We start from the raw sequence: 127043 nt of genomic DNA, 5'->3' as shown, positions 1-127043 counted from the left end.
GTTCAGTAGAATGACCAAACTCTAACCCTTTTCATGTGATACGTATCATCAGGATCTTAATGGTTGTCCAGTTTCATAGATTCTTTAGTATACGAGGTTGGCCCCAGACGTACCAGTACCAATATGACGGTAGTTGGTTGGGAAATATCACTGTATTAGAAAGTACACAATTTGTAAAGCATATGTGTCAAGTTCAAAGACGATGCGTTGTTCAGTATTTGTTTTGCAGCCATTCGTCAGATTTAGCCCCCTCGGATTATTTGCTGTTTCCAAACTTGAAAAAACACTTTATTGTGAGATTTTCACTAGACGATTTTACAAAAACGCAACACGTGTTTCGCCATACAATGGCTTCTTCGGGAGTTTTGGTAAAATCGTTTAGTGAAAATCTCACAATGAAGTGTTTTTTGAATACGTTTTGTATACGATACCATTAAGCATCGAACTTATCTGTATCTGTAGAGTAGAAAGGGTGAGAGTAGGCCCACAGAACTCAGGCCACATGTGACCCATTGTACATCCTCCCGAAGAGTTGTCCTCCTAGGTAATTGTCCATCCTGTCATTTCCAGGAAGGTGGACAGGTCACTATAGGAGACATCTCCTTTATATCGGCAGGTGTAGGCCAAGACTCGGCGAACACACAGTTTCTTATTGACGATAACTTTGGACACTCACATGAGACATGACTGACAGTTTCATTATCCTGTTCACACATCCTGCATAGAGGTGTGTCCACTAGCCCCGTATTATGGAGGTGTTTCCTTAGTTGACAGTGGCAAGTCAAAAATCCTACTGTTGAGCGTAGGTTTTTCCTGGTCATCGCCAGATATTTTTTCGGCACCAGCGTCCCAGGGTGATGCTGGCAAGACTGCATCCTTTGATTCCATCCGATCTCTTTAGGGATTGAGCATGGGTGTGACGTTTGGCTGGTTCCGCAATCGTCGAAATTATCGGGCCGTAGGTGTCACTGGGTCCTGAAATTCTTAGTCCAGTCGCTTCCTAAAGAGTCGACAATGCGATTACCTATACTCCTGTCATGCCCTTTAACCCACCTCAGGATAATGTTATTATCTACCGAGGCTTTGGCTGAATCTTGGTGGCATTCTAGTACTGACCCTGAGGTAACACGGTGTCTGTCTAAGGCTAATAGGGCTTGTCTACTATCACTGCAGATTGTTATGTTTTTGCCAGAAATTCCTTTCCTGGTTATTTCTTTTGTGGCGATTGAGATACCAGCCAGTTCTGTTTGAACCACATTGGTATTTTTTCCATTCATCACTCAATCCTCAGGCTTAGTGATCTGGAGTAAATTCCACATTCTGAGCGTTCTTTGTTTTTTGAGCGGTCTGCAGGTTTGAGGTTGCGCAGTAAGCGCTTCTCGCCATGGGCTCAGCCTCAATTGACCCGTTTCTACTTGGAGGTTTACATCAGCCGTGCGCAATCGCACGTACATGTTCAGAGGAGTCGAACATGTACGTTATGTTGAAAAATAAATAAATTTTACTCTAAAATTTTTATGTTTTCCTTGTTGGGCCGGGTAATTCTGGGACAATTCTTGTAGTCGTTGTTGGACTATCAAAGTTCAGTGGAAGTCCAAACGGGTATGCGTTTCTGATCCGTAATTGTCTCAAAGTAGGCTTGAAGAGGACAACTCTGAACAATAATGTGACATATTGGAAAGCTTTCATGCCCACCTTATTTTTAGAGTGACTGTAGATATTTCGTACAGGTGGCTATGCCATGACGCAAACTTACCCAAATACCTAGAGAGCTGTCAGAAAATTATGATATGAGTGAATATTTTTAGCAGAACGATTGGAATAATTGGTCCAAATGAGCTACCCGGATTATCAGAAGGGTAATGGGTTTTACGATTCTTTCACTTAGAAGGGACACCACCACATTTTCCCCGTTAGATACGACAATTTTCAACAAATACCTATCAAAGAAGATGGAGAGAAAGAGGTGGAAGAATATCTTTGAATTCCCCAAAAAAATTTGACGCTGCAAGCTACGGATAGAGGTGAAGGAGGAGATTTTGAGTATTAATAGCGAGTATATTTGTGAATTGTAGATTTAGATTTATTCTCAATTCATACACAAAAGTGCTTACAGTCGTCAGTTACATAAATGAATGTCATCAGATTATAAACCAATGGTTAGTTACATGAGTCAGAATAAATATCTTCAGTTGAAATGTTAGTTTAACTAATTCAACATATATGCACATAGACAAAAACTTACTAAATATAGTTAAAATAAATAAGAGGTTATCAATTATGAGAACACATGCTTTATCCCGTCATAATAATCATTTGTACTGAATGAACACATATCCTTCAAGATTTCTTTAATTTTATTTCTGAAACTAGTCAATGGCAAGTTTTGTATATGGCCTGGAAGCTGATTGAAATAGCTTATTCCTACTATTTTGGTTTTGTTAATTCTATGGCGAGGTTGTGAAATATGATTTTTCCCCATGGTGTTATATGTGTTATTATATATATCAAGATACAGTCCTTTAAATTATTGAAAATTTAAAATGATAGAAATTGGGATAAAGAAATTGGGCTATCAGATTTTTTTGAAACCTTGCAATTTTCACAAACATAATTCAAGTATGCTACTCTTTCCTGGAAAATATCCTCCTCTATCCCCTTCTATTTTGGACTAAGACTTATTAGACATCCTGTATGGATAAAAAATGCTCGTTGAACGTACACGATTCGCTGTCCTCAATTGAATTTGATACTCATGATAATGTTCATTGACACAGCACTCTCTTCTAGGCTTATCTAACTAACATCTTCACTTTCTTTTGTATCACTGTATGTTGCCTTGTGCAAGTCATTTCATTGTTATCTAACTAGGACTATCATTTAAGACGATCTCAACAAACTTATAAAACACGATGACCATTAATCAACGGGCAAAAATCTTTCTCTCACGCCATCATCATCTAACTACTGCTATTATTTTTTATAGAGATCAATTATATGAGAAACCTTCAACTTCCTGGTACCTTGGGTTATAGTATAATAATCCAGCGGTAATGAGGCAATAATACTTTCTTGGGACCTTTTGAATATACAACAGGATGCGATTATTCACTTTCCGGAAAAATATACAAGAGAAATGTTAGTGAAATTATGTAAGTAAATATCTAATATACATATAAAATCCTCGTATCACAGTGTCAGTTGCCATACTCCTGGGAAACGGCTCAATTGATTTTCATGAAATTTTATATGTATATTCGGTAGGTCTGAGAATAGGTTTCAATCTACTTTTCGTACCCTACGTTATAAGGGTGTTCCACCCAGACATTTTTAAATTTTTTTTTGTTTTTTAATTTATTCATGATGTAGCATTAAAAAATACATATAACCCTCAATTTTCATCCTTCTATCACAACCAATTCAGTAATTTAATCATTTTCAACTCTGATCAGTTATTTCCGCCAGGCGTCTACCGGTGTCACTTCTCACTCAGTAATAATCCGGTAAATCTAGACATTGGAAGGTACATAAATTTACAACAAGCTGCAAACGCATGTAATTGTTCAAAACATAGCAAAAAATAAGATTTTATAATTCCGAATGATTGCGATGCCTGGAAAAAAATTTATTGGAAGTCAAAGGTCAAAAATCTCGAAAAAAATTGGTTTTTCGCGATTTTCAGGAAAACGGTGAATTTTATCATGAAATAACTTCGAATAAAAACTATAGATCATAAAACTCTCTACAAAAAATATACCCATACTTTTTTTAGAACCACCGTTTCTGAGATACGACGAGTCAAAAAGTTATAAAAGTTGTAATCGTCATTATATGTACACGTTTCCACGCCACCTATGAGGTAGTGTACTAAGCGCGTTTTTTTTAACGTGGTTTCCCCAATAGGCCTATTTCACATGTCTTTTGTGATTCTGTCAAATTGAAAACTTGCGTAATAAAATATATTAGGAAGGGTTTGAAATTATAAAAGCAAAAATTAATTTTTGAAATTAAAAAAATGTAAAAATTTATTTGTCTGAATCATAACCTTCAAATACTTCTTCTTCTTCTTCTTGATCTCCTTCTTCTTCTTGTTGTTCATCCTAGGTGTAGGTAAACTGCGTCAAGAGTGATGTATCGCATGTTTCCTCGTTGGTATCAAATGAATCCTCTCCACTATTGGTGATTCAGCATTAGAACATGACTGGCCTTGACAATGTGTGCATGTTAGAGAACACAACAGTCCAACTTTTTTACAACTACATTTAGCGCTGCATCCCTTTTAACAGTTGCAAAAATTGTGTTCAGCAGTTTTTCCGGCGCAGGTGGGAGTAAAGTCTAAATAGGTTCTCATGCATTGTCGACCAACTTCCAACCCCAGTCTTTTGGGTCTAGCTGATAACCAAGCCACACTTGAACTTGGTAATATACCCGGAAAAGATGTTGATGAGCAGCAACTGAGGTTGGAGGAAGACAAGCTAATTGCACCTGTTTTTTATTTTTAGTGTTTTTTACGAAACATGCATATCGATACTTATCTAAGCAGGTGTTTTTTTGGAGCTTTGTATATAGAAAGAAGAAACTGAATCCCGTTGGTGATAATTTCTTGTCGAGTCGAATTACTTTTTTTGAAAACTTCTTGTTTTTCAAAAATTTTAAAGACTGTTGCTTTACCCCTCCTGTAAAATGCAGACGTCGTATCACAGCCAGTTATTGCGTGTAAAAATAGTATATGATTTTGACGCTTTGCAAAAGTAGATGAACTTTTTGACGAATACATTTCGGTTTGACTTCGAGCTTTTCCTGGCTTTAGAAAGAGAATACTTTTTTCAGGTGGAGTTCGAGCAGTAAGAAGTACGAGTAAGTCTACATGTTCACCAACAACAATAGTTGTATTTGTCAAATTAAATTGCTCTAGAGCTGTTTCAATAATCAGTACGTCGGTATCGTTGATAAAACTTACCGTTTTCCTGAAAATCGCGAAAAACCAATTTTTTTCGAGATATTTGACCTTTGCATGGCATCGCAATCATTCGGAATTTCAAAATCTTATTTTTAACTATGTTTTGAACAATTACACGCATTTGCAGCTTCTTGTAAATTTATGTACCTTCACTCTTATTTTTTAGTATAATTTGACCGGAATATAAACAGTATGAAGTAGGGATGAGAACGAAGGCGGTCTCCTGTCTCTGTCACACATTAAGGCTTCTCTCACTAAACACACAGTTTTTGGCCACTATTATTGTATATCCATTGAGTGTAGATGAAGTTTTTGAACTCATTGTATTTGCCAGGCATGCCACCGCATAATTTACATTTGAAGGATGGAATCCACCACGTCTGTGCAACCCCACGAGATTAGTCATTAAAACATTATTTGAAAACGTTGTTGAAGCCAGCAAGTTCCGTGGTGAAAATATATCAATTCCACATTTCCCTATAATACCTATAGATATGCCAATTCATTTTAAACCTGTGCAATTTCCAATTAGATTGGCATTTGCAATGACTAATATTGAGTTTGTGGCTTGGATTTGAGCACACCATGTTTTTCACAAGTGCAATTAATTATATGTGGTATGCTATCGAGTATACAAACCATCCAGTTTGTTTGTGTTTGGTAATAATGAACTAACAAAAATATTGTACACGCTATACTATAGTAGTATCAAAGGATTAATACTATTTGTGATATTGTTCTGATAGAAATAATTAATGTGACAAAACATGGAAATTACAGTAAATTGAGTTAAATGATTGATTCCGTTATGTGATATTTTTGTACCTCTCATTATCAAGGAAAAACAAAAAATAATTTGCATAATAATAATAATGTCCATTATATTCTTAGAGCAGCCTTTTCATATACAATTATTATTAAGGAGGCGGCATTTAAAATTTCTGCTCTTACATGAAATCCCCCATATTACGAATAGATTCACATACGAGGTATGTTGAAAAAATCAAATGAATTTTCATTTTACTCAAAAAGTGTTCATTCATTCAACAATTTCTATTTTGTTCCAATGCAGTTCTAATATACACTTTTTGGTACGTGTTCGAACTCTCTAATCGATTCGGTTTTTATCTTGTCAATCGTCGCAAAACGCAGTCCTTTCATGGATCTCTTCAATCTTGGGAACAGGAAAGAGTTACAGGTGGCCAAATCTGGTGCATACGATGGATTATGGTGATGTTTTTGACCCGAAAATTACGAATAAGCGAAACTAATGTACTGGATCTGATAAATTGACTAGTGATTACCATATACAATCTCCCACATGAAAATAATGATTGGACCTCGTATTATACAACGCCGCTCGCGCCATACAGTGACACAGCCGACGTTCGGTAATTATTTAGCTTTTCAGCCATTCGGATTGACTTCGCATATATACCCTGTTTGGAACTGATTTAATACCTGAACTGAATCGTATTGTTCCTCCATTTACAGCATTCCAAATTAGGATGGATCATTACCAACTCTTCTTCGTTCTTCGATAAATTGAATTGTGCTCTACGACACAACAAGGCCATTGAAGATATCAGAAAGGAGCTTCACCTTCATTATGAGACAAGTTAGTATAAACCGAACATTTTCGAAACTAGGACAGATTTTATGATTTGTTGGAGAGCTTTTAATAATCTACAGAATGAATAAATGTGATGATATACTTAAATTTGATAGATGTTCAAGGACAAATTGACAAATTTCTTCGCGTACACTTCCAAAACAAGCACTAGAATAAATTTCTCATCTGGGTTTTATATTAGTGATTCAGTCAAGTTTTCAAGATAGTATGTCATCAATTTTATGAGCTATCATCTTTTTTCAAGAAAATTATAGAGTATGTATGCAATACGCATTCGTTGGCTAATTTGGTGTAAAGTTGGATTCGGTAGCCGGTCGGTTCGAAGTGGGTGCTCTGTTCACTCAATCGAATTGACTGCCGTGTCGGTCGGTGGTTCCAGCCCCAGGCTGAACGATTAATTTCCACTTGCTATCGTCCAACCCGTGTGAGGAGTCAAACGTTAAAAGGTAAGATCTCGTTAATCCTTAGCTCGCACAAGTTTCGACTTCTGAGGGTTATAGTTCGTAGGGGTGCGAAAGCTGGTTAACGAAAAAATACATTTTGAACAGATTTTTTATAATTCCTGCAGTTATCATTTCGTAGGTACTCAATTATCACAAGGAAAATACCTATTGAAGAAACGCAAACGTGTTTCGTCAAATAATAGCTTTTTCAAGCGTGTCTATATTATCATACTTAATCGACTCGTCAGGCAGCTTCAACAACCGGATTACCCGCGAATTTGTAAGGACATTGTTTATATTACATAAATTTCATCCATATGAAATGCAAATCCTTCAAGAACTTGGTGAAGATGACCCCGATAGAAGAGTTGAATTTTGTGAAATAATCGCAGGTAGGTTATTTATTAATAGAATATTTTTTTGATTATTTTGTGTATGTACATATATATACAGTGCATTTCTTCAATGTTAAGTGAAATTGACATTTGGAACTCTCAAGATGGCGACTGGACGCCATCTGGGAAAAATATAAATGGAAAGGGGGGGTCTTGTGCCACATCGTTTTGAAGCTCCTGACAAATGCTTCACAACCCTAAACTATTAATGTCTTCAACTACTACAAAATGGCAGAACTTTTAATAATTGCTTGAATACAGTAACGTCAATATCCCTACAAATATTTATCATTCTCTGCCGTATATCCAATATTGAATCAGCCTCAGTTTCGTACACCTTTTGTTTCAAATAGCCCCATAAAAAGTCCAAAGGTGTTAAATCTGGCGAGCGGGCTGTCCATTCTGTAGAACCTCGACGGCCAATCCAACGATTGGGAAAAGTAGTATCCAAATATTTTCCTGCTTGACTGGAGTAATGTGGTGGAATACAAAACCCATATCGAATTCATTAGGATTCGTTTCGACGATTTCATTGATGAGAGGGTCAACAGTAGTTTTCAGCATATTCAAATACAATTTCAAGCCACATTTCACTTAACAAATGAATATTTCGTGCTTGCTCGTTATATTTTTATAATACAGTCCATGGTATGCTAAACACTGAACGTCTGTCCGACGAGAGAGGAGAAGCCTGCCTTCCGCAGACGTATGCGTCAGAGATAGGGAAGCCTGGCGACGTAACGCGTTAGGTAACAATGCGGTTTATCCTCCCATAAGAAGTTATTACTTCAAAAAACGTGAATGTAGTTGACATATTTGATTTTACTCAATTACCTAGTTGTACCAGTACACGCCTGAAGAAGTTATTGTATAGCGAAACACGTGTTGCGTTTTTGTAAAACTGTTTTGGTGGAAATTTCACAATGAAGTATGGGCCGATTCCATCACATATGAATATTCAATGACTGGATTTTGTAATTCCAATTAATTTTTCGATTTCACAAAACAATTAACAGTTCCAGTTCTGATTCATTCAACCGGTGAAATCACTTATTCAGTCCAAGATAGTGATCTGGTAGGCACAAACAAATCATGTTTATCAACACTCGTGTTACCGATCTGTTACATAACAGCCAGAATGAAGATTTAAAGGTCACCGCGTGACATGATTTGATTTTCTCTGAATTGTAATGACTTTCACCTTGTTATTAAACTTGTTTACATACTGATTCTGTCATGAATGTATGTTAGAATGTTGTGCTGGTCATGGGTTTGCGAGGGCAACTATTGTCATTCGGTTTGTTCAGGTGATCCATCAATGAAAGAGACATCAATTGTGTAAATGTTTCACTCTTCGTGGAAAACCAACAATAGTAAATAATTTCTCAGGGAAAGAAATTTTGATTTGCGTTCAAAAATTGGTGGAGTAAGGATTTAATGTAGATATCAACGTAAAACATAAAATAACATAACATAAAATCATTGATAAAATGTATCCTGTGCTGGGTCAGGTTAGTTCCAAAGTGAGTGGGTCTATTCGACTCTCCACCGTAACCCGCAAGGGTGTTTTACTACAGAAATACTCCACACACTACCACCGGGGAGACACCGTCTAAATTACTATTGGGACGAAAAATGCGTACCAGATTCGATTTAATGCTACCTTCAGTTGAAAGAGAGGTTCATAAAAAACAGGAATATCAAATAAAATATTATGGTTATAAAAAGGATATTATTTTTAGTGAACTCGAAAAGGTTTGGGTGCGAGATTTCAGACCGAGAAAGTCACCGTGGTGTGAAGGAATAATTTTAAAGAAAATTGGAAGTAGAACTTATATTGTAGAGGTAGAGGGAGGTTTAAAATGGAAAAGACACAAAAATCAACTGAAAGCAAATAAGACTTTTGAAACCGAAGGAAAGGATAAGGCAATTAATATAATACCTCGCTCTACCATCTCAGAAAAAATTGAAGAAATTCCCTCATCTTCGAGGGCAGCTGACATATTAGATGTTACCCGGGAAAATATAAAATCTGATAATAATAGAATTTTAAGATGGCGTAGTCAGCTTCGGCCTCCAGATAAATTGACATATTGATATTCTTTGTAATATATTCATTGTATATTTGTATAATTTGTATATATATATGTATATATTTGTATATAGGTAATCCTGAAATTATTAGATGGTCTCATATCTAATGGTATTGGTTTCCGACTGCAATTGTTAAAAGGGAAAGGTGTTAGATATCGGATCATGTATAAAAACAAACAAAGGTTTTTATTGTACATTTTTTTACATGAGCTACCGACTCGTGGGAAACGGAGTTCAGTTGTGGTTTGGTTTTGGAATTAGGAATATATGTATAGTTGTGAGCCGGAAGCGTTTTATTTCATTCTAATATTTAACAGTATGGTGAGTGGTCTTCCAGGTCAAATGGTAAGAGTACCGCTATGTCGAAGTCTAAAAACCTGATTTGGTCCCCAGCGGGGCAGGCACAAAGTATGTGCTCTGCTGTTTGTTCATTTTCCAAACAGAGGCGACATACACTGTCTTCCAACAGTTCAAGTCTCTGCATGTGATGATTCAAATGACAGTGACCTGTAAGAAGGCTTGTTAGACATCCCTACTGTAGTTCAACAAGTGTTTGGTATCAAGCTTCGAAAGGTGAATAAACGCCTTGGAATGAGCCAATCCTGGAAGATTTTGTCAGAAGTCCATGAATCTTCTTGCCATCCAGGTGTTCAATCTTCGTTTGGCCCAATGAAGCTGCTTGAAGCACCCTCCTTTACAAGAGAGTCAGCAGCCTCATTGCCTTCCAGGCCAGTATGGCCAGGAATTCAGATCAGAGACAATCTGTGAAGTCTTTCTATCGAGGAGAGTCGTTTTTGTCAATTTGCTACCCAATTGATTCATCTAATCGTCAGTTTGGGTTTCGCGAAAAAGTATCCACTCAGGACGCAATCATAGCTCTCATCACAGATATATCATCAGCTCTTAATGAAAATAAACCATGCCTATGCGTATTCATCGACTTGTCGAAGGCATTCGACACAGTTGACTGTGACCTTCTATTGAAATCCTTGGAGGATATTGGTATAAGAGGCAAAACTTTGAATTTGTTCAGAAGTTACCTCACTGATAGATTCCAGTGTGTGAGAATTGATGACGTGTTGAGTGACACGCGAAAAACTGTTATTGGGGTTCTCCAAGGAACGGTTTTAGGACCAATCCTTTTCAACATATATGTGAATGGACTGTACTCTATCGAAAGCAAAGGTAAAATATTAGGTTTTGCAGACGATACGGCTATTTTCTACAAGGCGAATGGCTGGGGGGAACTGAAAAGTATTGTTGAAACTGATCTCGGATCAATAAAAAATTGGCTTGAACATCGATTGTTGACAGTAAATTTCGATAAAACTCATTATCTACCCTTCAGTTGCAATAATTTCAGTAATCCTTCTTTTTCACAATTGAAGATTGGGCAACATGTAATACTTCCCGAATCAAAAGTGAAATATCTAGGTGTGATAATTGATTCACATCTCAAGTGGAAGGCACATATTCAATATATCTGTAATAAGTTACGTTGTATACTATACAAATTCAAATATTTGTTGAAAATACTGACATACTCTGATCTCAAAATTCTATATCACGCACTCGTGGCGAGTCATCTGAGCTATGGAATCGCTTGCTGGGGTGGAACATTCCATATACACCTTCGCCCACTTGAGGTGCTCCAAAACAGGTTCCTGAAATTGATACTATCAAAACCACCACATTATTCAACAGAATTGTATTCCGAAGCTAAAGTTTTCGATATCCGCCAACTGTTTTACTATAATATTGTCATAGCTTATTACAAGAACAGATGTTTCACTCTTCCGACTCACTTATACAACACCCGTAAAAAAATAACCACATTATTTCACAAACGCAAAAATCAATTTTCCAGCATTCATACAATTACCTTGCTCCTAAGCTGTTCAATACTATTCCCGACGAAATGCGCAGTATCACAATTATTCATTTGTTCAAGAAAAAATTAAGATGATTCATATTATCTCAACCAAGAAATTTTTTTGCTGAACTTGTTGACAAAAAAAATATTTGAAATTTGTGTGTTATGTTTGTTATATACCTGAACCCATATGATGCATATGTTTGCATGTACATCATAACATCAATTCATTTAAGTATAAAGCAGTTTTATAATATAATGTATAATGTGAGTTATTATTTTTTTTAATTTTTTTACAACAGTACCTATTATGAATTGAAAAATATCACCCTTCTGATCGTTCACCTTCTAGGTTTACAATTTGGTCATTTTATAGCCCTAACATTATTTTAAAAAAAAGTGTTTGTATGTATTTGTGTGTGTATGTGTTAAGTTTTCTTTTTTAGGCGAAACAAGTGCTTCTGCACTTATTGCCATTTTACTTTATTCAACATAGCTATTATTTGTTTGTATGATTATAATTATTCTTTTTTATGAATAAAGTCATTATTATTATTATTATCTGTGAATCAACAAGTTTCTGCTCTTAATATTTTCTTCTTCTTCTCTAATTGGGAACAGTACTTTATAAGGCAGTTCGTAGTTGACAGTTGGAGGCATAAAGTCAGAGGTCATTTCCAGAATGCTATGACTTCCAGTGTCTACCAACAGTCTGTTGCACTCTGCATTAAGTTGATTTGTGCAATTGGCAATGTAGACAAGTCTATATGCAGTCCATCTAGCCTCTCTCTCCAGAAAAATGTGGAGAGAAGGTAGATCTAGAAGAATCTCCTTGGACGCTGATGGTGTGGTACTGGTGGCACCACTGATGGCCAGACAAGCCTGTCTCTGTAAGCCAGAAAGAACCTAAACTCCAAATCTTTCGACATCTCCATAGGGACAGTCTGGCTTTGTGCAAAACATTTATCCAAGGACAATGCCAATATATTCCCTTTGCTAACTCAGAAAAAAGAACTTGATTGGTTCATATAGAGCTACTAGGTAGGAAAGAGAAAATGAAATATTGAATTTTCGAATATCAACTGTCTGTTGAACTGTCTACTAGAAACATTTACATCTCAGAAAATTAACCTTCCTAATATCTCTTTAGATAGCTGTGTACGAGGACCGTTTAAAAATAAGGTAGATGTTCAAATTTCACACTTGTCTGGAATATATGCTCACCATACAGTGTGTTCAGTTTGTTGGTGAGAGGCGGCGAAGAGAGGAATAATTCAAGGTTGACAATTTTCCAATGTACTTATTATTAAAAAATCAACATTTTTTAAAATTTATTTGTGGCTTTGAGGCGCGAGGTGAATGAAAATAATAGATGATTGACTAGGATACATTTGAAATTTTACAGAAACTGTTCATGTATATTTTTTCAATGCCTTATATGTATTTGTGGAGGAGTCTACGTTTCTTGATATTTTTTGACTTTTCTAACCTTCCACAATATGGAAAATATAGATCAAGAGAGCATCTGTTTATTTTTCAGGTTATGAAAAAAATCTGAAAGAACTGTGAAGTTTGATCAATTATGTCTTTTCCTACTATAATTTCTATGTAATCATAAGTCCTAGAAGTGTCCATTTAAAGCTAGCCTCGCATGTCAGCTTCTTGTCACGCCTTTTAATCACATCCCTGGACCTGAAATTTCCGACGACAAACATAATTGCGAAATAATTAATTCTATCAGTTCAACCTTATGTTACTACCATGGGTCAGTGGTCACAGGTGCACGGTATATGCACATGGTTACACAATTCCTTTTCATCTTTGATATAGCAATTTAAATAAAGAAAGGAAACGATGAATTATTAAAATTAATTTTATTACATATATATACATGTTTGGAATCATACAAACTATGACACTAAGTATAAAAATATTAACAGTTAAATTTACAGGATTCGTGTAGAATATTTCACATAAATCGATGCATACAGTGTGATCAACAGCATAAGTAACAAATTGAATTTTTTTATTCGTTGCACAAAGAAAATAATAAAATACTTTTATTTCGGAAAGTATCATAGTTATGCAAAAAAGTTTGGAATTGATTATTCCGCACAAATCCAAAGTCATGACTTCGAATCAATTTTTTCAATATTTTGAATGGGAAATGTTCCTTCTGACGAAAATCAAGTAGTTTTCATAAAAGAGCTTTAAAACAACGCATTTTAAACTTATCATTTCAACCTTTTTCTTTGAAAAAATATTTAAATACTTAAAAAAGAGGAATGAAATAATGTATTCAACATTCAAAGGGATTCGTTTCTATTTCACCATTTGGCAACATCGGTTATAGCTAATAAAGGACAATGAATCTGTTACCTGTATAAGACAAACAAAGATGACATATTTCAGAGGCGTGCTGTTCTGTTCACTTATGTTCCGAGTTCCGAGACATTCTGTCACATTATGATATTTTGTGCACCTAACCTATCTTCCTCTATATAAATGAATATCAAAACAACTGTTGTTTATGTGGCTTGTGGAGGTGGTATTGAACTATAATTTATATTTTGCCTTAATGTTGATTTATAAAGATAATTTTCCTTTTTTAAAGTAGAATATCTAGGTATGTATACATTATTTCAACTTGATTTAGGCACTGTTGCCAATATGTGGATTAGAAACAAATCCCTCTAAAAATTAAAACCCAACATTTGAAACATCAATTTGAATACTTTTCGAAGTGAATTTGAAAAACTCATGAATCAAACTCAACTTTATTTTGTTCAAACTTGCATTTGTTGTAATAACCCAAATTGAGGAACATTCCCCAATACTCCCACATGATTTTTTTTCAATCACTTCACTCATGTGAAATCTTGTGCAAACAAAAAACTCCAAGTTGGAGAATATAACTTGTATTTCAGATATGTTGAATAGATGTCAACAAAACCAAATAGCCAAGGAATAAAATGAGGACATGAAGAATATGCACCTGAAATTTTGGCTCTTTAAACTAATTTATCAAGATTTCTTTTTTATCGAATATCTATAATCATAAATATCTTTTCCAGTATTGTTGATGTTATTTGAAATGGCAGAATTCATAGCTGCGTGAGGCTGCAGCTATTTGAACGAAAAATATCCAGAATTGGTCTGATAAACATTTTGTAAGTGTCTAGAAAGGTTTTACTGTCGCATCTATTGAGAGGCAAGCTCGGGAGACGCGACAGTAAAACCCTTCTATACAGTTACAAAATATGTATCAGACCAATTCTAGATTACAAAACTACGATCTACTGTACCCTCCCCCCGAAACTATCCCACCGCATCTTAACAACCGAGAGAAGGATCCTACGTAACATCCACAACCTCCTTTACCGCTATCCATCTCAAACCTTATACAACTTAGAAAATACTACACCAATCAACCTAAAATTTAAGAAACTTCAAGGACGATACGCGACAAGAACGATGAGCAGCATTAACACCGATGCTGACAACACCATGGACTCCCCGTGGAGGACCCAGAAGGATACCTACGAAGAAGCTTCCGCTTCCCCCAGCAAGACTCCTGGGAGCAATGGAAAATCCGTCGGAGCAGAACCAAGACATTTTGGAGGAGTAGCCACTGGAAATCAGATAGCGGACAGCTACATCCTGGAAGGAACTGAAATCGTACAACATTCATTCCCGGCCTAACAACCACCGCAACTGACCCGGACCATCCCAACAGAACTGTGGGAGAGGAAACTGAACACATGACAACCGAAGACAACACACACACACAATATCCTAACCCTGAAGAGGAATAAGCCTATAGCAGGCCCCCCCTCAAAACACTATCTCACCCAAACTTGAGTAAACGTTTTTGAATTGAAATGCTCTAAACAGTGCATTACATGGTAATAGTTACTTCAATGTTTTGGAAAGTCAATTGCGGGAGTAAGTATTTTGATAACATAACATCACGAGAATGACATAATTTATGAGATGATTCCAATACGGTGGATATTCTCCCATTTCACTAGTGATGTTTCTTAAAGGCTATGGACATGGTGAATGTTTAGTACGATATTTAGCTCCACGATGACTTCCTCGTTCTCCAGACTTCAGACAGCCGGCTTTTTTATTAGGGTATTGGAGAAAAAAGTGCACAGAGATGCACCTTTTGGCTAGAACTTTAAATCTTCAAACTTCCATAGGATTTCAACGCAGAAATAGTCCTGCCAAGGTGTTTCGATCTACTTTAGTGATTTTCAGCAACAAACAGTTAGATACATTGAAAGAAAAGATGGATATACAGAAATGTGTCGATACTTGTTTCATGAACTGATTTGATTTTGACTTTGTCTTGTTGAACAGGCTTTCTGGTATTTTGTTAAATATTCTCACAATAAATCTGAAATGAAATTCGAAAAACTTTTGAAATTGGGAGAAATCAAATTAGAATACTGATGGAGTATGTCATTCAGAAGTGATTCAGAAATTTGTGCAAGGAATAAACAATTTCATCTGTTACTTACTTGGTAAATCACACATAATATATTAAAGAAAATCTTGGGAAAAATAAAGATTCTACATATATTCTTAATGTTCTCCAGATGTTTCACTAATAAAACTACGACTATCTTATTCTGGCAAGATACAATTGATGGAGACTGTAATTTTTAAAACATCACAATATCGTGAATTTATGAAGAGATATCCTGAGTCATGAATTTCATATAATATGTATAACTAGTTGGTCCAGATCAGAGAAAATTCTACAGGATATATAAAAAATTAGATTGAATATAAACATATTTGATCAACTTGTTTACTACTCACAAGATAATTGAGTAATTCCTTAGGATTTGCATGTCTTTTCCATAAAAAATCCGTTATTGAACATATGAACCTTATTTAGATTCAGTTCAATGTGAAATGTCAACGCTTTGATGCGATTTTTGCTTCTGCAAGAAATCAGAAGAATTAAATTTTGATCTCATAGTTGAAGGGTGCAGATAATTTGATATATCTACACATTTCTATTTTGTGAGTACATGTTTATAATTATGCCCAATATCAATATTTTTTCAGGGCAGCCTGTACCATCCAGATTCGACTGAGTTCATACAAATAATTGTAACAGAACAATTATTCATTCTTGTTGGAATTATTCAATCTACAATCTGATTGTGTTCGATCTGTCAATGAGAAACTATTTCAAGGAACTGAAAGAGATAGAATTTAATGATGTTTGTAATTAAAATGAATCTATCATAAAATGAAAAAATATGGGAAATGATGAAGTTGACCCGGATAAGTTTCATACAGCAATATATCACCTGCTGAATCGAATAGATGGATAATTAGATGGTTACATGAATTTGAAAGGACTCCTAATTATGTTCCACTGTTGGATGGTATTTAAGAGGTCGATTTCACATTTCTAAATATTCATAGAGTAAGTAATACGGATTGAAATGAATTCTTTCATGGAAAACATGCGAAATTGGGATTCGTTTTCAAGTCTAACTAGTGGAATCAATTTTATCTTCTACTATTCGAACGCGATATTGAAGAATAAATTCGAGGAAATATTATGAACTACGGCCCTGTTCATGATGGAGATAGTGTTGGAATTAGAAGCGGACCTGGATAGTAAAAAAATATTTAAACAAAAAAAATCAAACAATTATGAATGAGTTTGTCACACCAATCTCCACATTTTTTAAACAAACTATAATTTGAAGAAGTGTTATGCATAGTTAGTCACTCTTCATGATAATATTTACAGATTTTCACAATATAGACGAAAACATCACCATAGTTCACCAAATGGTACTAGACGACCGCCGAATTAAAGTGAGAGAAATAGCAGAGGTTGAGAAAATGTCGAAAGAACGTATCATTTGCTTAGCAGGTAGTCATAAGAACAGCTAGCTAACAGTTACAAACCAAATTCATTGCTTCTAATGATTCGGCAGACTCTAAAGGGTGGTGAATGGTGAATGATTAACTTTTTGTTGATCGTTCAGTACAAAATTTCATGCTTACGTTTATTGATTCGAGTACGAGTCACATTTTAGCTTATAGACACTTGACTGAAAAACCGACTGTACTAAAACTCGCATTGGATCCAAAAAATAGTTCGTTTTTATGTGTCTGGAGCAAAGTGTACTTCCAAAATTCTTACAATTACTAACATACTATCAATGTAGCAGAATATTTCTTTTGTTCCATTTCTTCTTGAAATGAAGAATCAATCAGACAACAATCCCACGATAAAACAGATTTGGAAAAGAGGTTATTTTTCATTGCGTAATTCGCATTATTGCCTTTAACGAAAACTGATAAATGAATTTTGAAAACCATCCAAATTTCAATATCATACCATTCAAAATAAAAGAAATATAATGCTTTACAAGTGTTCTGGTGTTCTTTGTCATCGATCAAAAAACCCACACACCCACATGTATATATAAATTATAAAAGACCCCGTGATCTTTCAGAGGTGTTAGTTGACGTATAAAAATAATTCGAGATAAACAAGAATTTTCAGAATTAGCTAACAAAATCATCGACATGAATAAATACCCTGTACAACTTTCAATAATATTCAACAATCAAATACATATTAGGAAAACTGTTGAATAAAGTTAGTGGGACACAATAAATTAGTGAATATGTCACTAATTATTTTTCAGTACGTTTGAACAGTTGCGACTTTCCTCTTATAATTGAATGATTTTTATATTTGAGATAGATTCGATCAAAAATAAAATTTAATGAAAACTTCACCGAGGACATATATACAAACACTATGGCAAATAACGCCATGTAGTAGGTTCAATTTAATGAATTGTGGCACTGACTGTTGAAACCGTTTCTAAAGTTTAGTCTACTGGTAATATTTTTCATCTTCGACCCCATACACTGAATTTTCTTCCTCAGGATTTCCGGTTTTTTCCTCCTGATTAACATACACGATCTGAGGAATGTAGTACCGTACTCCAGCTGAGTAGAGCACTCCAATCTGCGGCACATATTTGGAAACATTGTTGGCCTCGTTAGTTTTGCTTTCTTGCAAATGCTTGAAGTATTTCTCCGAGGGTTGGAGAGTAGTTTTCGTACCGAAGAACTCGTAGTCCTGTTTTTCGAATACGTGCGGACCCGTGTAGTCCACTCCTGAATTGAAACTTCTCGCGAATTGTTTTCTGTAGAGATTGTATTTCTGTAGGGCTGGGGTGTATTTTATATCTATTGGCGTTCCTAAAATCAAGTTGGCAGAGGGTTTGAAGGAGTAAAGCTTCGATCTGTACTGATGTGGTACAGGAGGCCTGTATGTGTTGGGGTTCGGGACATCCTCCCTATCTTCCGATACCGGTGCCGGGACTCTAACCACTGCGGATCTTTCTTGAGCTGCCGTCGACTTGGGTTGTCTGGGTATAATTGGGCCTTGATTTGTGCCGAACGACACCATAATGGGTTTAGTGGATGCCAAGGTTGCCAGACAGAGAAGTAGTACCTGTAAAAAATAAAATGAGTGTTAAGTGGATTGGATTGTATTGTGACAAGTTGTTTATTCAAGTGTTATCCTCGATATGTTGATTTCGCTGGTCATTAGTGATTCGAAAAACTGGTTCGGAAATAATGGCAAATCGATTTTAATTAAGAGTTGTTTGTTTCAGAAATGATTTATGCAGGTTTTTTCCACAAGAGTTCGAATCACGATGAAAAATAAAAAGAAGAACTTTGGATTTCCTTGATACAAATTATGCAGAAAAGTTTATCGTTCCGGTTATAGGTTAGAAGTATCAAAATTCTTATTTTTTATATATGATGTTGCTTTGCAAGAGACCTACAACTGTGGTCGTTTTTAAAACCCTCATGGAACATTGATCAAATTAGTTCCAAACATGATCAATTACTGTTTACTTTCATGAATTTTGAAAATCCCGGCTAGTAGGCCATGACCGAATGGTACGTGCAGTAACAAAAGTTTCGTCTACTTCTGCAGCTGACATCTTCAGTGGTAGGTATAGACATTGTGTGCGAAGACGAATTTAATGTCTTTAGTCTCAGCTGAGATTTCATGATACTAGAACTGCAAATAGCCGTACAATAAATGGAATACGGGAAGTATTCAGTGGGATTATTTCAGTTTGCCTACTTTGCGAAAACACTTGAAGCATCCAAGTCTGCTTTCAACTGCAAGCTCTTACTCCAGGAGAACGAAATACCAGAATTGTAAGGGCTTGATTTTTGTTAAAAGAGTAATATCAGATGTTGGAATCAGTTGAAGTGATGATATATGGCATTAATGATGATGGATTCGATTTATTCATGTCTTACATTCTACATAAATTGATACCAGTTGACATAAGGACATCTGATAAGCTCAGATATACATGAAATTCAAGTATAGTCGAAGCAACCTTTATTGTGAATACTTAAAGCTATCGGCATCTCAAAGGCCAAAAAAACCATTACAGAGGAATAATGCCGCTGCGAACTAGTCCAGTTGGACTGAAGAATTGGCGGTTCGTATTGGCTAATCATCAAACCGAGTTTGATGATTAGCTGTAGAGTCATGAAATTAAATTTGAAGTCATGTTACGGTGACGATTATAATGTGGGGATAAGTATCGCCGTTGTGTCGTCAACGTTCAGTTCAGGAACTGATCGTCGCGACTTGAGTGTTGAAATTCGATATTGGTGTAGTGATAATTACTTGAAATTTTTGTTATCTGTTTAAAATGTGACGTCCTTGGACAAGTACTAATAGTAATAACGAGTGTGATAACAACGCATACTTTTTCCTGTGTACTGATTCAAAGAGCTATGGTGAACAATGCGAAAAAGACATACCAGTGAATAAGATTCGGATGCATTTGAATATTGAAACACAGAGAGTATATGTTTCAATGTATATAAGAATCTACATCTCGAGATTGGTTTAGAGGAAAACAAACTATTACAAGCAACATCAGATTTGACCGAAATTCCTTTCTCAACTGTACGTAAAATAGTCAAAAACAAACCTTATGAACGCAATACGCGATGTGATACAGGATTACCAAAACTTTCAGATGTTCATCTAATAAAATCATTGAAAAAATGATATACGACTGTTACAAAAGCAATGGGATTCCTACAAGTGAAATCATAAGGAAGACATTGAATACTTCCGGTCATAACGTGAGCTGCTGTGACAAAACTCTTCAGAATTGGATAAGGAAACTAGGATTTAGATTTAAAATAATGAACAAACGTCAAGCAGTTATGGAAAGCAGAAGAATAGTGGAATTGCGTAAAAAATACTTAGAACAAATAACTAAATATAGACAAGAACAACGCCCAATTTTCTATTTGGACGAAACTTGGTTCAAGAATGTGTACGCCTAACATGCCTGCAAACAAAGGATCGCAACTAGTCATTGTGCAATACATTGATCCCAAATTTGGATGCGAATAGTGTGATAGTTCTTGACAGCGCTTCCTATCATTTGCGACAGCTCATCAAAGTACCGAATAAACTCGAGGAAAGATGAAATACAAAGTTTTTTAATGGATAACAATTTGTATTTTGAAGATAACTATACCAAAAACCAACTACTTGAAGTTTTACAGACAAAAACATTTGAAAAAGTGTATTCCCTTGAGAGTATTGCTGAAAAGTATGGACACACCATACTGAGACTTCCCCCCTATTTTTGTGTTTTCAATCCCATCGAGTTGATTTGATAAGAAGGTAATAGTATCCAATATTACCGAAGGAGACTGGCAGAAAAGGAATAAAAAAGTAATTTTAGTTGAAAAAGACTTATGGAGATTGAACATTTCCATATTTATGGTGGAAATGAATTCATTATTGATTTAAATGACGACAGTGATAGTGAAACAGAGAATATGGGATAGGAATTATCAGAAGCAAGCTTTCGAAGAAAGTTAGTGAAGTGTTATATATATATATATATATATATATATATATATATATATATATATATATATATATATATATATATATATATATATATATATATATATATATATATATATATATATGAAATCTGAAGTTTTCACGGATAGGAATATGCTGAACTGGTTTTTCCGGGTATTTGATCCGTGTATGTGATATTATCACATACACGGATCAAATACCCGGAAAAACCAGTTCAGCATATATATATATATATATATATATATATATATATATATATATATATATATATATATATATATATATTATTGTTATTGTTAGTTATTGTGTTGTGTTGTTATGGTTATTGTGATTCTAATAACTATATTTTTAAAGGGAAACTGTTGGAAGGTAGGTTGCACTATATCGTTTACTTGAACTATAACAACACAAGCTTTCCTTAAGTTAAACAATGCCAGTATTAAATAGTTCAACATCTTCACCGATGAGGCCCATTTTTGGATACGTGATGGATACGTGAACAAACAAAATTGTCGAATTTGGGACGATAACAATCCACTGGAGATCCAAGAGCGTCTAATGTATCCCAAAAAAGTCACTGCTTGGTGTAGATTTCGAACTGGTGGCGTCATTGAGAACGACGTTTGCCAGTTCATCACTGTCATTGGCGTGCCGTAAGCAATGAATAATATCGTTAATAAATAAATTGAATAATAAGGGACCGTGGTGTGACCTCTGAGGAACACCAGAGGTTACTTCGAATAACTTGGAGTAGTGATAATTTGCTCTAACCATTTGAGTCCTGTTCGTAAGATAACTACTAATCCATTCTAGTAGTACTCCAGCTACACCATATCTTGCAGTTGGATTTCTGACTGGCCACTGTCAACTGAGGAAACACCTCCATAATATGTGGCTAGTAGACACACTTCTATGAAGGATGTGTGAACAGGAAGATGAGACTGTCAGGCATGTCCTGTGCGAGTGCCCGGAGTTATCGTCAATAAGAGAGTGTGTGTTCGGCGAGTTTTGGCCTACACCTGCCGATATAAAGGAGATGTCTCCCAGCGACCTGTCCACCTTCCTGGAAAGGACAGGATGGACGATGACCTAGGAGGACAATTTCTCGGGAGGATGTACAATGGTCACATGTGGCCTAAGTGCGTGGGCTTACACTCACCCTCCCTGCTCTACAGATACACCATATCTGTTGAGCTTTTGGAGTAAGAGGTTATGGTTAACCCTGTCAAACGCCTTAGAAAAGTCAGTGTACACAAAATCAATCTGGCAGCCCTTCTCCAAAGATTTCGATAAGAAGTGGGAATAGGTAACTAGGTTCAATTCGGTCGATTACCCAGCACAAAAACCATATTGTTGTTCAGTTATGATGCCAGAGCAATCATAGGTAAGGTGATCTGCCAGAATGTTTTCGAATATCCTGGAAATTATACTGAGGATGAATATCGGTTGGTAATTAATAACGTCTGACTTAGTACCCGATTTATTGAAATTGAAACGTGGTAAGAAGAGACGTTAAGTTTCGATTCAATTCCAAAATCATTTAAATTAGGATTGAGATTCTGAGCTGTGTAAACTGATAAGAAGTGCTTGGCGAACAGATCAGACACTACACTACCACAGGAGGCGAAAGAGTTGCCAAGATCCATATTGTTAGGTATGATGTTATTGTATCTTTTAATTCTAACAAAATTCCAGTAGAAAGACCCTACAGTGTGACTATCTTCATTCGGGTTTGAAGGCCGTCGTAGTTGGGAACTGCATCCTAACCTTTCGCCAGCACGAGTGGCTGGCTTCTTCAGAGGTTTATTCGCCAGGTACTCGTGCTGGCTAAACCTCAGGATGCATCAGTTCCAAACAACAACTACAAACCCGAATGAAGATAGTAACACTGAAAATCTTTATTTTTATTCATTTATTTATTTCATACACTATTCTACAGGATGAACCCAATTACAGAAAAGGGAGTAACAGTGGCGTTTACAAATATGTACATAATATAAAAGACAGAACTGTCAGTTAGCTAAGAAATGTCTTTCGATATGTAAAATCTGGTAGTTGAATATATCTAGGACATGACTAACAGAATTAGAGGTATCGCACATTATATAAATGTGCGATACCATTGTATAAATGTGTGACACGATTCCTAGATGACCGTCTAGGAACCCATTTCATTGTTCATGACCATGAATAAAAAAACAAATAAATAATATTTACGCCTTACCTCGAGACTACAAAAATTGTGAGTTTCAAGCAATTCATAATAGGGTATTCCTAGGAAGCGCCTGTGTAGGGCTTCTAGTTGATTTATATCAACCTGATAGTAGGGACTCCACACGACAGATGCATATTCCAGCCTAGATCGAACAAAAGTGAGATAAAGTAATTTCAATATTGAAGCTTTTTCGAAGTCTTTTCTATTTCTAACTAAGAATCGATACATGCGATAAGCAGCTGTTGGAGTAGTGTCAATATGTTTGTTGAAAGAGAGGGATGAATCAAAAGTAACACCTAGATCAGTGAGTGTGTCAGGACGCTCCAGAACTTGATTGTTTATGACGTAGTTGTGTAAAGTCAAATTCGTTTTCAGTGAATGAGACATTGCATTAGATTTGGATACGTTGAAAGATAGACATCAATCTCAGCTCCGAACAGTAGGGGTCTTAGGTTTGATCCTTGTGGTATACCAGCTGTGGCTATATATTCGATTGACTTGAGGCCATTGAGTTGAACGTACTGCTTACGGTGGTACAAATACGATGTGAAGAGAGTAATTGAATCATTGGATAACCCAAAAGTCGAAAGCTTGTTGAGCAGGATACTATGATCAAGTATGTTGAAAGCTTTAGAAAAATCAGTGTATATGATATCAGTCTGAGACTGACAATCAATACTCTCTGCAATACATTGAGTGGTTGTTACAAGATTGCTGGTGGTTGAACGTCCTTTCATGAAGCCGTGTTGATTGGGGCTAATAATGTTGCTAACATGACAATAGATAGTCTTTTCAAGAAGCATTTCAAACACTTTACAAAAGTTGCATTAGATAGAAATTGGTCTGTAATTTTGAATCTCGCTTTTATCTTCTTTTTTGAAAATTGGTCAGACTTTCGACATTTTCCATATTGATGGTACAGTTGATATTTTCAGGCATATATTGGTTAGAGTTGTTAGTGGTTCAACCAGAGTTGAGGCACAATCTTTAATGATGAATGCTGGAATATGATCAGGTCCCGCAGTAAATTTAGGCTTTATTTTTTTTAGGGTATGATAAACATCTTCGATACAAAAGTTTTTGATTACTAAGCTGGGAATATCACTACTGTTGTTCGCATAGTCACTTGATGTTGACACTATATAAGAACCACTGAAGAAATCTGCAAAACCATCAAGAATATCTGAGGGATTATCGAGTAGCTTGTCATTGTGTAACATTTTATCTCCGATTCTATATTTTGACTTGTTAATGAATGACCAAAACTTATTGGGGTTATGAATAATCTCGCTATCAGTTTTGTGAATGAATTTTTTATGAGCTATTCTAATGGTTCTTTTGATTTCTTTAGATGCTAACTACACGAGTACGTTTTGGCGAAACGTAGAGTATTCCCGGACATTCTTAATGTTACGGACAAGAGATGAAAATATATATGCGAGAGTAGTATTTTAATATAACTTTTTAGTCGTCATAACATATATCACGAATACGGACATACTGTGAAACACAACTGTAATCGCCCAACTACATTCGTGTGTTAGTTTTCATTCCAACTTCGCCATTTCCATTCTCAAAAAACTGATATTGCTGTTAATGCATAATGACGGGCTGTTGTGAAATTCCAGTCGTGTCCTATCGACTTCTGAATTATATTCATTGTGCCTTATTTCGTTAGAAACGTGAAAGTGTGAATGTGGAATTCTCGGAATGATGCCTATTATGCTAGGGTGTGTTATCAAATTTCATATTATTCCGTTCCGTTGAACTCGGAATTCCTCATCTCCTGTACTAATGGTCTGCGTTACATTTCGTGAATATTCATCAACATTAATTGTCCGTTGCTCAAGTTTACAACAATCGTACTCATGTGTGAAAAAGTAGCTACAGGTAAGATTTCGAGGAGGTTTCGAAATTGGACACTTCTCTAAACTGCCCAAATACTACATGGGATGACAAGTCTCCGGCCTAACTTATAGATGGGGATAGATGGGGCGCTTTTTCAGTTAGTATTAACCTTCAAAAGAAAGTTGTTGAAATTTCATGGTATTCTACTCATAAGTTTGTGAGTTATTGTAGTACATTTACTATTTATTTACTACATTCACATTTATTGTATAGTCTGTTCATTCCCAATTGGAACGGCAATGAAAATAAGAGTACAGTCATAAACATTTCTTGCTTGTGGCCCCTAGTTGCCCAGATAGTTAGTAAACGTGCTATCAAATTTAGTTAAGGAATAAAGACTCGGCTAGGTGGACGTCTTGATTCTGAGCAGGGCTTTGGTCATGTTCAAAAACAACAAATAGGAAGTTTTGAATCGATATCTGAGTGGAACCTCATTCAAAGTGTCCGAAGTTCATCGACTATATTGAGAAGGGAAATACCATCAACAGTAGATATAATATAGCGTTATTGGAGGGTTTGAAGGCCCAAAATGCAAAGAAACGACCGCATATAGCACAGAAAAAAAATATTTCATCAAGATAATGCACCGTGTCACAAGTCAGTCAAAACAATGGCAAAACTACAAGAATTGAACTTCGACTTGCTCCCATGTCCACCGTATTCGCCAGATTCGGCCAATTAAAAAAAACGCGTTTTATATTTTAGGCTCAGTGAATTTTCATAGAATTTAATCGAAATAAGCGTCATTTAAATCAGTACACTTTTGCCAACATAACATAATTTGAATAATTTCATCAGCCTAGAAATTGGGTGCTAGGGGTTCGATGAAGTCGAAGAAGGCCGTGAGCTAAGTGAGTTTTGAACCTGCATCATATTTGAATACTTTTTGAGTCTTACTCTTTGCATGACACAGATCAAGAACAATTTCAAAAGCGTTGAAAGCTACAGATATTTTCAGAGATTTTCAGATATTTGTGATCTCCGAAGAATCCATGATTTTGGTAAAGAAATTCCTGATAAATAGAATATTTTCAAGAATATGTGAGCAACTAGAAACAAAGGAGGTGCCAATTTGTTATTATATTCTGGCCAATATTTACCACTAAATTTACTGTTGAAGGGTGTCAATGATCTATTCATATTGAACGAAAGTAATTTTTTGTGGAGAAAAATCAGTTTTTCATCGACCATTTCTGGGTATTTTCACCTTCCACAATCTGATAAATATGAAAATTAAAATGGGAAACTTCATACAGGTGTAGGAAGGGCAAACATTTTAGTTTACCGTGATAAGTTACTGCGTAATATCAAAGTATTTTTCGCAACTTTTTCGCAACTTGTCGTATTTAACCATTCTGCCTATCAAAAGAATAGCTTAGAAATAATATAGCTCAACGTTTCGGAGGCCAAAATAAGTTTCCGTCTTCAGAAATGTCAAAAAATTCAAATATATACATATGCAGTTATTCTTTTGCTGATTATTCATTTCACAACTTCTTTGAAAGTTGTAAAACTCTTTCGACATCTATCATTCATCAACTTCTTCGGCAGAAGTCAAAGAAGTTGAAAATAAATAATCAGCAAAGAAATAACGGCATATATATTTGAATTTTTTGTTCATTTCTGAAGACGGAGGTAGATTTCGGCCTCCGAAACGTTAAGATGATAATTTTATTACTTCATAGCTATTTCTTTGATAGGTAATATTGTTAAATACGACTAGTTACTGATAAATAAAACATTTTTCTTTGTAAAAAATTTCACGCAGTGACTTATTGGGGTAAACTAATAAGTTTGCCCCTTCTACAGTTATATAAAGTTCTCTATTATAATTTTAATATTTTTCAGATTGTGGAAGGTGAAAGTGGTCGATAAAAAACTGATCTCTTCATTTTCTGCTAATTTATGTTCAACAATCCCAATATTAATCATGTCCATTGTTATGTCAGGTTCTAACTTTACATTTTCGCAATTTTAGTATTTGAAATATTTGCTACGTGTCGTTCGAACACTCGCTGTGTACAAAGTGACGAAATGATATGTTGTTCTTGTAGTTAAATGGCAGATATCTGGGATATTTACATCATTATTGAAATTGAAATCGTGTTTAAAAGGACATTTCTCATGTTAACAGTGATATATGTTTCTACTTCATGCATGAATTGTTTGGAATTCACTTAGCACTGAAAATTTAAAATTTCAATTTTTTCGATGAAGGTATCGATTTTATTTCTCACTGCTTTCGATATTTAATGTATTATTTATGCTTAATATATTTCTTGAAAATCATGTGAAATTATTAGGTTTTTGTTTTCAAGAACATAATTAACTTTTTTCAATACTGTATTTGTTGTTCTTTTCATAACGCAGGGTATATACTGAATCTGGTTTTAGTGGAAGGGGGGAATTATGGCTTGGTGGGGGACTGAAACCATTTTACCTGTAGATAATACTATGAAATGAACTGCATTTTTATTTCAACTTCAATGCATCATTTCATTGATGAAGACCCAGAAAAATGTGTTTTGAATCATTATTTTTTTTCTGTAAGGCAGCCAGGATATATTATTGTTTTTTTGACATTCTGAGGGAGCCCGGGCACTCCTTCCAAGCAGAAGGAAACGATTTGTAATACTTCACGAGCCCCTCAAATACTAACAAGGTTGATTGAATGGTTTGTTTTTGTGATGTAAAAACGGGAGTCGATAATATTTACCTTTCAACCGTTGTTGACAGCAATTTGTTTGATCAAACTCAGGTTGTGAGCCACAATAAACCCTTGCGGGTTGCGGTGAAGGGTTGAATAGACCCACTCACATTGGACCTAACCTAACCTAACCTAACCAGTAATACAGACTGAGATATCATCTGTATCTGTAACATTATAATAGTCATAGAGATAGACAACTAATGAGTTCGAGTAGATCTAAAATATTCTATTTTACTACAAGATCAACGTGATTTCTGTCTAAGAAAAGCTCAAACAATTTTAGTTTTTCAATTGGTGGAATACTGAGGAATACATTTGGGACATCAAATTATATTAACTTTGTAGGAAAGTTTTCGGCTTTCTACTACTCCATCTTGATACAAAAAAAGTTTGAGGGAATCTTCCAAAGAAAGGAAGGAAGTGATCAATTTGAAAATAAGTAACTCTATACATGGATGTGTAGATCATGCAAAGAGGTAACTTTCAGACACAAACTGAAAGAAAGTCCTCCTGAAACAGCTACTTCCATATGAATATTGAATTACACGAAAGATAAAAATTCATTCGAAACAAATACTTCTATATGAACACTGAATTACTCAGTTTGTATTTCAAACATTCGTTGTGGAATGAAAATCAGATATCATTCACAAGAGTTCTACTTTAAATGAATGGTAACAAATTGCACTTACATGGAACACTGTCATCCTCACTGGTATACATCGATGTTTCGCCCTAAGACTCTCGCCCCAAGGCTCTTCAGTATTTTGTGTTATCAAAAAGAGTTATGTTTTTAATATTATTCACTAATTGATAGGTTTTCTTTATGCTCAATCGCTATTTGGAGTTAGTGTGAGCTGTAAGCCTTATGGACTTCGGGGCTTCCTTCAATGAGTTAGGTAGAATCTAGTCAGTATGAACATGCCTGAGGAGGCTATTGTATAGCGAAACACGCCTAGTGGCGTATTAATGTATTATGTATTATGAGAGTAGAGGAGAGTTGCCAAAATCGTACCGTCTCCTAAATCGTACCACATTAATTTTAGTACGAAATAGAGTATCTACAGCGTTCGTGCGGTGCTACCAGCAAGTACTGCTCAATGGTAGTGTCGAGACAAAGTTTGAGGCGTGTGCGGTTACTCTTTAAGTTGTTGTGAAAGATTTCCTGTTTTGGAGCTAGTTGATAGTGTTTTGAAAACTTTTTCGTAAAAACGTAGTGACTGCCAAGGTACGTACTGATATTATTCATTAATAATTTGTAAAACTAACACTAATATTAAGTGTTTCAATCAGCCGTTTTATGCTTCCACGAGTGTGTGACATTAGAAATAAGGTAATGTTTTCGGAGAGTCCCAGTTGCCTTAATCGTACCTCTAATGGTTTCTCAAACTGTACCGGTATGATTTTGGAGTCCAATAAATATCATGAGAGATATTCGTCATTTTTTGTGTGTATGAATACTGATATATTGCTGGTATTAGTTTGTTTTTTAAATAAATAAAGTAGCGTACTTGATTGTAACACAATTTTTGTGTTTCAGAATGTCAAAACGAAAGTATGGAACGTGGAATGAAGATGATATGGAAAGAGCTCTAGCTGCTAATAGGAACGGAGATATGGGTTTTAATCAGTGCTGTAGACAGTACGGAATTCCAAAACCGACACTCAAGCGTCATTTAGACAGTAAAAATATAAAGGCCAATGAAGGTACCAAAGCTAAGGGACGTCACCCTACATTACCACCCGATGTTGAGCAACAGCTTGTAGACAATCTAAAAAAACTAGAATCGTGTTTCTTGGGGCTCACAATAACGGACGTGCGTAGACTCGCATTTCAAATTGTTATTAAAAATGGTATCCCTCATGCATTTGATGAGGAGAAACAGATCGCTGGTAAAAAATGGTATTACAACTTCATGAAACGTCACAAGGACATCTCCCTTGATGAGCCTCAGGCTACATCCTTGGCAAGGCAAGGGTTTTCTAAAGACAATGTCAAAGAATTATTTGACATTTTGAAAAATACTATTGATGAAAATAAAATTGATGCAACTACTATTTTCAACATTGACGAGACAGGCGTAAGCACCGTACAAAACAAATGTCAGAAGGTGCGATAGCTGAGAAGGGGAAACGTGCTGTAGGGTCGATATCTAGTGGAGAAAGAAGTGTCAATACAACTGTTGGGTGGTGTTCAAGTGCAGCAGGCATGTATATTCCAGCCCTGATCATTTTCAAAAGAATGAGGATGTGTAATGAATTGATGGTTGGAGTTCCACCTGGAAGTTTAGTTGATGTGTCAGAGAGCGGATGGATAAATTCAGATCTGTTCGTAAAGTGGCTTCGTCACTTCATTGATATTGTAAAGCCAAACAAAGAAAGAAAAACTCTTCTCCTTCTTGATGGCCATTCTACTCATTCTAAGAACTTAGAAGCATTGGTAATCGCTCGAGATGCTGGAGTAATTATGCTGCAATTACCAGGACACACAACGCACCGACTGCAGCCATTAGACAGGTCATTTTTCAAGCCTTTCAAAACTTACTTTGTTCAAGCGGTAGAAAAATGGCTGCGAACAAATCCTTGCTTGAGAGTCACTCAATATCAGATTTCACAATTAGTAACTGAAGCATATGGTAAGGCTGCGACGATTGAGAATTCGTGTAACGGATTCAAATGTAGTGGTGTGTAGCCCGTTGACTCCTCCATCTTTAAAGAGTCAGACTTTTTGCCAGCAGAATATCTCAACAAAACTTTAGATCAGAATCGAGAAGACAGTGAATGTTTAGATCAAGAGAATACTTGTTTGGGTGAAAATCAGACTCTTGATATTGAAGTAACCTCACCTAACAAACCAACAAGTTTAACTTCAAAACTGAATGCTTCGATCGAAGAAATGTCTCCACTTCCAAAACCACCCAGAAAGAGAAATGGATCTAAACTCAGATCTAATTCAAAAGTGCAAAAAGCAGTTATATTAACCAGTAGCCCCTACAAAAATGAAATTGAAGTATGTCACGAACTGAAATTGGCTAAAGAGAAGGTCAAAGAGCTCCAGATGAAAATACAGCCTTTATCCGAAGAGATGAAAGTGACCGAGACACATATAAGAAAAAACAAAAGAAGGCTGTCGTTTTAAAAACAGATCCAAATGTAGTAATCTTAAACCAAGCTCGAACTTCTGCCCAGAGTGACATCATCATTGAAATCGAACCTGAAGATTGGTTTTGCTCGGTTTGTGAGGAAAAGTCAATCAAGGACATGGTGCAGTGCATGTTTTGTAATAAATGGGTTCACGAAAGTTGTGTCGGCTCAAAGGCAAACATCAAGAAATTTGTTTGCTCAAATTGTATCTAGTTCTTAATAAAACACAGACCAAGAGAAACACTTTGTATCTAAAAAGTATAAGAAAATACTGCATTGAATAAAAGTTTCTTCAACCATTCTTGCCATTTCATTGTTTCATTCACTTCATTTTCAACTTTATCCAAGGTGGTACGATTCAGAAAGTTGGAGGTACGATTTGGGCAACTGGTTTCCTAAATCGTACCGATTGCTTCACTTTACAAAAAGTGATTCACCTTAGTCTAATATCACCATATCAGATACTAAAATTTAGATTTACCTGTCTAAATAACCAATACTTCTTAGGGTTACGGTACTTTTGCACAGGTTCTCCCTATAAGGTGTAAAAAAAATAAAATGTAAAAAGAGGTACGATTTAGGCAACCTTTCTCTAACCAGGTTAGAACACACAATTTCGGTTTCTGCTTCGATGAGTTTGTTGGGGATTAAAACGGACAACAATATGTCTGCTCATCGTTTTGAGGTACAACTCAGTACACTTCAAACTTCACTGTTCAAGAAATCTTCCATTTGGAGTAATGCGTTCATTTGAAATAAACTTCCTGAAAACGATTCAAATCCAACGTGAATCGCTACTTTCGCACAGGCACTGCTCTTACAGCGCCTTAACGATTTTCCTGTAGTGCTTGTGATTTGTCCTAAAAAAATCATCACTCGAAGACAATTGTTGATACTGACAATCGAAACGTCGTGAAGTAGCTTGGTTTGTGATCCTTTTTTAATTTTTTTATTTATTTTGAATTTTTGCTTGTTTATTTTTATTTTTCTATTTTTTACTCCGTGGTAATTTGTATTTTGTATCTTGTTTATTTTATTAGTTTTAATGTATTTACATTTCACGTTTTATTGCTTAATATAATTGATATTTTAGCTTTTTATCTCAATTCTATTTGTTCTTTCATAGATTTTGAGTCATATTAAAAAATTTAAGTCCGAACTGTCTGAATGTGAAGCCTAAAATTTCCGAAAGCCTCTCTGTTTAATAAATTCATTATTATAGATCGTATCAGCAAAAACCAGTAAACTACAAAATGTTGGCGATCGTAAACTTCTTCTCATTATTAATGCATCGACTGCTTCCTTATTACGTTATTTTCCTTCTCCTATTTTTATTGATTTGGCCTTTATGATGCCATAAAAACAAGTTGAAAAAATAAAAGTGATTCCATCTGTATGTTCCGCATCTATTATTAACATGATTGGATGATTTACGGCACGAAACATAATTTCATACTAATGAGCTGACTTTCATCTATTAATTATTGTGATTATGTTTTTTGAGATATGTACTAGAGAGAAATGAAGGCCGTCGAAGTCGAAACGTGAAGTTTAACTTTGTGCGTCAATCAAGATGCGTAAAAACTAATTAATGAGTGCCTATGAATTGATAATGATTTGAGACTACTTGGCAAGACTGAATAGAATTCAAGGAACGAATATTCAGGGATGTTTCGAATCAGTTAGCACATTTGAAAGTGAAGATCTGAATATTCATAGATCCTCTCCTGAATTAATATTCAATTTAGTTTTTATTGTTGTATTTATTTTTATCGTTGTTTTATTCATAAACATTGTTTCGAAATATTAACAGACGTATTTATTCAATCATCATTACTGAAACCTTCAAAAGTCTTTACTAGACTTTGATGAGTTGAGCGGGGTGGGGAAATTGTAACTAGCTCATTTTTGTCAATGATTACTACGAGCGTTTTCAAAAACGAATCATAACATGATATGAATTTAGGCAGGTACACGGTCAGAAATGAATGACATTTCAGCATAACAATTTTTTATCGAACACCAATTTTTTAAGAACCATTTATAGTGCACTGGAGAGTGTTTTCCAGGAGTTTTGAAGTGATTCTTCTTTTAACGCGTCAGGGAAAATTATGAGAGTAGATTTCTACAATACGCGGGTCGAAAAACCGACCACCTGAAATTAGTTTACTCTTCTTCTTAAATTTATATGGCCGTTGCTTGTCAATCGATCGCATTTAGCCAGACTCCTTCTGTCCATAGTGAACAGAAGCTTCGTCCGGGGGTGCAGCTGTCATGTTTGAGGCAGTACTACCACTCTAAGATTTTTCATTCACTTTTTCTTTTATAAAAACACTTCATTTTTCACTAGGGAGCCGCCAGTCTATATACAGTACAACGGACAATAGAATAAAATAAATTTTGATGAATATTTGTAATACATGAATAAACAAACTCAAACGAATGAACAAATCAATCACAGCGAGAAAAAATTAAAACAAAATAAAGTATGATCGAGTATGTGTACATAAGTAGACATATATAAACACACACTCTCTTTTTTCATATTGTTCGTATGAATTCGTATATTCGTGTAGATTTTCTGGTAACTTATCTTATTAATTTTGAATATTGACAAAATAGGCTGGGAAAGGGGGGCTAAACGCACAACAAAATTATTTCTGTCTAAGATGAATTCTAGATGAAATTATGAATGGGATTGGTGAAATATTTTGAATGATAATTATCTCTAATGCATTGAAAAAGTGATCATTAAATCTTGTGGCCCAGAAGATGATTTATCAGGAAAAAAATTCGGGACTGATTCAAAAAGAGGATTTATCAATTTCCACTCAGAAATTGTTAGTAAATCCATTGTCATAGGAAAAAATACAAAAGTAATATAAAGTTAACATGCATCAAGTGCAGGATGAATATCATCTTGGAAAACAATAAACAGTTTATCTTTTGAAATAGGTAATAGAAAATTCCATGGTCATACTTCCAAATCCCACATTTTCCTATCAAATTTTCGATAGAAGAACATAAATTACATTTTATGATGTAATGTAAAAATGTAATGTTAAAATGTAATTATGAAAATATTTATTTACCTCACTCAATCTGTGATAAAACCTATCCAAGTTTACGCTTATAGTTAGAATAAAACCTAACCGAGGAAATTAGATATCCAGTATCTACGAGAGAAAATTCTGTTATTCTATGTTTGCAACGTAATCGAGTATCATTTCTTGTCATAAATGAAACAGGCGATACTTATGATGCACTGTTTGAAACCTTTGGAGTAGTAATGAATATTACGGGTGTTTTTTCCCGACACCGATCCGTAATTTTAACACCTTTAAATCACCATCATCTTCAGGAGGAAGATTAACATGTGTCGGTTTGGTATTGGGATAAAACTCCAGAAACAGACGATAATAATTGAAAGAGGTATCTATCGTATTCGAAAAATACTTTGTGAGATTTTCACGAAACCATTTTTCAAAAAAGCAACACGTGTTTCGCCATGCAATGACTTCTTCAGGCGTGGCTTTACTAACTATACTTTACATATTCAATGCTTAATATACCTAATTTTACAATTTAAAGTACCTTAGTTTTACCTGAATGTTTCTTGTTTGCTTGATCTAGATACAGATCTTTCTAAACAGTTCATTTCAAAATGTATTGCTTTGAAAGACTCCCATATTTTCTGTTTGAAGATGGAAAAGTAAGAAGTGAAAACCATTCTTTCTTAAAAATGATAATGATAGCTTTTGATATTGAGACGCCATTCTGCAAATGAAATATCTAGAGAATAAAAATCAAAATTTTGAACATTCGATTCATGTGATTGCATGAATTTATGAAGTTGATAATGGTGATCCTTCTTGAAGATATTAACAAAGCTTTGCATAATCAAATCAATTTATCATTTCGAAAAATATATAACTACAGAGCAATTAGTATTGATTCTAGCATTTCTAAACTATGTGAAATGAATCTGAAAGAGCAGTTGAATGGTTATTTTACTGCGATGAAATTATTATCACCATCACAATATGGTTTCACGAGTAACAGAGGCACTGATACAGCTCTTTGCGACTTTTATAGTCGCATAATAACGGCCTTGGACAAAAAAATATGTGCTAGGATTGTTCATTGATCGTTCACTTGCGTTTGATTGCGTTAATCACAGCCTCTTGCTGGAAAAACTCTGGGGATATGGGGTTAGACGAGTGCCACTCAATTTATTGATCTCTTATTTCAAAAATAGGAGACAAATAGTGAAAATTGGGAATTTCTGAAAAATGAAAAAACATATTGCTGATGGTGTGCCTCAGGGATCCTTATTGGCACCTTTTCTGTATTTAGTATTTGCAAATGATCTATTAGTGTATCTAAATGGAAATTCTGCCACTCACTGTATATGTTACGTTGACGACACATTGAAGATGACCTAAACACTGTTATGAATATAGCTGAAAGCATTTTCAGTAGAGTTATCACTTGTTGTGAAAAAAAAACTTGATAATGAATAAAACCAAAACTAGTATGTTACAATTTATGGTTCGACGACAACACCATGAGGTGAGTCTATACCAGAATACCGAATTACAATTGGGGCCCACAACAACAACAACAACTGAATTGTTAGGAGTTACCTTGGATAACAACTTGCAATGGAAGCCACAAGTAGATAATTTATTTAAAAAGCTCAGAAATTCCTGTCACTCCACCCACTGCAGTCAAGGGATTCTACTTACCCTTTATTATGCGAATTTTAATTCACACCTCAGGTATAGCATACTGAACTGGGACACAAGTTCCTCTGTGGATCCAGTGTTCATGATACAAAAGTATGCAGTAAGTATCATTGTTAAGTTAGGATTTAGGGAGTCCTGTAGGGGAGCGTTTCAGAAGTTGAAAATATTAACAGTTACAGGAATAAACATACTTGAGGCATGAACATACGTATACCGCAATAAAATCAAATTGGCTACTAACAGACCCTCACGTACCCATTTAACACGAAACATCGAATTGCTCTCTACCAAAAAAGTTTTGAATATTAGGGATGCAAACTGTATAACAAACTTCCCGACGACATTAAGGTTTCAAAAAATGTACATATTTTCAAGAGAAAAAATAAGCAACTCTTATTGTCAAAAAATTGCTACACTGTTGAGGAGTTTCAGCCGCAACTTTATTTCCATGTGAAGTGTACGATTTATTCAGTATACACTTTTTTTTATTAGAATTAGTAACTTAAATATATTTTATATTTATACTTCATATTATTTGTAATAATTGTTTGTGACGTGAATGTCCTATACACATCCGCACATATATCTAATCATTCTAAGTCCTTTCATACGTATATACATTTTCTTATATCATTTCTCTACTTGAATTTATTGACTCTTTTTCATTTTTATTTGCATTATCACATTGTTGATGAGCAAACATTTGTGAGAATAAAGAAATTATTATTATTATTAATAATGAATTAATTATATTAATGTCTTTTTATTGGTTGTAATACTTGCGAATTCGCCAATTATTCGGTATCTATACTTCAATTTGCTGAACGTTTGTGGTAGTTGTAAATGACCGAATACCAACAAGAATAGTTAATTCATAATTCCGGAGAGATTTTTTTTTTCGACAATTCACATTTCATTTCCTGATTTCAGTTCCGTTTATATTTTACGAGCTAAATTGAGTGTCACTAGGATCATATACGACCAAAGATCAATTAGTTCCATTACTTCTGAAGCATTTATTTCAGATAAGCATTCACTGAATCATTAGCCAGATATTATTATGCAACTATCAGAGAAAGCTCTCATATGCTGCCTAATAAGTTAATGTATGTTTAACGTGCTCTGTACTGCAAAAAAATTAATTAGCAGTACTCCACCTCGGAACAGCCCACTATTCCATGTTGATTTTTTCATCGCTGAGATATCGATGCTATGGCATAATTCTTTGATCATATTTTTCGCAATTCATCACCTCACCTAATGCTTCTGGTATTGAGAGTAAACACGATACTCTAGATTGTTGATTTAATGAACGCCGACAATAATATTTAATAAACCTTCTCATTGAATGTGAAAGATTTACAATCAACATGATTATGTCATTGATATTAGAATCTGTATTTGGTAATACATTAATACGATAGTGATTTTACGAGAAATGCTTACCAATTACTTTCTTGAATGGTGGTGATAGTGCATATTGAAATTATTAAATTATTCGACAATAAAAAGTTACTTGAACAATGTGAGTTAATTGATCTTTCATCAATGTTCTAGAAGTGAAATTATAAAACATCTCATGAAATGATGATGGTCTTATTGTGAAATTAGGGTTTATATGGAATAAAATGTAAGGACAGTGACCGAAATATATTGGCCCGACTGAGCAAGCTATTGAAACTCGTTTCAAAGAACACGTGCCACATTTTCTTATTTGGAGACCGAAAGATCTACACGGCTTGGATATAGGTCATAGACTAGAATGAAAATTGTCGTCTGAAATAATTGTTGAGATCGATACGCGACTTCAGATTTTCAGATGCTCCCGAAAGACTGGAAATAGCGAAGTGTGGCATACGAACTATGAACAGTGCCAAAGTCCTGTTCGAATCATCTCTTTCTTAACCTTTTCATCACTCTGTTGAAGTTAAGGGGAATTTCACGAAATTCTATGTATATAAAGAATTACTTTTCTTCATTTCCTGAAGATGCCAACTCAGTTGGTGAAACGCGCGTAGAAAGTCGTATTGCAGTTCTGGTGTTTAAAAGAAGTGTTTATTTTGGATTCATAATACTCCAGAGATTTCAATTGTTTCTTTCATTATTGTGTACAACTATTGTGTACGTACAGTTTAACAACGTATTTTCCTTCAAATTCACCGCTACTTCGGGAGTTCCGCAGGGCTCGGTTTTGGGACCTCTCCCTTTCGTGTTTTTGTTAATGACATTACTCGGTATATCGGGCATTCTCAACTTCTCTAATATGCTGATGATCTCAAGCTGTTTAGATGAGTTGAAAGCGAAAAAGATTCTGATATGCTTCAAGATGATCTTAATAATCTATCTACTTACTTTTCAGTATCTGACCTATCTCTCAACGAAGCTAAATACAAAATAATGAGTTTTACACGAAAGAAGTCACCTACTATCAAGGACTATTTCATTAATCACACCAATTTACAGAGAATCAATGAGATGAAAGATCTCGGGATCATTTTTACTGGTGTGTTCAGTTTTTCTGAGCACATTGAATACTTAGTGCCTGAATGTTATAGAAAAATGAGTTGTATCTTAAGATCTACTCCTTTGTTCAAATCATTTAACAAGTGACACATCCAGTATACATATGAGCATGACTTTTTCTGTAAATTGATTGGTATCTTGTTCTCCCGCCCTTGTATACATTTTCGAAACAAATCTTCATTTGCTCATATTCATTAACTTATTGTAATGTCATTAGCAGATAATAGTTGTTCAAGAGGTAATTTTCAACTAACGACTGATACGACTGTTTTCATATTTCATCGCAATTACATATCCTTAAGTGAAATTAATTCTTTATTGATGGATATAATAATATTCAATTCTGTATGGACTAATAAATCAGACAAAGATCAGATTTAATAATCGAGAAATGAAAAGTACATCCTTGTATGAGAATTGGGGTGGAAGTAACCAGGTTCGATTTGATGCCACAAAAACCCAGGCATCGATTTTCTCCAAACAGATAAAGGTCTCCGAATCGGATGTAATAATTACAAAACAGACAATTCCGCTTCCTGCTTTGATAAGTTTGTTGGGGGTTAAAATGTCTTGCCACTATCATGTCGCTGAAATTGCAAAGGCTGCTTCTCGAAAGCTTGGAACACTGTTTCGAACCAGAAAACTGTACAACCTCAACAACTTTTCATGTTTTATAAAGCTCAGATCAGACCTTGTTCTCATGTATGGAGCTCTGCCCCTGAGCATACCATGAAGTTGCTGGATTCCATACAGAAAAGAGCCATCTGCCTGTTTGGAGACACGAACATCACTTGAAACCTCGATAGTCTGAGACATTGAAGAAAGGTTGGAGATTTGTTTCTCTTTCATGGATACCTTTACGGAAGGTGTTCAAGTGACTTGGCACTTGGACTGTGGCTGCTCATCGTTTCGAGGTTCAACTCAGTACACATAGAACTTCACTGTTTAAGAACTATTTCATTTGGAGAACTGTGTTAAAGTGGAATAAACTTTCGGAGAACATTTTTCCAAATGAATTCATTCAGAATGCAGCGATTGAAATCCAACATGAATCACTACTTTCGGACAGGCCCTGCTCGTAGAGCGTCTCAAAGATTTTTCTGTAGTGCTTGTGTTTTGTCTTGAAAAAATTTAAATGAATGAGATTTTAGCTAATGTGAAAGTTTTTCTAATAGGTGGAGAGAAACTACGAGTTATGCTAATAGTATATGGGAAACAAATAAATTGGAAGAAATATACCTAAGTCTTTGCTATGAAGGCATTTATCGGCGAAATAATTAAATAACGAGAATAATCAAACGCTTTTAATTGCCACACGGTTTGTAGAAGCTCATTTATTTCGTAGAATTGTAAGTAGTAAAAGCGTAATTTGTCGTTATTACATTTTAATATCGAATTAGTTTATCGCGTGCTCTGATTTGGATTAAACGCTCGCTTCAGGCCGTCAATTCATTAGTTATTTAATGCATCATTAAATGTAGAAATTAACATTATGTCAAAATAAACCGACGTTGGATAATGTATCGTTGATGATTTGAATGTTGTATGAAATAATATTTTATGCTTATTGTGCTTTATTGAAAAGCTGGCTGATACAGATGTGAACATTCTGCTTGAACTTGCCATGTAACGTTGCAGAATCATCCCAAACTAATATGACTAATAACCAGTCCGTGCAAAGCTTATTGTTGAATCATCTGAAAATGGAACTTTTAACAGGTGATGATCGACTGTATTGCCAAACATGCGCCAAACTAAATGACTTTTATGAGAAAACAAGTATAGCTGAGGCACCAGTCAATCTAATAATAACACTGATGATCTTCAAACATGACTCAACCTCTGACAGAAGCACCAAACTCTTACGAAGGTAAGAAATAGATGAACACTGAAATCTAGCAGACCACTATTATAATCATGCAGTCATTGTTCACTGTGGTTCTGGCATTGAATCTGGTCATTATTACGCCTTGGTCAAAGACAAAACAGACTGGTTTAAGGTTGATGATAGTCGTGTCACTAAGTGTTCTGGCGATGCCGTGAATTTAGTGGAGCCTCTGGAGACACCTTACATTTTGTTTTACGAGAGAGAGGCTATTGGCAGGTCAAGATCTTCAGATGATGTGGTGCTGCAGGTTTTTCCACCAATTAATTTTTGTTGTTGTCTTATAATTTCATAATTTGTAGACAGCTAGAGCGCAAAAAAGATCAATAAAAACCTGTCAAATTACTAGTGACCAGTTGCTTTACGATCATTATAGGATGAAAATGATCGAGGATTTGAAGAAACTCATGTCTTGGAGATGCAAATGTCATTTGAGGTTCATCAGGTTGATGATGATGAGGTTGATGTCATCCAGTTTTCACTGAAAAGGAAGTTGTGAAAACACCAGACATGATTAGGCCAGGGCAAGCATTTCCACTGGCTGCATCGATTGATTTCTTGGGGATTGCATTGGATACTTATGTGTTTTAGCATAATTACGTTATTGGAACTAATTTGCTAACTAGAGAGTCAAACACTCCGTCAAGCTTTACGAAGCTCAAGCTTCAAAGGTGGTCTTTTGAAGTATTACAGAATTCTATTCAAAAACATCCTGATTGACTACCAAAACATCACAAGCATCTTGATGTTCTGGAAGGTTGGGGACCTGTCGCTCTTGTGAAGGCATTTTCAAGGAAAGTATCAGAATAACTAGGCACGCTTGTATGCTAGGAGTACGTTTTGGTATAGTTGCCCATCGCTTTGAAGTTGGACTCAATACACCTCGAACTGCACTTGTTGAGATCCCTTTTCTTTGGAGGAAGGCGTCCGTGTGGAATAAACATCACGAGAATTATTTTTCGAATATAGGTAATTCTACAGCGATTCAAATACAAATACACTAAATTAAATATTTCAACTGTTCATATTGCATGTTTTCAACTGCTGATTTCGATGGAATGCTGAAATACTTTCGAATTTTGAAGAAGACAGATTTAATTTAACGTTTGGACTCTTGAACGATAATACACATTTCTTTGCGATCCAATTCAGTCCGCTCGTGAGAAACTACAAAACAATATTTCTGAAGTCAATGAAACGTTTTATTATGGTCAAGGACACGTCCTTATGTTGCGATATGTAATAATAAATAATAATTAGTAGTTGAGCTACATATTTGTTATGATATTTCCGTATGCAACTGCAGTTCACGTTTACTTATTGAGAAACCGATTAACAGAAATTGAATTCACGAAGTGAGCGCATTGTTAGTTTGATGTCTTTCGTCTGATCATGAGTAGAGTGAAAATGATACTCAATTTCCTCAATTAGTATAAGAAAATCAGATATAATAATCGTATTATATTTAACCCAAAGATGAATTATTTCACAATTGAACTTAACGAATAAACTATCGCCCCATTTTCGATCTGGGTATAAACAACTATCTGTATCTGAAGAGTAGGGAGGGTGAGTGTAAGCTTACATCACTTAGTTCACATGTGACCCATTGTACATCCTCCCGAGGAGTTCCAGGAAGTTGGACAGGTCACTGGTAGACATCTCCTTCATATCGGCAGGTGTAGGCCAAGACTCGCCGAACACACACTTTCTTATTGACGATAACTCCGGTCACTTGCATAGGACACGCCTGACAGTTTCATCTTCCTGTTCACACATCCTGCATAGGTGTGTGTCCACTAGTCTCATATTGTGGAGGTGTTTCCTTAGTTGACAGTGGCCAGTCGGAAATCCTACTGTTAGGTCATCGCAAGATATTTCTTTGGCGCCAACTGTCCAGGGTCGCCCAAGGTGATCCTGGCAATATTGCATCCTTTGATTCCGTCCTATCTTTTTAAGGATTGAGCATGGGTGTAACTTTTGACTAGTTCCGCAATTGTCAAAGTCATCAGGCCGTAGGTGCCACTGGGTCCTACGGTTCTTAGTCCAGCCGCTTCTTCGGCTAAAGAGTCGGCAATGCGATTACCTTCACTCCTGTCGTGCCCTTTAACCCACTTCAGGATAATGTTATGATCCACCGAGGCTTTGGCTAGATCTTGGTGACGCTCTAGTATAAGCCCTTAGGTTATACGTTGTCTGTTCAAGGCAAATAGGGCTTGTCTGCTGTCAGTGCAGATTGTTATGTTTTTGCCAGTAATTCCTTTGTTGGTTATTTCTTTTGTGGCGATTGAGATACCAGCCAGTTTTATTTGGACCACACTAGTATTTCTTCCCATTCCCCACTTAATTCTTAGGCTTAGTGATCTGGAGTACACTCCACATCCTGAGCCTTCTTTGGTTTTTGAGTCGTCTGTATATATGCGTATTGCATTTGTACCATCTGACTCTGTGTTCTGCTCAGCTTGTACTTTGTAGGGTTTATCAAACACACACCTGGGTTCAACTGCATCACTTGTTGCCTGCAGCAGAGGTTGCGCAGTAAGCGCTTCCCGCCATAGGCCCAGCCTCAAGTGACCCATTCCTTCTTCGAGGTTCACACCAGCTGTGCGCAATCGTACCACGGCCATTAACGCAACCTCTTTAACGTACAAGTCCAGAGGGATCAGACCCGTAATTAATTCCATTGCCGCGGTTGGTGTTGTTCTCATGGCTCCTGTGATGTTTAAACAAGCCAGTCGCTAAATAAATAACAATGCTCTCGCCTACCTCTCTCTAGTTGACTGACTAATTCCCAACCAATCTCTTGGACCTTGCGGTTTTTCGGGTACCACATTTTTTTCCACCCATGTCGATAGTGGTTACTTACATTAGGTGTTGTTTCCACTGGAGCGATACAACTTGAGCAATCTCATATTGCCCAGTGCAACTGCAATTTTTATCCTCGTGATGGCCCAAGTAGGGACAATTGGGTCTTTCTGAATATTACAGGCAAGATAAACCATCCAGGTAAACTGTTTGATTGTGTCCAAAATACTCGTAGATTAGGTCATTACAAAGTGTTTTATGCTCGATTGCTTTGCTGAAATCTAGGAGTTTAAAAAAGTTACTTTGTTGTGATCGGTTTGAAAGTTTTCATGAATACAGTGATGGTTATATTTTCGTATTCAGAGACTTCTTCTCTTCAACTATCTTCCAATAAGATTCTACTAAAATTGGACGATTCTTCGACATACTAATTTGAACAAAAATTTTACAATCACACCAATCAGCAAGTTGAAAGAATTCAAAGGATAATTCGAGTCTGCAAGGTAGTGTCAAGATTCAATAATAATATTTGTTCGTGAACTTGTTTCCAGGAAATACAAAAAAAGTGAGGCTGCCGGTCTTTAGAATGTTACTATTCACAATTAACTCTATCTAATATGATCGAAACTCTTGAGAACAATGTTGTCTAGGTAATTTATCTCCAGTGTATGCCGAAGCAGTCCATTACCTTAACACTATTTTTATTGCCTGAGGCTATTAGGAACATAGTAAATCAAGTTTCTTACAGTAATGGGTTGCTGTACACAAATGATGGGATCTACGAGGACCATTTCCGCGTCATGAATGTGATAATATCTTTTCGAACATTAAGGAAAACCAATGTTTGTACTGAATAAGTAAAATTTGTTTGTTTCTACAGTAGGTATCTTTCATCTTGATAAACTGGCACTGTAATGAACTAGTTAGAAATGATTTTAAATGAACATTCAATATGTTGGGTGATGGATAATTGCCTGCTACGGCATGATAAGTGTTTCGGTTGAATTAACATAGGGAGAAATACGCGGTTTGCATTTTATGTTCCTACCCAACTAGCTATTTCATATTTTATAATAGTTGGGAAAATGTTTCGGATAAATGAATTATAAAACTGTATTTCTTCCAGAAATGTTTTCAGATATAAGTAGGAAATTGGCACTGTTTTAAAAACATTAGTTTTACTAATAATTTGTAAGGCTTTTCACAATCACGACAAAACAGTTTCATAAACATTTCAGCAGTTATTATAAAAAAATTTCTCACAGTCTTGAGCAGTAGTTAGGTAAAGATACTCAATTGGAAGACAATTTTATAAGAGTTCTTTAGCAGTTTCAAGTAAGCGTTATGAAATATAGTGCACCCTGAAACGATAACGATGAAATAAAAAAGTGTTTTTTCTCAAAGGAGCAAGAAGTAATTTTGTATTGGACACAGTTACTGCCTGAAAGAACATCTTCTGAAAAATTAATAATACTTGATTATCTTCTACGACACATTGGCTCTTGAAGGCCATAGCTAAAATAATTTTAGTGTTCTTATGTTTGTATCGATATCCGCCTCATCATCCCTGTTTATTAGAATGAAATGAATGAATGAAATGAAATGAATGAACTCTGTTCAATCTTGTATCCTATTGACAAATTTTTATTTTTTTGTTGTCCATATTGAAGTATGTTATTTCTGCTGTCGATAAATTCATTTATTATAATTATTTATTATTTTTCACCGTAGTGTGCGCTGGTCAGGCCCCGGCCCCCGAAGCCCCGATACATTCGGGAGGGCGCGCCAGCATAATCAACCAATGACCACTCCCCACACCGTGGGGTAAGTGATCACTGGGTCCAAGAATCATGTGCCCTGAGCAAGCGAAGTGAGCCAAGAATGACAGCCTTCTGCATCTGTGCGGCTAAGATTTCTGCCTTAGTGCAGCAAGCCGGTATGATTTTAGGATTCGAGAGTAGAGAGGACATCATTCCACCAAGGACTCCGATGATCAGAACAACTATCTTGACAGAGTGATCTGGATAGAGTCTGCGGAGTTCGAAGAGAAAATCTCGATATTTCATCTGTTTCTCCTCCTCTTTTCTGACGATATTCATTTCGCCAGGAGCAGAAAACTACACGATAAATATCGTTTTGTTCTGGTGGTCAAGAAGGACTACATCAGACTTATTAGTTTGTATGAGCCTGAGGGTGGGAAACGAATAGTTCTAATAAATTCGGTACTTCTCGTTCCCCACAACGGATTAAATATCCCCCGGAGCGTAGGGCAATACCAGTGTCTTGTCAATACCGTACGCGTGCCGTAGATGGTAATATAGCACTCTTAGGGCCGCGTTATGTCGATGGATATAGGCCGAGACCGCATATGCTGGACATGCTGATAGCAAGTGCATTAGGGTCTCGGGCGCCTCGCGGCTGGCCCTGCACCTTGTGTCAGGGCGATCACGCGACTGCGGTAGACTAAGGTGTTGAAGACACCATTCTGGCAAGCCATGATGAACCCTTCAGTTTCCGACTTCAGCCCACTCGACCTGAATAAAGCGAACGTCAGGCGCTTTGATAAGCCAAGGTCTCCAATGTTATTGAAGAAGACCCCATGCATTGGCTTATCCTTGTGTCTCCGCAGAAGTAAGGTGATCTCTGCGGCTTTTATATGAGCTTTCTGCTGAAGGGGTTCCAACTCGGTGACTGAGTTCTGGTTACCTCGTTCAGTGTCGAAAACTATACCGAGTTCATCAGCTGCTTGGGCAGCTGCCCTGAAGAGAAATGCCCCAATTTCTGCTCTCTCATGATAACGGACCATGCAGAGAAGGGGATCCGAACTCCTGACGACTTTACAGGCTGTATCCAGTACCATTTTGTCATGCAGACACTCCGAACTCAAAAGTCCACGGCCTCCCTGTTGTTGGGGGAAGTACAATCGTGGAACGGACGATTTGGGATGCAAACTTCTATAGAGATGCATCATTTTTCGGGACTTTACGTCGAGTTGATACAGCTCCTCCCGAGTCCACTTCACTACTCCAAACAAGTAGAGTAAGATTGGAACGGCAAGCATATTTGTTGCAGCAACTTTGTTCTTCCCCGACAGTTCCGAAGATCAGACCTGTCGAAGTTTGTGCTGATACTTGCCGCGGAAAGAGTTTTTCACTGCTGTTACCTCTTGTGAGTGGCGTTGTTCCACCCCGAGGTAAGTATACGTCTCTCCGGCATCCAGATGGTGTAGGATGCTTCCATCTACGAGCTGGACATCCTCTCCGTAGTCCCCGCATCATCCTTTTTTGAGATAGACAGTTTCACATTTGTCTATCCCGAATTTCACACCGATAACATGCGTGTACTCTTCCACCACCCTCAAGGACTGATGGAGATCCTTCTCTCCAGAGGCATAAAGTTTAAGATCATCCATATAAAACAGATGGGTGACCTTGTGCCTTCGGTTTCCGGGGGTGCCTCAGTTATACCCCCGAGTATTTCTGAGCGCAACGGATAATGGCAATAGTGAGATGCAAATGAGAAGGGGACTGAGGGAATCACCCTGAAATACACCCGTTCTGAAAGTGACCCACCCTGTTTGGACTCTTGCTTGACCAGATGTTATGGTGAAGCGAGTTCGCCAAAGTGGTATCAGTTGTTCAATGCATCTCACTATGTTTTCGGGTTCCGCAAGATACCCGACAAAATATTACTATTATATTATTATTATTATTATAAATGTCACCAACTGAAAACCAATAAATAGAAAGGTTGGATCAAATTTAATAATTTCACTTTTGTACTGATAAAACTGCTAAAGAAATTGTTTGGGCTTCAAAAATTGATATTTTTACTGCGAATGACATTTTATTGACAAATACAATATAGCCTATTATCAGCAAAATTTGGGCGCGCCACTCATTTATTAACGTTTTTTGAAAAAAATTATTAATAATACAAAAATTCACTGTGTCGACGGATTAATTTCCAAGTCGCGAACTCAACTCAGTTTGTTCTAAATAATGTAATCTTACAATATCTATGTACTTTTCAGCTGTATTTCATATTTTCAATTCATCTAATGTCAGTATTCTGAATTGCTATCATTTTGAATAAAGGAAATTTTAATTTCCATTACACAAATCATGAAATTAAAATGATACATTCTTACGAAACTGATGCTGCATGAACAGGTGTTTGAGTTTGGTGAAATGACATCACTCTATAATAGCAAGCATTTCAACTCATTTCAGCTACTATGTTACCTCTGAAACTGTTAGGAAACTGTTACAGGAGTGATGATGGTTTTGCGACAGAGTTGGAGTACTCTTAGAGCTACAGATTCCTAAAAAGTTATATGAAGATAGGATTTCTCACGTTCAGTTTGTACTTTAGATGCACTGTTGGGATCCTTTGGTGTAGTAATTAATATCCCTGGAGTTTTTTCCCAACACCAAACCGTTATTTTAACACGTAGACACGCGGTGTTGGGGAGAAACCCCAGTAAAATTCACGTATAGTTTGGATAAATATCATGTATCGGGATGTTGTGGCTAAGAAACTTCTTCCATCGCTTATAAAGGCTGCATTTCGAAGGAGTATTGAGCTAGTGATTTGAGGGTATATATACATGGTGCTTCACTTAAACCGAATGAATTTTAATCATTACATAACCTTTTCTTGGTTTTAGCAAGAAAAAACGAACTATACATTACGTGGGTCTTCGTCTAAACGAACTACTTTTTTTTTATTTTCTTCCAGTGACCAATGTTACACGACATTATTAGGTATATAATTATTGGGACGCTAGTCGAATGAAACTGACGAATAAATTATATAGAAAGAATTAGTGTTGCTATCCAACGTGGTAATGCTGTTTTAGTCATTGGAACTATTCCTCACATAATTTTGATGAGATCGTGCATTGCCCGTATTCCAGTATGGAACTAAAATCTCTTCAAAACAAGTCGAGCTATATGTTAATTGCTTAGTGTCCTATCAAGGTTAATTCGCAAGTGATTGATCCACCTTCTTCTTTTTTAGTGCGGTCAATGGATATAGGTCACTCTTACCCCCCAAATATAAGCTGCAGTCCTCGTGGTTTTGGTTCTCTTTCATTGAAAGAGCTTCATGGAGTAAGAATGAAGAAAGAATCTATCCCTTTACGAAACCCTTCATCACTTGGAAGGATCTATTGCAGCTTGGGAAATAGTTCTTGTGAAGATTCTGTGATACATGTTCTTCCTTACGAATCAGTAGAGAGTTGTCCTGAAAAACTTGGGAAGAAAATTGGATTACATAATTTAGGAGACGCTACATGAATAGCATTTCACAAGAGTTGTTCATGACGAAGAATTTCAAGAACGAGGTTTTAATGATGAACGAGAACAAGAATGTTTCCTACTTATTCACCATTCTCAAACACCTGTTCATGCAGCTGCAGTTTCGTAAGAATTGTCATCGTTCCCTCCAACCGATTTCCTGGAGTCTTTGAAGTACACTAGATACACGTTGGAGAACGTGTTTTCTAATATGACTGATAACCAATACATGCAAATCTTATTGTTTAATCACCTGAAAATAAAACTTTTAACAGGTGCCAAACTAGGAACTCTGACAGACAGAGAGGAACCCTATCAGAATAGAGAATTTCGACAATAAATACTATTTAGTTTTTGGTGAAATTGAGTTACCGCACTTATATAACCCGACTTATTTCTTTGAGATTTCATTGCATTCGGCGTAGAAACATATTTTGCCAAGCCTTCTCGAAGAGTTCAAGTGAAACACTCATAGGTCGCCACAAATTCCAATAGTCCCATTACAAAATCATCTTGTACTACTTATGCGTAAAATATGTAATAGTCATGAATAATGAAAGGTGGAAAAGAACAATAAATTGTATGCCTATCAGTTTCAATTACACAAATTAGTATAGTTTATGGAGGATGGAGAAATATAATCGATCGATAATTTAAAAAGATATTTCTTGCAAATTATGTGCTGCTAAGGTCGAGTTTTTGAGGTAATCCATAGGTTGAGCAAACAAATTATCGATAATAGTTTTTTACTGAAAATTATCGGAAAAAATTTAACATTTTCACTTCGTTGATACTAACTTTGAGTAATTTGCTTGCATAAATTATGGCGTTGGTTTCCTGCAGAAAAAGGTTGTCAGTCATGAAAAAACGATTGATAGATATTTGTTGATTGTGAATGGCATGAAATTTGTTACTATTATAACAATATACTACCTTGAACACTCTGGAATTTCAACATTATTACAAGAGAAAGAATGATCTGAAATGAATTTTCAATAATTGGGAGAAAAGGATTGAAATTGTTGTTCCAGTAAGTGATGGAAATATTCAGAGGTCTTTTCCATCTTTGATTTGAATCATGTTCATTCAATTGAATGAGAAGATACGAAAGATTGTGACACTAAAATAGGAAAAAAGTGCTGCATCTTTTAAACAAAAAAGTTAATAATACTTATTATTTTAGATCGAATATTTGCGAGAAAATTGAATTGAAAACTGCATTCCAAAGAAAAAACTAAACAAATCGTGCATTGCCAGAAGGAATTTGTACTGAGCGAAATTCGTCTATCGTTTTTCACCTCATCAGGTTGTTAAACAATAGTTTCATAGATGACGTCATAGTACCGCTATATTGAATTTAGGAAAAGTGGCTTCCTCGAAAAGAGAATATCATTTTTTATCGGATGATCTGGAAAAATGCACACGATTCTACATGTTTTTTTAATATGTTTAAGTTCGCATTCAGATTCATACGAGTTTTTGCAATGATGAATATAAAATTATCAGGATCACTTGGTGATTATCTTCAAGAGGAAAATCAAACAAGTTTGATCGTAATATTACATCTGCTAATACCGATATTAATATCCACACAAATGATAGATCATACATAGATCCACAAGGATCTATTTTGGGCCCAGTTATTTTTTTTGTACATAAATGAAATCGCAAATTCCTTTTTAGATATTGAGGTGACTATTCATGCAGACGACACTTCTTTACTGATTTGCAACAAAAATGAAAGGTAACTAATAGGAAACCGTTCTATGCCAACTTCTTGGTTCAATCAAATCACTCTTCATTTCAATGCAGACAAAACTAACCTTGTGAAATTCCATAGTCCTTAGAGGGAATTGGTAGATGTAGATATTATTTTAAATAACACACCTCTGCCTATAAATAACAGCTGTAAATTCTTAGAACTATTCGTTGACTCATATTTAGATTGGAAAGAACATTGCAAGCTCCTGATTTCCAAACGTTCATCTTTCCACTATATGTTCAGAAATCTCGAAGTTGTTTTGACACAGCAACAATTAATAAACTTATACTACGCACAAGTGGAAAGTCGTTGAATAACGTCCTCGTAGAGAAATCTGACCTGTACAGGCCTCTTCGTATTTGAAGTCTATATTTTTGTGTTAAAAAATAGAGATTTGTTTTTCATAAATAACGATTTCCACGAAAACAACACCACGAATACCACTCTCTAAACGCAATATATCCTATAAAGCTCCAGCTCGAATTGGAGCAAAGATTTTCAACAATTTAACTTCCTCCATCGAAAGCTTAAAACTTGAACGTACTTTCAAAAAAAAACTTAAAGGATACTTGGTTGAGAAATGTCTATACTCTTTGAGTGAATACTTTCAACTTGAACTTTTATTTAATGTGAATCTGTGTTTTTATCCAAGTCAATATTCTGTGTACTATGTATATGCATATTTATTATGTAAACATGTGTCGTAGTGTTATATAATCCTTAATGTACTTGTGATATACTGTTTGGAACCTTTGGTGTAGTAATGAATATTACTGGAGTTTTTTCCCAACACCAAATCGTTATTTTTACACCTCGACACGTGTTTCAATCACCAAGTGATCATCTTCAAGAGGAAGATAAAACTGAAGATGATCACTTGAAGATGATCACTTGGTGGTCAAGAGGAAGATAAAACTGAAGATGATCACTTGAAGATGATCACTTGGTGATCGAAATACGTGTCGAGGTGTAAAAATAACGATTTGGTGTTGGGAAAAAACTCCAGTAATATTCCTTAATGTACTGTTATTTTCCTTTTGTACATTTCTTCAATCAAATCCCTACCGCACTACCAAGCGGTTGTAACCATGACTCTTTCTTATACAACTGTATGTTGTCTTAAAGAAATGAAGAGATTTGATTTGATTTGTCTAGTTCTCCCACCATACCAGACACCGTTTCTGATGGGCCAGTCTCCACCACAGTCCTCAAATCCTCTTCCGGAATGACTGTAGGTCGATCACTTCGAGGTTTTTGTTTTCTATACCTTGATGCTGCTCAGTCTTTTCCAAATTTCAATTTTTGCCTTTTTTCAGCTTATTACTATATGATTAGCAAAGTTTGGCCAATTTTCTTATACGAATTCAAATTGAACCAAAGCGCTACCGAAGTATCCCGAAAAATCAACCAGGCATTTGGAAATGATAGTGTTGATGAGCGCTCTGTTGGTTTGTGAAATTTTGTTCCGAAGATTTTAGCCTCGAACTATATACCACGACACAGCAGAATAAATATTCTTTGAGATGTTGAGCTACAAAGACACATCATATTGAGACGGAGAAAAACTTTGAAACAACCCAACTTATGGCTCAAATCAATCACCTCTCGGATACTGTGCCATTTGCTTGACAAGTACCCCTCAAGTACCTGTCCAATGGACGTAAGAATAATAATGATTTCATTGCGGTAACGCACAATTTGCGTACATACACGATGCCAACATGAACTTGGCATTCTTAGCTATTTGCTGTAAAATTATATTCAATTACTATTTAATTGAACACGCAAGCCTGTCAGAAGACAGTTATACATAATTCTCTCTCATGAAAAACGGATTGAAAAATTTGTGGGAGCGGGGAAAAATGTCAACGGTAATGTAATCAACATTAGTACAAGGTTATTGCATGTAGCTAATGCATTAAAAGATTCGCAAAGAGCTCTTCAAGACATGTGGTTTCAATATTGCCGTTCCAATGATAAGAATCTAAAAATCGACCAGTTGGAAAATTTGAGGAATATATTTGGAAAGGGTTTTATTGAATTGTATTTCATCTTCATCGTGCTACACAAAGAGAAACTATAAGGGCAACAAAGGATCCTCATTTTGTCAAGGAACTCAGATTTGCAAAATTTTGACTTGTACCACTTTTATTCTAGACTATTTATTCTATTATATTCTATTTATTCGAATGGAAGAGGGGGATACAAGTACATGAACAGATATATTAGAGTTCTAATAATAATAAATTGTTTATTGCATGCCGGTAAAATAATTACAGAACTGTAAAACTTAACCTGAAGAAGACAGTAAAACAAAAGGAGTAGTGTTAGGTCAGATGACCGAATCTTCCACACTTCACTAAAAAAATTGTGAATAATAAATCATTAATGAAAAATCTACCTACTTATAATAAGGTACGTACCCATAAAATATATAAATCATTAATACTTATAATATATCATTGGTTAACAAATATGAACTATAAAGATACATTTTATTTGCTAGGTGATATCATTAGTGGGTCAACAATTTTTTTTTGTTTTTTTTTTGAAAAAGACAATACGAAATTGGGGATATCCAGTAAAGAGGCAGTTATAGCAATCTCATGAGAGAAGGAGTATTTTAATATCTTTTTTTTTGTGCATTGGAATATCAATAGGATTCTTTCTCCTCAAACTAAGATTATGAACATCTTTCCTGACTCTCCTATATAGGTGTGTTAGTTTTGAGGATTTTATAAAAAAAAACAACGCGAATGTAGTAAACGACGATTAGACATACTTAACCAGCACATTTCTTTAAGCTTATGTGAATAGCTTATGTGTAATAGTGTATATCTCGTAAATGAATAATGACAACAAGTCACGTGAAAATCATCCGTCGATGATTTGCAAGCTAGTTTTATATATTAGTAATTCATCTATTTCAATATTGGCCACTTGCGAGGGTTTACAATACGACTAATCTCGAGCATTACAGTGTCTGGTTTCATTAATTTCATTCCGTGTTACGAATCACACGTTAAAAGGTGAGACCTCGTCAATCCTTAGCTCGCACAAGTTTCGACTTCCGAGGGTTGTCGTTCGTAGGGGTACGACAGCTGGTTAACGGAAAAACAGATTTTAAACAGACAGACAGATTAATTTCTTTCATTAGATCAGACGTGAAGATGATACATTGGGCCACAGAGTGTACAGGAAACCAACACATACAGACAGGTACCTGAACTCTAACTGTAATCATCAGACACAACAAAAGAGGGGGTAATTGAAAAGCTGGTTGAGAGAGTATCTGTGAAACTGGGGAACACACTCACATAAACAATGCCCTCAAAGGGAATGGGTACCCCAGCTAGGCTGGTCAAGGAATTCCTTGTAACTGCGGGTCGATCTACATTGGAACCACGAAAAGAAGTGTAGGTACCCGTCTCTCCGGGAGAAGGAAACATTAAAAGCAGATAGTTGTTTGTTCGCAGATGGATCAAAAACACCTTCCGGTTCTGGTGCATGTGTTTTAGTCGCAGACCCAGGACAGAGATATCTACCTGCCTAGGAACTTATGCGACTGTATTTCAAGCGGAAATTTACGCTCCTGATATTTTCCAAAATATAATGGAACAAATGTTTAATAAGCCTGGCATAGTATGCTTTCTTGATGACATTTTAATCGGTTGCAAAAATTAACAAGAGCATTTAGAGCGTTTATCATCTGTATTCAGAATTTTACAAAATTCCGGTCTTAAAGTAAAAAAGGAAAAATGTTCATTTTTAAAAAATTCTGTCAACTATATAGGACACGTTATTGATAGGGATGGGTTACACTCCAAAGACCGGGTTTGGGCAATAATAGAGGCAGCTGTACCATCCACGGTAACTGAACTGAAATCATTTTTGGGTGCGATTAATTTTTACTGTAAATTCTTACCAAATATCTCGCAAATCTTGGAGCCTCTGTATAGGTTACTAAAAAAAGATACTAAATGGCTATGGTCTGATGAATGCCAGGTAAGTTTTGAAAAAGCAAAAAAATTGCTACTCTCAAATTCTGTTCTCTCGCATTTTGACCCCAACAAAAAAAATCAACTAAGCGTCGATGCCTCTCAGTTTGCATTAGGGGCTACCATTTCACATATTTTTGAAAACAATACTGAAAGACCAATAGCTTTCGCTTCCAGACTACTAAATTCATCTGAAATTAAATACTCACAAATCGAAAAGGAGGCGGCAGCTATCATCTTTGGAATTAAAACATTTTATCAATATTTATTTTGCCAAAGATTCATATTAGTAACCGATCATAAGCCATTGTTGGCTACTTTTGGAAATAAACGAGGTTTACCCATGTTTGCTGCAAATCGGCTCCAACGGTGGGACTACACTTTGTCAGCATTTGATTTCGATATCAAATTTGTAAATTCGGATAAAAATTATTCCAATTTTTTATCTCGCTTACCAATATCAGATTCGAAATCGAATACAATGGATTTCAAATTGAAAACAGAATTTTCGTATATAAATTATGTAGAAGAATCTAATTTACCGATAGATGTTAAACGAATTAGAAAAGAAGTCGCAGTAGATCCCATCCTCGTCGCCACTTGTTGTATCCTGAAAGTTTTCAGGATCAGACCAAGGTGTGGAAATTATAACACCACTACGTTATTTAAACTGTTTAATATCTCCCTCCAATTCTCAACTGTGTCTTGCTTAATGCAGGTCGACCGAAAAGGTACAAAAAAGGATACTGTTTTTATATGTAAAGATAAATGAGCAAACCAATATATGACACAAACTAATCGGCTTCCTTAGGAAGCTGGAATCATTTGGTTGAATGTGAATAGGTGTGAGCCGCAATAAACCCTTGAGGGTTGCCGTGGAGGGTCGAATAGACTCACTCACTTTGGACCTAACCTAACCCGTCTCTCTGAGCACAAGAGAAATTGTCGACTAGGACAAACCGATAAATCAGCTGTAGCTAAACATTATATCATTTGAAGATAGAGTAATACTCGACAAAACTCGAAATTACTATCCAAGAGTATTTAGAGAGGCAATAGAGATTCAAAAACACAAGGATTACTTCACTAGAAAAGAAGAGGCAATGAGCATCAATAAAATCTGGCTACCTTTCCTTAAAGGTACACAAACAATGACAGGTAATCTAACTGAGATAAACCAAGCCATGCCCACTGATATAATGATATAAAACCAGAGTAAAATAACAACATTGTAGTTGATAAGTTCGGAACAACGGGAACAACAACTTGAGCACCAAATCGGACACCTCCACCGTTACCATATCGCCTTCAATAATGTATACAGCATTTGTAGACGAAACATCAAGCATAAAACCTGCAAACCACTGCCAAAACACTCTGGTTAGATAGCTTTCACATAGATCCAATAATTGCCTGAAAGTTGCTTCATCCGTACGAAGTTTGTTCCTGAAATCACCAGGATCATGTTTTTCTGAGGGGTGGCAGTAAAGTATCTAATTCTCTGTCGTCTCTCTATTATTATATCATTTCTGAAGAGCAACATTTTCTATAAAGAGCGTTCTCCTACTACTAACCTGGGTGTTTTCCAATTTTTTTTGTGTATATCCAATTCAATTAGAGTATCCTCAGGTGTCCCTCAAGGATCACACATTGGCCCAATATTATTTTTATAATCCATCAATGATGTAACTGACGTCTTTGAAAATTCCAAAGCCTCCCTCTATGCTGACGATCTAAATTGTTTAAGGGAAGTTACCTCCACGGAGGATTGTTAAATGATTCAGACTGACGTAGACAATTTTCAACTTGTGAAATGAGTTTTCTAAATCATATAACACTTTTGAGCGGAAATTTTACATTGATGACTCTATGTTACAAGTTGTAGATAATCTTTTGACCTGGGTATTGTGTTTAACAAGGATCTGAACTTCAACAATCATATAAACAATATTTGTAATGAAGCCTTAAGACATACACTACATGTATTTGATCTGGATGCAATAAAATCGTTGTATTTATTACTAGTTCGTAGTATTCTGAAATATCATGATAGTATTATCTGATCACCACGTTATATACGTATGAAGGAAGGACGTTTCACAAAATTCTTAATTTGGAAAATGAGATTGTATTTTCACGAAATTGATGTCCAAACAAGGCTTACAATAGTCAACCTCCAAACTCTTAAAGATAGGTAGGTGTAAATTTTCCGTGATATATTTCATCATGAACAATTCAATCGATGGTTCTGATATCTTGAAGAGGCTGTTCATTCATATCAGTGTCAGAACCACTCGTCAAAGACGGTTTTTCTGTGTGTAAAAACATCGAACCATATGGAACTACTGCTTTCACTACAAGATTGCAAAGAAACCATACTGGAAACATCATATTCCTTGACATCACACATTTGATTTTTGTCCAGTTCAAAAAGCAAGCTATTCGGAAGATCAATTACTTTTGATATTCTTGAGTTGACCCAGTTGCTAGTTTTGATTTGTTCCTAATTTGTTTTGTGCTTGTTTTACTTTAATTTATATTCTCCATTTTTCATTGATATTGCTTATATGCCATTTGGAATTGTATATGAGTCTGTAGGTTGACTTTGAATTAATAAATAAATGAATTATATATTTAATCATTCTGAACAGTAAAATAGCATAAATGTTGGTTGAAGAACTTCATTTCCAAGATTTTAAATAAGAACAGCTGAACAAAACTTCTCAAAGTGCTAGTGTAAGTGTTTTACCAACCAAGCTGCTGTAATTTCGTTTCACCAATCAAGTTTCCGTCTTCAGGAGCTGAAGAAAACTAACTCCCAATTCTAAAACTGATCTATATTCATATCTACTGTGTATTTTAATATCACTTTCACTCTTTGACATACATCAATGATTTCGGGTAGAAATTTTCACGGATTAGGATCCGATATGTAGATGATGTGTTTCGAATGAATATTTTGATCATAAACAAAATTAAGAATGAAGATGGTGGGTTTTCTGAACAAATTTTTTAACGAAATTATACTTTCTGAAAAACATAGAAAGTATTATGGTGAAAAAATATAGAAAGTATCATTTCTCATTTTTCTTGATGTTTTTCTTTCACGTAGTGAAGGCTACAGCCATCAATTTATTGAAAATTTTTACTTTACACCAGAACTACATATTTTTTTGTTAATTTTAAAAACAAAATCAGTTTCATCAGTCAACTGATGATGCTGATGGAACGTGATTCCACTATTCAACTTACTATCTGCGAAAGTGAATGCCTCTAATTGTTTGTTGAAATTTTACTTCAAACATATATAGTTTACTGAAATAGAGTACAATTTAAAGCATAAACTGAAAATATATTTTCAATAGAATCCACCCCAAGTGTCTTGAGGAGGTCGTCCGGGCCTAGCGGGAAATTGTCGCCTCTGCTGCACTGTCACCTGCGCTTGTTCAATCCTCGTATCTTGCAACCTTTCTCTAGTAGGTTCTTGCGGTTGAGGCACACCGTAGTCAGGGGAGAAGTGGAACGGTGACTTTTCTCTGGGTGGTTCTTGCCTTCGAGAGTATTCGGGAGTTTCCATACCTCTTCTTCTAGGTCTTCCAAATGACTCGGCTTCATTCACCATAGATTCTTCAATAGCAATTTCCTCCATTTCTCTGGCTGTTTCAGTAACCCATTCCGGTTTTTTCTTCTTTGGTTTTGTCTGTTTTTTCTGAAGCTGTTTCTTCACTGCACCCTTAGATGTCGCGGTTTCGTTGTGCTGCTGCTTTATAGCAGCTTCATGGCCTATTATGGACTTCTCAACTGATTCGTTCAGTTTATCTAATTGTTCCTTAACTTGGCTCTCTTCTTGCACGAGATTTTGCCTTTCGACTTCAGCTTGTGCTGCTGCTTCAGCTGCCCGTTTCCTCTCCTCTCTTTGTTGCTTTTTCAATTCTTCTAATCTTTGCTGGAGTCTCTTATTTTCCTCATTCATTCTTCCACCTTCGCTTCTCAGCCACTGGAGACGATGGTAAGCTTCTTGTCTCTTCTGCATTTCCAAATCTTCTTCAGTTCTTTGGATCAATACTGGGAGAGGTAGTATGGTTTGAAGGTATTCGTTTTTGTTACGATGGTATTTTTCGAAATCAAATTCTGGTGCCATCTCGTATATTCTATTGATTGATCTCATCATCCTTCCCATCATCAAGTCGAGCTTTTCTTGGTAAAACTGCACCATATTCAACTGTTCGTTTACTAATACATCACTTACGTCTTGCGTCATTGTTTCATAAACTTTTTTTGCGATTTTTTGAAATGATTCAACGTGTTCGGCCATGACGGACCTTAACGTGGCTCCATTATCTCCTGTATATGGGCTTACTAGGTTGATGAAATCATGTACAGGTATTTTCTTCGTTTGAAGTTCTTTCAGAATTTTTCTGATTTCTTTAATATCTTCACCTTCCGGTGCTAATCTTCTGATAGTTTGTTTCTTGAGAGCTTCCCAATCTAAACCTTCTTTTTTCTTTGGAAGGATACTGAAAGCTGGTATAATGCTCTCCTTCTTCTCTTTCTCCGGTGGTTTTTTGGCGGCTGGTTTCGCTTGGGGGGCTGAACTCTTCCGAAGTGAAGGCTTGCTGCCCCTAACAGAAGACGGTTTAGCTAGTTTAGACATTCTGGTTACAAGCAAGGAGAAATTCGTTTGGCTACGCAACAAAGGGCTACTACCAGTACTGCAGTGGCAATACTAACATACAGGCATACCATTTTACTTTACAGACAGAATGGACAGGCACAGCAGAAAACGTTGAACCAAAATAACAGTAGTAATAATGAAAGTGGAGTAACAATCACTAGCATTTCAAAATTCTGGCCGAAATGTCAAATTGTAAATTTGAATGATGTGTGACAACTCATGAACAAGAGAACCGTGATTTTGAATTGTAATTAGAATAACATATCAGCCTAGCTGATTGTCTAACAGGGCGTTCTTGAATATGATGAAATATGGTGTATCCGAATAGACGATATTCTCACAAAAAAATGATGCGTTATATTCACGGACACAACTTTACAGATAACTTTCGAATGGATATCGATAAAAATATAACTTCTGAAAATAATTTCTGCTTGGAGTTAACGAATTTGTCCACCACACTGACATAGGAAATGGAGGAGTTTTTCAATATAATGATAATAATAATTGTACACTGAAATATTACGTTGGAAGATTTTGTCCATTCTATTGTCATATGTTGTCGTTGCTCTATATAATAATAATAATAATAATAATAATAAATGGTCTTTATTTTACGTGGCGGAGTTTAGCAAAGTGCTATTCTTCCACTTAACCACGTTTGAAAAAACACATTACAAAAACTAAATGGCAATTTCAGGACAATGGTAAAATGAAATACAAATGTTTATGTTTGGATCACTGTTGACTGAGCAATTCAGTTTTAAGTTCACTTTTGAATAGCGGTAGTGATGCATTTTTCAAAGATTCACTGAATGAATTATACATTGTTACAGCATGATACATGAAAGATCGTTCATAGATAGTGCTGTTATGATTCGGAGTTTATTTACCAAATAAGTGGGTTGTTGTGTTTTTATCAGTTTGTGAATGAAACAGACGAAATGCAATTCTCTTCTGTTTTGCATTATTGATTGAAGGGGTTACATGATCTCTGTACGTCTGAAAGAGTAATTTTGAGAGACCTACAAAGATAGTGTCTGTTTGAAAACAGATGTTTCTAAGTACCGTACGACCTTTGAATGAGAGTATTGACTTGAGTAACAAATCTGAGGTTGTAGTCTATATGAAGTCCTAAACATTTTATTTTGTCAGTCAATTCCACAGAATGTCCATCAATATACAAATCGATATTATCTATAGACAGTGTTGCTGCAGTATCATTATTGAGCGATGTTTAGTGGTCAATAAGCTGATTTACTTTATCGGAGTAGTACAAGTTAGTGACGTCGGTATATGTATGAATGTTGAATAACATAAGGACCTTGGAGAAGTTAGATGTGTAGATAATAAAGAGTAGCGGGGCGATAATTGAACCATGCGGGGCTCCATGACATGAACTCATATTATCAGAGTGACTACCCTTTATCACAACACTTTGCTTTCAATTGAAAAAAAAGAACTAATGAAGCCACATGCCTCCATACTGAAACCAAAAAAAAACAAGTTTAGCGCACATCAGATCGTGATTGATGGTGGAGATCCTTCTAGATCTCCCTCCTCTCCACATTTTTCTGGAGAGAGAGGCTAGATGGACTGCATACAGACTTGTGCACATTGCCAATTGCACAAATCAATAAAATGCAGAAAATGTCATCTATTGGAACGCTATAGGACTCATACCATTTATTTTCTACTTTTTTTCTATTCACATTTTTTTTTTCTCTTTGTACTTTCAATATTTATTCATGATCTTGGACAATAATATAGTTATTATTTACTAGCTTGAGTGCTATGTCAATTCCAACTATGATATCTATTGTGTAGGTAAGAACACTTTCGTTATTGAAACACATATTGTAATGTTATCCTATATTATTTTACATTATGTCATGTCATGTCATGTCATGTCATGTTATCTTATATTATTTTATGTTATAACATGTTATGTTATGTTACGTTACGTTATGTTATGCTGTTATGTTATCTATTGATTTTATGTATGAAAAATGAGGCGATCCGTTGCAATGCCGAAATTCGACATCAACCGTTAAACATGATTCCTTCTCTACATTTTTTTATCATTAATGTTCATGATTTGAATTTCCCATCTATCCCAGGAAATGTCAATGCTTATCAATACCGTCACCTTCCCAAACAATTACATTGTACTTTCATGTAACGGGTAAATGGTAGTTCCCGCGAGAATAAACTCATGAATACAATATTTTAAATTTCAAATACCTTTCATTACATCAGATACTGTGGTTCTAAGACACTTTCTTTGATAAAATCACTCGATTCGAGTTCCATGCTTCCAATTATGTAATTTTCTCAGACAGCAATCAAACACATGCCATACATCCGCTATATGACGAACCATTCACCAATTCCATTTGAGATTGTTATTGATTGGAATACATTTTTTTTATCGATTGTTTGTTGTGCCATTATGTTGAAGTTAAATAATACACGCTTGAAGGGAGTTAATCTTATGCGCCTTTCATTATTCAGATGGGTATTATTTTTTGTGTATTATAGAGAAACGCTTTAATAAACATTCATGGCATGTGGATAACAATAATGATAATAATAACTTTATTCATAGGAGTAGGAGTACATTTTTTTAAGGGAACAAGTTGAATAAAGTGCTTAAGCGAAAAGTGTAACTGCACTTGTTTCGCAAGAAATTAACAAGTATAATGTAATGAAAATAATACAAATTACAAAAAATTAAACAAAAAAAGACAATAATATTACATTCCGAGAAATATAAATGATTAGTTGTTGCCGGCGGTTTCGCCTGCGTAGAATTTGGTATGTCACATTAAGTTTCGTGACAGACCATTTTGAACAGTTACAATTTTTTTTTATTTACCTAAAACTTCAGGTGGCCAACTTCAAAACTGAAGAAATTCAATACAATCTTTAAACCCCTATTTTTCCCCCTTGGAATTTCCTGATTCCCTTTCTAGATTTTTATTAACGTTATACACAGAACCTACCTGCATATTTCAAAATTCTAGGTTCAGTAGCTTCGGCTTTACGTTAATATAACATCGGGCAACAGCTAGTAATTCATATTTTCACTTTAAAAATACAGTAACTAAAAAAATATGCCAACTGCACTAAGTAATGAATAGCTTCGAGAATTGATTTATGTTTTCTATAAAAAAAAATCGCAAAACTAACAATACCGTCAACGACGTCTGCCCTCACGCATCTGCTCACGTTCGGGTCGCGCTTCATTGATTAGACCGCCTCTCTACCCCCGCGCATCGTCCCCCCATCGTCTTACAGTAGACGCGACGCGTAATGGCTCAAAGCGTTGCGACAAGTTATTCTAAGTGATAACTTTTAATCGATTCCTCCAAATCACTTAGTGTAAAAGATGAAGTGTATCTATATCAAATACTCAAAAGGACAATTGTATCAAATTTTATAAGAATTTGACAGATATTCTGAGATGTGATTTGAAAAAAAAGTATCCAATTCCAAGATAGCTCTCAGGGAGCAAGAATTTTTCCGACCTACTTAATACCGCCATATGGAGAGAAGCGTTTACTGCGCAACCTCTGCTGCAGGCAGCCAGTGATGCACCTGAACCCAGGTTTGTGTTTAATTGACCCTACAAAATACAAATAAAATAGAACCCAGAGTCAGATACTACAAATGCAATACCCATAGATGCAGATGGGTTGAAATCCAAAGAAGGCTCAGGATATGGAGTTTACTCCAGATCACTAAGCCTTAGGATCAAGTGGTGAATGGGAAAAAATACCATCGTGGTTCAAACAGAACTGGCTGGTATCTCAATCGCTACAAAAGAAATAACCAGGAAAGGAATTTCTGGCGAAAACATAATAATTTGCACTGATAGTAGACAAGTCCTATTAGCCTTGAACAGACAACGTGTTACCTCAGGACTAGTACTAGAGTGCCACCGAGATTTAGCTAAAGCCTCGGTAGATAATAACATTATCCTGAGATGGGTAAAAGGCACGACAGTAATAATGAATTTTAGGACCTAGTGAGACCTACGGCCTGATGATTTCGACAATTGCGGAACTAGCCAAATGTCACACTAGCCAAATGTCACATCCCTAAAGAGATGTGATGAAATCAAAGGATGCAGTCTTGCCAGGATCACCCTGGGCGACCCTGGGAAGCTGGTGCCCAAGAAATACGCTTAAAAGTAAGATTTCTGACTGGCCACTGTCAACTACGGAAACACCTTCATAATATGGGGCTGGTGGACACACCCCTATGCAGTATGTGTGAACAGGCATATCCTATGCGAGTGTCCGGAGTTATCTAGTCTTGGCTCACACCTGCCGATATGAAGGAGATGTCTGCTAGTGATCTGTCCACCTTTCTGGAAAGGACAGGATGGACGATAAACTAGGAGAACAACTTCTTGGGCCTACACTTTCCTTCCCTACTCTACAGATACGGAATACCATTATTACACAAAACCTTTGTAAATTGTAGCCTATGTGTTATTCTGATGTACAAGCTGTATTTATGTATATAAAATGAAATAGTTAGGTCCTAAGTGTATAGGTCTATTCGACCCGCTATAATATAATAAAATAGTTTGAATAACATTGTTAAGACTAACAGTATATATGATGATATTATATTGCAGGAGGAATAACACGATCCAGTATTGAAGATGAATAGATTAAAACCAAGATGAGTAAATATTTGTGTAGGGACCTGTTTTGATGAACTTCAATCTAGAAGATTTATCACGAAATTTCTGTCATTCTATAATATAAATTTTTCTAATTTGTTTTAAACAATGACTTTTGGAATATATTCCTTATCGCTTCCGGTATTATGAAGTTTGGCACCAATGAAAGAGTTTTCTCTTTGTGGTGTTGATTTTTTCACGATAACTGGGTGAGTCAGTTTCTCATGATGTCGAGCGCTATACATTTGATAGTATAGCTATCGGAGATTCATAACAGAACATTCCTTATATAGTCGATCTGAGGGAAAGCGTAAATTTTTCGAATAGGTTAGTTTCAAAAATCTACCTGAAAGAAGGCGGAATATAGTTTTCCTACTTCCTTCAAGACATCTACAACGGTTGTTTGAATAAATTCGCTCCAGCAGCTTAGGCCAAGCGATCTCTTCTTCCTCATTATTCAAATGACATTTCCGTTTTGTTTCTAACCTGTTTAAGTTTCACATGGTTCATGCATAGTATAAATTCAAGTATCTATTTAAATTGTGAACAACTATATATATATTCACTTACCTTCATTTCAATTTATTACTGTCAAATCGTAATATTAATTGAAGTATTTTAAATACTTGATGTTTGAAAATTTTATATTTTATCAACATATTGCCTAACAAGCTCACTTGACATTGTAAGTATTAACTAATTTACCACTGTATCTTTCAAATAATATAATCCTATTCATCGTCTTGTAGCTCCCTGATGATGTAAGTATTCATTGTTGAAATATTGGAAATATAATGTTTTAAGAATACACTTAGGCTTTCACTGCATTCCCAAATTACTTCAAGACTTTGTTCTTAACTAGTCAGCAAAGACTATTCTCCACTCTTTATATGCTATTGTATAGCGAAACACGTGTTTCAGGTGTTCCGGTACTCAGTTTTGGTTACATCACGCTTTAGCGCATAATTTTCATATCAAGATATTTCGATATCTTTCAATCAATGCAGGTGAAGACCGTAATGATGAAATTTCGAAATCAGATCATTTGCAGACGCTATATGATGGTCGAGACACATGTTAAAGAACTTTTGCAATTCTTTGGTAAGAAACCAGATTAACGGTTCGTACCTAATTGCGGGCTGTCAGCGAGTAACAAAATTTAAGACCTTATGAAATAAAACATACCATTTACTACAATTTTATAGCGACATTCAAAGGCATTTCTCACGATGCCTTGAACAGATTTTGAAACAAGACCATCTCATGAATAACATCAGAGGTTGAAGAAAAGTTGATTATGTAATAGAAATTGATTCTCTTCATCACCGAAGCAATTTCTCAAAAATATTTATTCGGGAAAATTTTGGAAACATCATATACAGGGTCAAGCAAAACGATATCGAAGATCACCTTATACGAACATTTTATGGAAACGACAATACTTTGAATAAAATTCACTTTTGTTCATGAAAAATATTTCAGAAGAAAAAGTTGAAACTGGTTTTTCTATCACTTTACTTTAACTTAGTTTTCAATAAGTTACATGAACTTATCAATTATTATCAGAGTTCGGAACTCCCTGTTGGAAGACCCTATACAATGGAAAAAGATTTGAAGACTATAAGGATGTCTTTTGATATCAAACAGAAACGTCTTCGATAGTAGCGACTCTAAAAATACGAAAAATCATCAGACAAATCATATATCAATTTATTTATTGTACTCATATTTCTTTCTGATTCATCCATTTTCAATATTCCACTAGGATTTATCAGCACTTTGTTAACCCTTAAGGTGAATTCACACGGTGCGACAATTGGTAGTGTGTAAACAGGATTCGTTACGACTTGTTGAGGGTTGGTGCTAATTTTCATCAATTTTTTGAATTCGTAGCAACAAGTCGTTGTGTGTAGACAGTTACTTCGACATATCGTTGCGATCTAGATGCCAATTGTGTTATTGGATCCACATTAAATCTACCTGTTTCCTATTTATTGTGAAATTCCTCTGTGTTCTATAGTGTGATCCGTTTTGTGGTGTAAGTAACATGCCCTCCTTCCTTTCAAACGTCTGTATAAAGAAATAATGTACATAAACAGTGGCAACTCCTCCAACACGTGAAAGAAAAATGCGATGTCAACTCAATTATCAATCAGACTCATCAAGCATATTTGATCAACACATCCAACAACTTCTAGTGAAGTTGGAGTCAAAGTTGGACTCATCGTTGCAGACAGCTTGTTACGGTTTGTCGCACCTTGTGAACGCGCCTTTACATATATAGTACATTATCTCTCTGATTCAAAATGTTTGTTCTTTGTAAATAGTTCATTTTTGTATCCAATTGCATTTTTCGCGGTTTTCCTTTTTTTCTGTTGTTTTTTATTGAAAATCATTTTGTTCATTGTATTATTTACTAATCTGCAAATGAAGGGATTTCATAAACGGCTTCCTACCTTTCAAATTCATCTTCCCATCTTTATTTTTTCTCTCTTTTCCTCCTTTTACGAGACATACATTGTGTATATGCATGATTTGGCTTTAATGAAAAAATTGTATTTGATTGAAAGTGAGAGTTTTTCAATGGAATTTCAAGTCTTTAAAGAAACTGTCAGTTGAACAATAAAAAACACTTGTTATAGGGGAGCCCAAGCGGGGATTTCGGGATTTACTAAAGCGCGGCAGATTAATATACAGGGGGATACCTTGTACCCGGTTAAGTACCTCCACCAAATATGAGCCCCATATATCAGGCTGCCTGTGAGGAATAAAGGATCAGATTAGTAATAAAAAATGATCATCAGAAATTCTCGAGCGCGTCAGATTAAGATAGGGTGAGTTGATTACCTGTTAAAAAGTGTATATTCCAGTAATCTGACAATTTGAGAGAGACGTAAAGAAAGAGGAGGGGAGCAAAGTTGTAAAAAATAACGTCATTTTGACATTCTCGTGCGTAGCCAATTTCTTTTTTATTTTGAAGGAAATAATTCAAGGATAACGAAAAATATATAATCTGACGATTTTCGCAAGCCGAAATAACCAAAATTCGTCGAAAAAGTTTAATGCATGCAGCTGTGTGATACCTTTATTTTCCTCTCCGAGTTTCTATTCCTCTATTCTTTTTTCACTTTTTCTCTATCTATTACTATCTCACTCCGTCCCCACTCTGAATTCTGTTGCCATGACGCCATCACAGCTGATCATAGAAACTCGTTCGTGTTGAAGATGAAGATGATGATTAATTAATCATTTAATTGATGGATGTAGCCGTTATTACGTGGTAGGAAATCATAATGAAGAAAAGAGAAATTACACTTTCTATGTTTTTTACCACTTTTATTTGTAACTAACGTTACCGCAATTTCGTCCTATATATTGTATAAGTTTGAAAATGCCCTTATATATTGTATAACTTCGAAAATGTCCTTATAGGACGGAACTGGAGTAACGTTAGTTACAAATAAAAGTGGTAAAAACATAGAAAGTTTCATTTCTCTTTTCTTCATTGACTAATCTGTTGATTATAAAAAAATTAATTTTTTTGAGCATATTTTTGAAATTATTTTCTTATAAATATAAGTATTTAACTTAAAAAACATACACTTATTTATTTGCATGCTATTTATTTCCTGAGCTTTCCAATTGATTGAGTTCAATGAATTGAAAAAAATAAAAAAAATATTATTTTTGTTAGATTAAGCGAATCCCTCTGGATAATCGTCAGATTATGAGACAGCACGTCTAAAACATAAAGATAAACTAAATATATCTTAATCTGACGCGCTTGAGTATTTCAAAATGGCGATTTTTTTGCACATTATAATAATGGCCGCGAGTTTGCGCCAGATCGAAATCGTCAGATTATTGAGTGATAGTTTTTTTTGTTACACTTAACACCCCCTTAGAAAATCTGACGCGCTCGATTACATTTTTTTTCTTTTCACTTTTAACCCTTACGTACAACTACCCACATCATGCAAACGATCAGATTAACATACCAACATTATTAAAAATACGTAGGACATTGATGCTATCAATATCTGACGCGCTCGAGTATGTCCATGCAACAGTATTTTTTACATATTTAAAAATCTATAGCCGCTTTCCCCACCGATGAAAAGGTATATATTATATAACATTTTTTTCTTCTTATCATCTAAGCTTTGCAACCTGATATGTCTCAATGACACTCGAGTAAATCCCCATTTTGCATCGTGGGCTCCCCTGCTATTGGTAAACTCAAACTCCTGAATATGCGTTCACATTTGTTTTTATCAAGAAATAAATCGTGTAGAGAAATAACAGTTTACAATCCAGGTAAAAACTCTCGTACCGGATACAAAATCCGAAGCTGATGTAGTTCACTTCCCTATTTGGACTACTATAATGAACCTTTATTACAAAATCATGATCATCATGAACTTTTTATAAACAATAATAAAATTATTTCGCTTAATGATGTGAGATTATACCGTATCTCATAACAGAGTAGCGTAATAACAATGTAAGCAACAGAAACACTGAAGTAACTTTCAATTTCTTTCTCTGCATTGTCGCCGGCGAGTTACTTTTACCTGACCTAGGAATGTTAACGCGACCTTGAAAAATCGATGTTATGCAGGAGGTAGTTTACTTCTTCTGTAATAGACGTTTCTTCTGTAATAAGCAGGACCGGAGTAGAATGTAAAATTGACTTTTTACTAACTGTATTTTGATTTTTCTTTATGAATACGGGGTCGATCCCTACTCTGCGACTATGGAATTTTAGCTGCTCACCTGAGATTTATGCTAGGAATCACACGTTAAAAAGTAAGACCGAGTTAATCGTTGAAGTTTATCGTCCGTAAAGCGACTCATTTCAAGCCGCTACAAAGAATATCATCTCTATTTTATTGTTAGATAATATCGAAACACTAAAAGTATCAAACAAATATGCCCAGGTAAAAATTCAGGTTTTTGGTAATACTTCCATTGGTCATTAGACACTACATTTCCAAGTTAACTCAAGAAACCAAAATATATCTACAACAATATTTTTCAAATACAATTGTTTTTGGTTGGAAACTAGAGCCAAAACACAACACATATGTGATTCAACACCAAACAGCGCTGTCTCGACCCGCCATAGGTCTTATCAGTGATGCTTGGCTGAACCACAAATACGTTGCTGGGCTCAACTATCATTGAAGGACAAGCATGCTGAGTAAGTTAGTTCGACGAAGTCTTCCCTTAGGAAGACACCATCTATAGGATCGATATAAAACTCAATCCTTGGCTGATCAAGGCTACCCAAGGCAATCAGTTGCAAAGCGGAGCTTCGACATCGACAAGTCAGAGAACAAATCTCGTTGGAGGTCGATAAGACAGAGAAAGAATCTCGTCGGCGGTCGACAAGGCTAAGGACGAATCTTGCCGGCGGTCGACAAGACACACTACGAATCTCGTCGGCGACCGACAAGACAGACGACGAATCTCGTCGGCGGTCTACAAAACAGAGGACGAGTCTCGTCGGCGATCGACAAGACAGAGAACAAATCTTGTCGGCGGTCGACAAGACTGAAGACAAATTTTGTCGGCGATCGACAAGACAGAGAAAGAATATCGTCAACAGTCGACGAGACACAGGACGAATTACGTTGGCGGTCGACAAGACAGAGAACGAATATCGTTAGCAGTCGACAAGATACAGAAAGAATCTCGTCAGCGACCGACAAGACAGAAACGAATCTTCTGGGCAGTCAGAAAGATAGAGGACGAATTCTGTCAGCGGTTAACAAGACACAGGACGAATTCCTTCGGCGACCGACAAGACAGCGGACGAATCTTGTCGGCGGTCAACAAGACTGAAGAGGAATTTCGTCGGCGGTCGACAAGACATAGTAAGAATCTCTTCGGCGACCGACAAGACAAAGGACGAATCTTGTCGCCGGTCAACAAGACTGAAGATGAATCTCTTCAGCAGTCGACAAGACACAGAAAGATAAGACAAAGACACAGGATGAATTTCGTCGGCGACAGACAAGACAAGACAAGGATTGAGTTCTCTATGGATTCCATCGATGACGTATTGGTAAGGGAAGATGTCGTCGGCCTTATCAACATTTTTTTTGTTTGCAGTCCTGAAACAAAATTGTTCAGTTCAGTTTTGAGTGTAAACATCTATTTTTCATTATCAATTTGATACCTTCCAAGAAGAAAATGAACTATGCCTCACTCGCCGTATTGTAGATTCCCTTTGATGCTATTTTTTGTGTCCAATACACACATATTCATACTCCACAAGCATCACTTTCAGGAACTCTATACATATGAAAGTAACAATCTTTTGGCGAAAGTGAAAGTTTAAAGAACTACGTGATATTTCAGTTTCATCGACACATGTGCAAAAAGTTGTCTTTTTTCAATGACGAGCAAATCTTGATCTCCATGTTCTAAACTGAATTCGCTCTCAAAAATAATGAAGTAGTTGTATTCATGAGGATAGTGTAAACATTTGTGAGATATATCAGAAATTATCTCTTCTCTTTACGTCCTAAGCAACAAAATCTATAGTTTGCCACGAATGGTTGAAAACATATTTCCGTATTCGATTTCTACTGTCAGAAGTTTTTGAGTAAAGATCTCAAGACACTCTTGAACACAGTTTTCAACACTATGATATCGGTTTTTTTCACATTCTTCAGGAGTTGTAGATTATTCATTCCTCTTAATAGACTTTTTTGATATTGTTCCTACGGATTATTTATCTGAAATGTTTGTTTTATTTATTTTGCTCATATACTATTAATTTATTAAAGATTTTTTGAATAGTTGCCAAACATTAACAGAATTGAATACTTGTCAAACATAAAAACCACGTCTTGTCATTCCAAACTAAAACTAACCGGAGTCAGAAACAGATATTTTGAATTCGATAGTCATGGAATTTACTTCTGAATGTGACACGCAGGCAGTTCATTAAAATACTTTGCTCAATGACATCTCTATAACTTGTTTTCGAGTAAAAAGTAGTTTTTTACTGGTCTTTGTGAATAGAAAGAATGTTAATTCAATTTCTGGAATTTGTTTTGAAATGAACTCAAAAAAGATTTTACTAAATAATCTAGAAACAATGATTACGATGAAAGACCATCTGCATGTCACTTAACATTTTATAAGGGGATCAAACTAATTCCAAGGAACTCAACAAGTTTCAACTTAGTATCTCATATGCCATTGAATGAAACATCAAACATATAAGGCTACTATCAACTTGCAAGAAGAGGGATATCAGATTGATAACTCTTTGGGATGACAGCTTTCAGTAAGCTTTCAGCTTACATAGGTAAGACTTCAAGATATTTCAAAACGAGGATATCCGACCATAAAAAAACTTTAGAACCGAATAAAACTAATTTCTTTTATCCTTGTTTCCGTTTAGAGAACAACTAGAATTTTTACATCTACTACGACGTGTTAAATACAAAATATACAGGACAGAAATTGAACCTGCTAATATTTCTGGAAATTAATAAATGTGAACTTTGAATTTTTTTGTAAGACTCACTGTCATATGATAAATAAATAAAAGATATTACAGAACAATTTGATGTACGAGTCCATGTGGAGAAACGCGTTTCAAATTAAATTAATTTTAAAAATTGTATAATTACTATTATGTATGGTTTATTTATTATGTTTATGCTGTTATTAATTTTGTCTCTTTCCTGTGTTTCAAACAGGCTTCCGCACCGGTCTGTATATAATTAATTATACTTTCAAATATTATGTTGATAAATACAAATGATAATACGAAAGCTTTCGAAAAATAATTTTTCCACTCTCAAGACCACCGTTATTTGGCGTCGACAAAAAGTCCTTTTTTTATTAACATCATTAGGATTTATTAAGATCAATACCACTCTTTTTCTGAATTAAAATAGGGCTATAAAAATTATAATGAATTTTCGATATAGTAATAAAGCCCAGATTTTTTTTAACATTGAACAGTAACTGAAAAAATATGCCAACTTCACCAAATAATGAATAACTTCGTAAAATTAACACCACCGACAACGACGTCTGCCCTCACGCGTCTGTCTGTCACGCGTCTGTCGCGTTCGCGTCGATGGCGCTCCATTACCTAGACCGCCCCTCTCCTCCGGCGTCTTACAGTAGTTGCGACGCGTAATGCCTTACTGTGTTGGTTCAAGTTTATCTTATCGTGATAACTTTTGAATGATTTTGTCCAGAGTACTTAGTGTAAAAGGCAAATTTTATGTGTATTGTGCATTATAAACAAAGTATCCAAATTAATTGTATTTATGGCTCAATATTTTGCATATACCGACTACCACATAAGAGATATATGTTATCTCGGACTTTTATTCAGAACTATTTAAGATGAACAATCTTACGGTATATCATCTGCATGTAACTCCAACGGTATAGGCATCGCATGCCAAGATAGTTCTTAGGGAGCAAGACTTTTTTCAACTTACTTACGACTTATCGTTATATATTGACCAAAATTACACAAAACCTTCGTAAGTTGTAGCCTATATATAATTCTAATGTATAAGCTGTATTGATGTAAAGTTTCATCTAAATCCGTTCAGTCGTTCAGGCGTGAAAGAGCCACAAACAGGCATAGTATAGATATAGATATTATATGACTCAAGGTACGAATAAATTCAAACTATCATAATATCAATTGAGAAATGAAGTAATTGAATTATCATCTGTCGAAATGGATTATAGTCAATAATGAGTAGTGTTAATGGCCATATGTCGTGTAAAAATGTTGAATAATCTGAATAACAGTGATTTCGTATTCAAAGGTCCGTTCCTTGACACTTGCGGAATATTTTAAAGTCATTTTGAATTATGGTTGTGTAAGTGGCTTGTAAAATGACAATAAAATCAATAGTCATGAAATATTTTATTGGGTTACTGATAAAGAGTCTTTATATCGAGTCGTTAAAACATCAAATTGCGTTTTGAATGTATTGATCCGTTAATTGCTTTGAATGGATAACGAACAAAATTATTCTTGATGACGGTTTCAAATTCACTTCCTCACAAACCCTACATTCGTCTTTCTGTTGAAAAATTGTCGGAGAATTGCGTGACCATTGATTTTTTCTTTATTTTTATTTCGATCGATATAAAAATTGATGCCAAAGTAGTGTTTTGATTGGAAAAAATAATAAAAAATTATATGATGCGGAGCTCACTGTTCACAAGTAGAAAATCATGTTGATTCCTATTATAGTAATAATAATAATGATAACAATATACATTTATTGAAATAGGTAACCCTACTATACAATATTATATTTTTTCCTTTTTTTTTTACAAAATGGGGTTAGATTTGCTCTCTGAGTTCAACATACGTAGGCATAATTGCCTCTGTGTGTGTTGTATCCAGGGCTTCTCTAAAAACTATCAGTACTGAATATTACTGGAGTTTCTTTCCCAACACCAAATCGTTATTTTTAACACCTCGACACGTGTTTCGATCACCAAGTGGTCATCTTCAAAGAGGAAGATTAAAACTGAAGATGTTTCGATAACCAAATGATCATCTTCAAAGAGGAAGATTAAAACTGAAGATGATCACTTGGTGATCGAAACACGTGTCGACGTGTTAAAAATAAAGATTTGGTGTTGGGAAAGAAACTCCAATAATATTCATTACTACACCAAAGGTTCCAAACAGTGCATCATAAGTACTATTAGTACTGTAAATAAACTACGCTAAAAACTTTGGCGGCAAAAATTTACAAGAAAAAGTAAGGAAGGTAATTGACTCTAGTGTAAACCATAAGTTCACACAAATGTGCACAAAGTGTAAACAAAATTCTGAATGATATTTGACGATTGGTAGAGGGCTAGGATCAATTGTAGATGTATTTACTATCGTTGTATTTCATAGAATGCTCTTCCTTGTTTCTCAGGATATAGTACTTTATCTAAGTTTTGAAATTCCTCAGTTTGTTTTGATTATAACGAATTCTAAATTCGTTCTGAAACTCATTAGATTTCAATCCAGCATTTGAACATTAGTAAAACTCATGAACAATTATATATTCTAAAAAATGTTCAAAATTTTTCAAAGAAAATCGATGATGAAGAAAGTAAAGAAGGAGGGAATCTACAAATTGGAAGAAATATTTTATCATCTACTTACGGATAAAAAGACGAGCAGGTAGAATGAAAACCATTTCCGTTATTTTTCGTAAAAACAAAAGAAAATGAAACCTACCAAATCGAGGCTACTTGTAGTTTTCTTCAATAGCCAACGTATTCGTACTGAAGAGTCGTTTCTTTGGATATCAAGGTGTAGTTCCAGTAAACGATCCAACATCTCCTTAATGCTATAGTTAGGGAGATAACTAATTTCATTATTGAATAATCATTACTGATTATATAAGAATCATAATAACTATATTATATATATATATATATATATATATATATATATATATATATATATATATATATATATATATATATATATATATATATATTTTTTTTTTTGGAAAATTATTTTTACGCCTGATGCTTTCTTTCAATTTTCAGCTATACTCTCAATGGCATATACTTTTTCGAATGTTTTCGTCTGTAAAACTTCAAGTAGTTGGTTGGTTTTTAGTATAGTAATCTTCAAATTACAAATTGTTATCCATTGAAAAACTTTGTATTTCATTTTTCCTCGAATTTTCATTCGGTACTTTGATGAGCTGTCGCGAATGATAGCAAGCGTTGTCAAGAACTAATACACTTTTCCCTTATGATATTCAACATTGCAGTCCTCAAGTTTTCTTCCACATAATTTCAAAGAATTCAGAAACTATCCTGTGCAATGCACAATGATAAGTCGCGATCCTTTGTTTGCAGGCATGTTAGGCGTACACTTTCTCGAACCATCAGTCCACCCTTTCGTAATTGTGTCGTGAGTGTCATACTGAGTTTCGTCCAAATAGAAAATTTGCCGTTGTTCTTGTCTATTTTTAGTTTTTTGTTCTAAGTATCTGTTCCACTATTCTTCTGCTTTCCATAACTGCTTGACGTTTGTTTATTATTTAAAATCTAAATCCTAGTTTCCATATTCGATTCTGAAGAGTTCCTTATGATTTCAGTTGTAGAAATCTCATTGCTTTTCTAAAAGTCGTATATTGTTTTTTTCAATTATTTTATTAGATGAACATCTAAAAGTTTTAGTAATCCTGTATCACATCGCATCTTGCGTTCATAAGATTTGTTTTTGACTATTTTATGTACAGTTGTGAAAGGAATTTCGGTCAAATCTGACGTTGTCTGTAATAGTATGTTTCCCTTGAAACCAAATTCGAGATATAGATTCTTTCATACTTTGAAATATACTATCTGTGTTTCAATATTCAAAAGCATCCGAATCTTATTCACTGGTATCTCTTTTTCGTATTGTTTACCATCACTATTGGAATCACTACACTGGAAAAAGTCAACGTTGTTAACACACTCGTTATTACTATTAGTCCTTGTCCAAGGACGCCATATTTCAAACAGATAACAAAAATTTCAAGTAATTATAACTGCACCAATATCGAATTTCAATACTCAAATCGCGATCAGTTCCTGAACTGAACACGATAGCGATAACCATCCCCGCATTCCCTGATTTATATTCGTCACCGTAACATGACTTCAAATTCAGTTTTATGACTATTCAGCCAATCATAAAACTCGATTAGCAAAAATTATCCAATACGAAGCGCTAAGTCTACAGACCACATGGACATCTCCATTTCAGGTTAAAATAATTCGTTTTTTTTACAAATTATCGCTAATAGACTTTTTTATTCCAAATACACTGAATAATCATATCTAGGTATCTATTTCTCGAACGAATATTTTCGTTCTGGTATGTTTAATACTTTTTTGAATTTTTTTATTGACTTCAAATCTGTCAATAATTTTTCAAATAATGTTAGTCTAAATCTCGACCGTTCATTTGCATTTGAACAACGTACGTTTCTCCTAGAAAAAATCATATATGAGAAAATTGGTCGATATTGAAAAACCATGACAACGTATCTGAGCAGTACTTCATTGTGAAATTTTCACTAAACAGTTCAGAACACCACTTTCACTAAACGGCGTTTGTGAACTTCTTCAGACTGTATGAACACGCCTGAAGAAGCTTTTGTAAAGCGAAACACGGGTTGCTATTTTGTAGAAGTTTCAACCAAATACTTTGGAAACAGTCTGTACTGAAATTGAAACGTTATCTTTGGTTAAGGCATTTTCAAAATATCTATCCAAGTTTTTAATATTCTTTTGCCCCATTTTTCAGAAACAATGGGATATGCGAAACACGGATGATAATTAAATTTTTTTTTCATATAAATTTATACGATAGGAATGTGTTTGTGGCAATCTTATATTTATCGAACAAGATATACATAAAAATTCAAAACATCACTTTAATGGAAATGCAGTCGATACCTATAGTCAGTGTGAAAGGTGATGTAATAAATTCTACCTATATAAAAACTTGAATCAGTTGCAGTTCCATAGTGAATAACGGAGGAATAGAATACGAACATTTCCGGCGATTAGTTGAGATAAACTAGTCAACAGATGAACGGCACATATAGAATTGAGTTACTTTCAGTTGAAAGTTAATGTAAATCACAAAAAATAGAAATCAACAGAAATGTTGCGAACATTGAAATTATCCGAACATGCAGTCCCCATTTTCATTTTTTCGTTTTCAGAGTAATTTGTCCAGTCATTTTAGGTCGATTGAGGCTTGTATTTCGGAAAGTTGACACACCCAGCTGTAAATTTGTATAAACTTTGTATTTTGGTATCATAAAAGTATTCTCAAAATTTACATATGATTCGACGTCCACAACTTAAAAAATTGGGGGTCAAAAGTAAAAAAAATGTTTGTACGTTTTTTGCCAATATCTCGTTTCCGAAGGGTTTTATGTTAATTGTATTTTATCAATATTGTAGAGAATTAAATTCTCTACAACATTTATTTCAAACATTTTTCCATACGTTGAATCGTTTTTGAGATAGAAGGGAGCGCGAGCGCAGTTTGAATATTATCTGAAATCAGCTGGTTGTTCCGATCGAAATCAGCTCATTTAAGGTTTATAAATTATCACTTGAAGAATAATTATAAATAATTTTCATTTTTTATCAACAAATACATTATATTTAATTATTTTTTTCATTAATGAACCGATCTATGAATTCCAGGCAAGAGATGATGCGGATGTTTTCATTATTGAGACAGCTATTGAAGAATCTAAACGTCAGAGAACAGCAATTATAGTCGGTGAAGATATTGATTTCCTTGTGATTTCAATTGGACGTACACTATCTCTTGAGCAAGAAATTTTCTTTAAAAAAGTTGGCAAAGCAAATGTGAAAACGGAAATATACTCCTCTAAGAGTATCGACAAATATTCAAGTTCTAAAAAACATATTTTGCACTTATTCAGCACTTCTTATCGATGACTCGGGAAATGCGTGAAAATATGCTAAGAAATTAATCTGGTTGTCTTCGAAAGTTACGGGTCGAGGCAAGTTTCTTGGTGCTTTTAAAGTTGATCCAAATGCATTGAAATTGTTCTGAATTCGTATGAATTTCTTGAGGTTCATTGGCGGTAGATTCGCGATAATTTTGTCACACTGTCCAAAAATAATAAACAAATTCATAAGAACTTCGTTTGAATAGTTTTGTTCCATCGTTTTGAAGGTATTTGCAACTTCTGAAGTGACGAAAATGTCGATATTATGTCGATATTATTAGGAGAATGTCACATCGCTATTGTCAAATAGTAATCATGGCCTGCTTACCAATTACCGAATGGAAATACCATTCTGAAGGGACATTTTCACAAATAAATGTTCATAAGTCCGAAACTTGACTAGTTAGGTATAGGTATGATATACATAGAAAGAAAGCAAATTTCAGCAGCTTTCCGAATTTTCAATAATATACAGGGTGTTCCATTTAAAATAATCAAATTTCAGCAACTTTTTTAAGCAAACGAAAAAACTGTATTTTTTTACCACCCTGTATTGAAGTAACGGAGATTAGGCTGACGTATGGGAAGCGTCCAAGTATCACCTAACTCCAAACCAAATTTCGATATCATAGTACTTCTTAACTAAAAGATATCGGCATTTTTAGAAGTCATGATTTTCGAAGAAAAAAATTGAAATTAATTTTTATTTCGAAAACGGTAACAGATAGGTATAGGAAAATATCAAAAAAAAATGTCGGGCAATTGTTGGAGATTCCAAAAATAATATTATATACAGAGTGTTCCATTTGAAAAATCAAAGTTGCTACTGCTTTCTAATAGAAGCGGCAACACCGCATTGTCGAAAATATTTTAGTTGGCTAGAGAATGTCCGAATATGCCCTCCATTAAATTTTCAAAGTGATCCGTTGTCTGGTTCACCAGAAACTTCTAATGTGCCATCCACCGTGAATCAGCCTGTATAAATACAATTATAAGTTAAAAATAGAGTGAACCCAATCATAAAACGAGAAATAATTGACCTTCTGTCATTATGTCTCAACCAAAATTATTTTCAATTCAACAACAATATTTATTCCTCCTCAAAAGGTTCAACTATGGGAATTCCATTAAGCCCCATACTTGCAGAAATTTTCATGGATAATCTAGAGAAGTCGATTTTTAAACATCCCTTGATTAAGAATTTCTTGTAATGGCATAGATATGTGGATGACATTTTGGTATGTTTTACAGGTACTATCAGGCAATTAGATACTCTTCATAGGGATAATAACAAAATTCATGGAAACATTAAATTCACTATTGAAATAGAAGCAGTGAACTCAATCAATTTCTTGGACTTAACAATTAGTAGAATGAACAACAAACATGATTTTTCAAATTATCATAAACCGTCCTATACGGATATTACTATACATTACGATTCTACCCATCCTTATCAACACAGCTTATAATAGCATGATTCACAGATTAGTCAATGTTCCTCTTTCAATAGATAATTTCGATAAAGAACTTAATATCATCAAGCAAATTGCGGTAAACAATGGGTTTAAAGTCGAATTAATAAACAAAATACTTGCCAAGAAAGTCTACACAAAAACGATTCGAGACGTTTTTCCCATTGATAAGGTAGATAATCAAAATTATAGAGCTTTAACGTATTTTGGACAACCAACGGAAAAAGTGGCTTCAATTTTGAGGAATCGAGATATTAATGTTGCATATAGAACAAGTAGTACGTTGGGAAAGTTAGTTAAAATAATAAAGACATTAAAAATCCGAATTCGAGAAATCAGGAGTATATAAATTAAAGTGTGGAACGTGCCCTAAGGTATATTTTGGTCAAACTGGCAGGACATTTGTGAATCGAATCCAGGAACATCATACGAGCTATGTAAATAAGAAAACAAATTCAACATATTCAAATCATCTTCTGGAAGAAAATCACATCTTTAATGAAGATGTGATTTTCATTGGTACTGACCAGTATTCATAAACTGATCCAGCAAACAAAAGCCATGTATGAGAGACCTCACAGGTTCGGATGAAAAGTGGTATAACTCGTATCTGTCAATCCGAAATACCAAGTAGATCAATATCGAGCACATTCATGATGATCAATTTAAGATACGGATTTGGTGAAAAATAATTTCATTGCTGAATCTTCAAGTCGCAACTAGCTTCAAAGACGCTATCTTCAAATATGATTTTGCTTTTTGAAGTCCCATATTCAGCGAGATCAAAAATGGTGTGTGAAAGTCTGTTTAAGTTTCCGTAATACATTTGACGAGGCTCTACTATGAATTTCCTGATAATCAGATCCCAGAAAGTATTCTTCATTAGAAAATACTAACTAGTTTCACCTTTTTTAGACCCCTCAATTGGACTTTCCCAGAACAGTTCGAAAAATTGAGTAATTTTATTCATTACACGTTTCTCTTTTGTCAAAGACACTGTTCTTCATTAAAACTATATATTTATACACTTACCGTTGGACGGCTCATTTGGCACAAGTCAACCTGAATTCGCATGCCAAACAACTTAATTTCCTCAAGACGTTACCGTAAATCTGAGAACCGTGAATGTCAAGTCAATCGCAAACTCAGGTGAAGCTTGACTGATCATGCAATAATACAATGAAGAAAGGAATTGTCACTTAGTAGCTCTTCACTTTTCCTCTTCGTTGTAACGAGTTTTGTGAATGTATAATCGATTAGATATATCTTTCCGTTCTCGATGGACAGGACAATCAGATGGTTCGATAATATGTACGGTTGACGCGGACCATTCTTTTGAATCAGTCCTCGGCAGTCGGCAGTCAATTAATTCAGAAGGATTGGCAGTTTTTTGCCGCAGCAACCAATGCGAGGAGGATAATTATGCGAAGAAATCTTCATTAGACGATGTTGAGGAACTGCTTTGATTTGGGTCTAAACTTTCGTAATGGAAACAATTGGATGGAGATGGGATAACCTAAGTTTAACCCCCAGTTATATGGGAAATAAACATCGATTTCATTAATGTTAATATGAATTATATTCATCTAATACAGTAATATTGAATATTTTTTATTTGGTGTGACCAAATTATCTTATGAGATGATGATGTCGAAAATATAATAAATAGTTCATGAAGTGTATTCAACTCTTTCGTGACTTAATGTAATTTTCGGATACATAGACCCCTACTTGGTGAAAATCAATAACAATATTCATTATAATGATAATGATAAGGTCCATATAGAGAAACTACAAAAAACAACAAAATCATTAACCAATTTTGTATTCAAAACTCATTTGGAAAATCATAACTTCATTTACTTCAATTGAGTATTCAATTGGATTCTATCTGCTATAGAACTCACGAGTGGTACTTGGCTGGATCACGAATACATAGTTGGATCTCAACTGCCCTTAACAAAAGCAATACTGATGAAGAAATGGTTTGGTCAAGCTTTGTCATCGACCGCCAGATGAGAAATTACTTTCTATACCTCTATGCAACCTTCACTCTGATGATTAACTGAATGATATCAGAATCGGAAGGGTTTCATGATTCAACGACTTTGGGTTCTGGTAATACTACATTTATTTTCTCAAAGATGATAAAACATATAGGAATAGTAACTTATAATCTAAAAAATAAAAAATTCATCCAATGTATAAAAAGCATTGTCGAGTAAATATTTCCTCAAGCGAGTTTCAAAAATAGAAATATTGGCGCAACTAAGTATTTCTTTAGGCAGTTTATTAAAAATCCTCAGACTCAAATATTCAAAAGATTTCGAAGATACAATATATTTACAGTAGGGAATGTGGAAATCAGCGCAATTCCTCGTATCATAACTAAGTCTATAGTTATGATTCTAGTGAACTTATTTTTATTTGTGTATACGTATACACACATTTCTAAAATTAAAATACTCGTAATTGTTAAAATTTTTGATGCTTTAAAAATCAGTCTACAGGATGCTTTGTTTGAGGTATCGCAAATAATTTTTAAAATGCGTTTTTGTACAATAAATACGTCTGGAAACATATGCCATATCGTAATTGGGAGGCTACTTGTGCATGATATAATACGATTAATTGTTTACGTAACAAAATGTTCGTAAGATTTCGGAACATAAAACATAATGAGTTCAATTTTGAGATCAAGTTGGTACAATGTTCTTTCCAGTTTAAACCAGAGTCTATAGTAATTCCAAGAAATTCAACTGATAAACTAGGCTCAATCAAGATTTCATCAGTTTTTATTGTTACAGTTTCACATTGTTTTTGGTAGTTGCGGAATCGTGTGATATTTGTCTTATTAATATTGAAATAGAGACACTTCTGATCACCATGAAATCAGGTTACCAACCGCAGTTGTACACTTTTGTTTCAAGGTATTTTTACATTTTTCAGAGACAAATATATTGGTGTCATCTGCATATCTAATAAAGCTGGCAGAAGATTCGATATTATCCATGTCATTCGTGTAGAAAATGAAATTGGTCCCAAAACAGAGCCTTGGGGAACGCCCATAGAGATATTCTGATATGCAGATTTAGTGAAAGATATACTAACGAATTGTATTAAGAAACTCCGTATCCAGTCGAGTGAAACTCCACGAATACCATATTTGTACAATTTAGACAAGAGTACCTCATGCTGATATGGTATGATCCTGTTGGATGTGTGTGTCAGTGGAAGCTGCAGAGAGGCAGAAAGCGATTTCTCATTCAGCGGGCGTATATGTATTTTTATTGAGCGAGAATTTAATTTTTTGTTGATCCCATGAATCAAGTCCGCATAAAGGAAGTTGTCATAACTACTTGAATATACAAGATGGCTGCAATAAACATTGAAGGAGTCGTTCATAAATTAGTGGGAAGAATTTTCAGATCACTTTCTCTGTCATTATTAGTGGTGATAATATTATTATCAGGTAATTCACCTATTTACACACAAATTTGAAAAGTCTCACGTACGTTTCGTCAATTGAAATGATGGCTCAATTAGAAGATTGGAATTGTAAAACAATGGTCCACCTGAATATTTTTCGATCATATGCAATATTCATGAATTAATGACTACTGTTAGTTAATTGAGATATCCTTTTGAGCCGAAATGGGATCATTTATAACAGTCAACGGCAAAAAATCTCCGAATTCCGAAAATATTTCATTTCACCATCAATGATGGTGTCCAATGAGGGTATCTCACGTGAAATCACATCTATTTCAACTCATTTCTCATAAGTCGTTAGCATTTTCTTAACTCTCACAAATAGTTTTTTTTCTATTTCCGTATCTTTCACATGCTAATGACACAAACACAATCAGATGAGCTAATCAGACAGGCCAATAATTAAAATTATTACGAATTCATGAATGCCCCGGAGCTTGCATCATTAAAATGGGGAATATTGCGTCATTTGAATGCCTAATTAATTCATCAAGTATTTCGTGTGAACACACGCGAAAAAAATTGAACGCGATGTGATGTGTAGTATAATAAACAAGATGAAACAAGAGTATGTCTCGAGTTTTGCAACAATTCAAGTACTACGTAACTAGTAGGGGTAATTCATGTTTTTGTTACGCGAGATGTATTATTGCGGATTTATTTTCCGAATAAATATTAGGAAACTCTAGAAAGGCGTAATGTCATGTTTTTGGGTTTGTAAAAAGTATTACACTACTTTTTGAATAACTTCATTCACAGGAAAGCTTGTGAAAACAAACCTTTGTCTTTCAGTCTAGCAGTACCGACATAACCTCAAATAATTCAAAACAATGCAGCTGTTAAATTGTCCGAAATATCCAAACTAATTTCTCACTCGTACAGGTCGTTTTTTTATTGAACGGTTCCATTCAGCTTGCCGTTTTTGTTTGTTCGTTTATTTATTTGCTTTGATTGAATTTAGTAATTGAAGTTTGACCCCCTTTCAGTGGACATATTGATCAGAATTTTTTTTTTCAAGGGCGAAACACAAGCACTACGGAAAACTCCTTAAGGCGCTTTTAGAGTGGTGCCTGTGCGATAGTTGGTAAAACGTTCTCAGGAAGTTTATTCCATATAAACGCCGTTCTGATATGATATGTAACGCTCTTGGTGGAATCAAATGTGCCGTGTCACTTGAACACTTCCCGTGAAAGTATCTATAGAAGAGAGACAAATCTCCAACCTTCCTTCGATGTTCAGACTCCAATGAGGCGGATGAAATCCAGCAGCTTCAGGGTATGTTTGGGGGTGAAGCTCCATACATGAGAATAACACTCCAAAGAAAGTCTGATCTGAGCTTTATGAAGCATCAGGTGGGTACAGTTTTCTAGTTTGTAACAGTGTTCCAAGCTTTTGAGAAGCAGCCTTTGCAATTCCAGCGACATGATTGTGCAAAGACATATTGGTGTCCATTTTAACTCCAACGACCCAACGAACTCATCGAATCAGAAAGCGGGATTGTCTGTCCTGACATTATAATATTATGTTCGGGAATATTTATCTTCTCGATGAAAACCGATGCCGCGATGCCTAAGTTTTCGTGGCATTGCAGTTACCTGGCTACTTTCACCCCAAACGAGACCTCACAGATATTGTTGCATATATATATATATATATATATATATATATATATATATATATATATATATATATATATATATATATATATATATATATATATATATATCAAATCAAAAATCAAATCTCTGTTCTACTTTGCCAAGCTTCTGTTTTTGAAATTGAGGATAATGCCGTAACCCACATTATTTTTGTACAACGTTCTCATAGAAATTCTTAAAAAATCAACTTCATGACTAGACCTTCATGACTATGACACCAGGCATTGTAACAAATTTCGGACAAACCGCTATCGTTTGAGTAAATCACAGAAGAACATACTGAATTTCAACCTTTACAACTATCTTCCCGATAGTTTCAAAATTTATAGCATGTCCAAATTAAAAAAAAACAATAAAAATAATCTTTTGAGTTTTTGCTTCTATTCTGTCGAAGAATACGTGAATCATTTTGAATGTTTATAATGTCAACATACATTTTCAATTTTGTTCTTATATTTTTGTATTCGTGTTTCTCGTTTGTGTTTATACTATTTTGATTGTTAACAAATTACTTTCATGCTATCTTTTGACTTCATACAAACACTTTATTATGTAACGTGGTGAAATGAAGAGTATCCACAGTGCATTTCATCGTGGATTTCAATTGGCCAACGAAATTATCTACAATCTTAGAGTTATGCATCCTCAAATATGTGAGCCATGACTCTTGTGCATTTTCGCTGTCGCTCAATTTTTCGTCAATCTCCGTTAAGATTGGTTTAGGTTTCTCATTAATTATATTAACCTCTTCATGTAATCCTTCTAAAAGATAACGGAGAAACTCCTGGGCGTCTTGATGGGAATTACCCATGAATCGAGGAGCAAAACTTTGAATATGATTTTTTAAGGCAAACGATTTCATTGAAGCACCCTTCATACTAGAAATACTAGTATTGATATCTTTCATGAATTCATCCTTTTTCAAATATTCCAATAACCATCTCGTATTTGATAAACATTGAATTACGCTGTTCATGAAACAGGTGTTACCAATATTCATTCAACCCAAAGGTTTTGACTGAAGAATTTATCACTGAACAATCCGAAATATCTTTGAAACCCATTTGAGAATTTTGCTGAGATTTTAATTTCATAAAGTGGTTTCTTATTACCTCTCTTTTCTTTATAAAATTGGTTTTCAGGAAACAAGTGAATTTCATCAAGTTTTTTGGAATCAGGGGGAGTGCCGAAAAACGAAGCTGCATTTTCTCTTTGGATGGCAATACTAATTTTTTGAATGCGAAAAGATGTGGCTCTTGATTCGTGGGTTTCATCGGTTACCTTTTTTCCAATTTCATTGGAGATAAGGCTTCAGGGCCAAAAACACCAAACGTTTCAATAGCTATTGGGCGAAAGATATAATTATTTCCCAAATTCTGATATTTCCGTAGTTTGGAACTTTCTCCTAAAGAAGCAGCAGCACCGGCTTTCGCAGAAGTAGCAGGAAGATGGCAAGTTGCTAATGTATCTACACAAGTAAAGTCCCAAACAATAGATTTACCATTTTTCCATGGAACAAGTGTCATACCATCCGGCCGTTTTCCGTCGTCTCGACTTGTGCCTATGGGTTCCAAAATCGCAGGAATTTTTGCTGAAGTTAAAGCCCTTTTGATTAGATCATTAATTGCATAATGGCGAGATAAACGACCAGCGCTAAAACGGCAGCTCAACCCATGAGTACCCGATTCATATGACATTATGACACAGTGAGTGATATTTAGGATTGATTGATGACCCTTGTTATTGAAGGTCATGATTCGCCCAGATGCATATAAAGTCTCCAAGTTAGTGGTGAGATTCAGTTCTAGTCATTTTCTGATGATGCTCACTGGGAAAATTGCTTTCAATAGATCAATTTCACTTCATATTTCCCAATCCCACCCATCAAGTCGATTTTGTACCTACCCTTATCATCAAAGTAGTAAATTTGCATGAGAAATCGCTTCTCTTACTTCAGACGGGTGTAATTGACCAATCGATTAGTATCCATCAACTAGAACCAATCTGTTACGTTCCAATTATTTTCTCAAAACTTGTCCAATTTATCCACATACGAATAAAAATTATACCTCTGTTCCACTCAATTCGAAGTGAAGGATTAATGCGATGTAATTTGCAATTGTAGTGTTCATTTTTCTTTTAATTATATATTTCGAGTCTCATGTTCTTTACCCTGTCAGTATTGAAAGTAGGTCAAGGTGAATGGAAATGATTTTTTAAATCTCTGACATTTTATCTTCTCGCTTCTGGTTCTTTTTATGTTTTGAAGAGGCTCGTTCATTTTATAAAAGTCTACAAATGTAATAAGTTTATGATAACCTTCAAGATCTGATTGATGGAATTCCTATGCAAATATCTGAGTTGCCATCAGAAGAAACTTCTGTTTCATCGACATTCTCTTGTATTGAAGTGGAAAAATAAAATACAGGTGTGTAGTCATTTATCTGGGATAAATCATTTTTCTAGTGTTGCCTTTTAAGTTTTCACAAAACACCATTGGATGGCTCTATGAACACTTACTATCACAATATTCATGAACTTCACTTTCCTTTCCCTCAAATCAGAAATTTACATCGTAACTGATTGACAGTGAGTGATGGAAAGGAAATCACTTTGTGACAAATATAGAATAGATATTTTTATTTGTTACGATCGTTTTCGGTTCATTAAACCATTCTCTAGTAAACTGACGCAGTTTTCTGCGTCAGTTTACTAGATAAATCACCTGGAGGAAGGTGGAAGGAATACTTTTGTTACACCAATGAATTCTTCCCAAAAAAAGCTACGGTATAGTGAATGCTGCTCTAAATTTTCACGAGTTTACTTTTTAGTATTTGTTTTGAGCTTCCTGATTACTGTAAGTTATGGTGAATGCGCCAGTATGAATATCCACATCAACCGATTCGGATGAATTCCAGAATTTTAGGTGCAAAACCATATTTTCGGGCGAGGTTTGAGTTTTCGTCAATCCGATAGTAGGATTCGCACCCCTCCAGATCACTCCCACGCTTCCAATTTTCGTCATCATCCAGTCGTTCTCACCAAAAATTTTAGGCCATATATCGCCAAAAAAATTTTGGGCCTCGAGATAAGAGGTTTGTTCTGGTACTAACATCCGGAACTGTTTAGAAACTGCGCAAGACATGATGCGTACAAACAAAAAATCTCAAACAGTCCGAAATAGTCTCGGAAATTTATTTAAACCAGAACGCTTTTAAGGAGAGCACTGTGCCACCTATCGTATATATGAAGAGATGAAGACGAGGAAATACTATTGATCATGTCCATTTTGCTTTGTAGCGTATCCTTACAGTCAGTTGAAATGTTATCTACCCTCAATCATCAATTATTCAAATCAAATAAATAAAAAAACATCCTAGTAAATAGTCCAAACAAATTTTCACATGAATGCGCATGAGCAACGGGAACAGTTCTCACCAGTTCAGCCCCGAAAGCAAGAACGATTCGAGAGGGTTCAAAACAGTTTAGGATCATTTCGCAGTCGAAACCAGAACAGAGGATTCATCAGTCAGAAATTATCCTCAATAAACCAGAACGCTCTATATCAACTGCGCATGATCCTGACATCCTAGAACCTGAATTTCGTAGATTCAGAACAAACCTAAGACCTCTACTTAAACCTCGAATTGGTCCTCGAATTAGGATGGAGCATCCCCAAAAATTTGAGTATATTGGGATTTGGAATATGTATTTATAGCGATAGTTGGCATACCAAAAAGACACCAAGCCATATCTTCGTTGATGATGATTGCATCGTCATGTGTAGCACGTCAAATGAAGGGGGAAGAAATGCAGAATTGATCAACAAAGAAAAATCGAAGATGGTGACATAACAAAAAGGCACTAAGCCGCATCTTCGTTAACGATAGTCGGATCGTCACATGCATCACGTCTCACGGAGGGAAAAGGAATGCAGAATGTATCGACAAAGAAAAAACAAAGATGGCGAAACATGTCAGAAGGGCACTAAGCCGCATCATCGTCAATAGTAGTCGGATCGTCACGCACAGCATGTCAAATGAAAGGTAAGAATGTAAAATTTATTAATAGAGAAAAACAAAGTTGACGTCAGAAGGCCACTGAGTCGTTACTTAGTTAACAATAGTCGGATCGCCACGTGCAGGACATCAAATGAGAGGAGGATGGGGTGTAGAATTCATTGAAAAAAAAGAAAAATAAAGATCATGCCAAACAGGCACAAGATTGTATTTTCACCAATGATACAATACAATACTTCATTTTACCTGAGAATTTTTACAAGCATGGAAATCGTCACATACACAGTTAAGATTGGAGTTGAAAAATATCAAGTGATAAAATATGAAATATACATAAGAAAATTAAATCAATAGTAGATGTAGGAGATAATTATATAAAGCAATTAAAAGAACATAGTTTAATCAGTAGAATAGTAAACAAGCAAACAATAGTGATGTCAATCAGCCAGAACAGTTTGAAAATATTCATCAAGTGAATAAAAGGCATTTTTGAAGATAATACTTTTAAAGCTATTTTTGAAATCCATGGGATTTGAAATTTTCTCAATAAATGTTGAAAGTTCATTAAATAATTTTTTAAATAATTTTTATAGACATAATATGAGGTCCATTTGATACAGTTGTTGATTTGTGTACAGGAACTATCAGATTATAATTTCGCCTAAGAGTATAACCAGCAGCTATGCGGATAGTATCCCTTTGCTGAAACTCATGGTGATGATTCTTAATGTAAGTGACACAATTAAAATATACATGGATATTACAGTCAAAATTTGTAGTTCAGTAAAAACTGCTCACAAGAATAACCATATTTTTCAAAATACATAGTTCTCAGTATCTTTTTTGAACAATTAACAGATCATTCAATCTGCTGCAGTTATCGTAGCAGATAAAGCAATAATTTAGACTTGAGTGAACATAGGCATAGTAGTAGCTTGGTAAAATAATAATGTGGACAGAATTCCTGAAATTTCAAATAACGAAACAATGCTTGAATAATTTAACAGAAATAGAGTCAATATGATCATTCAATGATAATTGGGAGTCAATGTTCAACCCTAAGAATTTGACTGATTTTTTTTGCAAAATAGATTTAAAATTAGCTCTAACCAATATACTGCAGTCTATTTCTCTAAGCGAGAAAACAATGGTATTAGATTTATTGCTATTTAGTACAAGGCCGTTTGTGCCGCAGTAATTAGGCATACTAGCAACTGCAATATCATCTTGGTCAGATAACCCTTCAAAGGAAGAACTCAATAAGAAGGACGTGTCATCAGCAAATTGTACAGTACAATGTTGTTAATTAATATTAGAGATGTCGTTGACAAGTCAAAATGAGCCTAACCTTAACAAATTGTGATCTGCCAGTCAGATAGGTCTTAATCCATTTTTAACTTTGTATGGTCACATCCTCGTGGGGAAATGCCCTCGATCACTTCTTAACTGTTTATCGATGAGAATTCTGAAGAAAGTCATCAAAAACTCTGCATCAAGCCAATTAGTAAAAGTTTTCCAATTAGCAATATCGATTTACTGTAGGTGAAATTGTAATAAATTTACATCCTTGAAATCTCATTTTCGTCCAATTACATGTCGAGTACCCAATGAATTTCCTTTTAAGAAGTGTCTGTTAAACGTGACTTATTAGTTGAAGCATGTTCATTTTTCTGATTCTATCAGAAACGGCGTAAGCTGAATGATTATCGGTTGTGCTGGGTTTGCAATAGGTGATGATGAAAATGAAATTTCAAAATTCACTTTCAGCCAACGGTGAAAGATAAATATATAACTGGAGGGAGCTCTTTGAGAAACCCATTTCATAAACATTGAATTGGCATTTCGATTGAGTACTGAGAGGTTTCATAATTTGTTATTACATATGATCTTTCCAATTACGAACGCTTCGAGGGATCTTGACACAAATGATTAACGATGTAGCGATGGGATATAAATACAGCAGGATGATTCATTTGATTGTGATAAACAAAACGCTGATTTTTATTGGATGTGTTTTGAAAAAGTGTTTTTGTATCCGGAAATACAATTGTGGAAGTACTTCTCAAAAGGAATCTATTGTTTCTTTTTTGGTAAAGAAATATTTTGGCTCTCTACTTCTCCATCTTGATACCAAAAATATGGAAATCTCCCAAAGGAAGGAAGAAAACAATCGATTAAAAAAACGATTCTATACACAGATGTGTCGATCATGCAAAGAAGTAACTTTCAAAAACGAACTGGAAAAGAAAAACCCTCTCGAAACAGCTATTTTCATATAAACATTAAATTACACGAAAAAAAAAACTGTAAACTGCTATTTGCTTAGCTCAAAATTCAACATTACCTTATACAATCAGTACAGAAATTGATATTGTACATTCATTTGAGAACGGACCGATTACTGAAGCTGAAATTGATACTGCATTGAAGTTAATGGAAAATAAAAATTCGAATGGATCAGATGCCCAGTCTATACCAGTTGTTTCTTTAAGAAAGGAAATAGAAACGTCCTGAATACCTACTGACAAATTTCATCACTTTCTAAACTAAATTAAAATGTGGTGGCTACTAGTATAGTAATATAATGTCTGTCTCAGTTGCAGGCGCAATGTCAGGCGCAGAAACCTGTAGAACACAGGCCAATATACCGTGATCACATTGAACAACTTAGCATTAAACTGTTGCAATACACTTTTTTCTTTGGAAATTGAAAAACTTAATATCTCAGCACGCGCTATTAACAGCTTACTACGCTTTTTCCACTCACATATCTCATTCGGAATGATTTTCTGGGGAATAGTATTAACGCAAATGGGATATTTATGTTCAAAAACAATCCGTAAGGATAATATCTGGGGCTAGTTTCCTAAACTTCTGTAAACCTCATTTTCTATAATTGATGATAATGATCTTCTATTTACCAGTATCAACTTTTGATATTGTTGTAAATCATCCGCGAAAAAAAAAATACGCCGGCCGCCGCTGGTCATCATACATCGATTGTGACTTGGCCAAGATCGCGCTCAACTTGCGCCTCGCGATTGTTCTAGATGTCACGTCGCTTCCAGAAAATTTCAACGACTTCAATATTAACTTCGAGATACTTTGATTACCATATATAAACACACGCAGACCCAGGAAGTCTAGTTGACTAATATACTGAAAGTTGATTCTTCACTGTAGTTTTTGTATACCCCACGTAATCACAATTGAGAACTACCTATGCAGGTACTTACTCGATCAAAATTTTGACTTTCAAATCATAAGATGTAGTTTTTAGAATCTTCATCAAGTAACGGCCGAATCAAACAGAAAAAAAGAAGAAAAATATTAGATGAGACTGGGATAAACGGGTTCCTCTCTTTCTGTTGTCACACAGGAGCTTCAAACATCACGCGACAGGTTACACACCATCCATGTTGTTAACTAGTAGGGAACTGAAGCTTTCGATAGACCATCCGTTAAATCTCAAGAGGTACCCCTTTCAGAGTATGTGAATGATCTGGACACTGTAATTTTCACAAATAATTGGTAGATCCAAATTATAGCTTTCCAGCGACAGGATGAAGCTAAGATTTGACAAAATGTCGCTACCGATGAGCTTCAAGGAGGGCGATGCAATATGGCTCTACCAACCCCAACGTCGGGAAGGTTTGTGTCTCAAATTGCAGAGACCATGGCAAAGACCTTACTTGGTAACTAAAAATATAAACGATCTGGTGTTCAGAATCCAAGTACCACCCAGAAGCAACTCTAAAGTCCACATAGAGCGATTGAGTCCTTATATGTGTCGTTATGTTCCTTCAGGAAAGGGGAGTAGTGTTGTAAATCATCCCCTGAAAAAAAATCATCGCCGGCCACCGCTGGTCGTTGTGAATCGATTGTGACTCACCATAGATCGCGCTCAATTCGACTTGCGCTTCGCGATTGTTTTAGATGTCTCGTCGCTTCGAGAGACTTCTAGCGACTTCCCTACTGGCTTCAATATTCTTCGATTACCATATATAAACGCTACCTACACGCAGATGTACTTGTCTTATCCAATGCAACAAAAATTAACGGCTACAATATTCATTCCATGTTAGTTATTTATTCCTTGATATTTATTTATCTTAAGTCACTCAAGTGTTAATGCAATGGTTAACGCTAACCATCAACTTTCAGGGTCCATTTTTTAGTCATAACTCCATATTTATAATATGTATACGGGCCTGATCTGGAAGCTTATGCAAATCCAACTTCCTCCACAGTTCATTCCGACTAGTAGCCTCCTATCCGCGTCGAAGTCGAACAAGCCAGGGCTTCCCTATTCTTAATCTATGTTCACGACGCCCCCTCCACGCAAAATATCCTACAATATGCCGATGACACAATCCTTTACTCTTCCGCCCCTGATACCCGCATATTACAAATATAATCCCAAACAATGATAAAACACTTCGAGCACTGGTGCAATAAGTGCCACATCAATATAAACCCCCTCAAAATCCAAACCATCCTATTCAGACATCCTAATACCACTACTCGCCGCAGACTAAGTACTAACACTTTGCACCTCAGGCTGTTAGGAGACAACCTCAAACTTCAGGACTTGATGTCCTACTTAGAGGTTACTTTCACGAGTACTCTCAACTGGGAGACCGACCTTCGAGAAACTGGACAAAGTTCGAAAAAGAGCTAATCTCCTAAAGGTTCTGAGAGGCAAGCTTGGTAGATGCGACAGTAATACTCTTTTACACAAGTACAAAATGTTCATAAGACCGATCTTGGATTTAAAAGCCACGATCTCTCCCAGAGACGTACCTACCACATACTCACAACCGAAAGATGAATCCCACGAAACATCCATAATCTCCCATTCCGATACCCCTCCCAAGATTTATATAACCGAATAATTATTACCCCAATCTTGAGATTTAAGGAACTACAAGAAATATACGCTGCAATAGCCATGAGAAGCAACAACACCGCTGCCATCAGCACCCTCATCACCTCTTGGTATCCTTCTGGGTTCTCCACATGGCGTCCAAGGGGCCCTGTTATAGGCTTATGCCTCTTCAGGGTTGGGTCCCTTTACAAATAATTCAAATCAAAATTATCTGGGTTTATAGTCGCGTTATTGGTTGGAGTTTCAGGGTCCATTTTGAGGGTTCTGCTTTTTGTTGGGCCAGGGTATGTATGCCTGAGACTTCAGGGTGTTCCAGGGCGTGCGATGTCCTCTATCTGATCGCCAGGGTATTCCTCAAGGATGTCCTGGATTTGCTCAGTCAGGTCTTCCACTGCTCCCAGAAGTCTGGCTGGGAGCCAGACTTCTGGGAGCAGAAGTCTGGCTCCCAGACTTCTGCTCTGCTGTATCCTTCTACAAGGATATCGACTACGAACTCAGATAATTTCAATTTAAATTATTTGTGAAGGAGCCCAACCCAAGAGGCATAAGCCCAAGAGGCATAAGCATATAACAGGGCCCCTTGGATGCCATGTGGAGGGCTCAGAATGATACCAAGGAAGAAGCTCCCGTTCTCCCCAGCCAGACTCCTGGACTGTCTCTCTCTAACTTGCAATGTCGATTCCTTTCATTTGTATTATTTTATACATCTAAATGATCAATCAAATTATCTTATCTTATTATCTTATCATGATCGAATACTGGAAAATCTCTAAAATTCTATATTTCGTTTCAAAAATAATAGCAACCTTGCCTTCGACATAAATTTATCTACTACTACTAGCTTATCAATTTCAGACTGTATTAAATAATACATTTTCCAGACTGTGAATAACGATAATCGTTTTTTCTGCGATTCATCACTCTGAATAAATTCCATATAGAGTTAAGTGACCCCCATTAGTCAAATGAGCCTACCGAACGTTTTTGTCTACATATCTTCATTGAAGTAGGTCAATGTATGGAATGATAAATTGGCATTACAACACATCATGTATTAGGATTCCATACAGTGCCCGGTACTGAAAACAGCAACTGAAGACAACACAAATAAGGCATGAATTCAGTTACTCAACATTAGAAAATTACCGTTTCAAAGAGCATCGAGCAACAAATATGAAGGTTGTTGCCGACATGAATAAGGAGCATCTCCATCTACAATAGACACGAATTATATTAATAATTGAACGGATTGTTTTATATTGCTGGGATCGTGATGTACTTAGTTTGTGCGAACATAGGGATTTGTTGTTGAAACTGTGGGCTCTACAAAAATGGTTCTTCACCTTTCTGCGGTTGATTATTCAGAAATCTTGCAGAGTCACGTTCAGGCATGGATTTTCAGTGATGGCTTTGAATATTCTCTGTGATTCACTTACAAGGTGTGTTGATGTCGAAATTGAGATAGGTTGTGAATTTAATTTGTTGAAATTACTCTTTCTTTTGGGATGCCACTGAAAAATGGAAATCCTATCGCCGCGCCGGTAATATTGCAGAACACACATATAGAAAACTTTTTGAATCCCGATTACAAAATAGTTATTTGTTAACAAGGGAAAAAAGTATTACATTTTAGCTCGAGGTTGTGTTGTCTCCCGACGCGAAGCGGAGGGAGACAAAAAACCGAGAGCTAAAATCTAATATTTTTCCCGTGTATAATACATACTTTTTTTCTGTGACGGGAGAAACGAAGATTCAATATTGAAAAAAACATATTATTACAATATGTTAAAGTCAGAAAATTATCGATGTGAAATTTGAATTTCTAAACAGGTAAGCTGTTGTACTTATAGCGTTGCTAGATTAAAAAAACATTCAAATTTGGGATCGTCGCACGAAATATTTCGAAAAAACAGTATCATTTTGTAGGGTCTTGCAACAGGGAGTTCCTAACTCCGACAATTGATAACGCTAATCTTGTTGAGGCTACAGCTGCCATTCATTCAGTCTGTTGCCCAAATGACCATGGACGGATATAAAAAATCGTTTTATCAAAATGAGTGTTCTGTTTGGAAACATACCGCGCGCTTCGCCCATTAAGGTCATTATAATCGTCCTACCCAGAGAACTATTCGCAATGTGGTGGATAAATTTGAGTCCACTGATTCAGTAAATGATCGACCAACATCTGTACATCGACGAAACGCTTGATATCCTATAACATCGCCGCTGTCTGTGAAAGTATGCAGGACAATCCGAGGCAGTCGATTTCGCGTCGCTCACAAGAACTTGACCTTTCGCAGACCACGACTTATCAAATTTTGCGTCGTGACTTGGGACTGCACCCGTCGTTATCATGCATCAGCCCCCGTATTCACCAGATTTAGATTAGATTGATATGGGGCTACTATGCTGAACAGCTAATACACTGCGACCTCTGCAGGTCTATTGTGTGTGCCCTAATGTATGCTAGAGTTCCTTGTCTAGGCCCGTCCTTGTAACTAGACTCCATAGGCCAGACCTCAAGTTCCCCATATATTAAGAGGTTTGTGGTTTTTCCTCCCCTAATACTGCAAACCTTATATTTGACAGACCTTCGCAATAGCATAGTTTGTGTACGGAAGCTTCCTAATCCTCTTGGCAAAGCCTTCTTAGGGCTGTGTCTGCCAGTCCGATGTTGTTCATGTGTTTGTTGAGCCCGACCAGAACTCTGGTTGATCGCCTATTCAGACTTAGTAGGTACTCCGTGAATTTTAGCGATGGCTCTTTAATGAACTCTTTGGCCTGTCTCATACCCGGCGCCTTATTCCACCATTTTTGAGATTGTTTTTTCTTCCAGTTGCTGTTACAAGTTTTCCGCAGCGCTTTTGCTGTAACACAAAAGGGTTCTGGGCCAATGGGGAAGCATCGTGCTTCTTCTAGTGCTAGCGAATCAGCCTCTTCGTTGCCCTTGTATCCTGTGTGGCCTGGTACCCAGGCTAATGACAGTCTGTTTTGACTACCTAGTTCTTGTAGCTTTTCTAGGCAGTTCCAGACCAGTTTGGAATTGATCTGCATGGAGCTGATTGCTTTTATAGCTGCTTGGCTATCAGAGTATATTGCAAGTCTTTTCCTTAAACTCTTGCTATAGTAACTCTTCTGCGCAGTGACGTATTGCTGCCGTTTCTGCCTGGAATATCGTCACTTTTTTACCTAAGCTTAGTGAGACTTTTGTCTTTGGTTTAGTTATATAGATTCCTGCCCCTACACCTTCTTCAGTTTTTGAGCTGTCTGTGTAACAGGCAATCTCTGCATTTATTTCCTCCCTCTCATGCCTCTCTTCCTGTTATAATTGTTTAAAAGTTTTTTCCGAAGCTATACTGGGGAAGCATCTCATCCGATGGCATTCCCATTATGGGGTCGTTTTCCAACTTTTTGCTTAGCTCGTTGTACCTCTTACCGTGCAGCATGCCCCCCCCGTTTTCTGTTCCCAAGATTGAAGAGACCCTTGAAAGGATGGCGTTTTGTGATGATTGAGGAACTGCTTGAAGGATTGGAAAAAACAATGTCAAAAGCGCGCCTGCTGCCTTATTTGTAACCCTCCTGCTGCCTTGGACTTGGTAGCTGATTTTCAGGCTCCCTCTACGGAATCGGAAAATATCAATGGTCAGTTTTCTAAACAATATACAGTTGATTGATCTCAAAGTTTAAATAAAATTAATATAGTTTAAAAAACACGATTTGAAAGAACATCGTACTTAAAAGTTAAAAATATGTTTTTTTAAATAAGTTTAAAACAATAACGAACGAAAAATACTAGTATTATTGTGAAAAAATCTTGGGCGCTTCGTGCCATATTTTTGGTAAGTATATCAAGCACTCGTCGTTTTTTTCACAATAATACTAGTATTTTTCGTTCGTTATTGTTTTAATCTTATTTAAATAAATATTTTTAACTTTTTAGCTCGATGTTCTTCGAAAGTGTGTTTTTATTTAAATTGAAGGGGTTATCTGTCTGTCTGTAGAGTAGGAAGGATGAGTGTAAGCCCACGCCCTTAGACCACGTGTGACCTATTGTACATCCTCACGAGGAGTTGTCCTCTTGGGTCATCGTCCATCCTGTCCTTTCCAGGAAGGTGGACAGGTCGCTGGGAGACATCTCCTTTATATCGGCAGGTGTAGGCCAAGACTCACCGAACACACACTCTCTTATTGACGATAACTCCGGGCACTCGCACAGGACATGTCTGACAGTCTCATTATCCTGTTAACACATCCTGCATAGAGGTGTGTCCACTAACCCCATATTATGGAGTGTTTCCTTAGTTGACAGTGGCCAGTCAGAAATCCTACTGTAAGGCGTAGATTTTTCCTGGTCATCGCCAGATATTTCTTCTTCGCTAGCTTCCCAGGGTCGCCCAAGGTGATCCTGGCAAGATTACATCCTTTGATTCCATCCCATCACTTCAAGGATTGAGCATGGGTGTAACATTTGCCTAGTTCTGCAATTGTCGAAGTCATCAGGCCGTGGGTGCCTGAGGCCCAGCCTCAATTGACCCATTCCTACTTCGAGGTTTACACCAGCCGTGCGCAATCGTACCATTGCCATTAACGCAACCTCCTTAACGTACAGATCCAGAGGGGTCAGACCCGTGATTAATTCCACTGCCGCGGTTGGTGTTGTTCTCATGGCTCCTGTGATGTTCAAACAAGCCAGTCGCAGTATTTTATATAATTTTTGGATGGCCGTTGCTTGTAGAACTTTCGGTCCCCATGCAATGGTTCCATACGTCAATATAGGTCTTATTATTGCATTGTAGATCTAGGTGACCACACGGGGTGAAATACCCCATGTGCATCCCACTGTCCTCCGACATTGCTCATAAGCCACGTATGCTCTTTTTGCTCTACTCTGTAGATGAGACTTCCATGTTAGCTTCTTGTCGAGGATAGTACCAAGGTATTTCACCTCTTCAGAGAAGTTTAGTTTGCTTTTGAAGATTTCGGGAGGTTAAAGGAGCCCGTTAAACTTCTTTTCCTGGTGAAAAGGACCATCTCAGTCTTCTTGGGATTGATCGACAGTGAGTGTTCCTAACACCATGTTTCTATTAATTTGAGCCCATCCTGCGCTCTATTGCACAGTGTGTTTACAAATTTTCCGGTCTTGCAAGATAACTATGTCATCTGCGTATGCAATTGTGTAGAATCCATTTTTGTTGAGGTGATTAATTAGGGTATCCAGAACTATGTTCCAGAGAAGGGGTGATAAGACCCCTCTCTGTGGACATCCCCTCATGACCAGTCCTTTTACTGTGATGTCTTCTACATTAATACTTATTGCTCGGCTAGAGAGCATCTGGAGTATCCATTCTCCTACTACCAGGGGTACATTCCTGGAGTGTAGTTGCTGGGTAATTGTTGAAAAGGTTGTTTTATCAAACGCTCCCTCGATATCTATGAATATACCCAGGGTGGATTCTTTGTTGTCCAATGATCTCTCGGAGTGGAGTACCTATAGTGAACCTTTCTTACGATGATAACATTTTAAGTGATGAAAAGTATCTTGATAAAACTTAGTTTTCATTAAAACTTCAAGATAACTTGATCGATCCTCAATTTCAATATTTGGGAGTGAATTCTCTTCAAAATGATGTATCACAAGTATAGTAGTCCCAATGAAAATTCTGAAGTAGGGGGGCCTGGGATGAGGGGGTTGACAACACAATGATGATGTATGTGGTGGAAGTGTTCCCCCTTGAAATGAAAATCGACGGGTATGAGCGATTTTCAATTTTTTCACGAGTTCAATTAGGGGGGTGACAAATTTAAGCTGAGACACACTGTATGTATTATCCTCACTTGTTGAATCACACGGATAAATTATGAAAATAGTAGTGATTCAAAATAAAATTCACGACAATATCAGAGACAGAACGAAAACTTATGAAACAAGGTGAAATTTCAATGCGTTTTAATGTAATGCATTGAAAACAATGAAGCAATAACTGCTTTCAGCTGGGACACAGTGTTTATGGATTCTAATATGATTTTTCACTAACAGGTATTTCAGAATATGTGTCCCTATTTGTAAAAAATATACCGGTACTGTGTGCTCCGATAACTTCTACATATTTGTATTTCATAATCATATAAATAAATGTGAGTGAGGAAATCATTCATGAAAAAAAGGCATCCGCATGAAATTGTGGTTATGAGAGCATAAAACACGTCAAGACCGCCCGTTTCCGATGTATCAGTAATATTTCAAATGAATCTGGACAGCTGGTATTTCTCATACAGGCATTTCGTGAATACTTGCTGTGTATGTAATTTTTTTCATGTGAGTGCAGATTTATCAGCGATGAATTACAAATCGGAACTTGACTGTAAATTTCTTGTGCCTGTTGGGTAATTTTCGAAATGTGGAATTGAAATAATATATGAAATAAATTTTCCAGGTTGGCCCTAATGACCTCAACTATGTCGTTTATGAGGCGTCAAAGAGAAGTGGACCTAGGTTGCTTCCTTGTGGAACACCCGAGGTGACTGCATATTCTACACACTTGAAGCCATTGAATATGACCCTGATCCAGAAAGTTGGATCAAGGTCAGAGAAAAGCCGTACCTGTACAATTATGATAACAGTAATTCGTGCTCAAGTCTGTTGAACGCCTTAGAATTGCTTTTTCAGTCGTGTAAATACTAGAGTCTATACTTTACTCGTATTTTGGTGAATTCAGTGAAAGGGATGCCTTTCAACTTGGTGAGATTTCGACGTAGTGAGAATTTGACGTAGGGGGACGTTCTTGCTGTGTAGCCGTACAAGTGATATTACAAGGTAGAATGGGGGAATGGCGGTCAGTGGGAAATGCCGGTCAGTTTAAGATATCCATCTTCCCGAAACATCTCATTAAAAATACCAGTGCTTCCATCTAGTATACCTGCAAGTAACCTTATATATATGGCGCTATAGTGAGCGTGCCAGCCATTACTGTGTGTAGAGGTGTATTCTTGTTATAATTACCAAAGGTAAGTCATTTAATATATTATTGGAATAAAACAACGTTAACCACCAACTATTGCATGCGTATTTATTAATACAATATCTCGGTTTTGATTTTGAAAGCGTATTTTATCATTTGCATCGTCAACTGAAACAAACTTTTGTAGTTTTGGGGTTATGCCAATCATTCGAAGCGGGTAATGGCGGTCAGTGACCGGTATTACCCTATACGAAAATATAGGACACGTTTTTGACAAACTTTCATATATCTTTATCGCATATAATAATGTAAAAATAGTATCTCATAATTGCTTTTTGTGCGCAGATGCCCAGGAAGAAACCTAGAACAACAACAAAGGCGTCGTGGAGTAAAGCGATCTTAGAAAAAACTATCGAAGCAGTAGGTGGTGGACTTTCTATTGGAAAAGCTTCCAAAACCTACATACCGTTCAGTACCTTGCGAGAACGGATCAAGAAGAATCTTCCTGCTACTGAACCACGTTTAGGAAGACATTCCACTTTCTCACTAGAGGTAGAAAAATCTATGGCTGAGAATATAAAAATTCTAACTGAACTATTTTATGGTTTGACTCCACGCCAAGTTCGTCGTGCAGCCTACGTTTATGCTGAGACAAATAATATAAAGCACCGGTTCAATAGAGCGGCAGGACTTGCTGGAAAAGATTGGCTCTAAGGATTTTTAAAAAGAAATCCTTCGATATCTATCCGCCAACCTGAAGCAACCAGCATAAATTGCGTGACAGCATTCAACAAGAAAGAGGTTAGCTTATTCTTTAAAAATTTGGAAGATATTATGGAAAAATATCACTTTCCTGCTTCCAAAATATATAACATGTATGAAACGGGGTCACTACCGTGCAAGACCCTGGCACAGTTATTGCGGAAAAAGGACAGAAGAGAGTAGGGTCTGTCACAAGTTATGAAAGAGGAAAAAATATAACTGTCATTTGTGCAGTGTCCGCTGCAGGGTCCTACATACCACCTATGTTTATTTACCCAAGACAGCGAATGTCACCACAGCTATCGAAAGATGGTCCAATTGAAGCTATTTATCACTGCTCCAAAAATGGTTGGACAAACCAAGAGTTGTTTGTGACATGGCTAATACACTTTGCCAAGTTTGCAAAGCCATCTGCAGACGAGCCAATCCTTATCGTTTTGGATAACCATCATAGCCACGTGTCTTTAGAAGCATACAAGTTTTGCCTAGAAAACAATATCGTCATTCTTTCTATTCCGCCCACACATCTCATAGAATGCAACCGTTAGATGTTGCATTTTATGGCCCTCTAAAAGCTGCTTTTCGGAAGGGATGTGATTTGTTTATGAAAAGCAATGCATTACAGAAAATTACCTTGTATGATGTGGCGTCTCTATTTAACAAAGCCTACTGTGACACAGCTACGATTAAGAAAGGGGTTTCTGGTTTCAAAGCATCAGGAATAGTGCCAATTAACCCTTCAATTTTTGGAGAAGAAGACTTTTTCGCTTCAGACTATTTATTAGCTAACAACACCGATCTTGTCATCAATGATTCCATACCTAACACCTCTAATCAAAATCGAGAAATAGGTGAAGAATTTTCTTCTTCAGATGAGGAACTTTTGGCTTCAAAAAAGAAAAGGCGTTTTGAAAATGTTTGTTACAACAATAATGTTGACGATATTTCTTCAGGAAATGAAGAAGAGATATGTTGCATCTGTAAAGAGTTCGGAAAAAATGAGGTTTGGTATAGATGCCGAAGATGTGGGCAGTGGGCTCACAAAAATTGTTCCGGTTGTGATTCCCCTGATAAATATGCAGGTCATTATTGTGATAAAAAATGGAAGGTTATCAAGCGTCTTGATTTGTAATTTCTTATAATATGAACTGTAATAACTTAAATTAGTTTTGCAAACTTTGAATTGCTTACTTACTTTATAATACATTAGTACTCAATATTTCATTGTTTTATTTTAATTTAAAACCAAACCTTAGAATAAACCTTATATTTTTCGACTGACTGGCATTACCCCCCCTGCTGACCGCCATTACCCGAAAGTCCGGGTAATGGCGGTCAATGAAAGCTATACTGAAAGGCATAAAAATATAAAAAACTATACAAAGCTTTGTATTTGTATTTTATATACAGAAAGTGAAGTGAATTATCTATTCAGTAAGTAAATCACTTTGGCCTTTGCTCATATAAGAAATGAGTTATTTCGATTCCTGCTTAAGTGACCGCCATTCCCCCATTCTACCCTAATATCACTCATTGCAAGTAAATGTAAACGTTATTGCTTCCATCACTTGTTTCATCTAGCATTCTGGATTTGTTGAGTATTATGTTATGCTCGGTGACAAACGTGTTCTTAACTTTATTTTGTGAGGAAATGTTTAATAGGTAAATGTTTGAATGGTTTTCAGAAAATTGCATAATCATGTTTATCGTTAATTTCAGTAATAGCTGAGTCTGAAGAACGTATTGAAATGATTACCTCCATTTCGGTGGTGAATTCAATTGATGAGCGAATTGAATTAATAAATTTAACATACTTCCTATATTCAATTAGTTCGGACTTCTATTGCCTACTATGATATGAACTGAAACGAAATCCCTGAAAAAATCTGTAGAAAATTATCACCCGAAAACTATTTTGGATAAGTACTAATAATCCGAACGTCGTAACTTGGTTTGGAATCTTTTAATTTTATTTTTTTTTTCTTGTTAATAATTTTTTAATTCACATCTCATGTTGATAGTTCAATTTTTTTATTTTTTGGGTGTTGCTTGTATTTTATTTCATTGTAATTTCAGTTTTTTCAGTTTTTTTCAAATTTTCAAATACTGATTACGTAACTGAAGTTCCTCATCATTTAGTTTAGTTTATATAATAATCTCATAACTGTCAAGTTAACATGTGCAAAACTTAATCGCAATAATCAAAAATATACCTGCTAATTAGGATCAATAATGAACCACATTTATAGTCAATCATCTCCCCTGGATATGAATTTCTCCTATAAAATGCTTCTTCTAAACGGCCGGTTATTATGAAATTTTGCAGTCATAATAGCAACTTGGGACATTATCGAATGATAATCAATATAATGGCAGAGACTTCAGGCACGGAATTTTATAATGGGTCTAGTGTTTTATTGCTGATGAAAAAAATGAACATAGGTCGATAGATATTAATGATTGAAGATGTAACTTTCTCAATGACATGCATCAAAAAGACACCTTTCGCCGATTTTGTTTTTTTTTGTTAGTTGGACATAATGATTGATGAACCGCATAAACCACTTAAATTGGTCACACTAATTTAAGCATTTCCATCGAATACTTCCCATTTCAAATGACTACACTTATGCACTTTCTCCGTGCATCACTATAATTTCCCATCGACTACATATTTTAATGAGACCTTATGTGGCATTTACAAACAATAATGCGTCTTTTTCATGTTAGAGTAGTGAATCGTGACTTGCAGAATAGAATCATTTAGAAGATGAACATTATAAGAACCGTATGGCAATGAGATCTACGGTGAGAGTGAAAACACAAAAATACAGCGAACAAAGGTAGACCTCCGTCAAGTTCATTTGGATGAAATTTCTAAGAGTTCTAAAATCCGATGGTTTCAATGGTGGAAGTTTTTATGGTTTTATAGCAACATCATGTGAGTAAATTATTTCAAAAAACGTTGTAAATGATTTCAATCATCCGTATTTACTCATTTTAAAAATTCAATTTTCAATAAATCAAAGGTTTTTAGAAAGATCCGTTCAAGAGGAGACTAAATGATAAAAATAGTTCCGTGAAATAGGATAACTTTAAGCTAACTGGGTAACAATGGGAGTACTTTCCCATTTCGAAATTAGCGTCTCGGGACCCCCGACAGAAGTGATTACTTTAACTGATCTGAGTTGTTATTTCAGTATTTCAGTATTTCAGACATCAGTATATGTCGATCGCACACTAAACACTGCGTCTTGCGAAGAGTCTGGATACGGCTAGCGCTGTGGGTTAGAGTGAGGAGACAGGGAAGCCAGACAGACTGACGTTGTTACGCGTTTTACCCTCCCATAAGAAGTTATCACTTCAAAATGATGAATAATAAATACGTAAATTTTTATTTCTGAAGGGACTAATTCTGATATGGAAATTATACCCAAAACTTCACTCCCCTGCTGTCAGCAACTACCCCCCTATTTTTTCAAAAGCATGGGGGTTCAAGTGATACATCATTTAAATGGTCTTTTGTTCTTCTATTAAATTTCTCGAAATTGGTTTATCGTTATTGAAGAATTAAATGTTGAACGTTTTATTTAAGAAAAAACAGAAAATCAACAAAAGTAATATCAATAGCAATACAATCAACGAATAAAGTGTTCAAAATGACCAAAAGGGTTCCTTAAATTACTGAAGATGTCCAGAATCAGAAATCCGCATTCCCGGACAATTCTCTGTCGCAGGTCTTCTGTTTAACGTTGTGGTCTGGATGATTCGTATTATAAATACGTGCAGCAGCTTTAGCACATCCATTATTTCGATGATAGGTTGCAACAATTTCTATTCTTTCTTCAGTAGAATAAACCACGTTGGAACACAGTGAACAAGGATGACTGAATAATAATTCGTGAAGAAGTGACAGTGACCAACTATCTATTTTTTGTACTAGAATCAACAAAAACTACCAGTGCAGAAAAAACTAATAGTGTCTTCCATTTCAAAATGTTTACTACTGAATAAACTCTACAAATCTAGAAGACCTGCGACACAGAATTGTTCGGGAATGCCGATTTCTGCCGCTTTCCACATTTAATTTCTCAATAACCAATGAACCCATTTGGAAAAAAATTACAGGAGTAATAGAGGGACAAAAGACCTTCCAAATGATGTATTACTCGACCCCCATGCCACTGAAAAAATAGGGGGGTAGTTACTGACCGCAGGGGGGTAAAGTTTCGGGTATGATTTCCATATCAGAATGAGTCACCCTAGAAATGAAAATTGACGTGTTCTGTATGCGTGTGTGTACAGGATGTTAATTAAGTATGTACCATACATTAAACAGACGATTCTTCAGGTAAGATATTCGTAAATCTTAAATATTCTTCACCCAATTTTGTTGTAATTTGGCCCGAACGTGATTCAATTTATCAAGTCCAGTGGCGTCTCGAGCGGGATTTGAACAAATATTTTTGACTTTAAAATGTACGCCACTAACATTTGCGCAATTTTTATTTTTTTTTGTATTGAGCAATCAGAAATACAACTATTTTTTCTCTTGAATTTTTTTCGTATCTTGCTTAGTTTTTAAGAAAAAAAAGTCGACCTAATTGCATATCCCTGGACCTCACAAGGAATAATATGGGGAATTAAATGTTTCTTTGGAAATTATTATTTTTACAATTTTTCATCACTAATTATGTAACAATAATAACAAATATTAAATAACATTGACATCTAGACTAACGAATTGTACTAAATTAAGTGTTGGCAATGGCCTCCTTCGGCTTCAATACAACCGTCTAGCCGCCGCATCATTGATTGCAGCATTTAATAAACAACTTGACAGTTGTCAACTTTATAAGCTTTCAATTTATAATATAAAAAGTGTGTTTAGTGGTTATTTTTCGAACCATTTTTGTAAAACATGGTTCAATTTACCAACAGTGAAATGGCAGATATGCATTTCTGTTATGGAATGGCTCACAGAAACTCGAATGCTTCAAGACGCATTTACCATGAAAGATTTCCTTAGCGTGTAGTGCCTGATAGAAGAACTTTTGTACGTCTCCATGCATGACTTTCTGAAACAGGTAGCTTTGAAAGATTGACCCTTGTCATTGGGAGGCCTGCAACGGTACGAACAGTTCAAATTGAAGAAGCCGTTTTAAATGAGATTGAAGTAAATCATCATACCAGTACTCGGAAAATAGCTGAAGAACTGAATATTACCCATGTACCAGTGTGGCAGATTTTTAGAGCCCAGCAGCTATATCCCTATCATATGCAACGTGTGCAAGCTCTATTGCCCAGAAACATGCCTGTAAGACTAGGTTTTTCTAATTGGTTACGCGGTAAAATAAGAAGAAATCTAGGTTTCCTGAGTCGAATATTTTTACAGATGAAGCTTGTTTTTCTCGCAATTCAATTATTAACTTCCACAATAATCACATTTGGCTGAAAACAATCCACACGACTTGATAGAAAATAATTTTCAAGAACAGTTTTCTTTTAATATTTGGGTTAGAATTGTTGGTGATCATCTGGGCCTCACTTCCTTCCACCTAGACTTAATGGAGAAGAATACCGAAGATTTTTAAAATTTGTTTTACCTGGACTTTCAGAAGAAATTCCAGTCATGGAAAGATTCCGTATGTGGTACATGCACGATGGTGCTTCACCACACTTTAGTGTAGTGGCACGGAAATTTTTGGATGTAAATTACCATAATCGCTGGATTGAGAAAGCAGACCAACACCCATGGTCACCTCGCTCGCCCGAAATGAATCCCTTAGATTGTTTTCTCTGGGGACACCTTAAAGCGTCGATATACAAAACTGCTATTCAAAGTGAAGAGTATTTACGGAATAAATTAATTAATTCATGTATAAAAAATACGCCAGGTATTTTCAAAAGAGTGCGAAATTCAATGATGCGGCGGCTAGACGGTTGTATTGAAGCCGAAGGAGGCCATTTCCAACACTTAATTTAGTGCAATTTGTTAGTCTAGATGTTAATGTTATTTAATATTTGTTATTATTGTTACATAATTAGAATTGAAAAATTGTAAAAATAATAATTTCCAAGAGAAACATTTAATTCCCCATATTATTCCTTGTGAAGTCCAGGGATATGCAATAAGGTCGACTTTTTCTTTAAAACTAAGCAAGATACGAAAAAAATTCAAGAGACAAAAAAGTTGTGTTTCTAATTGCTCAATCCAAAGAAATGATGAAAATTGTACAGAAGTCAGTGGCGTACATTCTTAAGTCAAAAATATTCGTTCAAAGCCCGCTCGAGACGCCACTGGACTCAATAAATTGAATCACGTTCGGGCTAAATTAGCTCCTCAATGTTATAAATACCATTGCCAAATTACAACAAAATTAGGTGAGTGATGTTTAAGATATTTACGAATAACTTTTTTTTATTTTTATTTCAACACCCTGTATCTTGATAACGAAGGATTTGCGGACCCATGTTTATATGAACATTTCGTCCTAAAATTACCTAAAGAATCGTCTGTTGAATTCATGATACATACTTAATTGACACCCTTATAATCATTTTGCTATATGACTCGATACAAATGTTTATGTATTGACGCAGTCAATAAAATTATCTATGTAACTTCATTTTAGCGCCTACTTCAAAATCCTATGATTTTTTTAAAATTTTGCGTTATATTATATCAGTATTGAAAATGCTAGATATTCTATACAGGGTATACTTTTTCTTGGGCCATATGAAAAATTGAAGTTGATGATTCGTCCTAGCAAAACATTGAAGGAATCGGTTTTTGGTCATATATTTTGTTGAAAATATAGATTTTTCCAATATTCTCAACAAAATATATTTTCAAGCAAAAAATGGAAAACTTGGGTCATTGTCCAACCACATATAAAATGCCATCAATAAGTTAGATAGTATACTGGGTAATTTTTTTTTGTTGTATTGTGAAAGACCACGTGGTTTTGAACCGATAAATATTTTAACATTCAGCTCACGCTTTCTGTTCAAAACGGTTCATTGTTTTTCATTGATTGTGCATATTTCGAAATTTTTCTGGGTAGACAATTTTCATGGAACTGCTTTCAGAAAATTTTGACATGGCACAATATTAATGAAATGTAAATTGCTTCATTTGCATATAATGCTTTTTCGTGATCAATAATTCATTAGCTGATATTTGCATACGGGCACCACCAAATTATAAATACAAAATTTGAATAATTACTTTTTTGTTACATTTCAATCTATATTGGCACACCTCTCATATCCGAATTAAAACTGTTCGTGTCACTCAAAACCCCATGTGATATTGTCAAATAAAATTTAACGAATTTGAGTTGATATGACCGATATGAAATTTATTTTAGCAATAATTAACTTTGGCACTCAAAGCATAATTTATCATATGGAAATATGGATCCTGATCGATGTGATTTTGAATTATTCTCTCAGTTCAGAGTGGAGAAATCATAAAATATCACCACTACCTTATCATGTACCTCGAAGAACTTTATCCGTTTATGTCGAAGTCAAATGAACTTTGAATCCATACCTTCTTGAGTAGGCTTTATTAAAATAGCAATTTACCCACTTGATTTCGATTTATTTTTGAATTTACTACAAAAAATGAACGTGACAAATGCTGATCAGTTATAATATTTTCCTATTGTTTGACCAAGAAATGAATTCTTCATGATATACCCATATCGATAAATGCACTATTCTACAGAAATCAAACTAACTATAGAATTAACAATTACTCTCAACTCTGGAACAAAGATATCTACAAAGTCGTTAAATAACAAATGAGGTTGATCCATTCCATGCAATGACGAACAAAGAAGTTTATTCATCTGAAGAAAAGAAGGTGATATTTGCAATAAATACGAAAATAGTCATTCCAGAAAGACCGCTATAGAGTATGCCTCGAATTGGAATGATATGGGGCCATATTTGAAACAAAGATATTCATATAGACCTCTGATTACTCTCCAATCTCTCTATAATGATGTCAAATCATACTTTCAAACAATGTTATCTTCGAACTACCTCTAAAATTCATCAAGAAACTTTCATTTCTTGAAAAAAAAAACAACGGAAGAATGTTCACTTACAAAAAAAAGAATGCCCTGAGAGGTTAGATGAAACAACAATATTTTCCATCATATCAATATATGCCAATCAGTATATTGTCCTGGATTGAAAACTCTACATTTCTCTCTGAATAAAATAAATATGACGAGGATATTACACTGGAACTGATGTATTCCTGATCCCATGAGTGAAATAATCCAAAAAGACACAATTCAACATCGGATGTATTTTATTTGTGAAAAAATGCTCTTGAATAGCCCATGAAAACTGATAATTACTTCATACACCATAAGAAAACTCATACCGACTCAAGCATATTTTCTACAGCCAACTAACACCCACCCCATCTTTACTAGGCAACTTGCCTTGAAAATTACAATAAATTTGTTTCGTATGAAAATTCGAATCACTTCAACTTATGAAATCACATTTTGCAATATTAATGTTGCATAGACTATCTATGACAAATTGGGATATTTAAAAAAATATATTTTAATATTAATATATGATTATATACAAAACGGATTTGAAGCTTCAATAACTTGGGATATTTAAAAAAATATATTTTAATATCACAAAAAGGATTTGAAGCTTTAATAACTTGGGATATTTAAAAAATATATTTTAATATTAACATATGATTACAAAAAGGATTTGGAGCTTCAATAACTTCTACTCATTACATGCGAGCAATTTCGATAACAGGCACTATCATTTTTATGGCTCAACTCAACCCGAACGTTTTATCTTCCTGTTTTTTCTTTTATATGACATCCGGATATCTCTTTAAATTTGTCTGTATTTGGGTTACTCCAGGTAGTATCTTTTGTGTTGTAGCTCCTCTAGGTTAATTGTTTCCAGAAATGTGTAATGTATTGGAACAAATACAAATCAAAATACAACAAAACCTAATATTCAATATACTACACTATACAATACACATTCCTAGAAACAATGAACCTAGAAGAGTTCCAACACAAAGGATATTAACTGATGTAACCCAAATGCAAGCAAATTCAAAGGTACATCCGGATGACAGGAGGGGACAAACATCTGCAACATTTAAATGTAATGATTGATTTCAATTAGATTCTCCTACAAAATAAATTCAGGCGCATTCAGATAAACGCAATACATTTCATTGTATATATTGCAATCGATTTAGCCTAATTCTAATATATGCAATTCCTGTGTCGCAGTGTTAGTTACCATACTCTTCGGAAACGGCTTGACCGATTTTTATGAAATTACATATGTATATTCTGTCGGTCTGGGAATAGGTTTGGGTCTATATTTTATACCCATAAGAGATAAGGGTTCGCCACCCCAAACTGTCACTTCTCACTCAGTAAACAGCACGTAGTAAGGATGAGAACGAAGCTGGTCTCCTACCTCTCTCCCACAATAAGCATTCTCTCACTACCTACACAGTTTTTTTTGCCTTGATACAGTTTGCCATAGCACCGAAGTTGTGAATTATCCAACATAGTTTATGAACCCAATGGATTTGCCAGGCATGACCGGATAATTACCAACTGAAAGTTGGATCACTACATAATTTAAATACATCACGCCTGTGCAACGGCCCGCAATTATTCATTAAAAAACTAATGAAAACGTAGTCGAAGCCAGTATTGTAAATGACAAGTTGCGATTCTCTATTATACCTACAGATGTGCCAAATCATGTCAAGCGTATGCAATTTCCAATTAGATTGGCTCTTGCAATGACTATCAATAAGTCCCAAGGTCAGTCAGAATGAGATGTGGTTTCTCCAAAAATGTCTCCGGTTTTCAATTTCCGAGTAGAAAATCCTAAGTATTCTAACGTTTATAGATCTCTGAAACAATTCCAGATCAGAGTGTGAGATTTTAAAAAGTGTTTAGGCCTACTTCATTCTGTATAGTCACCTCAGGAAATGTCAGAAAATTATCGCATACATAATCGCCAAGTTTCCTGACTTTTTTTAAGGAAAAACACAAACATTTCAGGAAAATCCTTGAATCGCTCTGAGAGCGGTGCCTGTGCGGAAGTAGCGATTCACGTTGGATTCGAATAGCTGGAAATTAAATTCATTTGGAAAAACGTTCTCAGGAAGTTATTTCACATAACTTAGGTCTTCAAATGGAAGAGTTCTCGAACAGTAAAGTTCGAGGTGTGCTGAGTTGAACCTCAAAACGATGAGAAGTCACAGTCCGTCGCGTATTTCTGATATGTACCGCTCTTGGTGGAATCAAATGTACCAAGAAATTTGAACACCTCCCGTGAAAGTATCTATAAAAGAGAGACAAATCTCCAATCTTCCTACGATGTTCCAGACTATCAAGGTTGCATGTGCTGTTCGTGTCTCCAATCAGGCGGATGGCTCTTTCCTGGATGGAATCCAACAGATCCAGGGTATGCTTAGGAGCGGAGCTCCATACACGAGAACAATACTCCGAAGAAAGTCTGATCTGAGCTTTATAAAGGATCAAAAGTTGCTGAGGTGTGTACAGTTTTCTGGTTCGGAACAGTGTTCCAAGGAATGATTTCAGCAGTCAATATATCAGCCTTTTGAATTTGGTAGTTTTGTTCACTCACGATTCTGCTGAATTTGTTGATACAATTTCAAATAATTCAGTATCTTCAGATTCAACCAAGAAAATTCTTTTTTGGAAAGTACATGTCAGAAAATGTTTGCGATTCAAAAACTGACAAGAAAATTGAATTTGGAATCTTGTTTAATGATTCATTGTCCAATGTTCAAATCTGTTTAAAGTCTGTTCAAAATCTGTTTTTCCGTTAATCAGCTGTCGCCCCCATACGAACGACAACTCTCAGAAGTTGAGAAACTTGTGTGAGCTAAGGACTAACGGGGTCTTACCTTTTAACGTGTGATTCCTAATATTTTCAATTCTGATGAGTAAGTTTGCAAAAATCAATAATTTTTACATAAGGAGTATTGTGTAGGTCGAAGGGAAATAATTTTCATTACTTCTAATTGGTGAATAGTTTTTCTGACACTCTCAAGCCGAATATGCTAAAACTAAGTGAGATTTTGCTGCCTGAATACTTCACTTCAAAATTAATTCAGATTTTTCATATTGAGCATTCTGATTGGTCATATCAAAAAGTTCATGAGTTCATGAGTTCATGAGTTCGTATGATGTTTTGTTTTATCAACAATTAAAATATAAAGTTTGAACCAGTCGATGATGCATCTTAAGTTATCCTCTGATGTTTCTTCCACTGCATCCTGATAGTTTTTGGTAAATAAATTAACGGCATTAACAGCGTTTCTGGAAATTTTGTATTGAGAAAATTATTAACATATTTTGTATTGGTATTGGTCCGAATACCATCCCTTATGGGATGCCACATGTTGTAGAGTTGCTTATGAATCGAAGTCTTCTCTTTGTTGCAATTGAAGAGTTACATAACGTGTTCCCACATATACGTAAAGTAAACCACTCTAATTTTCACGGCGCATGGTGATTTTGGAGAACTACCGACACCTTCGCCAAAATGTATTATTTTTTATAATTATCAGTATCGTCAGGTGTTGCTGAAGTTTTATAAAATAAATAATAATGAATAGTAAATATGATTTCAAACAACTTGATTTGTTTGACAAAAAGAAAGGAAATAGAGATAACTGAAATTAGTTAATAATAAGGCAATTTTTTAAAATGATGAATTTACAAGTACCTACGTACTAGCTTTTCTTCAAATTTGTACAATCCAAAAACAAGCAATTTTCCAAACATCAGATATGCAATACTCTTCCTCGCGGGAGTTTTGCCAACAAAGTTGGAGTCTTTAGGAGGAACTAGCTATTTTCTGAAGGCGCCAGGACGTAATGCAGTTTTGGTGTTTGGAGAAAGTACCTACTTGTTTAGGATTTATTTCACGCCAGAGGGTTGAGTTTTACTTTTTATTAAACATATGTGATATAAAAACTATTCTAATGATTCTGCGAATGTACTGCATGTTGAAAAAACGACCAGCCAAATGGAACAAATCTGATAGTAAATAAATGTACAAATGTACAAAGACCCCCTAAGATATGTCGATTGGTATTTTTAGTTTTGCATTTTGTTCACACGAAACTGTTTCTACCGAGTGAGTCATGTAACAACAGCCAATACCAAACTTCTCATTAAATTTTTGGATTATTCAGAACATTATAGACGTTAAATTGAAGGAGGTTTAATTATGTGAATAAAAAGATTTTAGCTTGCTACTTCTCCATCTGTATACGAAAAAAGGAAAGAATCTTCCGAAGAAATGAAAAAAGCGATCGATTTCAAACTCAAATCTTTACAAAGATGTTTAGATAATGCAAAGAAGTAACTTTCAGACACAAATTGGCAGAAAAAGCCCTCTCAAATGAACAATAAATTACACAGATTTAGAAAAAAAATGTTTTTCGAATATTGTGATAATGAACAATGAACAGGTCTCATTCACCATGTAGGTGAGCAAAATCATTACAGCGTTCCCTTTTACTGATATAAAATCATCAGTTGAAATTTCCTGGCTTTGGCAAATTACTATTTGACTACATCTCAGTAGTCAGAAAAATAGTTAAATTAGCAGTAATGTATAAAATTCTAGTTTCATGGAGATGTCATCCATATTCATACAAGCACATTAATGGAAGCCACTCATTTATTTCATGAAAGATTCACAAACTTGCCGCCTATATTCCAATAAACAATAATTTTTTGGATAAAAAAGAAGCAAAAACAAGCTCGAACGGGTAACGCAGATGAAAAAGTAACTGCTAATATAATAACTGATGATGAAAAAATTCGAAATATATCCCTATAAAGTGATAAAAAATCGAAAGCTTTTGGAATACGATTTCATTATCAGGACGTATCTTAGTAAACAAATGGTGGAAACATTAGTGATTGATGTGATCTAATTTACTTCATGGGTACACCAATCATCAAAACTGCCGCTATTGGTCTGAGAAAAATCCTCACTAGATGAGAAAAAACTATATGCAATATCATGAAAAAACTGATGTTCAAGAAAGATATGTCAGTCTCTATATCATTGATGACAATTTGAAAGACTATAATTACTCAGGACTAAGTAATCCAAAATAATGTCGTGTCAACTTAGACAAATTTATATCCTGATGAAGTGAACTAGAAAATGTCAGCAAATATGATAGGGTCCGGTGGTATCTCAACCGAATATTTTCAAATATGTGGATGAAGAGGCGAGATTCGATGAAATGGCTAGCACGATCAACTGATCTGACGACATTAGACTTCTTTTCACGGGAATATGTCAATATTGTTAAAAAAAATGAACTTCTCGACTTGGCTGACTCGAGAAGAACGCACCTGAGATATTGTTAGAAGAAGAAATTTTAATTTTCCCAAGATTAGGATGTTGCCCAAATGTTTGCGATGAGCATTTTCATCGGCTCTCACATAATCAAGAAATGTATAGTATTACAGCGGTTTTCTCAAATGATTTCTTTTTTCAATGTTAATTTTTGCAATAAATCTGAAAAAATTCTATTTTTTGAAAAAACTGAAGATGGGTATGAGACATTGTTCATGAAATACGTCTAGATTATTTTGAAGAATTCCAAAATTGAACAATATACAGGGTGTTGCATGACATGACACTCTCTGTATGAAAAGTTTTCACCGAAACAAAAAGTTCAATAAAAAAACCAGTTTGAGCGTGTTTATCATCGAATTTACCCCATTCAGTTGGGACACACTGTATAACAATACAGTAATCTCAACATGAACTGTATAAAATATTACATAGAGTAGAAAAACTAATTTTTGAACAAGTGAAAACTCACCGTCAAATGAAAACACGCCCCCGACATTTTGTCACAGAAGTCACTCAAAAAATATCCAAAAACGAAGAGGGTTCAACTCAAAGTTCGATTCGCTGAAAACAAATGACACCTCGAGTAAGTTACCGCGACACGCTCACCTGATCCTAACAAAAAAGCGTGTGCATCGCTTAAAGTTACCAAATAAACTAAACGCGGTTGGCTTCGGATCGCCGCTTCATTATTTCGCAACTAGCGATGTTCGTTTGATAGTTGTGGTCGTCCGGCGTGGTTTTCAGGTGGGGTGGGGGTGGCTGCCGGCTCGCTCGAGATGAACGCGTCTTTTTTTCAGGCGCTCGGAATTTAGAGCGAATCTGAAGTCCATGATTTGTCGCGGCAAAGAGCTTTGAACGTGTCTACGAATCTCCAGATTCGAATCGGTTTCAGTCGTCTGTCTGAGCCTTCTCGATTCAACTATTTCTGTATGAATAAATTATTTTTCTGCCTTTACTGATCCACTGAACTGTTAGAAGGTCCATTGTTTTTACTGAAATATATAAATCAGGTGTTGAATGGTTTTATTGAACAATATATAGGATATACCATACAGGCATACCACACCTAAATTAATTTTACAATTTGCCTTATCTATTATCTTACAGTATGTCCTTATGTAATGTTTAAATGTTATAGCTATATATAAAACAATTTTCAGCTATATAAAAATCAATTTCACAATAATGCCTATTTAATTTCATTTTTACAATGTCTCCTTATGTAATAATCAATAAATCCAATTAATTTTAACAAGCTATATAGTATGCTGTTTGGTATTGGTTCGTCATCGTTATTCATAATATTATTATGTTTACTTATTTCTACACTCTCATAGGCATCTAGTTGCCTGTTGTTAACTTTCCTAACTAATCTTAATGAACTGAAATCTATGGAATGATTTTGTTGCAAAATATAATGGGCGACTGCTGATTTTTCAGCTCTTCCATATTTTAAATGTGCTATGTGTTCCTTATATCTTACTTTAATAAATCTTTTTGTCTGTTCATAATATTTTGCATCGCAGTCCTTACATTCAATTTCGTAAATTCCAGACTTTTCCGAATTCTCGACTTTGTCTTTTGCACTTCCCAAAAGGCTCTGTAGTGTATGACTTGTTTTAAAAACCACCTTCATACCTAGTTCCTTAAAAATCTTTCCAAAATTCTTCGTGTATTGGTGGTATGGAACTGAGATGTATTTATCTTGGTTTTTGTCCTTTCTGAAAGTCGATATATCGTTCATTCTCAACCTAAACTTCTTCCTTATTATGTCATCTACAATACCCTTCTAGAAACCGTTAGTGGTGGTAGTAAGTGAACATAATAATATTATGAATAACGATGACGGACCAATACCAAACAGCATACTATAAAGCTTGTTAAAACAATATTAATGGATTTACTGAATACTACATAAGGACACATTGTAAAAATAAATTTACATAGGCATTATTGTGAAATTAATTTTTTATATACTTAACTGAAAATTGGTTTATAAATAGCTATAACATTTAAACATTACATAAAGACATATTGTAAAATAATAGATAAGGCAAATTGTAAAATTAATTTAGGTGTGGTATACCTGTATAGTATACCTGTATGGTATATCTGTATAGCATAAATAGCGTTAGCTTCGCAAAGTTTTCAGTTTAATCTTCCTCTGGAAGATGATCACTTGGTGATCGAAACACGTGTCGAGGTGTTGGAAAATAACGATTTGGTGTTGGGAAAATACTTCAGTAATATTCAATATTTAGGGTGTCATTTTGAAAAATTTTCACCCGTAATACCTCAACTTCCAGAAAATGGTATGAGCATTTACAGATCATCACATAAAAATGGATGAGAAAAAGAAAGTTTCAATATATGATATTCGATAAACTAGTTAATACTTGTTTATCGAATCCCGTAGAGAGAATGAATTAGATGGATTGTGGAAGAAATAGGTTCATAATAACAGGTATAGAGCGTTATCACTTTGGTAGATTCTATACCAATATCCAAATCCAATAAAACTGTCCAATTTCTGATTATACTACAAAATTCAGTTAAACCTTACTATTTATATTTCGGAGATTGAACAGTCTTTCCTCCGTCTTTCCTTTATTCGTAAGTGTCAATGTTTCGTTCAGTATTATGTTTATTCACCATATGTTTTCGTGTAAACAGTATGCGATTTGAATTTCCAGTGTCGAATGGAAACACATTTTGTTTCTAAAACATTGGCATTGGAGTTTTAAAATTTCAGTAATCATAACACATCAGACTGAGAACAAATTTTCATATATTTGACATCGTGATAAGCTCTGCAATTACATAACTCACATTTCCTCAGTGAAATGAAAACTCGTGAACGAAATTCAATTTACCGGGGAGCCATTATTTGAAAATTCGTTTTTAATAACACACACACCAAAGAAAGTAGAAGTTGAAATTGAAAATTCCACTTCCTTAGCGGTAATCAAAGTATCGTAGGATGTTTATGTTACAGTTGTTACATTCTCCAGAAGAATAAGTTTTGTAATTGTGATGAACATTTTAATGACCCAAGTCTCATTATTTCTACCTTGTCAAACAGTAAACGATATATTTTCCATCCACAAATAATTAGTGTGAGTTATATCAATATGAACTTTCAGGTGATCATACTGATGTATATAACATTTACGCATGTCTTGTTTTGAAATGATTTAACTTCAAAATTTTGACTTCGAAAACTAAATTGATCACCACCACATCAATTGAATTTTTTTTTCAAAACAATAAAATGATGAAAAAATGATGGAAAAATTGAAAGCTAGGACACGATATCGAATTGCCACACTTGACTGATCTACATAACCTCACAAATATGAGACAACCATTCTTCAATTCAAACTCCACTTTGAATACCAACAACTCATACTCGTATATAATATTCAGAAATCTCATAATCTTAATCGGAACTTATTGGTATAATAAGACATTATTCTGAATAGCAACAACTAGCGACCCGCATCGGCTCCGCACGGTTGCAACGCTGAAACTAAATACAAATTCATCTTATAGTTTGCGCTGGTCAGGCCGTATCCCCCGAAGCCCCGATACATTCGGGAGGGTGTGCCAGCATTATCAACTAATGACCACTCCCCACACCGTGGGGTAAGTGATCATTGGGTCCGAGTAGCATGTGCCCTAAGCAAGCGCAATGAGCCAAGAATGACAGCCTTCTGCATCTGTTCGGCTAAGATTTCTCTGCCTTACTGCGGCAGGCCGGTATGATTTTAAAATTCGAGAGTAGAGACGGATCATTCCACCAAGGACTCCAATAATCAGAACAACCATCTTGACAGAGTGATCTGGATAGAGTCTGCGGAGTTCGAAGAGAAAATCTCGATATTTTATCCGCTTTTCCTCCCCTTTTCTGACGATATTCGTCCCGCCAGGAGCTAAAAACTCCACGACAAATATCGTTTTGCTCTGGAGATCGAGAAGGACTACATCAGGCTCGGATTGTATGAGTCTGAGGGTGGGGAACGAATAGTTCCAATAAATTCGGCACGTCTCGTGAGTGAGTGGTAAGAGTACCGTAAGATGGTAATATATCACTCTTAGGGCGGCATTATGTCGATGGATATCGGCCGAGACCGCATATGTTGGACATGCTGATGGCAAGTGCAGGGGCGCCTCGTGGCAGGCCCTGTACCTTGTGTCAAGAACCTCTATACTCATCACGCGACTGCGGTAGACTAAGGTGTTGAAGACACCATCCTCGCAAGCCATGATGAACCCCTTAGTTTCTGACTTCAGCCCACTCGAGCCGAGGGAAGCGAAAGTTAATGCGCTTTGATAAGCTTTGATAATTATTATCATTATTATTATCAATATATGGCGGTACGGAGAAACAGTGATCAAAAGGTAATTTTATTTTATGAACGCGCCTCTTTCCCCGCAGCTTTCATGTTATCATTAGTTATCTCTCTAATAGGAAATTATGCTTCGAAATAAATGGAACACTAAGTTCTCACTGTACCATAGAATATGAAGTTCCCCAAAGAACGGTTTTGGGGCCTCTTCTATTCAATGTTTATTTGAACGATTTGTTCAGGGTCGATAATTTTTCGAAATATTTATTTCCTAAATGTTAATTCAGCGATGAAATTCCGGGGTCTTGTGGTATTTCTAAAAAAAATTATCCCTTTTATTATTGACAGGCGACCAAGAAATGCAGGAAAAAGATTTTTTTTCATAACAATTCTATTATTGAAAGTTTGTCCAATAAATATACCTATTTCCGTTTCTGAAGTTTGCAGAAGTACATTACTTAACAACAAACAAGCTAAGTGAATAATTTCTATATTTTTCCACTTACGGTTTAGTTTTTATGAGAAATTCATGAATACGACAACTTACTGACTCGTTTTGACATATTTTGACTTATTTTGACCAATTCTGCTTTATATTAAGTAATAACTTTTCGAGGTAAACCTTTGAGTTTGCCCTTTTCTACACTTCAGCATATTTTCTATTGATTCAACTTCATTCATTCCTCAGATCGCGAAAAGTTGAGAACTTGAAACAGTAGCAGGAAATATTATCTGTTCCTTTTGATGGTACTGAAAAAAACACTGTTTTGCTCCTGGTATAAGAAGTACCAGCAGTGAAAAAATTCTGATTGAATTGGCCGTTACTTGATGAAGATCCATAGTAATTTCAAAAACTACACCTCACGATATGATCTTCACAAACTTTATTTGAAAAATATATCACAACATGTTTTTCCCTTGAAAAAGCTACTGTGCTAGCGAAACATGTGATATATTTTTCAAATAAACTTTGTGGAGATCAAACCGTGAGGTGTAGTTTTTGAAAAAAGCAAAAAAGTTGACGAGAGTTCGCAAATAAAGTTCAATTACCCTTTCACTCACAAAAAACTGATTATGCAAAGATTATATTTCTTTAAAAAAATACAAAATTCTTACATGTGAAAACAACTTTGGTGAAACAATGATATATCCTTTCCAATAAGATGATGAGCACACAAATTACATAAGCAACGTACGAATTAATGAATTAGAATTAGCGAACCATACACGAATAAAAGAGGGCATACTGATTTGGAACAATACGAGATTGACCAAGAGAAGGATTGTGTAAAGTAAATTTCTTTCCTGAAGAAATAATAAGTAGGTTTATTTGGATGCCTCTGATTAGATATCATCTTCAAGATGGTTCATCAGAATGAAAAAAGTTGTGGTAAGTTCCATTATCTTCTTAGTTTGTTATATACAGGTGATCTGCATATATTAGTACTATCTTACGATTGTCAATTTATCATCACAAAATATGTTTTTTTCAGAATTGATGCAATTTTTCATCTTGAATTCTCATTCTGATGATATTTTTTTGGAAAACCACTTTTTTATGTATAAAAGATTTTTGAGCTCTGGTTTCACTTCTTATTCGCCATCTGTTATGGAAATGAAAACATGAAATGAATCAGAAAATATTCAAACATAACAGAAAATGAAAACGAGTGAATCTCAAACTGAATCACAAACACAAACAATCAGAAAATAGCAGCAGATACTCTCAAGTTCAAAGTTGTGATATGTTTTGTTCAAGGCTTCTTGAGTTTGTTCAGTTTCGAATGCATTATTTTTTTTATGTTTGGTAATTCAAGATTTATTTGTTGTGTGCCATTTACTGAAAACACATCGCTTACTTTTTATTTTGTTTCAACTGTATTTGGACTTCAATGAATTTTGATTGTAGGAGTTGTGAATCTACTATTCGGAATTATATACAATTTAAAAAGCATGACCTTAACTTCAGGGAGTATATCTTCATTTGAATTTCTTCTAGAACGAGGCACACAAGATCACAGACAACTTTATTTCAGGTAAGTGTTCGCTTTCCAGTTATCATGATCCACATTTTCAAATAATTCTTTGCTCCTAAAAATGTACCACACACCTTCTGGTTCCGCGTATTGATGAATTTGGGTTACTATTAAAAGCTTTTAAATTTGAGGGTCAGGTTAAACACGAAAAACAATCTTCGAATTCTACGAATCCATTTCATGAGTGATATTTTTCCTGTGTTCAATTTGCATTCAAATCACTGTTTCAAAGAAACTTCAATTACATTTTATAATATTTGATTCCCACACATTTCGTGTCTCACTTAATTTTTTGAATATCGTCAAATCATCTATAGAAAACCTCATAAATGAAAATCCAAATCGGTCTCTTCTCTCATTGAATTATATACAGTGTATTCCATTTAAAACGAGCCAACCTGAATAACTTTTAGTACAATTATTTTCAGAAAAAATAAAAAAACACATCAACAATAGTATACAATAGTTTGAAGGTGGTTGACAATGTTTCGTGGTGCATTTCATCAGTTCGGACTTCTATTGTTTAATATAATATAAATTGATTTGATAACCCTGAAAAAATCAAAAAGATCAACCAAAAATAACAATTTCGTTAATAACATACAAGCACCAACCAAACAAATAAAAATTGGAATATTAATAAAAGCTGAAAAAATTAAAAATATTATCAACAAAATATGTAAAAATTAAAATTAAAAGATTTCAAACCAAGTTATGTCACAACATTTCGATTGTTAGTATCCACAATCAAAGCTATCCGAAGATGGGGACCTGAAAGATAGAACAAACTTACTGATACAAGTAGTCATGGAATTACTAGGATGCTGTGTACGGAACTGCTACTTTCAAGTGAAGGACAAATTCTTTACGCAAGATTAGGGACTGCCAATGGGATCGCCACTTTCACCAGTTATAGCCAATTTATATATGGAGTGGTTTCAAACTTTGGCCATTGAAGAAGCCCACAAAAAGCCCCGAGTCTGGTTGAGATACGTAGACGACATCTTCATAATATGGAACCATGGAAATGCAGAACTAGACACTTTCCTGAAGCACATCAACAACGTAAGGCCTTCCATCACTTTCACAATGGAGAAGGAAATCCACAACGAATTGCTCTTCTTAGACGTATTGGTGAAGAGGACCGACACTAAATGAGAAACATCTGTATATCGAAAACCCACTCACACAGGACAGTATCTGAACCAAAAATCCAGCCAAATCAATCGACTAAGAGAGGAATCATCAAGACTCTACTGGACCGTACTTTTGAGCTCTGTAATACAAAGGAAGGTCTCGAAAAGGAACTAGGCATCATAAAAAATGATCTTCAATGGAATGGTTACTCCAAAATGATGGTAGAACAGACCTTAGCTAGAAGACAGCAAGAAGTCCACAAGGAAGAGAAGCCGCCACAACCAGTACTTGTACTTCCCTACATTAGAGGATTATCGGAGAGGATAAGACGGATGGGCTCCAAGTATAACTTTAGGACCTGCTTCAGATCTGGGAACACTATCCGTAGCAGCCTCACGAAAACCAGGCCACCAAAGGCGGACTGCGATTCCAAGAATTGCATTTACCGGATACCCAACGAGTGCGGAAAATCATATATCGGTGAAACTAAGAGGCCATTGGAAGTTCGCATTGCTGAGCACAAGAAACACACACAGCGAGGAGAAACCAGCAAATCCGGAATGGCAGAGCATGTTTGGACTCATCAACACAACATCAAGTGGGCTCAAGCTGAAATCATCCACAAAGAGGAACACTCGTTTAAGAGAAAATTCAAAGAAGCCGCTTATATGTTGTCCAACAACGCATTTAGTCAAGCTAGCGTAGAGATACGTAACATATAGAAACCTATAATCAAGCGAAAAACGACCAATTCCCGCCAAACGGTCATCTCCCGCCAAAACCAATGAAGAGGAAAGAAGGAAGAGGGGATAGGTGAAAGCACTCGAATGACCTATAAATAGTCAGATCTCGGAGGAATAAGTCCAGTTATCACCCGAAGACGATTGTGGATACTAACAACCAAAACGTTTTGACATAACTTGGTTTGAAATCTTTTAATTTTTATTTTCTAATTTTTTGTTGATGATTTTTTTAATTTTTCAATTTTTTCAACTTTTTCATTATTTCAATTTTTATTTGTTTGGTTGTTGCTTCTATGTTATTTCTTTATAATTTCAGTTCTTTGTTCATTAAAATTGTTATTCTCGGTTAATCTTTTTGATTTTTTCAGGGTTATCAAATCAATTTATATTATTTTAGACAATGGAAGTCCGAACTGATGAAATAAATAGTATACATAGTGACATATTCACATTTGATGTTACTTTCCCTACCGCACCCCCCAGAGCATGTCACCATTTTTTTTTGAATGAATCAACCTGTGTTGTTCTGCATTATCCGATGCTTCATGATGAGTAGATTTCAACACAGTAAAAACGTATGGTCTGAAGCTTATGGTTAGGGAGCTATAATTTATTTGAGTTGAAAAAGAGCCACCCTGAATAACTTTTGAAACAATGATTTGCAGGAGAAATAAAAAAAACAGGTCAACAATTATACAGGAGGCCACATTTTGAAATATTCGTTCTAGAGACATAGATGGAAGCAATAAATCAGAAAAAGAGATTTTTTATAAATTCTTGAATCAAAATCCGATGACTGGACAATGGGAGGAAAAACATTTCTTTAGTAAACGTTCAAAAATATTTCCACAAACTTACATACAATGGTACAAACGAGCTTCCATTGTCGTCCTCACATGGTTGAGAATCTCGGGAGTTATTTCTCTGCAATGCTTCGTGATATTCTCTCTCAAATCTTGATTGTTGTTGATTCTATCTCATACACTTCAGACTTCAAATAACTCCATAGAAATATATCTACAGGATTGAGATCCGGAGACCTTGTAGGCCATTCTGTAGGATCTCTTCTGCCAATCCAGCGACCAGGAAAATGATCATCTAGAAATTGTCGCAGTGGAGCTGCATAATAAGGAAAACTATTTCGTGTTCGAATAAATCTATATCCCCCTAAATTGCCATATTAATGCACGGTATTATTCGATTCTCCAACATATCCAAATATTTATCACTAGTCAAATTAACATTGATAAAAAATGGTCATATGATGTGGTTACCTAAAATTCCTGCCCAAACATTCAGTTTACTCCAATATCCGATTCACCTCTCCATTCAAACTAAACGTACATTCAGCCGAAAAACAAATTTTATACAAGAAATTCTGATGCAAGTTGTTTCGTTCAGTGAGACTTTCACAAAACTCGATACGTCTATCGAAATCATCTTCGTTCAATTCATGAACTGGTCTAATCTTATATGGATCAAAGTTGTACTTATGAAGGATCCTGAAAACAGGTGTACGACTGATTCCTGATTCTCTAGATAACTTAGTAAGAGATTACGAATTTTCCCTTAGTCCAACCTGCTCTAAAACTGCAGTAAATAGCTTCATCGTTGACAACTCCTAAACGGTTATGCTTTCTTTTTATTGTTAACAGATCCAGTTTCCATAAATTTGTTCAATAATTCCGAAGCGATTTGTGCCGTGCTTGGTTTCAACTCAAATAATTTTTCGCTTCCAAACTATGAGCTTCAGACCAATATGTATTCTACTTTGTTGAAATCTATTCATCATGAAACATCTGATAATGCAAAACAATTGAGCCATTAAAAAAAATGGTGACATGCTCTCGGGTGTGATAGGAAAAATGTGAATATGTCTAAATGTGTCCTCCTGTATTCTATTGTTGAGGCGTTTTTTTATTTTTCCTGAAAATCATTGTTCCAAAAGTTATTCAGGGTGGCTCGTTTTCAATGTTATGCACTGTATAATGTTGTCATGTAGAAAGGAGCTGATATGCATTTTTGGTTCTACAATGGTTCTTGCGAAGCACAGCGTATCTGTATCAGATTTATTTATTTATTTTTATTTATTTGTTTACAAACTCTACAGACCATGGCCCAGTTACAGAATAGGAAAGGTAACTATCACAAATAGATTTTTACAGGAAAATGACAAAAAAGTTATATAAAAAAAATATTCAACAAGAGTTATAAAATTTCATACAACCTATTTCTAAAACTAGTAAAATTTTGGAAGAAGATATCACAGTCATTTTGTACATTATTATAGGCATTGCACATAGCATTTAATGGGGCATTTTGATAATAATTTGTTCTTGCGAATTTAATATAAAATGTGCGAAACGATCCAGTTTCATAAGCAGGTACATTGAAATTGATTTTTGATAGAAGACAGGGATCATCCACTTCCCGATGTATCATCTTGTACAAGTATATCAAGTATGCAAATACTCTTATTTTCTCGAGGGTTTGTATGTTGTACTTTTCAAGTAGCACTACTTTGGAAATAACAAGGTCATAGTTACCTGTTTCTTTGCAGTGAAGATATCTCAGGAACTTGTTTTGAACTCTTTCATTGCTATACTTATACAATTATATTGAGGACACCAGATAATGGAAGCATATTCCAAAATGCATCTAATAAGAGTGATATACAAATGTTTGATGCAGGTAATATTGTTGAATTGTCTACAGTTGCGAACTACAAACCCATACATCTTTGAGGTCTTGTTTGAGGTCTGTTATTTCTCGAGTTCTGTTGTGTTTTATACCGTCCATCTACTAGCTATAAGTTATACTAACTTTTTTCCAGGAGAAGGTCATAGTATTATATTTTTGAACGTTGAATAGCAATTTGTTTTTTTTTGACCATTCAACAATGTTATTTACATCGTTTTGTAGATGTACACAATCTTCAACTGTTGAAATTCATCTGAAAATTTACAAGACTGTTGATAAATAAAATAAATAACAAAGGACCTAAATTGGAACCCTGGGGAACTCCAGACGATGCAATAAATAGACTGGACTTATGCCCTTTCACTGTCACACTTTGTTTTCGATTAGATAGATATGAACTGAAAAATTTTATCAGGTTAGGATGAAAACCAGTCATATTCTACAGTTCTTAGAAGAATTGGATGGGAGACTTTATCACAAACTTTAGCAAATTCGGTGTAAATTATATCCACTTGAGCACGACTATCCAAGTTTTCAGCTATAAATTGGGTAACATTACTAAGATTACTAACAGTGGATCTTTTTTTCATGAAGCCATGTTGGAACTGTGATATTTTAGGAGAAACTAATCTATAGAGATGCTTAACAATGACAGTCTCGAAAAGTTTGGCTGGTGCCGATAACACTAACACCGGCCTGTAATTGATAATGTCGGTTTTGTCACCTTTTTTGTAGACTGGAATAACCTTTACTTCTTTCAAGATGTTAGGAAATGTTTTGCTTCTCAAGGAGAGGTTAAAGATAGTTTTCAATGGATATAACAAGAAGTCGAAAAGATGTTTGAATATAAATGGTGGTATATTATCAGGCCCAATTGACTTTTTTACCTTCAAACACATAGCTGCATCGATGATGTCATTATGATCTATACAGTTCATAGATATCAATTCAAGACTGGTATTATCAGTAAATGCTGAACCATCAACAGTCATTTGTATAAACTGAACTGAAGTGTTTTGCAAAGGCATTAGAAATATCAATGCCATTGGAATATTCAATATTGTTTAAGTGCATTTTACCTGTTATGCCTATGCAGGTTTTTTTATTGTTTACATACTGCCAAAATGATCTAGAATCACTACTAATTTCCTGCTAAACCTTGCTTAGAAATAATATGTGAGTGTATTGATGTCATTTTTCAGTTTCCTTCTCAAATCGCGAAATTTCTGTGCTATTTCATGGCTACTGTTTTGTCTACATTTTAACCTTAGTTTGTTTTTTACTTTGACATCATTTATTATTCATCTGTTGAACCGTTGGAGGTACTATCTATGAGTTTCAGATAACCGTAACTTTTGAAAGACTCTTGTTACAAATTTCACAGCTGTTGGATTATTAATTTGTGGGATAGAACACCCCAAAAGGGCTCTTACCGACGAAAACATAAAAAGTGAACAATATTTCTAGAGCGACCGCAAAGTGAAGTTGAGCCAGAAATCTGAAGCTCTAAAACAAATACAAACAAAAAACGAAACAAAAATGGAAAAAGTAATACATTATACATCTGATATCAATCAACAACAAAAAAAGAATACACATATAGATAAACTATTGAGTATATTTAAGTTTGTTTACCTGATAGTTCAATTTTCAATTTTTGCCTAAAAATACCTATTTTGAAATGTTTTAAATGAGGGGGAAGTTTATTGTAAACGTTGCATATCTGATACGTAAATGATCGTTTGAAAAATTCATGAGTGTGTATCGGAGGAGTTAATAACCCTTTATGCCTTAATTCAAGTTGTGTACGTCAGTCCGAAAAGTAATTTTATTAAATAGATACGTCGGAATCTTATTGCAGATAATCTTATGATAGAAACACGCAGAGTGTAATGACCTTCGGTTTTCCATACTGAGCCAACAAGTTTCTGAGAGCTTTTATGAGATTCTGTTCCTTCTACGTACCCCATGAATAAGGCGAAGGCAGGAGTTTTGAATCTTTTGGAGTCTTTTCTTGTTCTTTATTGTGAGGCATGGTCCATAGAGTACATCTGCATAGTTCAATGATGAAAGAACAAGACTATCACATAAAGTAATTTTTGTGTTTTTAGGGAGGAATTTTCGATTTTCGTAAATCAGCTTGAGTGAAAGG

At 35.3% G+C, this 127043-nt stretch overlaps 2 protein-coding genes across 2 annotated transcripts; both read right to left on the bottom strand.

Moving 5' to 3' along the window:
• Positions 1-13255: 13255 nt before the first annotated feature.
• GV1 lies at positions 13256-114634 on the bottom strand. The gene is made up of 2 exons (XM_074184030.1): positions 114396-114634; positions 13256-18911 (listed from the first exon to the last, which is right to left on the bottom strand). The coding sequence occupies exons 1-2, from the start codon at positions 114420-114422 to the stop codon at positions 18285-18287; spliced, it is 654 nt and encodes a 217-aa protein (XP_074040131.1). The 5' UTR covers positions 114423-114634; the 3' UTR covers positions 13256-18284.
• LOC141486341 (uncharacterized) lies at positions 57623-59249 on the bottom strand. The gene has a single exon (XM_074184118.1). The coding sequence runs from the start codon at positions 58997-58999 to the stop codon at positions 57704-57706; it is 1296 nt and encodes a 431-aa protein (XP_074040219.1). The 5' UTR covers positions 59000-59249; the 3' UTR covers positions 57623-57703.
• Positions 114635-127043: the final 12409 nt, after the last annotated feature.

Source organism: Leptinotarsa decemlineata, unplaced genomic scaffold (assembly GCF_025532065.1).
Source record: "Leptinotarsa decemlineata unplaced genomic scaffold, Ldec_3_MD MMD2_tig00026354_RagTag_RagTag, whole genome shotgun sequence".
Taxonomy (NCBI): Eukaryota; Metazoa; Arthropoda; class Insecta; order Coleoptera; family Chrysomelidae; genus Leptinotarsa; species Leptinotarsa decemlineata.
The sequence above is the reverse complement of the archived record's forward strand: the minus strand, read 5'-3'. Positions and strand labels throughout refer to the sequence as shown.

What these genes read in the sequence shown, in the direction of transcription:
- GV1 (XM_074184030.1), bottom strand. Translation starts at nt 114,422, where the DNA reads ATGTCGGGGGCGTGTTTTCATTTGACG. An exon ending in GGGCGTGTTTTCATTTGACG is followed by an intron (nt 18,912 to 114,395) that starts GTGAGTTTTCAC and finishes TATTTTTTACAG; the next exon opens with GTACTACTTCTCTGTCTGGC.
- LOC141486341 (XM_074184118.1), bottom strand. Translation starts at nt 58,999, where the DNA reads ATGTCTAAACTAGCTAAACCGTCTTCTGTTAGGGGCAGCAAGCCTTCA.